The sequence below is a fragment of the Cupressus sempervirens genome, chromosome 2 (assembly GCF_028749045.1).
Source record: "Cupressus sempervirens isolate cs-2001-9-10 chromosome 2, ASM2874904v1, whole genome shotgun sequence".
Lineage (NCBI taxonomy): Eukaryota > Viridiplantae > Streptophyta > Pinopsida > Cupressales > Cupressaceae > Cupressus > Cupressus sempervirens.
Genome location: NC_143119.1, coordinates 343766348 through 343910526, shown reverse-complemented (window position 1 = coordinate 343910526; position 144179 = coordinate 343766348). Strand labels below are relative to the sequence as shown.

Sequence of the window (144179 nt, the reverse complement as noted above, 5' to 3'; positions counted from 1 at the left end):
ATGAAAAACACTCAAAGAAAGAAACTGTTGTAATGTAGTAAAAATGCTGATTACAATTCGTAAACTCTCATTTCTCCTTCCTCCAACCTCTTGAAAAGGTTTAGTTTTACCTAATATAGGCTTGGTATGGATTTTTCTAACTAATTTAAGTGGTTGAAGGTCTCCCACAAAGAAGTTTCTCTTTTTGCATAAAAGTTACAAAAGTTGTCAATGACAACTTTGCAAAAAATGAGCAATTTTTGCAATTTTGCAAATTATCTATCCAAACTTGCTCTACTTTCTACCAAACTTTCCAAAAGGCTTAAGATGGATCCAAAACACCTAATAAGGACCTTAAAACACTTTCTTTCCCTATTTGGCCCTCAAAAACAAATAATTCTCTATTGAGCCAAATGAGCAATTAGGAGCAATATTGCATTATGGGGCTCTTCTAACCTATCTAACCTCACCTTAGGACCAATTTGATCCTATTATTAGACTAGTGATGTGGCTAGCATCACTAAAATCCAAAAATAATGAAATGCCTAGGTTTCATGCTTAGCCTACCTAAGTGCTCTTGCACCATACTCCCCCCCCCCAAGGGAAAGTTAAGTAACTCCAGCTTGAAGAAGGTCCAAAGGAATTCCCAGCTTCTTGAACTTAGTCTCAGCCACCCAAGTAGCCTCTGAATCAAGTTGCCCCTTCCATTTGATAATATTCTCAAAGTACACCTTGTGCCTAGTTGCCTTTGTGGGTCTTGTTTCCAATACCTTCTCTACTTCCAATTGTTGGATGCCCCTGCATCATACTCCATAGCTTTGAAACATTTCCAAGTCCTCTTGGAAACCTACAAAGAAACACATGTAATACCCCAAAAGGCTTAATATGGATCCAAAACACCTAATAAGGACCCTAAAACACTTGCTTTCCCTATTTGGCCCTCAAAAACAAAAAAATCTCTATTGAGCCAAATGAGCAATTTTGAGCAATTAGGAGCAATATTACATTGTGGGGCTCTTCTAACCTATCTAACCTCACCTTAGGACCAATTTGATCCTATTATTAGACTAGTGATGTGGCTAGCATCACTACAAGCCAAAAATAAGGAAATACCTAGGTTTCATGTTTAGCCTACCTAGGTGCTCCTGCAAACCGCGCCCCCCCCCCCCCCCCCCCCTGCCACAACATCACTCTAAATTCTCCATTCATCCATTTTTGAAATATAACATTCAATCATTATAATCACATGATAACATTCATTAACACATAAAATTCATTAACACACAACATTCATGAATAATTCATTAACACACAACATTCATGAATAAGTCATTAACACATAAAATTCATTAACACACAACAATCATTTCTCTTTGGCTTTCTTACTTTCTTTCTTTTTTCATGAAATTTCTAAGAGGAATATCAATGTCCTCATCATCCCCCTCCTCTACTGGTTCTAATTGCAACGCGTGTCTCCTCCTCATCTCTTGAGGAACATGAGGCTGTTGCACCAAAGGGGGGTCCACTATAATAACAAGTACTTCATGAGTTAAATTCACACCATTTATTATTTAAGTAAAAGAACTATAAATCAAAAAATTAATTTAAAATAACAAAACATAGATTTTCTTTACCTGAATGTGCGACATGATCTACCTACTAATCAGTCTGAACATCCTCCGACAGTTGTTCAACACAACATGATTCTATATCCTCTAAAATATACACAAAAAGGTTACACCAAGTTCAATTAAAGATGTTAAATTGTATTAATAATTACATAATTAGTTTTAAATAAAAAATGAGCACCTCCATGGATAGTAAAATGCACATCAAGGGCTTCATGATGTGGTGTATAATCTGTGTCATGATTAACAGGCTGCATTGCAATGTCATGCACATTATTATCAAATAAATTATTGCTACAGTATTCAATTTCTAATATATATTTTGGCATATTTACCTATGCACATGATGCAGGAGACTATTCAGTTGGGGCAATGGAAGCTTGTCGTAGGTGTTCAGCCACATCTGCATAGCCATGCTTGAAGGTAATTCATTTGTGTTCTTCCGTGGCCTCCAGATAAAAATTAGTGCCCTGCATTTTTTTATTAATTAACAAAATTATTTGCATTGTATAAATAATTTTTCTTCGCAATTCATTTACTGCTACTTACAACTCGTGCTTTGATTTTAGAATATCCCCTAGAGCCAAGTCTGTGTTGCCCAACCTTTTCCAACCTGGCCTTTGTTGCCTTTTATGTGTCTTGCAACCTATGAAAAGTTTGAAATATGTTAGATGATATAGATATAGAGATCAGTACTAATTAGTACATTATTACATTAATGTACTAGTAGTTAATACTATTGCATAACTTCTTACATTTGTTGGTGTAATTTCTCTTTGACCATCCCCTTTCTCCTTTGCATCCAAAATGAACTCATTCCATTCCTTCACTATAATAAAGGGAGGACGCTCGTACTTTGGGTTTAGGAAAAGACTTTTTCTATATGAGTCCCTCACAACCTTAAGATGTTTGCAAGCTTTTTGTAACATTTTCTTATGATCAAAAATATTAATACCAAACTTATGCTCTAAATCTTTGATGAGCTAATCTTTTAATTTTTTATCTTGAAAGTTCCACCTTTTAAGAAAAAAAACAAAATTGTTAGATATAGCTATTAAAAGAAAAGACTTGAATAAAAGGAAAAATGTTGCACCAATTACTGATATGAAAAAAAAAATAGTGGGATAAAATTAGTTCACTTATGATGTTCCACCTTGTACGTATGGTGGACCCAAATGTTTGCAGTGTGAGTTCATAAAGCTTCTTATAAAATGTATCATTTCCTGCAAAAAAATGTCATGGGATAATCAATCCAAAGCTTCTTATGAATAGTTAAATGCATACTACAATATAAAAAATAATTATTTAAAGTACCTAGAATCTTAGGACATTTTAAAGACATCAATTCATCATTTTCAATCAACAACGACGTCTGCATAGCTCCCGTGCCAGAAACATGGGTAGCTCTAGGAAATGATGGTGAATTATGACCAGTACATGCACTATGATCTGTATTTGGCATAGCAAACGGTGCATCTCCTACCACAAAAAAAAAATCCACTATGTGATGCACCCAAGATTAAAGTACAAATTATCAACTCATAATTAACACAAAACCAAATATAGAAAAATAAGGATTTACTAGCTGGACGTCCCCTTGTTGCCGACATTGCAGTTGGCAATCTTGTATGGACATCTATCAACCTCCTAGGAGTCTCCTGCACTTGATGACCTAAACAATACATTGTTAACAAAGACATTCTAAAATAATAAAAGTAAGAGTTAACTTAAGAAGTTTTTGAATGTTTGAAATAAAAAATTCCTTGTAACTTGTCAACTAAAAGATTATTTTACCAGTGGCAATTGGAGCTCGACTACCACCGGCCTCACTGTGTTGTCTTTGACCAGGTTCTAGATCAGTTGCTAAAAAATCCTGTAACAATAACACATATTAAATATTTTACTTCACAACATAAAAGATTATAAAATATAAATCTTTATTGAACTTTTTTTATAACTAAAGATTCATTACTACTTACTTCATAACGACGAGCTTGCGCTCTCAAATTAGATAGACTCTTCATCATCTCTTCAGATGGAATATTTGCTTCATCCAAAATTCTCATTATTTATAAATTTTTTTTTTATTTTTTTTTCTTCAACATTATTGTTACATTGGGAGTTTTTGCAACATCATCATCAGAAAGGGTAGCTAGTGGCTATGTACTTACTGTAGGTGCTTTTCCCTTATCTTGAACATCAAATTGTGAGAGGAATATTAGTAAAACTATCATAAAAACTCAAAAACCATAAATAAAATAATGTAATAATATAATATTTTTCAACTATCTAATTTGTACAATTTCAATAAGGTTTACCCTTGCTGAAGAATGGGTGGGAGTAGCATCCTCATGGCCTCTATCATGTGTCAAATCCATATCATCCTGTCACAAAGATTAAACATAAAAAACTTTAGCTAACTAAAAGCAATAGACAACAAAAAAAACTTATTAACAAAATGATATATAGTACTTACAACCCTCATGATAGTAACTTTGTTTGTATCTATGTGATTTAAATGGTAATCTATTAGTAGTTCTTCCCTTGCACTTATTGATTTTATTGCACAAACAAAAATTTCATTCCCCTCATGCACCTTAAATATGAAATTGGGTTGCTTACTAGTTGAGGAAGGTCACGTACTATTTATAAAGCTTGCAATATTAATTGTTTCTTTTGGTCTCCCATCAATGTACGTAGATAATCTTTTACTTTGATCATTTTCTTTCCATTGTATATAATTAGCTGATAGTGCATACCTAAGCATACTTTTTTTTTATCGAACAATCTACATCCAATCATTGTAGTTGTAACATGGACCTACATACTTGAACAATTCGACAACTTTGTTGTAACATACCTTTATCCCATCCATAAAAAATAGGCCCAAATCATGTAATGAGGATGGAGCAATGTGATATATCCTCTCATTAACACAAAAATCTGTGTTAATTGGAGGTAGCTTATTGGGTACCCATTCTTTCTCAATGTGTGTGTACTGAAAGGGCACTTTGATGTCACCTTTGGTCTCATCGTCATAAGAACATGACCCCTCATTAGTAATGAAAAATTGCATGCATTTATCAAAAAAAATTCTAATCTTTTGACCTCTAGTTGATCTCCCTATTTTAGTCGTACTACATGTAGAGCTTTCATTTACCATTTCCTCATTTCCCTCATTCAATGTAGATAGATCTGAAAAGTACCTATTTGGTGGGTCCTGCAATCTATCAAATGGAAATTTGATAATATTTAAATTATATATATATATATATATATATATATATATATATATATATATATATATATATATATATATATATATATATATATATATATATATATATATATATATATATATATATATATATATATATATATATATATATATATATATATATATATATATATATATATATATATATATATATATATATATATATAATAATCAAGTCGTGAGTCATACGTGCAATTCTTCTTTGTCTATACGTGAGAGATATAAAATGTAGTAAGTTGAAAGTGATTATACAATTATATTTCTATACGGACCTTCTTTATCTATATATAAATTATATGATTATATAATATGTCTATGTATAACATACGTGGTCAATGATAAACAAGAGGAATATAAGAAAATTATGTCTATTTATTGACTTATACCTGTTGATCCATGTCACTGTGCACGATCCATGCCAAAGGGGTCAAATTTCCTGCATATGTTAATCATTTATCTTAAGTTAGCTAAAAATTACATGATACACGTATGCTACAAATAACTTGTGAAGACAACATGAACAATATGCAACATTGTAAACATGAACAAATTTACCTTATATATGAAATGCAAGATCGTCAATAGAAGGGGTGACGATGTCTATAGTCAATTGACTGTTTGCAAAAAGGGTGATGATCAAACACAATATAAACAATGGTAATTATAAATAACATATGTTGTAATCATTAGAATTGAATACAATAAATATGTAATCAAATTTCCTGCATATGTTAATCATTTATCTTAAGTTAGCTAAAAATTAAATGATGCGCATATGCTACAAATAACTTAGAAGACAACATGAACAATATGCAACATCATAAACATAAACAAATTTACCTTATATATGGAATCAAGATCATCAATAGAAGGGGTGACGATGTCTGTAGTCAATTGACTATTTGCAAAAAGGGTGATAATCAAACACAATATAAACAATGGTAATTATAAATAACATATGTTGTAATAATTAGAATTGAACACAATAAATATGTAATCATATTTCTTGCATATGTTAATCATTTATCTTAAGTTAGTTAAAAATTACATGATATGCATATGCTACAAATAACTTAGAAGACAACATGAACAATATGCAACATTGTAAATATGAACAAATTTACCTTATATATAGAATGCAAGATCATCAATAGAAGGGGTGATGATGTTTGTAGTCATTGGTTATTTTCTTCTCCATCATCCTCATCATCATCATCCTCATCATCATCATCATCATCATCATTGCCATCATCACCATCATCACTATCATCATCACCATCATCATCGCCATCATCATCTCCATCATCACCATCATTGCCATCACCATCATCATCATCACCACCATCATCATCATCACCATCATCATCATCATCACCATCATCTTGATCTTCATCATCTGCTTCTTCATCATCTTCAATATCTTCTTCTTCCATAACATTATACTTTATCGGCCTTCCTCTTGGATCATGTCTAGCAACAAATGACCAACCTATTTATGTGGAACCTTTGAGTAAAAAGCTTGCTCACATTGGCTTGGAAGAATGTAGGTCTCATCTCCAACTGGCTCAAATGACCTTGTATTAATCATTGTAAATCCATTATCATGTTGAATAACCATTCTATCTGGATCATTTTGATTTAGTCGTAACCTGTACCATTTGATGATGAATAGAACTACTTTGAAAGAGTTAAAGTTGCACTCAATTATATCATCCAAGATGCCATAGTATTGATTTTGAAATTTTTGAGGATGTATGTCATTTCTAGATGATATATTGGTGACCTCAAAAATTGTAGTTATCCCAGAATCACAAATTTTCTTTGTGTCATCCAACTTTTTTATGCAAAATTTGTGGCAATGATAGTACATAGCTTTGTGGTGCTTGACCTACAATTTTTGAAGCATGTAAAAATTATTTTCATCATGAGTTGATATGAAACATACATCGAGTTATGGTCATTAATAAATTTATACGTACCTCTCCACCTCTTAAACCCTTTACTAGGTCAACTACCATCGGCGTAACATTGGAATCTCCATTACGATGAGCTTTTGTAACCAATGAAGCAACACCTTCCCATGTTAATGATCAACCATTTTGTTGACATCATTTAATCCATACTATCATCCAATCAAGATTGTTCACAATATACAAACGTATTGCATCCCACTCTCGACCACCTATATAAAAAAAAACACCAATTGTAAATAACTTATATTGAAGATTTATAAGAATTAATTAACTACAATAACATCTTAGATTTACCTCTCACTTTCCTCGATCTACCTTTTCCCATTAAGTACTCCCCTTCGAATTTGTTAATTGAGTTGGGATCCCAAATACGATCTACATGGATCTTTGCTGCAAACTTAAGAAGATATTCACTAATGTACACCATGGTCTAGTATACCATATATCCCTCCACCATAGAACCCTTAGGATGTGCTCTTTGTTGAACCAAGCCTTTCAAAAATTTCAAGTGCCTCTCAACCATCCACATTGACCTGGTTGGTACAAGTCCACACAATTCAATCTCCTCAACTTGATGTATCAGGTAGTGTTCTTGTGCATTGAAAAAACTTGGAGGTAGACACTTTTGCATTTCACACATAAGAGGAATTTTTCTCTTCCAATATTTTATATCTTCTTTATTGATTTATTTAGATGACAACCACCTCAAGTATTTTCCAAGATCATATATAACCTATTTGACATTGTTGGCAAAGTGGTGTGGGAGAGATAGAGGTAGAACATACTGCAATATTTGTAAAATGATCTTGTCAATATTTTATAAAAGAATGCAATAAAAACTGCATGCAGTATACAAATATATAGTGAATACAAAATAGCATGAATTAGTTTAATAAATGTATGTCAATCATGTGTTTTCAACCTTGTCCCAAATTCACTTTTCTTTGATATGAGATTGTTTATGTTTGTAGAAAATCCTATGGAAAATCGTATTTTTTTATGACTTCTTTTATAGCATTGCTCTGCTGCTCTGACAATAACCAACTAAGGAAACTTGTATCAATCTAGTCTCCATTTTTATTTGATTGAATGCCATTTTTCATTGCATGGTTGGATTCTTCAATGTCACTACAAGTTTTGACAATTTGGTCTTTGTCACGCCTTCCATCCAAGATTTTCCATAATGTCTCTATTACATTCTTTCCAATATGCATAGGATCAAACAAATGCACAATTGGGAGTTGCTTATAGTATGGCAACCTAGTAAATTGCATAAGATAAATTTTTAGTCCTTTTGAAAGTTGGTCATTGATGCCTCAATGACCTACACAAGCATCAATTACATCATCAATAAACAAAACACAATATCGAAATATAAATTTGAAACAAAAACCATCAGATGGAATGACATTACCTTGACGATTTATTTTATTATATACCAACTTCCATAGGTGAGGTGTCATTCTCTGTGGCTTTGATGTGGTCTCTTCTTTCCCATTGAAAAGATGTTTTTCGATAATTTGGTACTTTTTATTTCTATGCAAAAAGTATCTATTCTCATCGAACACATGCTTTCTTAAACTTTTTGAATGATGAGATTTCGTCTTTGGACCACAAACTGGACATGCAAATTTTTCCTTTGTCTAAAGACCTACAAGATTGTGTATAATTGGATAAAATGTGTTAACTTTGTGTTGCCACTATAACATACCAAAAAAAAGGTGTTAAGAAGAGAACATACCACAAAAATGTGTTAGCCTAGGGGCATCATGTATTGTCCATACAAGCATTGCATGAAATTGAAATTCTCTTTGTCCTATTGTTTCACAGATGTCATACATAGTAACCCCATTCCATAACACCATCAACTCGTCGATAAGGGATTCAATACATACATTGATATCTTTAACTTGGTACTTACCTAGTTGAATGAACAAAAACATTACATAATTATTATGACCATTTTGATGGATTAGTAATAATAAATTAATTTAGATGACCATTAAATCAAAATATACTTGGAACAATCAGTGTCAACATTATGTGCTCTCTCTTTATGGACAACCAAGGAGGTATGCTATTGTTGATAACAAAAACAAGCCACACTGAGTAAATAGATCTCATCTCTCCAAAAGGATTGACACCGTCTACTACCAATGAAAGCTTGAGATTACGAGGTTCTTCTTTAAAGTGTGGCCATTTTTCCTTTATTTCCTTAAATGTCGAACCATCTGCAAGAATTCACATAATGTCATCTTGACTTCTATTGCGTGCATGGTAATCCATAAATTGTGCCAAGCTATTGCACTTGAATAATCATTGCAGACATGGAATAATGGGAATATGTCAAACAACCTTGTGAGGCACCTTTTTTGTTAATCGATCTGATTGATATCTACTAGCATGAAAAATAGGGCATTGTGTTGCAAATTCATGTTGTTTATGATATATAATATGATCATTCAGACATGTATGTATTGTTTGATACTCCATTGGAATATCTTTCATGATGGCAGATAATTCTCGGTACAAGCGAGTTAGAATGTTTGATGGTGGTAACAAACTCTCACCTATCAACCTACGACCAAAAATATAATTTGCTAATTTCAAGAATATTAATTGCTACACGAACCCAATGTTAATTGTAAGGTAACTATGAGTAAAATAATATAAGAAGATGACATACCTTAACATACGTGTCATTGTTACGTTGGATAAACCATTCATAACCTTCAAGTTCACCAACAATAATACAACAGCAAGAAGAGTTGTTTCGGAGCCTTCATATAGGGACTTGTGTGCCTTCTCAAGTATAGGTACATCAAGCTCTGCGTCAACATCATCATCATCATCATCATCATCATCTTGATCATCATGATCTTCATCATCATGGTCTTCTTCTATGGTATCATTACCTTCTACTTCAATATTCACACCTCCATGTTCCCTCATTTGGAAATTCACATTCTCCGAATTGTCATGGTTCATAACATGAAACTTAGGGACATTGACCTATATGAAAATAATGACCTTATATTAGCCATGACCATGATGTCATCATCAAATCATGTCTTATGTAATTTATAAATTATTAAAATACATACCAATGGATGATATTCATTTCCCCCTTCAATGTGACCATGTTGCGTACAATGTTCCTCAACTGTTTTGATTAGATATCTTTGAGTCTTTAAGCACTTACAATTTTTCCAAGGACAATAACATTTTCCATCACCTTTTCTTTTTAAGTTAGACCATAGTCTAGCAATTGTCTCCCTATTTTTGTGTGTGTTGATATTGCTAGACATGGTCTTTCTTGAATGGAATGACTCATTGGTGGAAGAAGGATGATTTGTTTGCAACCTACATATAGAGTAGTAAGAGGAAGACACATATAGAAATGAATACTAAAGTGAGATAGATAGAAAGAGGTATATATAGAGAGATAGATTGATAAATAGATAAAGAAATTTAAAAAATGAAAAGAAACAAATACTTAGTTGACCTTCCATAACTCTACCTCTACATATTGCACTTGCTACATACAAGCACCTATCCAATCACCTAAGTCCACCTTGGAACCAAATGGAGTTAGAGGATCAAAATCATGTTTGAATGTTAATTGGGAAATATTGAAGCCAATAATGGCAATTTGTAATAATCACTTTGATTTAAAAGTTAAATGTCTTAGAAGTCCTAGTAAGGACTTAGGACCAACATATTGTATGTGTGGCCAATAGTGCCAAATAGGGATCTAGATTGATTTTATGGGTCAATTAGGTTCTAGGAAAAAAATAGAATAAATATTGATAAGTTAGAATGAGAAAAAAAAAACAATAGTTAGAAATTCAAAAAAATTGAATATTAATGGTTATATGCAAATTGGAGGGAAAATGAGTTTTAAGGCATAAAACAAATTGTAAACACTTATAACCACTTGGGGTAAGTTATGGAAGTTGGGAACAATATTATAAACAACCTTTAATGCCTAGAAAATGGGGATGGTACAAACTAGTGAAGTATTTTGTACGGACTATGAGGAAGAAGGCAATAAAAAAAAAAGAAGGTTTTCTTGCATTCTTGGTAACCATTTGATTTGTTGTTGATTTTGAATCATTTCTATGGCTCAAGCATATTGCATTTGATCATTTTGAATCACATTCATCTTCCTTATATCAATTTTTGGCAAATTATATTGATTGGTTTGTTATAGGTGTTGGAGTTTGCATTGATTTGGAAACATGAATTAAGGATTCATCCCAAAAATGTGATTACTATGACTTGGGATAAATCCATGACTTTTATTATGATAAACTAACCTTATAAATGCAAGAATGAAGGCAATATTGTAGGTGATCACCTCAAGAAGTTGATTTTTATGTTGAAGGATTGAATTTGTGGAAGGATTCCTTAAGGAAATGCTTGGTTGGGAGTAGCAGCCATTAATCTACCTAAAAGAGATATAGTTTTAATGAATTGTATAGTCTTGTATTGTCCTATGTATGGTGAATAAATCATTGGTTAAGCCTAGAAGTGCTTGGAGAGGGTATGTTGAGGAGGCCCTAGCCTTAAGGGCTTATCGAAGACCAAATTGGGGTTTTGATAGTTGCATAGACGTTAGGGTCATTTTGAGTTGATTTTAATTTGTTTGGAGTCATATTAGAAGACTGCTAAAAGTTTCATAGTTGGGTGATAAATATAAGTTATAGTTTTGATTAAGTAAAAATAGGTTTTAAGGATCCGAAACCATATTACAAAAGGACAGTTTCAGAAAAGATAGAGCATTTAGGAGAAAAAAAAAATAGACCTCCAAAAAAGAAACACAAGAGGTCACAGATAGAAATACTGAAAAAAATAGCAAAGAAACAACACTAGGAAAGCAAAAAGACAACAGAAAAGACAGAAAAGAACAAGCTACGTGGCCTTAATTAGGTCCAAAGCTTGATCAGCTAGCGTCTGCATGTTTTCTGCCATAGCATTCACCTCATCTTTCTTGGTTGTATCATCAGTCCTTTTAGAATGGGCCCTAGTGCATTTGTTGGGACCTTGGCGATCAACCACCAGAGGAGAGTCCTGGCCTTTATCCATGTCATGTTTCTTCAACAGGGTAGACACATTGTCAGCCATTTTCTTAATTAACTTCTCAAGGTTGTATATCTTGGCTTCCATCATAGTAACCTTCTCCTGATTTGCATTGAAGTCTCTGTCAATAGCCCTATTCTTAGCCTCCACTTGCATAATCTTCTGCATAAGATTTTTAATATCCTCAGCATTGCCAACCACTTCCATGAGCCTGTCAATATGTTGGCCGAGGGTGCGCTCACCACATGCAGTTTTACTAACATGCGTTACAATCTTCCTTAGTTCCTACATGTCACTGCCAAGTGTTTGAATTTGGCTCTTCATGAACCCAATTTCTTTTAGTATAACACCTGGGTTACCATGCATCCCTATCACAGGCTTAGGGGTACCTTCATGTCTATTCTCCCAACCCTCATGAATCCCCTGTTCCTGGGAGTCCTCATCACCCGACTCCCCTTTATCTCCTAACTCCTTATCATGGCACCTGGACAAATATCTTTTCTTTTCCAAGTGTTAGGCTAGGGTATCCTCATCATCAAAAGGGGATGAAGCCCTCTTCCCTGGACTATCCTTAACCCTCTTCCCCTTTATCTCAAATTTCTTCTTATAAACCCTTAGCAGATCCTCCACAAAATCACTCTCCTTATCAGAGTCAGAGTGACCTGCGGCTCTCCTTTTCTTCTTTGATCTATTGCTAGTTCCCTTTACCACATAAACCTCATCCCCATCAGCCTCATCCTAGGTTTAAAGCCATAACCCTTCTCTTGGGCACTCCCTTCCGTTTCATAGTCAGCATCTTTAATTCAACCCCTGCTTCTCACTATTCTTTTGGCTTTTAAAGTATTCAAAATAAGCACCATAAGACCCTCATGGCAAACATGTTCACCATTTGGGTCTTTTTGTAAAGCTTGGATAGAGATAGTGAGAGACTGCTTCAGATAATAGGGGAAATTAATTTTCACATTATGCCTAAAATGGTTGGCCAACATGAAGTGGTAACCATAACATTTGGTAAATCTCCCATCCAATGTTAAATATTCCATGATAACAAACATGACGAACTGCCATGGGCGTGTTATTGAAGCTAGGTTGATGGACTTACCAATTTTAACCAGGCGAGCCTTCTCAATCTCAGAGTCCACAAAAATCATTCACGACTTTGTCAAATAACTTTCACTCCTAGTAGAAATTGAGACCCTCAAGCTCCAGGCCTGTAGCCTCAACAATCACCTCCTCTGTGATCTCCATGCACTGGTTACCCACCATAATCGAGCCCTCTTTCTAGGTTTTGAGAAATTGTTGCATGATGGCAGGATTTCCTCCATTCAATCTCTCCATAAACACAGTGAAATTACCCCTTCTCAAAATCTCCCACACCTCTTCCTTCTTCATCCACTCCATGCAACTTCCTGGTTCAACTTGTCTCCTCTTACCTCCCATTTGCAAAACACCAAAAATCACAGAGAACTTCATCTGCAACTCCCAAGTAAAGAGGGCCTCACAAATGACAGTGAACAACACCAGGGCGAAATAGACCCATAATCCATGTGAGATATTACATGAATCATTGGGAGTTAAAGCACAAAACCCATGGTCACATACCTCAGTATCATACTCCCGTACTGACATATTCATTATTAGAAAACCTTTTGAGATGACCTCCATTTATCATTATGGAAAAGAAGTCAAGCCTCTAGCGGTAAGGTGTCATGAGTATCCCAAATAATAATTTGATCATTTCTACATGCCACATTCTCTGCCCAATCAGTCGTCCCATTTGCCTCTCTGAAGTTATGGGAAATAACACATAATTCAAAAGAATTAATGATTTGAATAGACTCATAAATTATATTACTAATTGTCCATGAAGGTGTAGTTTTTTTATTTAGACAATTAATAAGTTACAGTTTCTTTGTTAAATGACCATCTTTTTTGAATTGTTGTCACCTATTCACCACCTCTGTTGTCCTCTCTCTCTTTGCATCGTGTAACTTCAACAAGAATTTGTGACATCACTCTTTCCATAGACAAATATGAGTTAGATACAAAAATAGTGGCTAGTTAGGAAATAAAATTGGGATTCTTGATATGAAATATGCCCTCTAAATGAATTTCTTAAATAACTATTGACGTTGAGGGTATGATAGAATCAAACTCATTTATTTCCTCAACATGTCTAGGTGGAAGGGTTTCCAGTTGAGTATCCAGCAAGATACCTTTTGGTTTTTTTATCTTCTCCTATATCTTCTTCTTTGCCTTTTTAGAGCTCCTTTCTCTTTCATGCAAAACCAAGGATTTTTCTCTCCTACTATTAGGTTCTCCTTGTGCCAATTTTTCCTCTTTTGATTCATCTGCAGTCCTTAATATTAGACATTGATGGAGGATCCAAGAAACATGTTTTGATTGTAAAAAAAAAGTTACTATTATTTCATGTTTATCCTTAGACACCACTTCTTGTTTCTTCTAAATTGTTGATGAGTCTTGAACTCTTAGCTTTGAACTACTTTTGGAACTATCACTATTCTCATAGAAAAGAGGTAGGCACAATTCCTATGTAACTAAGGTGACAATTAGTATGAAATTTAATGGTTGAGTGGCAATAGAAGATATAAATTCAAAACCATGTAGCATATTCAACAATATCCTATTGTAAAGAAAAAATGTATCAAGATTAACATCAACACTAGAATATAAATTCACATCTAATATGAATCTGATAGATATAATTCTTAGTATACCATTATCAAGCGTAAGATCACCCTGAATAACATCATCTACTCGAAAATAGAGAAAAAACAAAAGGTAACCATAATATTTACTCATAATTTGAAAAACATGATTACAATTGCATATCTATCAATGAAACTCTCAAATAAGATATAATTTGCTAAAAGCATAAAGTTAGCAGAAAATTTGAGATTTAAAATTTGCTAAGATAATTAATTTGTATAGTCAAATAGTTCAAGTAAAGTATATGTTGTAGTCTTCCACCAGTCAATAGTGCTATTATGGTCCATGACAGACTTATGAAGTCTAAACTGTCAATAGTTAAATAGTTCATTAGGCAACAGTACAGTTATGACAAATGCTACATTTATTTTAGTGCAAGACTTCCAAAATGATAGTACTAAATATAAGATGCAATTAATGATATAGAAATTTCACTTGTAAGAGTAACCTATTCCTTTATAGTTACTCTCTTTTCTAATGTTTAATGTGAATATTGTAGGAAGTTTCAGGGCCAGTGTTATTCCTATCAATTGCCACAACTTTTGCATGTTCATCTAAGGAGTTCGAATGCTCTACAGAAACACAAGCTAATAATTTGATAGCTTTAGATTTAGTTAGTATAGAGAAAATAGACTTTGGTGAAAGGTTGGATGTTACTCTCAATCTGAAGTACATGATAAAGTTTGTTTCAAATGAGTTCATTGATCAAGTTTGGATGTGTTGGGAATATGGCAAGAAAGAATAGCATTCCAATTATATATTTTAACCTATAGAAGGTAGACAATCTGCTACACAAAATTCAATGTAGTAGTACAATCCATTTTACATATCACACTATTAGTATGGTACCTCAACTTACAAACCCTCCTATTTAGGTCCTCATAACTAGGGCTTCCTCAAACTACACCTTCCCCCAATCAATGATTGTTTAAACAAGAAGGTATCATCAAAGAAGTCTTTCCCCAATCAAAGATGAAAAGAACAATGTAAACAGTCAAGTTATTTTTCAAATTTTGTTTCTTAGCAAACTACCCATTCCCATCCTTGCAAAATAGAAAAAGTTTTGCTATTTTTCAACTCACCTATTCACCTATTTTTCAACTCTTTATCAAATCTTCAAGTGAGGGTTTAAATTTTGCTTAAACAAAGGTAATTTTGTTTTGTTCAAGTCCAAATTTCATTTATACGTTAGCAAGTATCAAAGTAGGGCTTCCCCAATGATTAAATACCTTTAATAGTGGGAGTGTTGCAATGTATGCTCAAAATGTTGCAATGTATGCTCAAAATACTCCCGAGAGTTAGAGTTTAGGGCTGCACTAGAAATTTGAAATGCTCCACAATGCTGCACTAGAAATCTAAAATGCAGCGTATTAGTGTAATTAATAATGTCTTCATAACAACATGTGGGTTAAAATGGAAAGACAAATCTGCACTTTTAATTCAATTTAAGTATTTTCAAAATTATCAATATTTTCTCAAGAAGTTGCTGTCTTCTCTCCAATATTTGTCGAGAATTTTATTTTTTGCCTCACTGATAAGTGGCAAAGAACTAGAATTTGTACTATGGTTCAAACAATCAAGTATAAGGGTATAGATTCTTACAATTCCACCTATCACCACAAACTCACCTATTAGTAAAATCACTCTTTAAGACTTCACCAATCTCCTAGATGACTCTTCACCTTCCAAGCAATTCACGCAAGCCCTTTGTAGGACTTATCAACTCCAACTTTACAAAGGCATCCCACAAGCATGACTCAATCAACTCAATCAACTTAGAAAAACTATCAATCAACTCAATCAACTTAGAAAAACTATCTCTAAGATTACAAGCTTCATTACCAATTCCCACAAAGAGAAATTGCAAGATAGGCCTAAAAAAAACCTAAAATAGCTAGGCTTCCATATTGAATTTTTGGACCTTAATTCAAAATTCTTCCAAAATACCTCCAAACCAAAATGGACTTTTAGACTCCCATTTCAAAGTACTTCAAGATTACAAAGTTTAGGTTTTCAACTATTTTCTAAGTTTCTAACCCGCAAAACCCTAAGTTTAAGGGTTTTAGTCCTACTAATTAGGGCATATGCTAGTTCAAGGTTCTAGGGCATACCCAATGTCAAATATCCATTCTCATAGAACATTTCATATGCATCCTAATGTTCATCTTCACTAAATCAATGCCCTTTCTACTTCCAAAAAAATTCACTAGTAACATTATCCAGGTTACTCATATCAAAATGCCTAATCTCAACAAATTGAATTGGACTTGGAGATGGTGAGTTGCATAACTATTGAGTGTAGAATCCTATAATACATTGGGCTACCTCCCTCTTTGGACAAGATCTCCATTTCTCTATGGTTCAAAGGTGAGATAGCCATTTTGTTTTAAAACCCTAGGTATGGTCTTTATTGATAACAAAAAGCAATAAGTTTATGTAAAAGCTCTTAAAAAAAACAACTATTAATAATTGTTCTCAATCCATGCAAAATGCAATACAAAACTTGTACAATTCCCATTAAAAATCAAGCAAATATGACCAATGTCCAAAGCAAACAACGACTTACATGTTGCAATAGAGAGAGAGAGAGAGAGAGAGAGAGAGAGAGAGAGAGAGAGAGAGAGAGAGAGAGAGAGAGAGAGAGAAATCCTCATGCACTTATCTCCCTGGACATGCAGAGTGGCTCGTTCCCCACCAACCCTGCCCCCAATTCAAGTAGTAGGGGTATGCACTTCTCTCCTTAGCCGATCAACGGATATCTGTCTCCAACCTCAATGACCTTTTACTCTATAGGCGTACGTGGGAAGAAACTTAGCAAGCAAAGATTGGATGTCTATACCCAGTAAGTGAGAGAATGTAAATGCTCAACTGGTCTGCATTTGCCAAAATGTTTGAAAGTGAAATGCAGCTCAACTTACGTTTGGTGCCTTTTTAAAATATCTTTATGTTGATGTGTTGGTCACAATTGAGACCGACACAAAATAGAAAGCATTGGTCACAATTGCGACCAACACGGGCATGCTATTTAAAAAAAAAAGAAGTTTCCTTTATAATGCGACCAACCATTAAGCAATTTATATTTTGGTCAAAATTTAAGGTTGAAATTTAGGGTTAAATGTACTAGTGTGTGGGTATCTTTTCTATTATCCTATATGTGGATTTTAAGTGCTTATTTATTTCAAATTATACGCTATGTTGAAATAGTGATATTTTTGGTTGCAAGTTTCCTTACAGGTGATATTAGAGTTATGGTTTTTTTATTGTAACCCTATATTGAATCCATGTGAATGCATGAAAGAATAAATGAAATGGAAAGATATATGGGTTTTGTAGATTGTGCATTGTATATCTGAGGGTTTTGGGTTTACTATTATGATGGGATGTTGGCAGATTTTCGATGTGTGAGATTATTGCTCAAAGCTTTTTTTGGATGTTTCATTTAAATGAGGGTTTTAGGGGGGAGCTTTCAAAAATAACCTCCTGGGAAAAGCAAACCTCACCATTGGATCTAGGGTGGCCTTTCCATAAATTTTGACATATATTCTTCTCTTGTATGGCCATGCTGAGAGAAAATGCAAAAGTTTTTTAGTTGCAAGCTATGATGACCATCAAATTTAATCTTGTTTGAATTTTTTCCATTATTATTTTTTAAATGGTTTATATAAGAAAATAGGTGCATTTTTAAAAATATGATAACTTTCACTCAAGATGTCATATTTTGGACTTCTTACAATTGTTGGAAAGCTAATTCAAAGCATTATAGTTTGGTACAGGTTTGATTCAATAATTTTTACATTTTGTCATGTTTTATGAACTTGAAAGTTAGACGTCATTTATTTTTAACTCAAATTTGGACATAACTTGGGCATACGAATTCAAATATCGGACATCAAATAGTGAACAAAAATATTGGTTTAGAGTTGATGTAGGTTTGACATGGTTTATTTGGTGATATATTGATATGAATGGTTTATGATTTATATTGACTCTAATAACATTGTGAGTTTATGACATGGTGTATGTTTGGAGATTTGAGATTTGATGTCATTATATACTCATTTTATAGGTTTTTTTTGCTCATTGACCTTTCATCATTGATGCATATTCAAATTGGTGGTTTGGATTTGGGTTGTGTATTTCCGTAGTCATACAACTTGCTGATTTTTCTTCATGTGCAGGTGGATGAGATGTTGTTACAAGGTATAATCATGGTGAAGGATTGTGGTTGACTATTTTATGCTAATAGGTTGGACACTTAGACTCTCAGTTCATGGATGTGATCAAGGTGCCATGGATTTTGGCATGACATGATTGGATATATAGGTACTTTATTGATGTTCATTTGTTTGGATTCTTGACTTGGCTATGGAAATATATCTTCTTGATTGAGGATCGTAGTTATTTGATTTCTCTTGAGGAGCTCATGACGTGCACTGTGAGGTCTTTGATGACTTGATTCTTTGGTTGATTCTTGTGGTTAGATGATGGGTTTTCATGCTTGTTCAGATGGATTGCTTGGTCGTGGCCATGACTTTGGAGGCTTCCATGGTTGTATTTCAATGGTATTTTTATTGAATAATACATGGTGATGGATGCTTTTGGAGGTTGGCTTTTTCCGTCAATGAGGGTTTGCTAGGATATATCTTGTGTCACATTTTTGTGGGTATGTTCTTTATTCTCTTGCATGTGGATTTTAAGTGTTTATTTATTTCAAATCTTATTATGGGTTATGTGGAAATAGTGATATTTTTGGTTGCAAGCTTCCTTACACAATCACTAGTATAGAATTGCTTTAGAATTGTTGTAGTAGTAAAAAATGATTGTTGTCAAGCATACATATGAGGTCATTGATGTTTTCCAAATGAAAGTGAGCTGTTGGAATTATATGTACACCACATAAGAGATGCCTCTCTAGACTAGATCATTCAAAGAGTAGTTTACAAAAACTAGATGAGTTAGTTGCAAAAAAAAGACGTAAACTGGTAAAAGAATAATTCAGTTCAAGGTAGAAAGAGATTTAGTTGATGTTAGGGGAAGTTGTTTATTTTCTTGGAGCATAGAAGATGCTTATTAATTTATTTCATGCATCTTTTTTCATTCATCATTTCCTTTCTTGCCCCTCTATGTTATAGTTACATTTGTGCTTTTTTTTACATAGCTTAGTTTTTACCCAATTTTTTAAGTTTTCTCCTCTTATGCGTATGGTTTTTCTTTATATTCTTTTGATGTGGGTTATTTCTTATGTTCATTTTGCTTGCATTTTTTAAGTATAGATAGTTTGTTTTATAAGAATAATTCTTGTTTTATTTTTCTTCTCTCTTTAATTTTCTTGTTCTCCTATTTTCTTCTTTCTTGTGCTTTTTATGCTAAACCTTAGTATTATATTTATTTCTTCTCTTTGGTTTAATTCTATTGTCTTATTTCTTTAGTCATTTTTTTTTCCTTATACATATTTTTATCTTGGATTAATGAGCAATTAATTTATTTTATGCATCCTTATTCATTCATGATTTCCTTTCTTGCCACCTCTATGTTATAGTTGTTTTTTCTTTGTTTTCTTTTTCTTAGCTCATTTTAAACCTAATTTTAATTCAATTTTCTCCTCTTATGCATATGGTTTTGCATTATCTCTTATGTTCATTTTGTTTCACCTTTTTTAAGTATAGATAGTAAATTTTATAGGAATAATTTTTGTTTTATTTTCTTCACTTTTTAATTTTTTTTCTCTCTTATTTTCTTCTTTCTTTTACTTTTTATACTAAATCTTAGTATTATATTTATTTCTTCTATTTGATTTAATTCTATTGTCTTATTTCTTTAGTCAATTTTTTCTCATACATACATATACATATGTATTTATGTGTATACATATAGGTATATATGTAAATGTTGTTGTAATAGTTTCTTTATAAATTAATTATATTTTAATATTTGAATCTTTATTATTTCAAATATCTTTGCCTTCTTCTCTTTCATTCTTTTTCCTTTTTCTTCATTTTATTTAATTTAATTCTTAGTGTTGATATTTGTAACTTTCATTATTATTCAAATATCTTTAGCTTTTTTTTAATTACTTTTCCTTATTCCTTATTCCTGATTTTTTCCATTTGTTTCAACCTTAGTATTGATGTTTTTACTTTGGTATAAAATAATTAATGAACTTTATAAGGATGAATTAATATGTGGGAATATCAATTATTCATATATTAATTCATCCTTTCAAATTCACATTATCTTATATATTTTTTCTTTTATTATTTTTCTATTTTCATATACATACATACATACATACATACATACATATATATAGATACAAATATATGTATGTGTGTGCATGTGCATGTGCATGTGTATGTGTGTACATATACATACATATATTAAAGATTATAGTTTAGTCCCTTTCTTTTTTATTTTAGCTCTTATTTGACTTCAAGTTGGGTAGTTGCTTGTTCGTCTATTTTATTTTTTTATTTTTGGATCTTGATGGTAGTCACCCTTGGTCTTCGTGTCTCCCTACTCTCTCACTTCTATTCCTTCCTTCGTCTATAATCTATATTTCCTTTTTCCTTTGCTATCCTACATCCTAATGATGGATCATGTAGTATGATCCGAAATGTTGGTGCTAAAAATATTTACACAATCAATCCTAGAAAAAAATTATATACACAGCATAGAAAGTGTTGAACAATGTTGTTGCTAAGCATAAGAGGCCGTTGAAAGTGACATTTCATGACCATCCTGAAGGAGACACAATATGTGTTTGTTGATAAGTAACATTTTTACAACTATTAGTACCAATAAAGGCCACCACAAATATAAGATAACAATAAAGATTTAAGACAACTCAAAAAGCATTTCTAAATGTAGATATTGCATAATATTTGAGAAAATAATTTAGTAAGATGCTAAAGAGAAGAGAAATATTGTAGGGATTATTGAGGTCATCCAAGGAAGGTGAAAAAATAAAAATCTATAAACAAAGAAGTGGATCTTGATTACCAAATCTATCATTTTAGACCACTATTGGATTACACATAGAAGCAAATTTGCAAAAGAAGATATTGCTCGAGCTGAAGGAGTAACTACCCAAAAGTAGAAATCATTGTACTTGATCCTGACATGAGGTAGCAACTTCTTGCAGCCCCAAGTTACCAATTCAAGTGTTGAATTTTTTTATATGTGAAAGTGACAAGCCACTAATAATTTATTAATATATAGTAAATTGGTACAAAGGCTCAGGGAGGAAAGAACCAGAAAGAAAACCACTGACCGTTACCATATACAAAAAAAAAATAGCATTGACTACATAGTATAGTAGAAAATAATAATCTATGATCGAGAAGGAGAACTAAAAAAATGCCCTTATAAAATGGGCTACATATGTGTAGGGCTCATATTACCAAGATCACTAACATGCAAGATTCACATGTACTATGGGCATTAATTAACATACTACATGCATACTACATAGTTGAGCATTCACAAGATGAATGATATAGCATTTACAATTTATTACATGGCCCATCATATAGGTTAAGCATCTTATACATCCCATAACCCATGATTGCAATAATCGCCAAAGTTGGACAACATGCCAACGCAATTACCTGCCAAGCAAGATATAGATGTAGCCAAAAAAGCCTCATAAACCAACCAAAGGTAGTAGGCTATTGCCAATCAAATGAAACTTTGTCCACTAAAAGTAACCGTGAGGGAGGATGTCCATGTGAGATCCTACTCTATGTGACCACATGCACTACTTAGCCAAGTGTCAAGTTGAAAATAAAAGATGGAACCTTGATTGAGTATTGCAAACTTGGCACCCATTGTGGAAATGTACAAAATCTGAATGCCCCAATTATTTCAAATCGAGGTGATCAAAACTAGAAGCTGAACATAGATCGAACCAACAAGTTATGGTGAACTGAAATGTGGAACCGCCAAGAACTAGGTACCCAATAATTCAAGTGTTGAATGTTGTTAATTAAATTAGATCAAATGACAATGACTTAATAGATCACAAAGTTTAAATAGATTTACGAAAGCTTTTCCTAATATGTTAGATACTATGATTGCTACAGTTGAAAAATCTCAAGATCTATCACAATCGCCAATAGATGTGAGTTGTTTGGATCGTTGCTATCTCATGATTTTATGCTCAACATGAGTAAAAATGTAATATTAGAAAATGCATTCAAATCACATATGAAATTTGGCAAAGGTAGAGGAAGAAGAAATTCAAGATTTAGAGGATGAGGTAGAGATAATTTTTAGAGAACAAAAATAACTCATCAGAAAGATTTCAAAGATTAAAATCTAAAAGACATATAATACTTAATCAACCATCACAAATGTATGACAAGTGTAATGCTCAATGTTGCTATTGCAAGAAGTATGACACTTTGTGAGTGAATGTTGAAAGAAACAAACTAATGCAGGAAAGCAAAATGCAATTTTTTTTGTAAGCAATTCAAAGATGCAATGTCACCAATTTATTAAAGTGAATTTAACAACTATTTTTGATTAAGTTGTCTAAATAAATGAAATATTTAAATGATGACTTAATATCAATTTATTTGAATTAACGTAAAATAATAAAATATTATTATATGTCACTTTTCATAGTTTAAAATTAGAAGAGGGAAAATGTAAAGACAACTAAAAGGGATTTCACGAGTCTTTAGCTAATGAAACCGTCTACTTGGAGGAAGTGGATGAAAATCCATTCAGGTTGAAAATATTGTTCAAATATCTCACTTTGTAAAGAAATTTAAATTGGTGAAGCTTCTAATAGAAACTAATTTGAAGAAATCTAAGTGAAATTTGATTGAATGGTTATTTTAGTTCCTTAAGATGTATGTTTGCTACTATTAAGATTTAGGTATGAATATTTTTAATGAATAATTAAAAATATTATTGGTGAATGAAACCTTGAAATATTTATAAAGAATCCATTACCTTTGAGCTGGTTTTTTTTTTTAGGAAATAAAAGTTAAAGTTTTGCATTTGAACAAATACTATATTACCATATTATTAATAAGATCAATGAGAATGTATTACTTTTTGAGATAAAAATGTATTACTTTATAATTTTTTAAAAAGGAAATAAAAGTTTGAAGTTTACCATTGGACAAATAGTATTCTCATATTATATATATGAGACTAAGGCTGTATTTGAAAATTAAAATATAAGTTTTGAGCCAATTTGTATTTCAAAAGTCTATCCAGTGGAAGTTTATTGGCAAAGCTTAAAGTAAGATATATATAGGCTGTTCAAATATTAAAGGGAATATCAAATGTTGAGAATAATATTAATGCCAAGCTGGCCGTGGATATTTCATTCGACAAAGATTTAGGGATGCCGGGTAGTTCACTGACCAATACAGAATCCATTTTTAGCACATCGAAGTCTCTTGGCTATAGGCTAGTACCTGCAGCAGATTAATGAACCAGCCTCTCAGTTTGTCTCTTTTCAGATAGATGAGTAATCCCAGACTTATGTATGTCTTGGTTCCGTTGAACGGCGTAAGTTAAACAAATGAAGCTTTGCATACCTGAACCAGTATATGAAGCTCTTGCGTGGAGTTATATTCTTTGAAATTGGAGCTGGGGTATGCAAAAGAAGACGATCTTCACTTCCAGATGGCACTCAAAAACTTAAAGAGAATAACGTTGAAGGTTTGCTGGTGATTATGTGTGATAATAGAAGATACCTATGTTGCTGTAGCAGGTGCCTTTCTATATTTGATGATTTTAATACAGTATTTTGCGTGTTGGACTTGGGAATTTGAATCCATAATATTCAGCTAATAAGCTGTTCTGCAAAGATTTCTAGAGCCGATAAAGACTAAGCCTAAGGACATTCTTGCAAACAAAACTCCCAAGTATTTCATGATCGGGAGGCCATCAACTACAAATCTTTCCCAGCCTTGACACATGCAGAGGTGTTTGCTGCACTTCTGAGTCCAGAATTTAAGAGGTCAGGAATTCGGTTAATTATGTTCTGTTTACCATTTTAAAGCATTCCAACTAATTTATCTACGTGACGTGAAGTTTGAATTAGCAATTGCAGTTTGTTACGAAGTCCCCCAACTGTTTTCTGTAATGCTGATGGAAGTTTGGTAATTGGTGAATTTCTCTTGGATGCTAAATGCTAGCATTATGTGTTTGCAAATACTATGCTTAAATTTCAGGCATCTCTCAACTGTTTGACTGAATTCCATTGCAAGTAACTGGTACTTGTAAGTATATTGGCTCAAGAAACTCATAACTTTTAAAAATTGACCTTGCAGAACAACTGCTCGACAAAATGCATATGAAACATAATAAAAAATTTAAGGTCAGCATTGGTAAGGGTTCTTACAGTGGTATCAGAGCTTGGATCCTGCCAGCCTCCAGGCTGAGATCAGTTGTACACAACACAATTGGAATTGGTTCTTAATTTGGACAGTAGGCTAGGTTGTAATGGCAGGGTTGTTTAGCAATACACAAGCATGGAAAGACCTTGAACAAACTCAACAAAAACTCAGTCGTGAACTGCATTTTTTCAGTGACACGCTTTTCAGGAAATTTGGACCCCCTAAGGTTTCATCTTCATCTACAGGTGCAAGTAAGAGACCTCATGCTTTCACAACAAACGATGCAATTATGATAAGCCACCATAAGTATTGCACTCTTCCTTACAAGATACATGACCATCTTTCCTTGATATAATTTATTGGTGTCCAAGAAGAGGATGATGATGATTTGGAATCTTTAAATTCAAATCAACAACTTAAAAGAAAAGGAAATACAAAGTAGTTATGCAAAAATCTTCATGAAGAGTTTGATAAACATGCAGATTCAGCTCACAAGAACAAAATGATAGCATTTTTGGTAGTGACTCACATGAAGCTTCATCATCTTAGAGAGGAGATTCACAAGAGGATACCAAAGGAGAAATAAGCGTGACTTCCCTTGATGTGGAGCACGATATTAATCAAACCAACAAAGAGTTTGAGACATATGAAGATATTGACAACACTCATGAAAGAGAAGAACACAATGTTTCGGGTGAGAAATATTTCAAGTTTTTTGTTGGTAATCTTGAGATCCATATAGATATATCTTGTAGTGAGATGAGTTCTCCCGATGAATGTTGGAGTGAGCATAATTGTGTTCCTCCTTTTCTCCATGAAGAATAGATTGAAACTTCTTGTGTAATTGCTGATATAGTTTTGTTAAAAGATGATCTAATACAAGATGTGAATTAGTTGGAGTCCCAAGATATTTTTGACGAAGAACATGCATCTTTTTATGAAGAAGAATACCTTGAAAGTGATGTCCTAACAACAGCTTCAACCATGCAATCAGACCAACCCAATAAAGAAGAAACATATGCGACATCTTAACAAGAGTAGTATTCATGAGTTCCATTGGCATAGAGCATGCTGATTTAATAATGAATCACAAGAAGTTATAGATTTCACCATGTTGTGAGGTTTTCACATCATCGCCCCAAAGTTTTGGGGACCCCCTTTTTTCGGTTGCCTTAACAAGTTATTCAGAGTTGTCCAAAAGTTTTCGATTTGAAAATTTTACACCTTGGATGCCTTTGGGCCAGGAGGGATGTGGTTAGATTTATTTTTCACTTAGTGCGAAACTTGATTTTTCTAGAACATGTAATTTTATCCTTAGGCCAAACAAATTTCAAAAACAACATTTTTTTTTTAATGGTTAGAACAATAATCGGTAGGATAAATTTGCAAATATTTTGACTTAGACGGATTTTGAAAATTTGAAATAAGTGTATAAGCTTGAACTTATCCAAAATGTATTTGTTAGATTTAGTTATTTCGGAAAAACTTGAATTTTTCGGTGAAAAATAAAATTTTGATAGTGAAATTGAAATTGGAAAACCGATTTTGAATGCTAGAAAATGATTTATTTTGGTTAAAAAATTAAAATTGCATTGCAAAATTCAAAGTGGATTAAATTGCAAAATCTCATTTAATTGGTTGAAATATTGCTTAGAAGATTTTTAAATGCTGAAAGAAGTTGGTAATTTAGAATCGAAAATTGATTTTAGCTTGCTAAATTCAATTTTAATGATATTTTAATTGCTAAAACATTTTTTAAATGAAAATTTGGACATCTCCTAGGCTAACCTTGTTTCTATTTTGCAATTTTTGATCAAAACCGGCAATTAAATGGACTAATTTCACTATGAGCTAAGTAATTTTAACATAGCATTTAAATCTAGGCCTTTAATAAATGAGCTAATTTTATTTTGCTTTCCTCCAGGGCAAGTTGGCCCACTTGGAGAGCCAAGAAAATTTGGTATAAGAGGGGGCTCCCCCTCTTGTTTCCTCATTCCTTCTTCCTCCTCCTTTGGTGAGCAATTTTCTTCTAGAAGAGCAACTTGCCGATTTAAGCGATTTTTGGGCAGATTTTATCCTTGCTTGGTGGCATTTTCTTCTTCTGTCTTGGGCAAATTTCTGCCCTAGGTCAGATTTTGGAGCAGATCTGAATTTTCTCCAGGTTAATCAATTTTTTTTTGGGTATAATTTTCTTTCCAAAGGCTATGATTTCAACTTCCAGATTTGGGTGATTTTGCTTGGTGAAGAGGCTATGTGATCCAAGGGTTTGATTTTGGCAAATGTGGCAATTTCAAGAAAGTCAAAGTTCTGATTTTTGCTAGGGCATCATTATTTGCAAGGAGGCTTGAAATGTTCAAGATCTGATCCGAATTTGAAGAGGGCCCGGTTATTGGTAAAGGCAGATTTAAGGTAAAATTCTATTCATTTTAGAGGTGAAGATTGGGTTAAAGGTGGATTCTATTCCTTGTTCTTGCTTGGTTCGTTTTCTTTATATTCTTTTTGCATTCATCATCCACCACTTCATCATTCCATTGATAGGTTGAAGTTTGGAGAGATAAGTGTAGATTTCATTATAGGACACTTGGAGAGGCAGAAATAAGCTAGACCACCCTAGGTTTGAAGTTGGGAGATATAAGTATAGTCCATCCTAAGGTAACGAAGTCCATCCTAAGGTAATGAAGAGGTAGAAATAAGTGGTAGTCCCACGCCTAGGTTGAAGGTTGGAGATTAATAAGTGTAGAGATAGGACTTGGAGAGGCAGAAATAAGCTAGATTCCATCGATAGAAATAAGGTTGGAGATTGATAAGTGTAGTCCATATCATTTAGAACGAAGGGGCAAAAATAAGTGTTTAGGATGGTAGTGTTAGTGCAAGCAAGAACCCAAAGGGAACGAATACCAAAAAATACAAGGAAGACATGATGCCTAAGACCACCTTTTTCTCGAAAGCGAGGTGAATAAGTGATACCAATATTGGTATAGTGAACATGATATAGTTAAAGGACAGGTTGAAGGAAGGGCAATCCCCCATGGCAAAGAAGATCTACAAGAACGAAATTGTACACGCGGTGGCTTTCCCTCCTACCTTGCCTTGTCCGGAATTGGTAATGGAGTGTTCATCCCGATTTGATATTTTTACTAAGTCCATTTTTTATGAAGGGAAGAGAGTCTTGGCCAACATCAGTGGACAAGTGGTCTAAGAAGCATTTAATATTCCCCAATATAAAAGCATGATAGTGGTAATAATGGATCAGGCAGCTAAGTTATTTCAGGATAATTAGGAGGCTTACTTCATTCATCAAAAGCAGAATTGGCTACACGAAGGCAAGAAGGGAGTCACCAAGTCGGATTTCAAATCAGAGTATGGCGATCTCATTGTGCTTCTCGACTGGATCATGGGTGTGGCTCAAGGTATGCAATTCAAGAACTGGATTTACTTCTTTATTGATGAAATTGAAAATGGAAAGAGAAGATTTGATTGGGCTAAGATTATAAGTGAAAATTTAGAGTGGCAACCTAGGACTGTGCAAAATCAAAAGCAATTCTAGATAGGGTCCTATCTTTTCTATCTGATTGCGAGACTATATGAAAATCTTGGACTTAAGGCATTAGGAGTAATTGGCAATGGGTTGGGGCAATGTTTGTTGCATGAGTGCTATCCACAGCTTCATTTGCACAACACCAAAGATTATAAAATGTTTTATGACGCTTTTGCCATGAAGACGGTAAGGATATTGCAAGGGACACTTGCGAAGAGGCTCTCATCAAAAGCAAAAGCAAAACTTAAGAAGTATGGGAGTTGGTTCATCCAATTTCCACAATTCACATTTATTAGAATAGCAGGAAGTACAATTTGTCCCAAGAGACTTCCAAGGTACCCACCCAACAAGGTAATTTTGATGGAGTTGGCTAGGCAACTTGAGCATTATGAAAAAATGATGAAACTTAAAGGTGAGACAGGGATTACCTTCTCATTTGGAATAGGCAATGATACTTGCCCCAATCTTGTCGCCTTTGTAGCTGTAGAGAAAGAGTTAGAATGGTATCATGTAGGATGGTATAGAGCAAGGCAAGGATTTGATCCCAATGGTCTTATCAAAGCATCTCACAGAAACACATTTAAACATGTTCCTACTATAAAAGATTTTTGGGCCAATCCCTAGGATGACTTTCATGTGAGAAAGCTAGCTTTTTCAAGATTGTTAGTGAACATGATGAGGGAAATCAGGTGGAGAGGCCTTGATATTCCCGATCAACTAGAAGATGATGAAAGTGTGCTAAGAGAAGATTATGATATAGTGGATGGAACGGAGTTGAGTCTAGTGGATTGGGATGATCATTAGGATCCTTCCTTGGAGGTAGTTACAAGGATAGTTGATCTGCACACTGAGTCATGGTACAATGAAAAGTTAAGGCAATTACAAAGTTAGAAGGTACGCCTTACTTATGAGAAGATGAAACCAAAGGAAGGTCCAATAGAGTTAGTTGGACAAAAAGGTGAAGACAGTAGCTAGCAACAAAGAACAGTTAAGAGCAAGAAGAGAAGTTTGGAGGTTGAGAGAAGTAAAGAACGTTGGGAACCTTTAGCAAAGAAATAGAATGCAACATCATCAAGGGAGAGCATAATTGAGGCTAGAAGCCAAGAGGATAATATGAGTGGACATGGGGCCATAGTAGAGGTGAGCTCTAATTCAAAATCAAGTGGTTACAGTGATAGCATCGAGTACTCTCCTCTCTCAGAGAACCAACATGGAGATGATGTGATAGTCACTAGTGAAGAAGAGGATATGCCAATTGATATTGAGGAAATAAGCCAGGCGCCTGAGGCCGTTGGTGATGCTTTGCTAGTCAAATTGAATCTAGATTTGGGGAGATGCACGACACCACTATGGTTAAGGAAAATGCTTATGCCAAGAGGCGAGGTGGTGATTGTCCAAACAATTAAAGATATCCAAGGATTAGTAGAAAAGGGTGATAGTGAGAACCAGAAGCAAATTGCAAAAATGGTGGCAAAGGAGGAGGATGTCAATGAGACAAAGTTTGGATCAATATTGGATGAGTTGGTGAAAGTTGCCATCAAGAAGAAACATTTGGGCACCCTTGCCTCCATCAATGCCTTTATTAGATATGCGAAAGAATATGAGAAAGATCATGAGAAGATATTGCAAGTAGCAAGCAACATGATGAATTCAGTTGAGCTCAAGATGAAGCATATATTTTGCCCTCCCATGAAGGAAGTCAACGACATGCTAGCCAAGTTCATCACTTTGGCTAAAAGGATGAAAGAAAAGGGTAGAACTATATTAGAAGATCATTTGATGTAAGCCTAAGTGGCAAATTCTCCTTCTTCTTAGGTAGGATAGGTGTTTGATTCTGATTGGCTACCAATTTGGTGCCTTCTCATTGGTTGCCACTTTTCCTTTTTTTCATTGGTCCATTGGTGAGGTGGCATCTTCTCATTGGCCGATGGGGTGGCAACCCTAATTAGGGTTTTTAGGATCCAATCTAGATCATTGATTTTGCCTCGTAATCTCTACTGTTGGTTGTAATTTTGGCCTCTATATAATGCCATTTGCTCTCATTTGTAAAGGGTTGAAGAAAATTGTTGCTAAGATAATACCAAATTTGACTCTCTTTATCATTGTTGTGAGTTGCATGGTGATTAAGAACACTTGGTGTTATTGCATAGTTTCTACTTCCAATAGTTAGAATTATATTTCATTGAAGTTGCTAAAGTAGATTTTATTTCAAGAAGGTTGTTAAGTAAGAGTAAGAGTAGATGGATTGTTGCATGGTGATTTAGTGGATGTTTGATAGGGATCTATAACTAGGCCACTAGGATCCTGGCAGCTTGTTGGGAAGCCTTGCATGGTAATCTAGTCTTTTCCCTTAAATCATTGTATCTATGGAGGTGTTGATGCGAGTTTTGTATCACTTACATAACATATTAGGATTTGGATATTCGATATGGGATATCAAACATACAACTCCTCTCTTGAAAAGTTAATGCTCATGAGACATGAGTATAACTCCAATGTTCCTTACATCGTTGGATACTCGCTCAGTTTTATTGATGTGATTTGCAGGTAATCACATAGGCAGCCTTACGCTATTCATTCAAGGATGACTTGGACTTTGGTGGGATGAAGGTGATGGCGGCTCGATTTGTGAAATGTGCGGGTGGCAGATAATGCTGATGGTAGTGATGATGGAGGGTGTGTCTGCCAATGGTGATGTTGATGGGAAAGTGATGGTCGTGGAAGGTGAACGGATGTGCTCTAATACTTAACTTACTCTTCTAACTTGCTTCTCTGAGCTTTGACTACCCAGCTATTCACTATTCTACTCCTACTCCTATGAATGGAAGGTTAGCAAATGGATGGGGATCGAACCTAATGAAAGCTGACCAGCGGCCTCACTTCCACAGGTGCAATGATTCAAAGGAATGATAAACTAGTTTACTACACAAAGCTTCCCAACCAGCCGCTAGGATGCTAGTGGCCTAGTATTGATCCCTATCAAACATTTACCAATGCTACCATACAACTATCCACCTACTTTACTTTCACTTGAACAACTTAAACAACTTGAAATGAAATCTAACTAAGTGGAAGTAGAAAACATGCAATAACACCCAATGTTCTTGATCAACATACCAATCGCAACAATGAAAAAGAGAGCATTTTGGTATTATCTTCGCAACAATTTCTCCAACACTTTACAAATGAGAGCAAATGGCCTTTTATAGGGGCCAAAAATGCAATGGACAGTGGAGATCAAAACAAGATCAACGATCCAGATTGGATCCTCAAAACCCCAATTAGGGTTGCCACCCCATCGGTCAATGAGAAGCTGCCACCTCATTAATGGACCAATGAAAAAAGTGCAAAAAGTGGCAACCAATGAGAAGGTGCCAAAATGGTGGCCAATCAGAAATAGACACTTGTCCTATTCTAGAAGAAAGGGAAATTACCATTTGAGCTTACATCAAATGATCTTCTAATATAAATCTTCCCTTTTCTTTCATTTTCTTAGCTAAGGCAATGAACTTAGCTAGCCTTTCATTAACTTCTCCCATAGGAGGACAGGGTGTGTGCTTTGCCCTGAGTTCCGTTGACTTCGCCATGCCACTTGCTGCTTGTAGTATCCTTTCGTGATCCTTCTCATATTCTTTCTCAAATCCAATAAAAGCATTGAGAGAGGAAAGGGTGCCCAAATTCCTTTTCTTGATAGCAACCTTTCCCAACTCATCCAACTTCGATCCAAAATCTGTCTCGTTGACATCTTCTTTGCTAAGGGGGATTGTCCTTCCTTCAGTTTGTCCCTCATCTGTATCATGTCCACTGTACGGATATTGGTGTTGGTTATTCACTTCATTTTCGAGAAGAAGGAAGTTTTGGGCTTCATATCCTCTTTGTCTTTCTTAGTGTTCGCCCGCTTGGGATTCTTACTTGCACTATCATCCTCCATGCTCGTCGCCCTATTACGGGATTGTAGAGTGGTGGACTAAAAGGCAAGAAGAACCAAGTGGAGCAATCCGTAGACTAGAACGAAAGATGGATGTCAGCTTAAGCACTCCTTGCAACTCTAGATGATGAAAATTCACCTTAACCAGTAAACTTACAGTGACTTTTCGGAACCTAGGATATGACTTTCAAGAAGTTCAAATCCCTTTGCAAATTAGAAATTTATCATGCAATTCACCTCCAAATAAAATTTTCCAACCTAGGGCAAAAATCGCAGCCACTTGCAAAAATCAGAATTTTATCTCTCACAAATTTTGGCTCCCACAAATTTTGGCCTCCACAAATTTCGGCTCCCACAAATTTCGGCCTCCACAAAATTCGCCAAGCAAGAAAAGTGCAGATCTGCTCTTGCAAAATCACCAACGCCTTGAGAAGGAGAAGTGAGAAGTGAGGAAGAAATGGGAGAGAGGCCTCCTCTTATACCCAACTTTCTTCTTGGACCCTGGGTGAAAGAAAAACAAATAATTAATGCAAAATTATGGCCCACAATTAAATACTTAACTAAAATTAATTTTGCCATGATGAAAATTAACTTTTAAAATTGCCAATTAGTTCTAAATTGCAAAAAGAAATTAAATGGTGCCTTGGAGATGTTAAATATTTCCATTTAATGAGGATTTAGTAATTAATACGTCATTAAAATAGGATTTTGGCTAACCAAAAGCCATTTTTCAATATTAAATTACCAATTTCATTAAAGGCAAAAAGTTTTCAAGACAATTTTAATCTATTAAAATCAATTTTTTGCAATTTCTTACCCAAATCGATTTTGCTATGCCAATAAATTTATTTATTTATTTAATTTTTTTGACAAAAATAAAATAAAATTTCTTCTATAGCCAAAAATCGATTTTTGTAATTTTATTTCACCATCACAAAAATTAATCTTTTTCACCAAAAATAATCAAGATTTTCCAAAAGACCAAATTTAACAAAATTTTTATTTTTGAAAATTATCCAAATTTATACAATTATATTCAAATGTTCAAAAGAAAAATGTCTAAGTATGAAATTTACAATTTTATCCTACCAAGTGTTGCTCTTTAAAATTTGTTCGGCTCAAGGAGGAAATTGGTGGCTCTAGAAAATCAAGTTGAAATCGGGTGAAAATAAATCTAACCTTCTTCCCATTGGCCCTGAAGGTGTCCAAAGCTCAAAATTTTCAAAACTCAAAATTGTTGGACAATTAAAAAATTTGCCAAGGCGATTAGGAAAAAGGGAGTCCCTAAAAATTTTGGGGCAATGGTGTGAAAACTTCACAACAGGAGGTAGAGCCGCTGGTTAGCTTTCATCAAATTTGATTCCCATCCATTTGCTAATCTTTCCATTTATAAGAGTAGGAGTAGAGGAGCAAGTAGTTGATTAGTCGGATTTTCATTCTAAGAAAGTTAGGAAGATAAAAGTCATTAGAGCATTATTGCCCCTATCGTCGCGACCCTCAACATTATCTGGCGCAAGACCTTCCATCATCACCACAATCAACATCATCTGGCGCTCATACAAAATCATCACCATCACATCAGAAGTCCAAGTTATCCTTAAATGAACAATGTAAGGCCGCCTACGTGATTACTAGCAAACCACATCGATATAATTGAGTTAGTATCCACAGGGGTAAGGAGCATTGGAGTTTTTTTCATGTCTTCATGAGTATTAACTTTTCAAGAGAGGAATTGAGTGTTTGATATCCCATATCAAGTGTTCAATTGCTATATGTTATGTAGTGGTACAAAATTGACATCAACACACCAGTGCTTCTTTCATTGACCATAGTGTTGTCCTACCATTCATACTTGAGGAATGCAAGGCTTCAACTACTAAGTTTGATGCTTTTGATGGTGGTATTGGTCTTACAAGTAAAGACAAATCTTAAATTTTATTGTGTTGCAACTCAAGTCAGTTTGACGAGCTTAACCAAGTTCAAGAAGCCTTTGACTTGAAGCAGAGTCGTAAAATGGCATTTCCAAAATTAAGACAATGGATAGTGGGACTAAGTTGGAAAGAGAGAATTCTTTTCAGATTGTGGATAACCATATTTGTGTGTTGAGTGCTGATTGGACATTTGATAATCCACTCTTTGAGTCGGATGAGGAATTTCTTTCTGACTCCACTAGTGAAAATGGATTTGATTGCAAGTTCTGAGACCTAGGTGTGGTTTCTAGTGATGAAGTAAGGTCATAGTATTGGACTGGTGGATCAATTTCTAGAGCAAGTACTGCTGCCCATTTTTTGATCAGCTTACACATGAGTTTGGAATGTGAACAACAAATGAGTTGGATGGATTCTTTGGTTCAGCGAATGAGTAGTTCTTGGTTGCAGACTAATGGTAGTTGTGATTTGATCACAGGAGATTAATTTTCAGCCACTTCTATAATCATAACTCCTATGTATTCAAAGGTATTTTAGATCATTGACTATTGTACTAGATTCCCCGCACTATTGGTGCTAAACTTAGTCTTCATACAATTTGATGTGGTGCACTTGCAGACTTTAGTGCAGCTAGTTTGGGTCATCCTTTGAGCACAACTGAGTTATTCTTCACTTGGAGGTTAGTTGTCAATGATACGGTTTTAGTTGTTGACCACAAAAGTGATACCTAGTTGGCTGACTTTAGGGTTGGTTTTGTTGAGTGGTGTTTACCGAAAACAACTGGTTGGAGGAGCTAGAGAGATTTGTATCTCCTCCTTGATAGAGGTTGGCATAATGATGAGCTCCCATCATCATGTGGTGTTAGAGCTATCTATGGCTTCAGCTGGAGAGAGGTTCTTAGTTGGATTGAGGATGTTCTCATCCATGGTAGTAGCATATAGCAAGGTTCACTTGACTGATTCGGCATGTGGGGTGATTTGGGTTCTTGGCATTGAAATGTTTAGTGCATTCCTTTAGTCGGAACTTGATGTGTTGCTTCACGGCTCTAGTTATGGTGGTGATTATATTAGAGTAGTGCAACAAATTAGTGGAGCAATATTTCTGAGGTTGATGTGGGATCCTAGTATATGGTTTCGACAAGCAAATGTAGTTTTCTTGAGGGAAAGCAATCTTTGAGGAGGGAGGACTTTAATGTCCCCAATTTATTAAAGTGATAATAAATTAAATTAATTTTTATTAAGTTGCTGAGAATAAATGAAATATTTAAATGATGCCTTAATATCAATTAATTAAATTAAAATAAAATAATAAAATACTATTAAATTTTACTTTATAAATATTTCCCTCAAAGTTCAATTGAAAATTAGAAGAGGGAAAATGTAAAGACAAATAAAGGGGATTTCAATAGTTTTCTAGCAGCGAAGGGTTTATAAAGGCAGCTTGGGTTTCATTTTGTTTATGCTTGGTTTATTATCTCCTATTGGAGTATTTGGGAGCATTGGCTTTTAGCAGATTTGAGGATGGAAACCCCTCAACTTAGAGGTGACAGACAAAAAACCATTGTCAGGTTAGAGATATTGCCCAAGTATCTTACTTTGTGAAGAAATTCAAATTGGTAAACTCTCGATATAGACAAATTTGAAGAAATAAAATATTTGCAGGTCTGAGCTGCTTTATTTAATTTGAGAAACAAAGACCATCTTATTTCTGAGTAATATATTAGGCATTATTTGAAGTTTGGCTAGATGCTTATTTTAGTTGTTAGAAGTTATTAATAGTGTTGTAGGACATATGTTTGTCACTAATCTTAAGATTTGTCCATGAATAACTTTAATGAATGATTGAAATATTATACGAGTTGGGTGTTGAAATATTTATAGAGGATGCATTACTTTTGAGCAGATTCTGATATTTATTTTGTGAGGAAATAAAGGTTAGTTTAAAATTTACATTTGGGCAGATACTATTGCCATATTATTTATGAGACTAATGTCATATTTGAAAACATAAGTTTAGTGCCCATTTGTATATTGAGAGTGTATCTATTGGAAGTTTATTCCCAAAGTCTTAAAATTATATACATAGGTTGTACAAATATCAAACACTAGGAAGATTATTAATGCAAGTTGGTCGTGAATATTTTATTGGACAAAAATTAACGGATTCTTGGGAATTCAATGATCAATACAAAGCCAATTTTTAGCATCTCTAGTCTTCTTGCTTTAAGCCATTACTTGTTGCAGATGAATGAACACTCTTGGTGCATATCTCTGTTTAAAAATTATAGATGAGATACCTAGACTTGTTGATGCAATTAAGGTTGCACAAAGGACTAGGCAAAGTCCAAATTAGTCTAGGTGAGTTACCAAAGCCAAATTGCTTCCCAATGTGGGTCAGACCACAAGGCAATAGGTAATGATCACTTTCCAATTCACCTAATCACTCTCCAAACCCCCTTTTTCCTACTCCCACATCCACAACTCTCCTAACTCGAATCTGACTCCTTACATTCCTCAACTTTCACAAGTGCCACCCTCCCGCTTCCCCGAATCTTTTCACACCTACAACCACCAAGAATCCAAGAGGCATTAGAAAGGCTCTAGACATCTCTACTAACTTGTTCCCAACTATCACCAAATTTACAAGGTAGTATTGTTGTCACCAGAATTTGCACCCTCAAGATAAGCACCTAAACACTTAGAAATTCTAGTGAAACATTGGAACAATCACGAGTTTGTGGGTAAGCTATGTAGGTGATTGAACCTTCGGATTCTAGGCCGGTTCCTGTATGATGTAATGATATTTCACCTATGTTATGAGCTTGTGAGGGAAAGGGAAGAAGAAAGTATGAAAATGGAAAACTATTTAAATTAGAAAGGTGATACACCAAAGACGAGAAGAAAAGATTTTATGTTCAACAACACAATGAAATGACATGCAGTTTGAAAAATACTACTTCGATGAAAATCTCTACATAAAAGTGTTTCAGAAGAGGGCTTTAATGAGTAATATCAAAAAGATATGGACCATAATCAATATGATTTCATTAAAATGCACGACTTATGACCTATGCATAGAGGTTTTACTGACACATACAGGTGCGAAAATGAGACATAAACTTTAAAGGCTCTTGATAGAACACAGAAAATTAACATCAAATCACCAATATTGCACACAACAATGAGTCCCAAAATAGATTTAGCCAACTGTATTATCCTTCAGAGGTCAAAAAACATCAATTTCAGTGATACAACTCAGAAAAAATAGTATACCAAGGATAGTAAAATGTCACAATAGTCTAATCCCCTCCAGAACTGCCTCCCTATGCATCACCGTTTCAGAAAACTAAATACCAAAACTCTTGGTCGAAATCAGGAAAAAAGGCTACAATAAGGGAGTCAAAACTTATCAAAAGATGACTCACTGCTTAAAAATTGAACTAAGTCATAACAGAACCTATGACTCACCTTTAACTGCCCTTAAAAGACTCAAAATGTCAACACATGGCCTCAAAATGCTAAGACAAGTTCAAAATTCGATCCACAGTCCTAGAATGATTCAAAAAGCCTTAAATTTGACCTTAAATGAAGCTACTAAGTCTTTGAAAAAATAACCTCTAAGACTTAGTCTAAAAGACACATGTCACAATGACTTTGTTAATCTTAAGATTAACTCAGAGTACCCTTTTCTCTCTTAAATCCTAAAATGGATTTATTTGAACTAAATTTGATTTGCTCAACTTAATAACAATCAATTGATTTATAATTTTATCAATTGATTGCTATTAATTACAATTTATTTGCAAATCTGAATTAAATATCCATTCATTAAAAGTTAAATAATATAATAATATATTACTTAGCTAAAGTAAAACATTATTATACTATCAAATTTGACATGAAACAAATGAAAAATATATAATTCAAAGTGTTAAGAGGCAATACCGATACATCTTTTGTGGATTTGAAAATGAATGTAAAATGGTTAAATGCAAAAGTTTTAACCTAAAACAAAGTAATCTCCTCTCATTTCACATTCGAAAGCTCTAGAGAGAGAGCTTGGTGGCTGATAAGAGGGTTTTTGAAACCCCAGAAAAAATGCCATGAAAAATGTTTGTTGTCACCATTTCTGGATCAGACTCGCTGTCGTGGCGCTTGGCATATGCTTTGTTGTGTGAGGCCGCCATGTTTGAAGTCACTCTTAGTGGTTTTCTCTGCTATTTGATCATGTCAAGCCATTTTTTTTTTAAGGTAAAATTTCAATTCAATTTAGCATGTTTTGCTGTTTAAAAGAGAAACATTTGTTTTCCTTGCCCTTTTTTGTGCTAAACTGGGAGACACATCGTTTTCATTGCTGCTCTGATTTTCTTTTTTGCTGAGCATATACTAAAAATGCTATGTCAAATGCATTTTACATCTGATATATTTGTCGCCATTTCAAGAGCTAGTGCTGGAAGCACGTTTTTATTCTTTTGCTGTTGCCATGATCTCTTGCGGCTGGAGGTAACGTTTTTCCATTCTTAAAAAATGTTTTGCTGTTGTGCTGGAAGCACGATTCTATTGCATTTGATGGTATATTTGGAAAACGTTATGACAGATGCGTTTTTAAGACTAGTGGTAGAAGCACTTTTTTTTTTGTAAGGTTTTGCTTTGACCTTATTTGGGGCACGTTTTTTCTTTCTCTGTTGAAATAGCTCCATATTTGATCATATGCTGCAGGTATCTAGTTGGATTTTGAGTAGATATCAGTATTTATTGAGTGTGTCTCATCCAGCACCAACGAATGCATCTTGCTAATAGCTTACTTGTAGCCGGTTCATTCATCACCAATGCTTGTTTTCTACAGGTGTCCTCAACAACAGCTGTTTTTGTATACTGTCTTTTGAGGCACCATCTTTTAAATCAATTTATTCACAAGACATACCACAACAAGCTTTGCCTCAACAGAAGAATGGCCTTTTGTGAGGAAGACTGTTCCACCCAATAACAGTAACCCCTTTGCTAGCAATTTCATTTTAGAATGAGAAAATAAATTTCTCTTCTGCTAAGTCCCTTTCTTGTCTGTGACAACGGGTCCAACGCTCGATGCTACTATTGAATGCCTACCATCATCTGGATTCTCCTCAATTCCACTTGGCAACTTCTGCATCAAAGTGACAACATTTGGTTTGCTACCGTATAGGGATTTGGCACGATTTGGTGCTTTAAATTCGTCATTGCCCTTTCCAGATTATTACTTTTTATGCAATGGAAACACCTCTTACTGTTGTTTGACAAGAGTTTTGTCATAAATCTGGAAATCGTGTGTTCCCCAATACTGTTGTAACAGAAATCTAGGCATTTTTTACCTTAAAGTCGCCATTTCATGAAATAAAACAGGTATATGCTGGTCTGATTTTCTGTATGTATTTGACTGAATGCTCATCTTTTATCATGCTTTGTGATTATCATCGTACTAATCTTGTAGATTCTGTTATGGGTACCTGAGAGAAATGTCATAAAAATACATTGTTTGACCTGTATATTAATTGAGATTTCTCTTTCCAAATAGAAATCATTTTATTTCCACATTGATTCAACATGCTGTAATCATTTGATTCCTTTTGTCTAATGTGAGCTTTAGAACATTCAGTAGTAACAGTGACAATGTACGTATGCATATCTTTGTGCTTGTTACTCCTTTTTCAGTTTAGAATGCTTCAGTATATTCAGATTCTTCTGTTGTTTCTCTATAACTGCTGGTAACTGTTGTGTTGGATTTTCTGGAAGATATCATTGTCTGCAATATAGTTTCCTGTATCTGTTGCATAGACACGTTAGAATTTTCTCTGCAACTGCAGCTCCCTGCATTCCCTTGCATTGTATTACTTAAAGAGTCGCTTCTATTTACTTACAACATATGCACAAACTTCATTTTGATGGAATAGATGCAATCATAACAAATAGAATATTTTATGATGTTCGAGCACAAGCTCGTGACAGTCATAAACCATTCCTTCTTGTAATTTGTAGTTATTTCTTATGAACTAAACATGCCTGTGTTTGATTATAATGAAAGGTTTCGTATCAAAATAATACGTCCCTTTGACATTATGCTTTGCATCTTTTGTATGTATTCAGAATAGGAGAAATGTAACATGTGCAAGAATGTAGCTATAGGTAACTAGTCATTGCTTAGATCATAAGATCTAACACCACCTCTTTCTCTCGCAGGGGAACGACGAACCATGAGCTTACCAGATCGAGAGCTGTACTATGGGTGACAATGCAACAACAGAACATCTAACTAGTCAAAATCTGAAAGGTAGTGACTGGTTATCTCTGACTTTCTCCCATATGTTTCATTTTTTTTGTTTTTAGTACATATGAAAGATGGCAACTGTATTCACAACTTGTTTGAAATACTTTGCCTTCAGCATTTCATTATTTTGTAAAATATCAATTGTATATTCAAGAAATGAATGATACAAGGACATTTATATTCTTTCAAATATCAAATGAAATGTGCTTTTATCAAAATAGAATTTTCATGTCTGAATTTTAACATGTGTTTAAAATTAAGTAACAAGTATTCCAATACCCACATTAAGAATTAGCACATAGGCCTAAAACAAACCTAGTAGAATTAGGCCTCCTAACTTAGTTTTTGACAAATAACTTCAATTCACTCCAAAACACCACTCAAACAAATTAGATATTACCCATTTAGGATAACTACAAGATTACGAGGTTTCAAATTGTCAACTGTAGTCTAATAAGGCATGAATCCCCAAATTGCTCAATAATTGAGGGTTTCAAGCCTATTCAACTAGGGCTTTCCAAAATTCATAGTTCTAATGACAACCCACACCTCAAGGACACCTCAAATGACTGTCTTCCACCTTTCAATGACATCCTACACCTCAACCTCCTGTTACTATAGACTGTTTTGCATTCTTGGTTAGTCACATCCATATGCCTAACCACAACTTCACTGCATATTGCAAAGGATTGATGAATGGAAAAAACAAGAAGAATAATTTCTTATATGTAATGGACACCCTAGAAATGCCCAAATATTGAACCAACTGCTGATAGGAATTTAGTCAAATAATTTGCATCCAACTCTTAATTTCTCCATTAAATGTTTAAACCCTTTTATGGTTCCGGAAATAAAATGTTTGTTTGCTTTTATGTCTTTGCATAGATTTGAAACCACATAATATGAACAAGAAGGAATTTATAATAATATGCAAACTGAAGATTGAACTACTACTGAAATAGTATTAATTTTCAAACTAATAAAATCAAATACATAGCAGACTTTTGAACTCACTAACTGCTCTAGCATTATAACATAATATTCTAGTGATGACTTCCCATCTTGCTGCTATAGTAATATCAATAGTGCCATGCTAGAGTGCTGCTACAATAAAATCTGCCTTCAATCAGTCCAAGACCCTCATGAAATCATCCCTTCACAATGGCATAAACATCGGACAAAAAGTGAGAATGATATGAGCAAACACCCAATCCGCCTGTAGCTAGAAATGCGCGCAATCTGCCTATTAATGAAGCTGATAGCAATGAATTCCAAAGGCCAAACCCCTAGAGAATGATGTCTAGAATGTTACAAGAGAGGATAGACATCCTCTAATGCCAAGAATGGATTTACAACTCACACATCAATGTTCTTCTCATATTCAACTTGCCGAATGAAGCCACTAACGCTCCCTTTTATTCTTCTCTAAGAGTCGATTCAACTCACACGAACAATGTGGGATAAAAGATGTGCAATATAAAACATATTAAAATAATCACTTATGTCTCCGTTAGGTGCCTCTTTTTGATTTGCACACATTCCCATAAAATTTAATATTAAAGTAACACTTTAATATTTTACAACTAAATTAAATGTTACTTTAATAATACTTCAGGCCTTAAAATATATTAGCTATCAAATTCCAAATAGCATGAGTGATAGCTCGTCGGAAAGCTCTCGCTGAGTAGTATGAAATTCAATCACCAAAACTAGTCTCGCCTGTGTCTTGCTAACTTACTAAAAATAGTAAGTGTACTTGAGACTAAGTAAATCAACTCTGTTTTGGCCCAAATTGGAGATGACTAGGCCAAAACACTCTAAGATCCCTTTAAACCCTTTGTTAGCCCTCGAGACCATGTAGAACTAGGCTAACGCACATACACTTGGTCGACTGCTAAAGTGGGGACATTATAGCCCACCCCCTTTGAAATTGCTTATCCTCAAGCAGTCTTAGTCCAGCCTGCTGAATAACTTGCTCACTCTCCCATGTAGCATCCTCCTCTAGCAGGTCCTTCCATCTGACCAAATACTCCACTATCTTGGTTCTGAGTTTCCTCTCTTGGGTGTCCAAAATAGCCTTAGTTACTAACACGAGCTTCCCCTCCTCATCCAAAGGGGGTAAATCTGTAGAAGGAACTACAGTTTGACCAATGGCTTTCTTAAGCCTCGACATGCGAAATACATTGTGCACCTGACTACCTTTTGGAAGCTCAATCTCATAGGCAACTTTTCTCACTCTGCAAATCACCCTGTAGGGACTATAAAATCTAGGTTTCAGCTTCTCTGCTCCACTCCTCTTGAGCGATGACTGCCTATATGGTTGTAGCCTCAAACACACCATATCCCCTACCTCGAAACTAAGCTCTACCCTATGCTAATCAGTATACAACTTCTGTTGATTTTGAGCCTATTGTTTGTTCTCCTTGAGTGCTCTCAAGATATTCTGACTATCCCGCAACAGGTCTTTGGCTTTGGGCACTTGGTTGTTCCCCAAAACTAAATCTATGAAGCTGGGTGCTTCATACCCATATAATACCATAAATGGAGTCATCCTAATGGTCATGTGATGTGGTATTGTAACAATGCTCCCCCATGTATAACCACTTGACCCACTCTCTCTGTTGCGTAGTCACATACTTCTGCAAATAGCCTTCCACCCATTTATTTACTATTTCTGTTAGCCCATCTATTTGAGGGTGGTAACTCATACTATGTGTAAGATTTGTACTGTACAGCTTGAACAACTCTTGCCAAAAGGTGCTCATGAACTTGCTATCCTTGTCACTTACAATAAATCTTGGTATTGCATGCAACCTAAAGACCTCTCTGAAGAATAAATCTGGAACCTGTGCTGTTGTATAAGTAGAAGGAATAGCAAAGAAGTGAGCGAACTTTGTTAATCTGTCTACCATCACATAAATACAATCTCTTCCCTGTACTCGTGGTAAACCAGTGATGAAGTCCATAGAAATACTTTCCCATTTCCCATCCGGAATGGGGCAAGGGCTGTAGTAAACCTGCATGAAACATGTGTTTTCCCTTATTCTGCTAACAAACTGCACACTCCTTGACATACCTCTGAACATCATCCTTGAGCCCTCCATGAGAACCGCTCTTAGATCTGCCTATAGGTCTTGAAGATCCCTGGATGCCCAGCTATAGGCATATCATGAAATGCCCTCAAAATCTTCTCTCTAAATTGTGATGTAGGGATCAAATAAACATTGTCCTGAAATCTGATCAACCCATCCAACACCGCATACCTGTCATCTTGAATGGTGCCCGTAACTATATCCTAGAAGCCCAATCATCTCTTGCATACTCTGCTGCAATTTGATCTCTCCAATCTCCTGAAACCTCTACCAAAGCACATAAGTGAGGTCTCCAAGATAACACATCAGCCACCACAGTTTTCTTACCTTTGACAAACTCTATATCAAATTCATAAGCCTATAATTTAATAACCCATTTTTTGTTGCCAATCATTAAGATCACGCTGGCTCATGAAGTATTTAATACTATTGTGATCAATTTTGATCACAAAATGCCCACCTACCAAATATGATTGGAATTTGGCCAATGCATGCATTATGGCCAACATTTCCCTGTCATAGATAGAATAACTCCTCTCAATTCCTCGGATCTTCCTACTCTCGAATGCAATTGAGCTCTCTTTTGTATCAATATTGCTCCTATCCCGTCTCTTGAAGCATCACATTGAAGCTAAAATGGCTTCATGAAATTTGGTAGAGCTAGAACTGGACAAGATGACATCCCCTGTTTGAAGTGGTCAAAACATCTCTCCATTGCCTCTATCCATGTGAAGGCTCCTTTCTTGGTAGGATTTGTCAAAGGTGCGGTAATCTGTGAGAATCCCCTAACGAACCTCCTATAAAAACCACATAAACCAAAGAACCCCTTAAGCTGTGTGAGGTTTGTGGGAGTAGGCAAATCCACAATAGCTCTAATCTTTTCAGGATCAACCCGAACACCATCAACACTAATGATATGCCCAAGGTAAAGGAGTTTAGTCGTGCCAAACTCGCATTTTGATTCCTTGGCATATAATGACTCTTTATCCAGAATAGATAACCTCCTCCAAATGCTGCAAGTGCTCCTCCTAGGTCTTACTGAAGACCAAGATGTCATCAAAGAAGACCAAGACAAACCTCCTCCTTTGCCCCTTAAACACCTTGTTCATACAACTTTGAAATGTGGCAAGTGCATTGGTTAGCCCAAATGACATAACCATAAACTCAAAGTGACCATAGTGACATCGGAAGGCTATCTTCTTAATGTCCTTTGCTCTCATCCTAATCTGGTGGTATTTGGATCGTAAATTGATTTTGGTGAAGAAGCATGCACCATGCAACTCATCAATCCTAGAAATGGGATACTTGTTTTTAATTGTTTTTTTATTTAGTTCCTGTAATCGATGCACATGCACATTGTCCTATCCTTCTTCACTAGAACTACTGCTGAAGCAAAAGGGCTTTCGCTAGACCTAAGGTGCCCCATCTCCAATAGCTCTTTAATTGCCTCCTCTATCTCATCCTTATGTTTCTTAGGATGATGATAGGGGGTAATTATGACAGGCTTGGCTCCCTCCTCGAGCTCAATCACATGTTCTATTCCCCTGTCAGGAGGAACCCCATGTGGAATATTGCCAAATATTTGGGCATGCCTATTGGCAATATGACCAATCAATCAAATAAGATGAGATATGTGGTTGTCATTTATGGCAACATATGTTTTAGAGTATAGTTATGATTGTTTGTGATGGAAAATTGTCTAAGTATTAGACAATGTTACAACAGCAAGATGAGATTTATTGATAGTGGAATATTCTTTTAGAATATTCTCTTGCGTAGTTGACTATAGATGCATGACATCATCTTGATAATGTATACCAGTGCGCATGTCCGTACAGTCAACCAAGTTCAAGTTATGAAGGAAACATCAATGTAGATACTTCATTGAATAGAACAGATTGAGTCAGCAAATTGAGTTGTACGACTTGAAGAATTATTTTGATTATTATTTCTTGATGAGCTGACTAGGGAAGGATTTATTAATATGATTGATATGAGTAAAGAACTTTATTTGCAAAGTTAGGTGTGAGATATGTGATATGATAAATGCGAGATATGATGCAAGATGATATATGCACAGTTACTCCTTATTTATGACATTGAGCAAACAAAAGAGAAGATTGTCTACAATCTACTAAAGGTTTGTATGAAGAACTGACAATCAGAAGAATTGCGAAGTACAACAAGTGATCCAGTATTATATGCATATCTATTCCCCTAAAGAACTTAATTGTATAGTTGCATGCTAGGGTAGTGGGCTTTTCTTGCACACATTTGTATATGATCCACCAACTCCTAACAGGGCTGAAACAATTCCTAATAGGGTTGAGGCTTCTAACAAGACCTAGTCTCTTAATAGGGACTCGAGACACTATACATTCTTCATAGACTCCTAACATGATTAATATCCTTAGCTGGATTCTTTATATAGTGAATCATCTTGTGGGTTTCATCCTCACTAGGGTTTTCCCTTGGCCAGGGTTTCCCTAGTTAACAAAGTATGGTGTTATGAGCTCTTTCTATGTATGGTTGTTTATACTGTTCAGCATTATTGGTTTACTTTCTTATGCATGTGGCAAAGTAATTAATAATATCCAGTTGTGGGCAAACAGAATGAAAATACTGATTCACCCCTCCTCTCTCAGTTTATCTATTTCTAACAATTGGTATCAGAGCTTAGTTATTCAGAAGAGGCTTAACAACTTGAATAAAATCCCTATGGATATGGAACAGTTGAAGAAGAATCTTGAAGAAGCTCTTGAGCAAATTGATCTCCTTACTGATGAAAGAGATGGCCTTAAGGATAGATACGAAGATGGAAAAGTTTACATTGGTAAACTAAAGGACAAGATAGATAACCTGAAGCAAAAAGGACCTAGCGAGAAAACTAGTGATGATGATATTGAAGATCTAAAAAAAGAAAATGAGATCTTGAAACATGAGTTAAAATAAAACTCAAGCTAAGTCTTAAGAAAAATGGAGGAAAGAATGATTTTGAAACAAAAGCTGCAAATGCAGATCTAAGATCCCAGTTAAGCAAAGTAACATCTGAGTTAGAATCTATCAAGTTGGAACATGCAAAATTAGAGAAATACAATACTATTGTAAAAGGTGAATTGGTGCAAACTAAACAACTTGAGAAATTATATACCAACAGTGATAAGATTGAAGAACAAATATCTGTACAAAGACTTAGTTATGAGAAGATTGGACTTGGATTCTTTGTTGGACAATTTGCCAAGAAATCTATTGAGAGAAAAGAACCTGATACTCCTGAAGTCGAGAAAGATCTAAACATGAGCAAATCTGATGATATATCTAAAAACAAAGAGAATATCACTCACTCTGAGAAATCTAAAGAATCTAATCAAGATGAGGAAAATAGAAGAAAGGAATCTCATGTCAGATGTGATGTACTTGAACATACTGGAGACAATTGCAAATGTAAGTCTTTTAAACCTATTTCAAATTTTTATTGTCATAATTGTCATGGATATGGACATTATGCAGTAGATAGAAACCTAAATTTGATAATGATAATGCAAATAGTAGAATGCTTAGGAACACTAACCATGCAGGTAATAGAAGAATATCTCATGGCAATGAAAGTGGAGAAAGAAGACAAATTGTTTATTACAGATGTAATAATCTTGGACATATTGAAAGGAATTGCAGAGCACCTAATAACCAGCATAATGAACAAAGAAGGAATGTACTTGTATGTCAGTTGTGTAATAACTTTGGACACACAACAAAGTTCTACAAAATGGATTGAAGAAACCTAAACAGGAATCAGAACTACACAAGGAACAACGGAAGAAATGATGACAGTTTGAAGGAAGAAATGAAGGAGCTAACAGAAGAATTCGAAAGAATTCAAGGAAACATTTGTAAAGGCAAAAGAACCTGGAAGTTCTCATACAGTTCTAGAAGAAGTACATCCTAATGTACCTAATAAGATAGTAAAGTCACTTATTGTCTATGACTCATCCTACTTGAATTAAGCATTCTCAGTAAAACAACATGTCAATTAAATGAAAGCTGATGTTAGAGAGAATACTAGAAGTTGCACAGTTAGCAGTATATACTAGACACTGAGATAAGTTTACAGTAAAATGTGCATTGCTTGATATGATCATTATAAGGTTATGCAAAAAAAAAATCTCTTATTTACATAGAGATAGCATTTTGAATTTGTGATAGAAACACATTTAATGCAAAGTACAGATTGTAAAAGATTTAAAGGACGCAAATTGATTCACAAACATCATTTGCTTGTGTGAAATCTTAAGTGCAATAGTGAAGAGTGATTTGATAGCTAATTGAAGTGCTGAAAAAGTTTAGCCTAAAATGTGAAATTGAGGTATTTTTCGAATTTGTTGAGCATATTTTCAGTAATGGCAACACAAGAAGTGTTTGATATCAGTAATAGACCTAGATATAACTTCAAGAAACACCCATTTATTTCTCTGCTTGATGACCCCATTGGAGTATTTTTGCAAGTATTGGTAAATGTTCTTCATGTCGAGGACATAAGAAGTTATATTCACTGTAAGATAGAAAGCATACGAGATACTGAGATCCATAAAGAATTGGAGAAAATGTGCAGCAATGATTTATCGTTGAAGCCAGAGTATGCATTTACCTAGGACACCTTAACCTAGTTAAGTACATGTTCTATACAGACTTTGAAAACCACGAATGGACAAGAACCATTTTGAGTAGAATTCACGATGAACATCTATGGTTAGGAGATTCACTTATATGCATTGATAATGACCTAGTACACAAGGTCACTAGTTTGAGCAATGAAGGATTCAATCTAGTGAACATAAAGAATGTGCGCAGAATAGTTGAAACAATTCTCAACACAAGTTTTGATGGCAGAAACATGCAGATTAACACCATTCAGGATGATGGAGTAAGACTCCTAAGTAAAATTTTGGGTTATAAGTTCAACCATGGATCTAGGATAGATTTTGTCCCAGCCGGATTTCTTCATGTAGCTTATGTGATGGCAATAAAGGGTGAAAAGGTTAATCTATGTGATATTATCCAAACTTAGTTGTTGGATAACATATCAAGGATCAAGAAGTCCAAGAGTGCAGTCTTTAGGTTTGAATCCCTATTAACTCATATTCTTCTACGCAACAAAGAAGTTTCTTGGTATTTCAAATTGGGATGGAAGCGAGTGCACAATGCAAATTATCACTCGAGTTTACAAATCTAAATCAGAAACAGTCAGGGACAATGATATTGATAGAATGATGAAATCAGTCCAAACTGAAATGAAGCAGAGGTATAGGATACCATTGTGCTGATAGAGAAACATAAGGATGAATTGTGTTTCATGGTAGAAACAGATTTCACATGCATGGAGGCAATAGTTCCTCGAGTAAAGTTCATTGAACCTATGGGTTATGAAATGACTACTGAACTAATTGAAGGCTATGCACAGATAATTCTACACTCTGAAGTAGATTCTAGATGCCCTAGATGGGGTACATATACTGAAAAGATGAAAGAGGTCCAAACGAATCTAATGGGCAAGGACATCAAGAAGAAAGTAGACAAAGTAATTGATTCTATCTTAAAAGAATTAGGGATATCAAGAAAATAATTTGAAGAGGTGAAAGGGATAGCCTTGGAGATGAAGGCTAGTGGTCAAATTGAATTATTAACTCCTACAACTATTGCAATGGCTGGATCTACTGTAGAGGTTGCAGTTGTATAGACAAGTGCACAAGCACTTGCAATGCCATATGCAATAGTTGCGCAGTAGCAACTCTTGAGGAACCAAAAGAAAACAGAGGAGGCATTAGTGCCAAGAAAGTTTACAAGGTTTGAGAAAACAAAACTTGTGCGTTCCTCAGAATTTGAAGAAGAGACTGGTGACAGACCAGTAGAGCCTGTAGATCAGGAAGTAAAGACTTCAACAGGAAGGAAAGCATGGAAGCCAAAGGTAGAATATCTTAATATGCAAATTATTAATGACAACAATTTTGTGCAATTGAATAAGTATTATGACATGTACAATAATATGGATAGGAGACAACTAGAAAATGCTGTAGTTAGAAACATGATTCTGAAAAAAATAAAAGGTTTGATAGAATAAAAGGTCAAATTCCTGAAGATTTGTATAATAGATTAAGAAATAGAAAGAGTAGAGTAATTGAGGAAGATAAACAAATAAGGATGAATATGGTGAAAAAGCTATGTATAGTAAACAATGAGGAAGAGTTAAAGGAATTTTTGAAGAGTATAGCACCCTTGCTGAGGAATAAGAAGAGATCCATTGTTCTTATGGGAAGAAATTATGAAGAGATAAATATGGAAAATCAAAAGGCAATAGTCACATACATGTCTACTATGCCTAAGGAGATTGAGAAGAGTGCGCAGTTAGAGGAGACAAACCCTACTATGGCAGCAGTCAGTCCACCTCACAATTCTGAGCAACCAGCTAAAGCCTCAATTCCAAGCGATTCACCACACATTACCATTGATAGTGAATCCATGCAAGTAGATAACACAAATGTAACAGTGGATAGAACTAAAGATCCATTCAAAGATTTTGCCTCTGCCATTGTTGGCAATATTGTTGACTACAACAGCTCTTCTGATGAAGAAGAAGAGCAGGAGCAAAAGAAAGAAGATGTATTTTTAGAGAAGAAATTTGAAACTATGTCAACTAGCACTAGGGCAGCTACTACAAGTACGCCCATAGCTACAGTAACAATAAAACCCTCTACACCACCTACACAAGCAACAATGGTCACCACAACAGTACAATCAGATGATGAAGATGAAGCACAAAACCTTATATCTTCTTTGAGTAAGTTCCTTGAAAAGAAGAAATTAGTTAAGTCAATTGAGAAGACTTTATCTTTAGTTTTGGACATGTTGGTGTTTTAGAATGTTACCCATTTCCAATTACCCTGATGAGAACGAAGCACATCTACGGGCAGCTAACTCCCATTTTCAACATGCCAATTTAGACACCAGGCCAACTATAAGGCTATACTCCTTCTGCACTTCAAGCTCTGCAAAACCTAGGCGGGTGAACCTATAGATTCTTTATATGGTACCAGTTATCAAAGCATACACTGAATCTATTAAGCAGATTGAAACCCCTAATATCTCCTAATGGCTTATGAAACAACACAGATTCTACAATAGCTAGGTGCAAACCTATATTATTCATAAACTGAGTGAGGGTTTAAACTTTAATGTCCACTTCAACATGAAGGGAAAATGATTGATTTATATTGAGAAAAGACAGCATGTCCAATATGCAACAAAAACTTAATGATCCTACAAATGACCAGTGCCTTATCCATTAGGGCAATCCTATACTCCAAAATTATGCATCCTTGAACATCACTCAACATATGGCATATGTAGAAACATTCATGTTCGGTCTGTTCACCTTATGAATCAGACAACAACTTCCAATATAACCCCATACTTTCACGCATCCTTCTCAATGAATCTGCAACCCTGTCTGAAACCACAAGCAATTATATGACTCCTTGAGTCAAAGGCAAGCAAACCTCAAACATACAACCGGGCAATTGCAAATAGGTTCAAGATCTTTGTTCTTGAACATATAAAATCACAAATTCAACAAGAAAGGAGACAGAATTATATTGAAATTCAAAACCTTCTGCACATTGTATTTATCTCCTTGAAATAAGTACATTAGGAATGCATAAAACAAGATACAAGATCACACTACTATATCAGAACTATCTATGAAATCCATATGCTGTTCATACGAGACATGCTGGGTGTGTGGCTTTCACAGCCTGAGTAGAGCTCAAAGAACTAGAAAAAGAAAACCAACCAACAACCTTTTTTCAGAGAAGAAGACAAAATACGTATGGAGAAGGCAATTCCCAGATTTGATTTGCAATTGACACTTGTCTATCTGGAAAACCTTCTTAACAGGTTAAAACAACTCTTTAATCTTTCCCCTCAACTGGGGAATCAAATCTTTTCATTTTACCTCTCAAGAGCATCAAATATCTCAGCAACCTAATGATGAAATAATGTAACTGATTTTGATGAAAAAAAAGAACTCAATGTAAAAAGTGAAAATCAGTTCACAGTGACCTCCAAAATGCAAAAAAAACTGCTGAGAGTTGATTTTTCTCCATATTCAGATCTCGACAAGCTTTTAAAATTGCCCTCTAACCAAATTTGATGCTCCAGAATCAAGTTTGCTCATTCTGTCACCAATGCCCCAAGAAACACAAATTGACCTATAACTCGAACTGGTGAGCACCTGTGCAAGAACCAACCTCAAATTCGGAAAATTCAGATCTTCCCGGTTCCGATGGTATATTGGAGTGCCCAATTTGGTTAAAAATTGCCCCAAATAATGCCTTTTGAAAATCTCAGTCCTGTTTATGACTTCCATGTAGTTTTGCAAAAATTTTAACTTTTATATAGTTTCAAACTATATGATAAGTGAAAATTTATTTAAAAAATCTACCCCACGTGATCTTTTAGAAAAAGAATAAAATTTTTTTTTTTAAAAAACCTTTGAAAATTCCACCATATGTTTCACTCGGGTCAAACTTGGTTTGACCATATCGCCATGTGTCACGTGTTGATTCGCTGATTTGACTCTTGTTGGATTCCTGAGTTTTCCGGCGACCTCGCTATGTCGCTAGCCGGATTTTTTGAGATTTTCCGACAAGCGACATAACGACCTGCCGGATTTTTGACTTTTCCGGCCGCCTATAAGCTGCTGACGTCATCATTTGGGCATGCATTTTCTTTCAAAATTTACTTCATTCCTTCTAGCCGACTGGGACCCACGTGCACTAGCTTTGGCTTTACAAAAGCCTTTGTCTTGTTGACACTAAGCATTGGTAAAGATTTATATTTAAATAATCAAAACTTCTCTCCCACAATGAATATGGGATAAAACAATTTCAATGCTTTTTTGCTGTAGTGAATAGCTCCCTTGTTCATACATGGATCATGTGCCATCTCTGATGGGCCTCCCCATTGTGTAAATTCCTGCACTTATCCTCACATGGCCCCTCTCAAAAACGTGCATTGCTGCATTATTTGCTGCCATGGACTTGCCTTTTAATTGTGGGGCTCCATTCAGTGTGTGAGATGCATTTTTCATGGTCCCTGTGCCAAAACGTGGAGCCTTTTGCTGTTCCTATTGCCTCGGACAATGGCATTTCCCTTTGTATGCTTTATTCTGCTCTTTGGACGCCCTGCAACATATGGATGCCCCAAAAACGTGGGCTGCTCTATGATTTGCTCCAACACATGGAGTTCCTTGCTGGTTATCTTATTTAAAACGTGAGACTCTCAGCTGGTGCTTCCCTTCTTCCTTGCCTGTGGATGAATGACTCTTTTCCTGGTGATGCCTCTGTTATGGCATGAAAGCCCTCTATTTTGCTCAATGCATTTGCACATTTTCTTAGTTTTCTTCTTGTGTTAAAACATTATATTGTCAAAACAAATAGCCCTTCACATTTATTTGATTCTTTTATCATTGAGAAAAAGTCCAATCTCGTACATTTAGTGAACTAAGATAATGGCAATGACTACAGTGAAGCATTGTAATGATTGTATGTAAAACAATCAATTTAAAATTTCATTTTAAATCATTTCCGCCCTAGTGTGAAATTTGTGTCTGAAGGCCCGCCAGGTGGCCGTAAAAACTAACTCAATCAAGTAACCAGGCCATGAAAATCGGCATGAGTGTTCAATCCTGCATACTCTATCACACTGCAAATTTTCAACCCATGATGGATTCCCAGTCAAGAGATTTTAATTGCCAAACATCCATACTTCAAATACTCTGCAGGCAAACAATGTTAAAAACATAAACTGGGCTCGGGTTCGGCATTATAAACTGGGTTACTGATCACTTGGGGTTGTGAAAACTAGGATATAAGTTCTTTGCCATGAAGAGAATATAATTTCATGTTTTGGGCTCATGACGAATCACAGGGCACATTTGGCGAATTTCCGAAAACAGGGACTTGGAAATTTTAACCGAGAAATGTGTCAAAAAGTAATTTTTAGCAAATGTACGGACATAAGAAAGTATGCAAATGGATTTGTCATGACTTGGGAACTGGCATATTTCAAGGATTTTTAGGACACAACACAATGGTACAATCCATTTAGGCTAGCCAATCACAGGATCAAAGTTATAACATGCCGAACAGGGGTACGGATCAATCTGGATACCTTAGCCGTAACAAAACAATGCAAACTGGGTTTTTGATCATGTTAGCAAACTGATCAAATGGATTCGACATGATCTCAAAATTGGAACATATGAAGTGTCTTACCCCTAGAACACAATGCAAAAAGAATTTTTTCATTTGGGTCAACTGGGTCAAAGATATGATTGGTTGAACAGGGCTTCCCAGAATTGTGAACAACTAGTCAAATGCACAAAACAGTAAATGACTAACTTTGGGGGGTGCAAAACCTAGTCAAACGGATTTGAAATGACTTGAAAATTGAAACATAGGTTCTTTGTTATACATACTAAACATCCCCAAAGTGGCCAGTCATGACACAGTCCTAGGTAAAAAATATTCAGATGCAAACTGGGCCTCTGATCGCTATTTGACACTTGGGCAGAATTGCAAATTTTGACACTAGCTCAAAATGGGACTTCGCAAAATGGTTTGAAATGTCATTTTAACTTCATAGAACACATAGATGCACTAAATGAAAGGTGTTAGAAACATTAAACACCTCTTAGGCCTCAGACTGACAACCAGGTACAATCTCATTTAAAAGCATTTAAGGGCTTGATTTTTTCAATGGTTCTCAAAATTGACCATGCAATTTTTAGTCCCAACATGACAGATTAGAGAAGACAATAAGTTCTGTTGATACATCTACAGACATTCAGCAGAGAGCAGCAATTGTGTGCAAAACTTTTGACAATGAGTTTACAATGCTTACCAATGTTGCTACAACGCAAGAAAAGACTGAGCATGATGGTAATTTTCTTAATACTATGTGTACAAATATAAGGAATGATATAGAAACATTAAATATATGCATTAAGGTATTGAAGTAGAGTATGGAGGAAGGGAAGCAGATATATGCTAAGTGCAACTTGGTATACCTTCACCTTCACAGTTTTGATGAACAAATCAAAAGAAAGATAACTGAGTTACAGACGCTTATTGATAACTTTCTGAAACAAGATTGGGAATTACAAAAATTTGAGCATTCAATGGAAGCAATTCATGATAGCATCTGGGATATACAAGCAGAAAAAGAGAAAGCCCTAAAACAATTTACTCTTTTGAGAGATCATTTATCCCAACAGATTACATTGTTACAGAATCAGTTGGAGGAATGCTTGGCAACTAAAACTTCATATGACAAGTTTGTGGCTACAAACTTGAATGCAGTGGAGTTATGCCCTATGTGTGCTAATAAGTGTGTTAGATGCACTAAAAGACAGTTGGAAGAAACACCTTGCACTGTTGAAGACTAACTTCAGTGATTGTTTTCCTAGATTTTGATGCAGCTTTCAGATTTTGACAGGATTTTCTTTTTGTTGACACATTTGTCATTGATGTCGAAGGGGGAGAAATAAGGAAAATTGTAATTGTAAGTTATATAGTTGTATTTTGAAGTATAGTAGTAAGATTTGCTTCAAGCAAGCTTTGTAATTGGAGTTATAAGGGATGTAATCTCTTTCTCAAAACATGAATATAATGTTTTTACTGTGTTATGTATGTTTATTTACTTTGATTGGTATGATAGCATTTTTTGGGACTTAGCCAATTTTTCCAAAATGTTGCCATCAATGCCAAAGGGGGAGATTGTTGGCAATATGACCAATCATTCAAATAAGATGAGATATGTGGTTGTCATTTATGGCAACATACGTTTTACAATATAGCTATGATTGTTTGTGATGGAAAATTGTCTAAGTATTGGACAATGTTATAGCTGCACGATGAGATTTACTGATAGTGGAATATTCCTTTAGAATATTCTCTTGTGTAGTTGACTACAGATGCATGATGTCATCTTGATGATGTGTACCAGTGCCCATGTTCGTACAGTTAACCAAGTTCAAGTTATGAAGAAAACATCGATGCAAATACTTCACTGAACAGAACATAGCAAGTTAGCAAATTGAGTTGTACGACTTGAAGAATTATTTTGATTATTATTTCTTGATGAGCTGACTCTAAGGATGATATGTGAGCTAACTAAGGAAGGATTTATTAATATGATTGATATAAGTAAAGAACTTCATTTGCGAAGTTAGGTGTGAGATATGTGAATGCAAAGTTATGCTATGTGATATGATAAATGCGAGATATGATGCAAGTTGATATATGCACAGTTACTCCTTGTTTACAACATTGAGCAAACAGAAGAGAAGATTGTCTATAGTCTACCAAAGGCTTGTATGAAGAACTAACAATCAGAAGAATTGCGAAGTACAACAAGTTATCCAGTAGTGTTTGAACTTTGTATATCTATTCTCCTGAAGAACTTAATTGGATAGTTGCATGTTAGGGCAGTGGGCTCTTCTTGCACACATTTGTATATGATCCACCAACTCCTAATAGGGTTGAAGCAACTCCTAATAAGGTTGAGGCTTCTAACAAGGCCTAGTCTCCTAACAGGGACTCGAGACACTATACATTCTTCATAGACTCTTAATAGGGTCAATATCCTTAACTGAATTCTTTATATAGTGAATCATCTTGTGGGTTTCATCCCCACTAGGGTTTTCCCTTGGCCAGGGTTTCCCTAGTTAACAAAATATGGTGTTATGAGCTCTTTTTATGTATGGTTGTTTATACTATTCAGCATTATTGGTTTACTTTCTTATGTATGTGGCAAAGTAATTAATAATATCTAGTTGTGGGAAAAAAGATTGAAAATATTGATTCACCTCCCCCCACTTCAGTGTTATCTATTTCTAACAATGTCTGTCAAGTATCTCCTAGACATCCGTTGGATGACTCTTTACTTGTGGCTCTTGTGGAGTTGGCATGATGAAACACTTTGCTGCCCACTCTATGTCATTATGTCAAAAAAGTCTCTACATTCTTCTAAGGGAGACTACTCTGCAACTCCCATCCAAAAGTCCTTTGAGTACAATAGTTCTTCCCTCATGTTGGAATCTCATCTCTAATTTTGCTAGGTTGAGTGTGAACTCAACTAGCAAGGCCATCCATGTCATGCCAAGGATGACATCATAGTCTCCCATGTCTACTACATAGAACTCATCCTCCAACTCATAGTCATCTCCAAACCTGATGTGAAGATTAGATATCTTCTGAGTGCATAATAATTTGTCACCATTAGCTACCATGACTCTAAACTCAACATGCTCTTTAGTCTGTAAACCTCTCGTGGCTACTAATCGTGCATCTATGAAGTTGTGTAGCTCCAGTATCAATGAGAGAGATCACTTTCTGCCCCTGGATAGTACCCTTGACCCTAAATGTGATCGCCTTTTGAGCCTCTGTCAATCGTGCCAATGACCTATCATCCTTAGGAATGATATTCTCCTCTGGAGTGCTACTCTCATTCAAATCAGAGTGTTAATCTTGCCCCTTTGATTATGACTCCTCCGCTGAAAAATACTCCATTTGAAATACCTTAGCCTTGAGAGGGCGCTTATGAGATAAGTCCCAAGGCTCTCTACAATGAAAACGCGACTTCTTCCTCAACTCATTCAGGGTGTCATTATCCAACTTACTAGTATCCCCTTTTGGCCGTGCATCCCGGTAAAAAGGTTTTTTGTCCTTATCCTTATCCTTCTTCATATGTGAATCCCTAGGCTGAAATCTGCTATTAAAAGAAGAAGGTGCTTAGTCAGGAGTCTTCTTAGTGGCCTCCTGTAATGTAGTCAGGTCATGCCCTTTGACTCAACCCCTCAAGGGATATGAGAGTCCATCCATAAATAACACTACTAATCTCCTCTTTGAAATATCTGTAACCACCACAGCTAACCTCTGAAATTTACTGATGTATGTCTTAATTGATCCCCATTGCTTAAGCTGTGCCAACTCCTTAAATTGTAACTCAGGATCTTCAGTATCAAATCTCTTTGAGTCTCTTAGTGAATTCCTCGTAAGATGTGATTTGATTATGCTCCAAGGTTACCATGCCATGGTGCCACCACTCATGCACTGGACAATCCAAATGAATAGCCGCATACTTGATAGCCTCCTCCTCAGGCATAGGATTCAGTTGGAAGTATGTATCTACCTTCTACACCCAAGCTCGTGCAATCATCTTCCCTAAAGCATCATAATAAGGTATAGAAAGTTTTCCAACTTTCTTTCTTAACTCAAAGTTTTGATTCCTCTCTCCCGCTCTAGGCATGTTTATCATCCTCATGTCCATATAATCTCTGAGGGAAATATCCGCCTGAAACTTTGGTCCACTAGCCTCCTAATCCCTCTTGAAATGATCTTGTAACTCGGTAATTTGCAGTTCATTTACTAGTTGAACCGGATCTTTGGGTGGAAAGGTGGGTAGAAGAGGTCTCGAGTTTGTTGTCCAAGCTGGGTGTACAACCTATCTAAAGTTATCAGCCTCATTCCCATTGTTTCCATGTCCATCATTATTACCATTAATGTTATTCTTAGGACCATTGTTGTTGCCTCGGCCTCCATTATTATTTTTTGCATCACCTAGATTAATATTGACGCCCATTTGTCTAGTCATAAGCTGCAACATCATATCCATTCACCTATTCTGCTCCTGTTGCATACACTACCTCTCCTCTAATGTACCTATTAACCATCTTAACATGACCTCCTCCTAATCTAGACCGACATTCTTGCCTCCACCTAGTCCTGTATTCCTATCATCTTGGTCACCCATACTATTGTCTTGTTTAAAGAATATCTCCTCTGTGTCTGTATGAATGGATTCTATGTCCACCTGCATGGATGAACTAGACTGCTCGCTTTGTGAGTCTAAATCTTTGTTGTCTTGCTTTAGTATGGTAGAAGTAAATGGTCTCTGTTGCATGGTCAAATGTACATTCTTAACCTATTTTATTTCTGATTTTAGTGTTTTGACATTTTGTCAAACACTTTTCCCTCTATCCAACTATTCCAAATTCCTTGTAAGGCCTCCACAAGATGGTAGGATTTAAAGCTTTGATACCACTATAATGGACACCTTAGAAATGCCAAAAAAATGAATCAACTACTGATAGGAATTTAGTCAAATAATTTGCGTCCAACTCTTAATTTCTTCATTAAATGTTTAAACCCCTTTATGGCTCCGGAAATAAAATGTTTTTTTTTTTTTTAATGTCTTTGCATAGATTTGAAACCACATAACATGAACAAGAAGGAATTTATAATAATATGCAAACTGAAGATTGGACCACTACTGAAATAATATTAATTTTCAAACTAATAAAATCAAATACATAGTAGACCTTTCAACTCACTAATTACTCCAGCATTATAATATAATATTCTAGTAATGACTTCCCATCTTGCTGCTACAATAATATGAATAGTGCCGCGCTATAGTGCTGCTATAGAAAAATCTTCCTTCAATCAGTCCAAGATCCTCATAAAATCATCCCTTTACAATGGCATAAGCATCGGACAAGAAACGAGAATGATATGAGCAAACATCCAATTTGCTTGTAGTTGGAAATGCGCCCAATTTGCCTATTAATGAAGTTGATAGCAATAAATTCCAAAGGCCAAACCCCTAGGGAATGATGTCTAGAATGTTACAAGAGAGGATGGATGTCTTCTAATGCCAAGAATGGATTTGCAACTCACACATCAATTTTCTTCTCATATTCAATCCACCGAATGAAGCCACTAATGCTCCCTCTTATTCTTTCTCCAAGAGTCAATTCAACTCACATGAGAAATGTGGGATAAAAGACGTGCAATATAAAACATATTAAAATAATCACTTATGTCTCCCTTAGGTGCCCCTTTTTAATTTGCATACCCATAAAATTTAATATTAAAGCAACACTTAATATTTTACAACTATATTAAATGTTACTCTAATAATACTCCAGGCATTAAAGTATACTAGCTATCAGACTTCGAATAGCATGAGTAATAGCTCGTTGGAAAGCTCTTGCCGAGTAGTATCAAATTCAATCATCAAAACTAGTCTCCCCTGTGTCTTGCTGACTTACTAAAAATAGTAAGTATGCTTGAGACTAAGTAAATCAACTCCGTTTTGGCCCAAACTAGAGATGACTAAGCCAAAACACTCTGAGATCCTTTTAAACCCTTTATTAGCCCTCAGGACCATGTAGAACTAGGCTAACACACACATACACTTGGTTGACTGCTAAAGTGGGGACATTACATTATAGTACACATGCCTATCCCTCTCCCTGTACAAAATCTCAATTTTTCATCAGTGGAATTAGGAGGAATGAGCCATTTGGTTAGAAACCCAAGGTATAGGCTAGAACATGGCCAACACGTAAAACCAATTTGTCGAAGCCCACTGATTCAACTATCACAATCAATCAACATGCACCAAAAGGATATATTGAGATTTGCTTCTTCCTTGGTGTTTGCAAATATAGTTATTCAAAGCAAAATTGAAAATACAAAGGAAATGCAACTTATTGGTTATCACAGTCCAAGAATTTCACACCAATATCATGCCAAATCTTCATTTGCCTTTGCCAATGTACTACCTCATCCATAGATCTTCATGGGAGATGGCTTTTCAACTCCCCACATGCACCAATTTGATCAAGAGTCACTATGACTCTTCAACTTCACCAATTTTGCAATTTTTTTTTCCAAATTTTGCACTTTTAAGACAACTTTCATGGAAACTAACTTAGGACTCTATTAATACATCCAAATGGCCCAAAATCATTTGAATAACAACATTATTACTTTACATACCTAAAATGCAACTTTGACTGCTCGTTGACCAACATTGATTCTAGTTGACCAATGAGCAACAACAAAAAATTGATGCAAAAACATGCCAATTGATTACAACTTAATGTGAAATGATTAACTAATGCATAAAAACACCTAAATGCAATCACCTAGTGACCAAAATGCTCAAAATTGGAGGGAGAATGGTATGATGATACATGATGCACTTGCATCATACTCCCGATGACAGAAAAACTCAAGTCCCTTGAGTTGCTAGCCCTTGCAAAGTGACTCCATGTTTGATTATGTCCTTCTTTGACATCCATACTGCCTCAGCTTTAGGAAGACCCTGCCATTTGACCAAAAATTCCTTATAGGTGCCCTTCCTTGTCTTTCTAATCACCTTAGTGTCAAGAATACTTTCTAATTTCATGGGTTTTCTTGGTGGCAAGTCCTTAATCCATTCCACATCCTCAGGGGTGTTCTCTATCCTTGACTAATCATTGGCCTCATTATCTCCCTTGTACAAAGTCAAATCTGCTATGTTGAAGATGGGTGATATCCCAATATCAGGTGGAAGCTCTATTTCATATGCATTATCACCATACTTATGAAGATACTTGCATGGTCCTCTCTTCTTCACAAGGATTTTATTGTATTGCCCTTTAGGAAGCCTCTCCTTCCTTAAATATTCCAAAACCAAGTTACCTACCTTGAAGTATTTCTCCTTCCTTATCTAATCTGCCTTCTCTTTGTACTTTGCTACTAATTTCTCAAACTGATCCTTTACTTCTTCATGAGCAGACTTGATAGCCTCAAGAAATGTTTCACCCATGGCAGTTTTGCCCTGCATGTTATGAATGTCCCTTAACTCCATAGGACCTCTAGGATGGAAACCATACACAACTTCAAATGGGATCTTTCTTGTTGACCTATTGACTGAATCATTATATGTATACTCTGCTTGGCCTAAAATCAGATCCCAAGCTACTCCATGTTGCTTTGTTAGACACCTTAGGAGGTTGCCAAGTATCCTATTCACAACTTCCATTTGGCTATCTATTTGTGGATGGTAGGCTGAAGAAAATGCAAGTTGAGTACCTAATCTCTTCCATAGGGTCCTCCAAAAGTGGCCCACAAACTTAGTATCCTTGTCAGTTACAATGGGTGGTGGCAATCCATGGATCCTAACCACTTTCTTAAAAGAAATTGCAATTTCAGAGGCATCATGGTTGCTCCTACATGGCACAAAGTGAGCCATCTTACTCAATCTATCTACCACCACAAACACAATAACATTACCTCCAACAGTCTTAAGCAACCCCAAAACAAAATCCATATTGATGTTATCCCAAGGCTTATTAGGAATTGTTAGGGCTAGAGTTTGAAGATGATCCTTTGGCTCTTTGACATATCCTACAACATTCAACATATCTTCTTACTTCTCTATGCAAACCAAGCCGGAAATAGAACCTTGCAACCTGCTCTAAGGTTTTGTCTGCTTCAAAATGTCCATCTAGAGCCCCATTGTGCTTCTCCTTAATAATAGTTTTGCTCACAAATGACTTAGGAATACACAATTTGCTTCCCTTGAATAGAAACCCTTCCTGCAACATAAAATCAGAGAAGTCACCATGAAAAATGTTAGCAAACTTAGAGAATACTTTATAGGCTTCCTTGAAATCATCATCCTCTTGGTATAGTCCTTTAATCTGATCCAATCCAACACTCTGCAATTGAATTTCTTGGATTGCCAACACCCTCCTACTCAAAGCATCAACTACCTTATTAGCTGATCCTTTCTTATGTTTAATTACTTAGTTACCTAGGTTCGCCGTTTTGGCTCAAGACCCTTGTGTGGGTTCGAACTAGTACGAAATATAGGTCCTGTTCAACCTAGATTTGAATTTCCTTGGGCTGGTTCGAACCCAAGCGAATTTGGGCTACCAGATTGAATTTGGGATGAATTTGGATGAATTCCCACGGACAGGTGACTTTCAAGTTGCTTTTTATAACAAATTATATATTTTTTGAGTTTCACTTGCCTTGAAATGTGAATGTAAGTAGGTTATTTTGGCTTCTAACATCATTTGTGGTATGCAAATAGGTGATTTTGTGAGCAAATAGGTGATTGAGCAAAAGAAGTTTGTGCAAGGTGGAGTTGGAAGACTGGATTGTTAGCTATATTAAAGTGTTTGTGTCTCATTGCTATATCTTTGCATGCTTACAATGTCAGGAGGAGCTAAGTTCTTGTTCTATTTTTCTTTTGTTTCAGTGTTTCATAAAGGCTAAAGTAATTTTATTCTCAATAATAATATCAATCTGTCAATATGTACACAATTTCTTATCATAGGAAAATGAGCTTCAAAGGGATCTACATCTTCCTTAGTAGCCAATGCCAACATCCCACAAAGAATAGAACCCCCATCTGATTCTCCTTCATGGAAGTATGTGGATATTCTAGAACCTCTTCTAGGAGGTGGTGGTTTCCATTGAAAATGTTGGGATTGTGATGTAGAAATAAATAGATAATATTATCGTGCGGTGGGTCATTTGTGTGGATACCTTGGTAGAGGAGTGAAGAAGTGTCGTGGAAAAAAAAATGCACCTGTGCCAAACTCAAGAGTATTAAAATATATTAAAGAGCATGAGCGAGCTGAAGAGAGAGAGAGAGGAACTTAGACAAAATGCCGTTGATGGTAATAAGAATAAGGAAAGAACAAAAGGAATTAAATCTGCCCCAGATGTTGTGATAGAAAATCACCCCTTCTATATTACCTCAGCTGCCCCTAATTCTCAAAATGAAGCATCCATTTGACACAAAAGGGACCACTTGAAACTGCATTTCAAAATCAGAGTAGGGAAATTGCCGACATTGATTTGGCAATATGTTTGTATAGAAATGGGCTGTTTTTTAATCTTGTTCGCTCTCCATATTTTAAGTAGATGTTGAGAAGTGCTAATAAAGCACTTGCAGGGTATTCAGCTCCTAGTTTTGAGAGAGTACGAACCACCTTGTTGGATGACAAGGTCAAGTTGATTGATGAGCAATTAAAGCCCATCAAGGATTCATGGATTGAGACAGGGGTAAATGCAAGAATTTGGTATAGCTATGATACCAAATAAGAATTTGCCTCTGGGCAAAATTCACCCAAGATCAAGGAACTCAAGCACAAGCACAAGAGTAGACCAACAAGGTATGATCAGAATAACAATATCCAAAATTGATTTATTGTCATTTGATGTTTTATTGTTGCATACACACTAGGAGTGCCTGTAGATAAAGGCCTTTGGAATGCTTCTAGAATGCCTAGGAATCAACATATTGATAAGTCTTACAACCAAGCACATGTCCACCAGAAGTGGATTATCCTCCATTAAGCACAAGAGTTAGTGCGATGATGAGAGGATAAGCCTACAAAGGTGTAGCACGTAAAATTATGTTGTAGACACCATGTGCTTAATTAAGAGTGTAAATAACAGTGTTGTCTACATGACAACTTAGTTAATTATGCAAACTCCAGTGTTGTAGAAACCATGTGCTGAATTAGAGTTGCTTACTCCTGTGTTATCAACATGACAACTCATAAGAGTACGCAAACTCTTAGGTGTCAAACTAATAAATAATAAAATAATGCATTAACCTAAGTAAACTTAAGTAAAGTGTAATAAGTGAATACTTATTTACACCAACAGTAACAATTGTTTCAGACGAGTGGAAAGATGTTAGAAATCATCCATTGATCAATGTTTTGGCAGTGTCCGCTAAAGGGGAAATGTTTTTGAAAGTAGTGGAATAAGAGGAGCAAGTAAAAGATGGGCCATTCATTGCTAATATCCTAGTTGAGGCCATTGAACAAGTGGGTGCAAGAGACGTTGTCCAAGTCATAATGGACAATGCAAAGAATTGTAGAGCTGCTGGTTTGTTGGTTGAAGAGAGATACCAACATATTTTTTGGACACCTTGTGTAGTTAATTCATTCAATCTTATGCTACAAAAGATTGGGAAGAGTATTTAGTGGATCAAGGAGATCTATGCAGAAGCTGATGACATCCAGATGTTCATCACAAACCACCACATGACTCAAGGGGTATTCAGAATGTTCTCATGTTTGGAGTTGCTGAAGGTAAGTAAACTTGAACTCAAGTTAGTTAATTTAAAAAAATTGTATCTTACAATTTCTGTTTTTTTGATTATGTAATGATGCGTATTCTTTTATCATGTATGTATCTAATGATTTGTATTGTTTAAGCTCTATTTTATGTTACAGGTTGCTGAAACATGTTTTGCATCAAATTTAATCATCTTGAGACAACTTATGCAAGTGAAAGAGGCACTTACCAATATGGTATCTAGCAACAATTGGGCTATATGGTGACAAAGCAATACTGAGAGGGAAACCAAAATAAGGAAGATGATATTGGATGAAAATTGGTGGGAACTTGTGGAATATTTCACTAATCTCACCGCACCCATTATGATAATGCTTAGGTACGCAGACATGGATAGGCCTTGCCTTGGAGAGATTTATGATGGCATAGACTCAATGCTTGAGAAGATCAAGCTAATTGTAAATGAAAAGGAACAAGATCCTCAAGAGACCTTCTTCAAACAATTGTGATCAATTGTTATACAAAGATGGAACAAAATGACTACTCCGCTACATTGCTTGCCTATGCATTGATGCCCAAATACTATGGCACCCAATATACTAATCTACTGGGAAGGCTACCACTCTATAGACATAGAAGTGTTTGATGGATACAAGGCAGCATTTGAAAGACTCTTTCCTAATGATGAAATGCAATATTTGATAATGGATGATTTCATACAGCTTGTGGATGCAAAAAATTTAAGTAATGATACTCTTTGTCATCCATTTAGGAAGGATTCTCATAGTTGGTGGTACCTCCATGGCCAAAGATTTCAAAGGTTGCAGCCCCTTGCAATGAAAGTGATATCACAAGTAAGTTTAATTTAAAAAAAATTGTTATTAGTTTCCTTTGTCTAAAAAAATTATTAGAAATTCTAAGTTTCAAGTTACATAATTTAAATTTTATTTTAATTGTTTACATGTCATATTTTCATAGATTGCTAGTTCATCCACTTCAGAGAGAAATTGGAGCACATATTCTTTCATCCATTCAGTGAAGTGCAATAGGTTGCAATCAAAAAGAGCAGAAAACTTGGTGTATGTGCATTACAACTTGTGTCTCCTCTTGCACAAGACTAAAGAATACAAAGAAAGGGAGACAAAGAGGTGGGATGTAGATGTAGAGTTGGCGGACTTGGATATTTTTGCTCCTTGGCTCACAATTGAAGATTGTGAAGATTTTGATGCCCATACTATTGTTGTTGGTGCTGATCCCATTGGCCTTAGCTCTATTGTTTAGTCACCTAATGCGGAAGGACTACAAGGAGGAGAGGAAGAAGAAGAAGATGATGATGAATATTAAAATTTTATATATTATGATTAGTTGACTTGAAGTTGAAACAATGATACTTGAACTTGCTGTTATGATTCATGGATAATGATTTACTTTTAAGTTTTATAATTTGAATCTCTGATGATGAACCTGAAAATTGAAATATATGATGGTATGATCTTTATTCATGATGCTATGATTACAACTTACGTGTTTAAAGTTTATGCCTATGGTGTTTTTGTTGTTTAATTGATTAACTTAGTTTACATCATATGATTTTATGATAATCTATGCTTCCAGGCTTCATAAATATGTATATATATAATTTTTACATGTTTTTGTACGAATGAACCCAAAACCCTTTCCAAAATTTTGCCATACCTGCAGACTGGTTCTTCGAAGTTGTATTTTGAACCGAATTCGAACCTGTAACTAAGTTTAATTATAGGGGTGAAAGACTGAAGTTGCTCCATCTATTTGACATACTTATAATTCAACTTTTCTTGCCTATTAAAGAAACTCAAGGCATGGCTATCTATGAATACTACAAATTCTTTGGGCATGAGATAATACCTACACTTTCTTAATGCTTAAACCATTGCATAAAGTTGAAGGTCATATGTAATTTCCATTGCTTGGCATCATTCCAATTTTCTAAGAAAAATGCTGTAGGGTGTCCTTAACTCAAGATTGCTCGAATTTCCTTCTTGCTAGCATCACACTCAACCTCAAACAACTTGTCAAAAATTGGTAACACAAGAGTAGGTAATTTTGCTATCCTCTTCTTAAGGTATTGAAACTGTCATCTGCCTCCTTAGCCCATTGAAACTTGCATTTTACCCCACCTTTGATTATATTAAGGATAGGATCACATATCCCACTCAACCCCTTAACGAACTTTCTATAAAAGGTGGCAAGGCCATGGAAACTCCGAATTGCTCCTACTGAAGTTGGAGTTGGCCAACTAAGAATGTCTTCCACTTTAGATGGATCCATTTTCAAACTACCTTGAGAATTAGAAAACCCAAGTAAACAAGTTCAGTCTTAAGGAACTCACATTTCTCCAAGTTTATCTTCAACTTGTCCTCCTCAATCTTCTGTATCACCAACTTCAAATGCTCAAGGTGCTCCTCCTTTGACTTGCTAAACACCAAGATATCACCAAGATACACAATGATAAATTTACCAATAAATTGAACCAAAACCTCATAAATCAATCTCATTAGGGTGCTTTGGGCATTGCTCAATCCAAATGGCATGATAGGCCATTCATAAAACCTTTCATTGGTACATATGTAACATCCACTTTTCTGGGGTCTTAACTAACATCATATCATATAAAAGAAATACAGTTAATACTTCATATTCATAGGAAGATAGTTATAACAATTATGTTCATGTGAATGAAATTAATCAGCTTAGTTACCGATTCGGGCACGTGAATCGGATCCGTGGATTCGTGATTTTTTTTTTTCCCGATTAGGATTCGTGAATATATATATATATATATTACTGATCTTGCCCAAGCCCCAACTAGTAACAGATATATATATATATATATATATATATATATATATATATATATATATATATATATATATATATATATTTCTCTCATTTATTAGTATATATAATGCATAAAAAGGTCATTTTAGCACTAGAATGCCAAAAAATATATTTAAAAAAGTCATATTAAATAATTTAGACTCACTTGAACCTGTCGATCCTTGAGGATTCACACTGGATCCTTGAGGATTCGTGTCTGGATTCATGCAGATCCGGGTAGGATCCTTGTTTTACACAGTGGATTTGTCAGGATTCATGGCCCACGAATCCGGACGAATCCACTGTGTAAAACAAGGATCCTGCCCGGATCTGCACAAATCCAGGCACGAATTTGGATCCGGTCTCTAGGGCACGAATCCGGTAACTAAGAATTAATGGTTACAAAATAGTTAATTTGAAAATTTCATAGCCAACAATTTGAAAACACCACCAATGATTTTAACAAGGGAAAAATCTACATACCGTAGAATTCAAAACCAAAATTCATCGAGGGATGCTTTGCAAAACCTAGTTTAATACATACATGCTGCTTAGGCACAAATAGCTATACCATTTATCGAAACACCATTATCATCAAATACCATTATATCATTTAGGACATCAAATACCACTGTATCATTTAGGACATCAAATACCAATGTTTCAAATAGGGCATCAAATACCACGGTATCATTTAGGGCACCAAATGCCATTGTATCATTTAGGGTATCAAATACCACTATATCATCCCTTCTCCTTCCATTGCTAACTATGGCAATAACATTTAGTTAAAATTATGCTCATATTCATTATTCACATAAATGGAAGATTGAAATAACTATCCATTAGATAAACCTATCGCTTGCATATAGATATATTCCATATTCAGTTGGAAGATCAACTGATCTAACTAGTTGCCAATTATATTGACAAGAGGAGTTGCTTTCATTAAAGGAAATAATTGAATCGATGATATAAATCAATCCATCTTATCTTTTACTTAAATAACATCATGAAAGGAAAATACCTATTACCAATAAATGTTTGAATGCTTAACTTATTTTTGTCTGATGCACGTCCTGACATCTTGTGGAGAGGGAAACATTGTCAGGGGCTTAACCTCCCAACCATGAACCTTAACTTATACCCATGCAATCTCTAATGAGAAAGGAACTCCCTACTTAGAAATAGACATGGGGCAACTTGACCAGCTAGTGAGCATCCTAGTACTTAATTCCACCACTCGACTTGACAACTAAGTATACTTGGACAATCATGAGCTAACTTGGATGTTTTAGTAATTTCTTTTTAAGATGTTAATGCAATTTGAGAATCTGATCATAGTTTGTTCTTCCTTGCACGATTCCTCTTCTCTTCACCCATTCACATGACTTCACTAGCCTTGGGTGCATCACAAAAGACTGCTATAACAATGAGATCTTTAACATATGGTTTCCTTGAATATATCTTTCTGATTCTTACTACAACTGGTATACAAAAAATACCAGTGAGTTAAGTTAGAGTATCATAATATAGGATTCAGATTCTCACAAGATTACTTAATGCATAATATTGTAAAGAACATGGTATGGGAACTATGATCTGCCCCTATGTAGTTATCATGCAAGATCAGAAATAAAAGAAAGAATCAGAGCTTATGCCTTATATTAGAAATATCTTTGCATGCAACAAACCTATTATGCATTTACAAATGATTGAAAAGCAATTACAATGATGTCCCTCACGCATGTGGGTGTGGGGCTGTATTGGTAATATCACTTGAGAATCTCAAACAAAAGAAAACAGAGAGAAGAAACAACTCATGTGCTTTCAAAATCGATAAGATCTTGGCCTTTTGGTTATGGCTAGTATGCATCATACAATCATGCCATTGTGGAAATATATCTTTTCAGCGATCCACAAGATAAGAACATATAAAGGGAGCTGATTAAACAAATTGCATGACCTGAATATGCTGGGTATGATCAGCACTTTGGCTTGGGTGCCACAAGTTTCAATCGTGCAACAAACTTCTGATTTGTGATTTAAAGCAGGTAAAAAAAATAGCAAGTCTTTGACTCAGAGAAAATAAGTGCGATTTAGAACTGAACTTCCTAGAGCCAAAAACTAAGGCAGTGGGAAGTCTATATAACTCCCCGTGCACTGCATTGGTTATCAAGAAGGTAGGTGGTGGAGAGTTACAAAGCCAACACTCAAAGAAATTGAAGCCACTTATTCAAATATTTGACTTGTTATCTTCCAAGTAATAAGCTTGATGAAAGAAGAAAGAAACAGAGGGCTGCCCAAGGCAAAAATAATAATCAAGACCCTAGTCAAAGGTGAAAGAAATAATAATGTTGTCTTAGTATATAACACCACGGTATCTATAGATACCTATATAAGTATGTATTTATATATGTGTACATGTGTAAAACCCCAACCATATATTTCTTACATATACACCAAACATCAAGTATGCTTATACGTCCTTATATATATATATAAAATTGGTTTACATATGTACACATATGTGTATGTACATGTATAGATATTTAGGTATCATTTTGTCCAATATGATAAGACATGCTTATGCACCTGGAGGCTCCAACTATACAATTACAAAGGTACAAATTTGCTCAAATATCAATTCATGCTTAGTGATCTCTTAACTATTAAATGATATGTAATTTAATAGGTTAGCTCATGGTCGCCCAACATACACTCTTGCTTGCTTAGTTATTTACCTTTAGCCATGGCGGCTCAGGGCTCGTACCTATTTGCTCAGTGATGGTGGTACCCCCCCATGCCCAATTCCTTTCTAGCAATACTTCCCCCCTTCAACATGCTCCTACGAGGGAATTCTACACGATTATATTATATTCCTCAATATAATAACAATTTACCGTAACAAATTATTATTCATAAACCATCATAATGGCAAACCACCATCCCACTTCCCATGATGAATAATCAATTTTCTAAGATTTCAGGAAAACAATATAATAGCATCATAACGATTAACTAACATGTCATCTTTAAGTGAAATTAAAACGATTTAACCATCTTACCATTTCACATGATCATAACTAATTTTAACTGTCAACTAGCTTCACATGAAACCTCAACAGCTATATAAAACATTTTAAGTTGGGTCAAAAACTGGGATGTAACAGATGCTTCTGATTGGTGGCAAACTTTCAAGTTGTTCTCCTACAACAATACTAGGAAACTGTTTGAGTAAACTGTCTACCTCCTTTGACAATGGTTCCTGATTCTTAACATCCTCCTTGGGCTTGACCACTACTGCATACCCTTGGAAATCATCCTCCTTTTCATACTCAAGAATTCTTTACCCCCAACCAACGTCAATAAAGACTCACTTTTCTCCTTGCAATACTGTTATGGAAGAAGACCCATTTTAAATTTCTTACCATTCTTGGTAAGTAGATAAGTGTTCTTTTCTCCATCATGTTGGGCCTTCACATCAAATTGTCAAGGCCTAGCTAGTATCAAAAGACAATCATCCATTGGAATTAGTTCACAAAGAACTCTATCTTTATACTCACCTATTTCAAACTCCACCCAGGCCTGCTCTTCAACAGTATAACTCTGATTTTTATTGAGCCAAGAGATCTTATCAGGTGAGGTATGGGAAATCTCCTAACCTTGCACTTCTCCACCATCTCTGTAGGAAAAAAAACATTTTCAGTTGACCCTGAATCCACAATAATCTTACACAATTTTCCATCTGCTTTACCCTGTGTCCTAACAGAGATTTTCTCTGAGGTGGCTACTGCTTTAATGGGACTTCCAAAAATGTCCTCTTAATCATCATGTTCTCACCATCAATGACTGGTGCTGCACTTCCAACTGAAGTATTCAGACTGCTACTACTACCTTCATCCTCCAATAGAAGTTGGTTTCTTCCATCTCTGCCTGCAGATGAAATGGAAGGCTTGCTAGGACATTGGTTCTTTGTGTGTCCATACTGAAAACAATTGTAACACTTACCATAAAAGTCTACACTCCCTCTGCCTGAACCTCCAAAATTCTGTCTACCTCTGTTGAAAGGCCTTCTTTGTCCTCTGAAATTCTGCACCCCTCTGCTACTATGCTCACCTCTGGACTCATTACTTTGACTATCATCATTTCTACTGCTCTGTCCTCTGCCAAAGCTACCGCTGCCTCTACTGATGTTCCTTTCTCCTCTTCCTCTGTTGTTATGATCACCCTTTCTTTTAAGCATCTCCTCAGCCCTGATGGCTAGTTGGAAACACCATCCACAGCCTTGGGAAGTAACAAACTAATTTCATCTGGAATGTTTTATTTCAAGCTATTCACATACTTGGCTACTAGTTCCTTTTGGTCTTCACTGTGGTGTGCCCTCATGCTCAACCTATGAAACTCCTCAGTATAGCTGACAACATCTTGATCCCCCTGCTTGTGGTTATGGAATTTCCTAATCATTTGCACCTCAAAGTCTGATAGCATAAACTCACTCTTCATCATAGAAAATATCCTATTCCATCTGGCAATTGGTTTCTTGCCATTCCTCTCTCTTTCATTCTGAGTATAATTCCACCAAATGATGACAGAACCCTTGAGCTTGGTGCTTGCATATTTGGCTTTTCGCCTTCCACATCATTCAAATCAAAGTAAGTATCCATAGCGGCTATCAAATCAACTAATTCTTAACTATCCATTTTGCCACTAAAAGCAGGTACTTCAACCTTGAAGTCCTCTTTCTTTGAACCTTTACAGCATCAAGAAAAGCTTGTCTAGCCTCTTCTTCAGCACAGACTCTTCTATCAACAGGTCCTTGACCCTATTCTTCTGCCTCTTCTTACTCTTCTTCTACCTCTTCTTTCTCAATGTCAGAATCATTATCCTTGGCCTTCATCAAGGCCAACAACTTTTTCCATCTCTATTCTCACTTGTCCTCAATCCTCTTCTCCATCTACTGAACCACCTTCTCAAACTGCTTAACTCCCAGATGCATCTTGTCTTGTCACTTTAACAAACAGGTCACGGACTACTTGGTATGGTTGTGATACCAATTCGATGCAAGTAAGGTTCCACAAAGGACCAGGCAAAGTCCAAATTAGTCTAGGTGAGCTCCTAAAGCCAAATTACTTCCCAATATGGGTCAGGCCACAAGGCAATAGGTAATGGTAACTTTCCAATTCACCTAATCACTCTCCAACCCCTTTGTTCCTACCTCCCACATCCACAACTCACCTTAACTCCAATCTGGCTACTTTCCTTTGTAAACCTTCACAAGCCCCCCCGTCCCCCTTCACAAGCTCCCCCCCCCCCGTGGGGATCTTTTTACAACTGCAACTACCAGGCATCCAAGAGGCATTACAGAGGCTCTAGACATCTCTACTAACTTGTTTCCAACTATTCTCAAAGTTACAAGGCAATATTCCAATACCAAATCAAGAATTTGCACATAGGCCTAAAACAGACCTAGTAGAATTAGGACTCCCAACTTAGCTTTTGACAAATAACTACAATTCACTCTAAAGCACCACCCAAACAAATTAGATATTAGGACACCCATTTTGGAGAACTACAATAATATGAGGTTTCAAATTCTCAACTATCTAGTGTAAGGCACAAAGCCTCAAATTGCTCAATAATTGAGGGTTTCAAGCCTATTCAACTAGGACTTTCCAAAATTCATAGTTCTAATCACAACCCAAACAAGCTTATTTTTCCAACACCTCAAGGACATCTCAAATGAGTGTCTTCCACCTTTCAATGATTTCCTACACCTCAATAACCTCCTTCTGTATGGACTGTTCTGCATTCTTGATTAGTCACATCCATATGCCTAACCACAAATTCACTGCATATTCCAAAGGCCTGTTGAATGAAAAAGAAAAACACCAAGAAAATCTTCTTGTACACATTCCTATCCCTCTCCCTGCACAAAATCTCAAATTTTCATTGGTAGAATCAGGAGGAATAGGCCATTTAGTTAGAAATTCTAGGCAAGGGCCAAAACAGGGCCAACAAGTAAAACTAATTTGTCCAAGGCCACCAATTCAACTATCACAATCAATCAACGTGCATCAAAAGGATATATTAACATACGCTTCTTCCTTAGTGCATTTACAAATATAGTTATTCAAAGCAAATTTGAGAATACAAAGGAAATCCAACTTATTGGTTATCATAATCCAAGAATTTCACACCAAAATCTTGCCAAATCTTCATCAACCTTTGCCAATGTCTTACCTCATCCATAAATCTTCGTAGGAGATGGCTTTTCAACTCCCCACGTGCACCAATTGGACCAGGAATCACTGTGACTTTTTAACTTCTTCAATTTTGCAACTTCACAACTTTTGCACTTTTAAGACAACTTTCGTGCAAACTAACTAGGACTCATATTAACACATCCAAATGGCCCAAAATCATGCCAATAACAACATTACCTTACATGCCTAAAATTCAACTTTTGACTGGCTATGTACCAGTGCTGACTCGAATTGACCAATGAGCAACAATGAAAAATTTATGCAAAAACATGCCAATCGATAACAGATTAATATGAAATGATCCACAAATGCATAAAACACCTAAATGCAATCACCGAGTGACCAAAATACCCAAAATTGGAGGGAGAATGGTAGGATCACACATGATGTACTTGCATGACTTATGTATTTCTTGGTCTGAGTCGGACAATGGCATATTAAACAAATAAAGCTTTGCGTGCCTGAACCAGTATATGGAGCTCTTGCATTGAGTTATGTTCTTTGAAGTTGGAGCTGGCATACGCAAAAGAAAGCAATCTTCACTTCGAGGAGGCACTCAAAATCTCAACCGAATAATATTGAAGGCTTGTTGGTGATGATGTGTAAAATAGAAGAGACCCATATTGCTGTAGCAGCTGTCTTTCTATGTTTGACAATATCAATACAGTACCTTGTGAGTTGGACTTGGGAATTCAAACCCATAATGTTCAACCTAAGCTGTTATGCCAAGATTTCCAGAGATGATAAAGACTAAGCTTGAGGACATTCTTGTAAACAAAGTTTGTAGGCATTTCATGATTGAGAGACCATCAAGTACAAATCTTTCAAGGCTTGACACATGCAAAGGTGTTTGCTGCACTTTTGAGTCCAGAATTTAAGAGGTTAGAAATTGAGTTAATTAGTTCTGTTTACTATTGTAAAGCATTCCAAGCAATTTATCTATATGATGTGAATTTTGAATTAGCAATTTCAGTTCGTTAAGAAGTTTTCCAACTCTTTTCTATAAATCTGATGGAATTTTAGTAATTGCTGAATTTCTTTTGGATGCTAAATGGTATTATTTTATCTTTTCAAATAATATGTTTGAATTTCAGTCATCTCTCAACTGTTTGACTGAATTCCATTGCAAGTAACTGGTACTTGTAACTATATTGGCTCAAGAAGCTCATAAATTTTAAAATAGACCTTGCACAACAATTGTTCAACAAAATGCATATGAGACAATTGAAAATTTGTTGTCAGCATTTTTTAGGGTTCTTGCAAAAGACTTTGTTTATAACTTTCCATGTAGCTCAAGAAATTTCAAGTGGTTCTTGGTTTCTAGACTATGCATGTAGCAGTCACATGACAAGAAATAGACTTTCGCTTGAAATTTCTGATTGTTTAGTTAAATTAAAAGTAAAATTTGGGTGATAATGCTAGTTATGGATGAAGTTGGAATCAGTGTTGTAACAAATCTTGGTAAGAGGTCCATTTGAGATGTTTATTTTATTCCTGGTTTGAACCGTAATCTCATAAGCATTGGTCAACTTGTACAAAAAGGTAACATAATCATTTTTTAGAATAATGCATGTACTATATTTGATATAACTTCTAGTAACATGGTAATATCAAAGGTTTAAATGGCAAAGAACATGATGTTTCCACTGCAGATGAAGAGTGAAAAGGTAGAAACTGAAGCAAATTTCAAGGCAACTTGTCTAGATCAAGCATGGGTACATGACTTGAGATATGGTCATCTCCATTTTAAAGGATTATGTTTATTGCAAAAACTGAAAATGCTAAAAGCTCATATCCACAAAGAGACAAGGTACTTCGATACTTCAGAGACGGGTACCCATTCTATGTCTTCCTGCTAAAGTCATCATTCAAACTTCATCACTGTTTTTATTTTGAAACCTCAATTTCATTCCCATACTCGTCTCTAAAGTAGCCCTCTTTGTGCTCACCATTCCCCTCTGCCAATCACTTCGGCTTTTAGTTTACCCTAGACCACCATATCCCATTCATTTAAAGACTGGCCTTCTATGCGAGCAATCTATCATACGTAACTATCCCCATCATCATTAATGGTGGCTATCACCTTCCATCCTCGCCCCATATCCTCATAAATAATAATCATTCCATGAACTACCTTTCCTTTTAATATAAATGACATTAATTTAAGGTCCCCAATATAACTTAATCATGATTAATATTGCTAGCTAGATTAACAATATCAATCAAGTCATCATCTAATCCCCTATAAGACTCCATCTTATACTCACCCACATTTGGAAAACTTATTTCCCATTTCGAGAGCACATCAACTTCATTATTCCCCTCTCTTTTGAGAGGGCTTACTTTATAATTATCTAAGTACTCTAATCCTTTGTCAATGGCCCAAATATAGTTTTGTAAATGCCACACATGTGATGTCAACTTTGTTATGGCTTGTGTAGGAAGTAAAGAGTCCTCTTTAAGGTGAACACTTTGAATCACCAGTTCCTTAGCTAACTTGATTGTCATCAAAGCTACTTTTGATTCAGCTACGTTGTTAATTTCATTTTCTATTCTCTGTATTGCATAAATCACAACCTGCCCTATGCAATCTTTAATAAGTAAACCAATCCCTGAAGGACTTGGGTTCCCTTTCGCAACACCATCAAAATTCACCTTAAGTCTAGAGCCACTTTTTCCCAGTTGACCATGTCACCACTTCCCTTTCTCTTATTAACTAATAGTGTTACATAGAGACTCACACCCCCCTCTCAGACCTCAGAGTACCCATCCCCAAGATGTCCCTGCACTGGGTACCCAAGTACCCCCACCACCACTATTCCACAACCATGCTGCCGTTGGAATGGGGACTTCAATTTCTATTTGAGTTTTGATTTGTGAATGTTACTATTGGGTATCTAATATGTTACTATGTTGAATGTTCAATGGTTCTAGTTTATGTTGCAATGTTACCCCAATACTGGGGTACGTCAAGACGGGGGGACGGTGGGACAAGTTACCAGGATGACTAGAAAATGGCCCTCATTTTTGGGACAACAGGGGGACAACTAGGGGACAGTGGCAAGGGAGGATGGGGGAGGGAGGGGTGTTGTATAATATGCATATAGAACTTGAAATGCTTGTTATGAAATGATGTTTCAGTAGAACATACCAAATTAAAATACTTCAATAGATCAAAATTGCAGCATGAACTAGAAAAATTGAACATTCAACATATTAACATATTACATACCCAATAGAAACAACTAAAAAAAGAAATCCAAGTACCCATTCCAATGGAAGCATGGTAGCGAAATGGTGGAGGTGGGGGTACTTGGGTGCACAAGTACTCGGTGCGGGGACATCTCGGGGATGGGTACTTCGAGGTTTGGGAGGTGGGTGCGAGTCCCTGTGTTACATTGCTATTTTGTTATGTTCAAGTATTTTAATTTGGTATGTTCTACTGAAACATCATTTCATAATAAGCATTTCAAGTTCTATATATATTATATACACTATACAACACCCCTCCCTACCTCATCTCCCCTTGCCACCATCCCCCCACCATCTTGAAAATGAGGCCCATTTTCCTCGCATCCCAAAAACTCATCCTGATGTGTTGCCGTCCTGACGTACCCTAGTACTGGTGTTACATTGTTAACTAATAATAACCTATCATTGACCTTATTTTAATAGCTGACCAAAGATTCATAATATGCCCATCCCCATTTGTATAAGGAGTAAGGAGGCATTTCTTCTTAAATGTAGAAGTACTCATCACCTTTTCAATTAAATTGTCAATTCTTTGTAATAGCCTCTCAAGAGGTTCCCTCTTATCTAAGAAGATGCACCTATTTCTGTGCTTCCATAACTCCCAAATAACAACATAAGGGCTAGTTATCCAAATATTTGAGAGAGAAGACTTACCTAATATAGATGGTCATCCTTCAAAAACCTCTTTGATGGTATTTAATTGAGGCCCCTACAATCCTACATACCTTGTAGATAAGCCCAACAACTCTCTACCATCTCATAGTCAACTAATAAATGATCCATTGTTTCCTTAACTTTCTCACACATTACACATTTTGTTGGGCTTGCAAAGGCAAGTCATCTTCTCCTTTCACCTATTAAAATCCTACCTTTAACTGCTAACAAAACTAAGGCTCCAACTTTAGGTGGGCAATCACTGTGCCAACATAACCTTTTTGCTTCAAATACATCTCCTTCATCGCAATGTAAAAATTATAGCCAGATTTAATAGAGTAATTGCTTGAGACAACCTCACATCGCATCACTCTATCCTCCTTCTGTGGTAGTAGGATCTATCTTTCGTTAAAATTTGTGTTTATTAGATTTGTCTGATGTTGTTCTAGCTCATCAAAATCCATTCTCTTCCATACCTATTTTGTTCCCATCTGCTCCACCCACAATTCAATATAATCAGCAACCTTGTCATCTCATCTTGCTGGCAATAATTCTCTTAGAATCGACAAATCCAAATTCTACTTCAAAATTGGGAGACCGTTCCAAGAATTTCCCCAAAATTTTGAATCAAGCCATTACTAACTTGCCATGTGATATGATCCTGAATAACAGGTCTACACATTATGACGAAGTTCTATTGACCAAACCTCTTGGAGGATTTTGAATAGTCAAAATCCATGGTTGTCCATCATGTCTAGATACTTAGCTTCAAAATCCTAACCTGTAACATCTCTGGGAAAGAATTAATATTACAAACTAGTTTTGGACCCAGAGCTTCATTCATTATCTTCTAGTCACAAAGACCAACACCCCCTTTCTCTTTTGATTTACAAATTTTTTATGAGGCTAAAAGCATAATTTTTTCTTATTGATTTTCCCTATTCCAAAAGAACTTTCTAATCTTTTGACCAATCATCGTCATAATCTTCTTAGGAATTCGTAGAGACATCATAAGAATAAACAAGATTAGTTGATATGATAGTTTTCAACATTAACATCCACCCAGCAGAAGCTATCCATTTACTCTGCCAACCCACCATCTTCTATAAGTTGTTATCCATCAAATCTTTCTGTGACATTGTTCTATTAGCTCCTCGGAATAAGGGGATTCCAAGATATTTTCTTGGCAAAGCACTATTGATGTGAGTTTTGTTCCATGACAATATGCATAATAATTAGTTAATGTTTCAAGGAGAAACACCAAACACTCAATCCTCTCTAGATATAAGGTCATCTCTCATGCTAAGCTTGCAAAGTAAGATCATAAAATGACTTCAAGGTCCCTTCTTAATCATGGACTGCACTTAGTTTTATGATGTGATATGCTGGTTATCACAAAGGGACTTACACTATTCATTCAATGGATATCAATTGTTACACTTCTAACGATTTTTCTTCATAATGTGTAAAGAAAATGTAGTTTGATTTTACAACTTTTCCACTTCAACTCCAACTCCAACTTATTGCTAGTTCTACCTCTAACTAGGAATGAAAAGAAGCATGGATGACATGGACTCTACTAGATGTAATCTCGCCAATGACTCCACCCATCTAGTGCAAGCTTCTAAGGGATACACAAGTGATTTTCACATCAATATCTACCCTCTTTAATCACATCAATGGATGCAAACTAAAGATTAGATATAAATTGAAGTAAAGTATTTTCACTAGCTCACCACACACACTCCTACCATGAGAAAGAGGCTTGTGGCCTAGTTTATATTTGAGTCAAGCAAGTGAACATCCACAATTCTTTCATCAAACTAAACTATTTTAAAACAACATAAATTGAAATCCTTAATTGAGGAAATATGGATCACCATGCAATAATGCAAACTTGATCACAACAATTCGCCATGCAAGAAGACACAACAATGAAAAGTAGAGCAATTTTAGCATTATAGTAGCAAAAATTCTCCAGCCTCTCCCCCTTAAAAATGAGAGGGGTGAAGTCCTTATATAGGAAGCTCAAATACAACAAACAACCAAGATTAATTTGAAATCAAGAGTCAACATGAATCAACATAAGCCCTAATTAAGGTTTCATAACCATATCTACAAATATTAAATGTCCACCAAATTACAATGAAGCACCACCTTGTTGGCCAATGAGAAAATTACACTACCTTCATGGGCCAATGAGAAAATTCAAATCCTTAACAACTGGATAAGGATGAATGATGCATGGACTAAGGAGAAGAGAGCCCATTGTAGACAATGCCACCTCATCACTTTGGGAAATGTGCTTCTTATTCTATAAGGCAAAATACTACTTGTAAATAATTATAAAATTTTAAATGATAATTGCAATGAGACTTAGAAAATCATCACAAACTATCTATTTTGATTTCTAATTAAAAAAAAATTTAATAGGGTAATACAAATTTGATTAGAAAATATTTAATTTATTACCATTTATTGTTGTTATGTGGAGCCTAATCAGTCTTGAAACTTATCTCTCCCTACTTAATTCACCGCAATTTCCCCCCATATTATTCTTCACGGATTTTGGAGGCAATGCCCCCAAGACAGGGTCAAGGGGCAGTGTGTTGTGATGTGGAGCCTAAGCGGACTTGGAGGTTAATATTTTCCCACTTTATTTGGCATGGTTTCCCCCCATATTTTACTATGAGGGTTTGGGGTAGTGCCCCCAAGCTCTAGGGGTTAAGGGAAAATGCCCCTCTAGCACCCCTTGCGAGGTTAAGCGGTCATCAGCCCCAGGTGCGCTCCCTGTTGCGATACAGGGAAAAGTTGAGGGCCAGCATCCCTAAAGCCAAAAATGAATTTAATATTGTAAAAGGCAATGAGAGTTATATTTTTTTCTTTTGGTCGGCTTATTCTAGCCTTAACTTTGTAAGCGGAAAAATCTTGTATAAAAAGGATTAGAGTTAGGGATTTTATTAGGTATAATGAGATTGAAGCTTCTTGCGGATGTATTGAGTTGCAAGGAATTAGGGATTGTAATCATTGGATAATAAGAATATTAGACTCACTGTTGATGGACGTAGCTTAAGGATTAGGTGAACCACGTTAAATCTTTGTGTCTTGTGTTCTCTTCTGTGTGATTTATTATTTTTTGATATTGGTTATATTTGCATGTAGTTATTTATGTCTCTTTAATCCTAACACAGTGCCTCTTGAAGTGTCTTGGGGTAGAGTTCCAAGAATGCTCCTTATCGCGGTATAGGGTGGGGTCTAGGGGAAACGCCTCTACAAGGGTTTTTTGAGGGTAGCACCCCTAAAATCTCAATTGACTTTATTATTGTAAAAGGTGTTGGCTACTACTTTTCTATTGGACAACTTATTCTAGCCCTAATTTTGTAAGTGGCAAAACACTTGTATAAAATGGCTCAAGGTTAGGGATTTTGTAATGTGTATGATGAGATTGTAGATTCTTGTGGTGGTATTGTTCTGTAAGCGATTACAATTTATAATTAGGTTGTAATCACTAGATAATAAGAATATTGGACTTTCTATTGTTGGACACAGTCCAGAGATTGGGGTAATCATGTTAAATCTTTGTCTTGTGTTTTCTTGCATATGGTTTATTATTTTCTAACATTGGATTTATTTGCATGTAATTGTTATTTCTATCTTGTTAATCCTAACAAGTGGTCTCAGAGCAAGGTTGTTTTTAATTATTCTTTGTAGGAAGGTCTCATGGTTGAGTGGGAGTGATGGTTGACAAGAGTAAGTTGAAGGTTGAAAATTTTAATAGCAAGAACTTTTAGTTAGGGAAAATGCTAATGGAGGATTATCTGTCAGAAGAATTTATGGCGGCCATTACAAGGAAAATCAAAGGAACCAACAGCTATGACGAATGAGGACTTGGATATTTTGGACAGAAAGACACTTGGAAGTATTCATTTATGTCTGGCACAATCAGTGGCATTTAATATTATGAAAGCAAAGTTGATTGAAGAGTTGATGCAAACCCTAGGAAAGTTGTATGAAAAGCCCTCCGCTTCAAATAAGATATTTCTCATCAACAATTTATTTTAATATGAAGATGACAGAAGGTGGATCTATAGCTGATCATTTAAATGAGTTTAATACAGTTACTAGTCAATTATCCTTTGTAAATGCCAATTTTGATGAAAAAATTAGGGCTCTCTTGATTTTGTGTTCTTTGCCTGAAAGTGAGAATGGCTTGGTAATGGTTGTGAGTAATTCTATTTCTAGTTCTAATACACTAAAATTTGATGATGTTATTGGTGTGATTTTGAGTGAGGAAACTTGTAGGAAAAGCTTAGGTGGATCTGCATCAGGAAGTGTCTTGAACACACAAAGTAGAGGCACAACGAATAAAAGAGGAAACAATTATAGAAATTGTGAAAAATTAAGAGGAAAATTAAAGGGAAAAAGGTCTCAATCTAGGGGACCAAGAGATTGCTAGTACTATGGTAAACCAGTACATAAGAAGAAAGATTACTGGACTTGAAAGAACAATGAAGGAGACAAACAAGAAGGAAACAAGGAGGCAAATGTGATAAGTAATAAACCTGAAGAGGATGCCTTGCTTCTTTCCTTAGAAAATGTTGATCTGACTTACAAGTTTTAGATTCAGGGGCTTCATTTCATACTACTCCCTATAGAGATTATTTTCTTGATTATGCCCAAGGGGATTTTGAGTTTGTTTATTTGGGAGATAATGAACCTTGTTAGATTGTTCAAAAGGGAAAAATTAATATTAAGTTGCAGAATGAGAATCATTGGCTACTAAAAGAGGTAAGAAATGTTCCAAGGTTGAGTAAAATTTAATTTCAGCAGGGCAATTGGGTGATGAGGGTTGTACAAGTACTTCTAAAGATAAAAATTGGAAGGTTTCAAAAGGTTCCTTAGTAGTAGCAAAAGTTATGAAAGTAGGCACCTTTTATCTTTGCACATGTCATACTATTCCTTCTACTTTGATTGTTTTAGAGAAAATGAATGTTTAGGAACAGTTGTTGCAGTTGAGCAGGGATAACAAACAGTTGTTGTAGATTCTAAAATAACACTATGGTACAATAGACTTAGGCACATGAGTGAGAAAGGTATAATTACTTCAATCAAAGAAAGTTTTACCAGGTCTAAAATCTATCATTTTGGATTTTTGTGAAAGTTTTGTTTATAGAAAACAAAAGAGAGTTTTGTGAAGAGTGGGAAGGAAAAGAAAAATGAGAAATTGGAGCTTGTGCATATAGATGTATGGGGACTAGCTCAGGTATCTTCCCTTGGTGGCTCTCATTATTTTGTTACATTTATTGATAATGCAACTAGAAAAGTATGGTTTTTTTCCTTAGACATAAATTTAATATATTTCTAACTTTTAAGAAATGAAAATGCTTGGTTGAAAATGAGACTAGTAAAAGGCTAAAATGTTTGAAGATTTGATAATGGTGGTGAGTGTTATAGCAATGAGTTTGAAGAATATTGTTCCACTAATAATATTTGTAGTCGAAAAACTATTCCAAGGACTCCACAAGAAAATGGAGTGGTTGAATGCATGAACATGATAGTAATGGAGTATGCAAGGAGCATGAGGTTGTATGTTGCGTTGTCCTTAAACATTTAGTCAAAGGTTGTCAATATTGCTGTATATTTAATCAATATAGATCCCTCTTCTCCTTTGGACTATTGTATTCCAAAGGAAGCATGGATTGGTAAGCAGGTGAGTTATTCTTTTCTCAGAACCTTTGATTGTGAAGCATTTGCATATATAGATTCTAAAAATAGAACCAAGCTGGAAGCTAAGTCAAAGAAATGTGTATTTATTGGACATGGCATTGATGAATTTGGTTATAGGCTCTGGGATTTTGAAAATCATAAAATTGTAAGAAGCAAGGATGTCATATTCAGTAAGCATTGTACAAAGATCTGTTGCAGCAACATGAGGAGAAAGAAAATGATTATGTAGTAATGGATGTCCAAAAGATGATCATCGAGTAATTCCTTATGCTTTGCAACAACAACAACAACAAAAAATACCACAAACCCTAGCAAATGTTAGATGGTCAACAAGGTTAAGTAGGCCTCTAGAAATTTTTTCTCCCTCTTTGTAGTTTATTTTATTAACAGATGTTGGTGAACTAGAATGTTATGATGTAGCTATGTAGGTGGATACAAAGCTTTTTGTGGGAGTTTGTCATGACAAAACAAATGGACTCTTTGCTGAAAAATCAGACTTGGGATTTAAGGAAGTTGCCTACAGGTAAAAAGGCTTTAAAGAATAAATGGGTTTAGGGGCTAAAAGAAGAGGATGGAGGTAAGAAAATATTTAAAGCTAGGTTAGTTGTAAAAGGATTTGCATAGAAAAAGGGCATTGATTTTTATGAGATATTAAAATGACTTCTATACTATTTTAAGTATTGTGGCTACTAAAGATTTGCATTTGGAGTAGCTTGATATTAAAACAACTTTTTTTGTGGTGATTTGGATGAAAAATATATGGAACAACCACAGGGATTTGAGGTCAAAGGTAAGGAGAACTTAGTGTGCAGATTGAAGAAAACTTTATATGGCTTGAAGCAAACGCCTTGGCGATGGTATCTTAAATTTGAAAGTTTCATGCATGAGCATGGTTACTCTTGGTGTCATTCAGACTATTGTCTTTACTTGAAGAGGTCAGATGATGACAAATACATTATTTTATGTTTATATGTTGATGATATGCTTGTAGCTATGTCTAACATGGATCACATCAAGGGATTGAAACAACAGTTAGAACATTCATTTGCTATGAAGGATTTGGGTGTAGCAAAACAAATCCTTGGTATGAAAATTTGCAGAGATAAGAAAACCAACAAATTGACTTTATCTTAGGTTGACTATATTGAGAAGGTGTTGTAGCATTTATGTATGGAGAATGCCAAAGCTGTCAGCACACCTTTACTGGTCATTTGAAATTGACTAAGGAGACATGTCCAATGACACAAGAGGAGGATAAGATGGCCAAGGTACCTTATGCTTCAGCTATAGGAAGTTTAATGTATGTTATGGTATATAATAGGCCAAATATTGCACATAAAGTGACAGTTGTTAGCAAGTATGAGTCTTCCTGAGATTGAGAACTGGAATGTAGTCAAATGGATTCTCAACTATTTGAGAGGCACATCTAGTAAATGTTTAAATTTTGGAGACTCTACTACTGATTTACAAGACTATGTTGACTTAAATTTGGTAGGGGATCTAGATACCAAACAGAGTACTGCAGGATATGCCTTTACTGTTGCTAGGACAACGGTGAGTTGGATTTCACGGTTACAGAAGGTGAATGCTTTATCTACTATAGAGGCAGAGTATGTGTTTGCTATAGAGGCGGCCAAGGAAATGATATGGCTTCAATTCTTCATGGAAGAGTTTGGGCACCATCAGATGGACAATTATTTGTTTACAAGTAGCCAGAGAACCATTCATCTTGCAAAGAATTCTTCTCTACATTCAAAGACTAAGCACATATAGTTGTGGTACCATTTCATTTAGTCAGTTTGGATGATGGATAGTTAAAGCTAGAAAACATACATATAGATGATAATACAACCGGTATGTTTACAAAGTGAGTGACAAGGGAGAAAGTGAACTCTTTAGCTTTGGTTGGTCTTCTTGACTGAATAGAATAAAAGAAATAATAGAGTCCAGGGTGGTTTTACATTCTAGTGGGAGCTACAAGTTTAGAAATGCTATGATTAGTCTCCAAGTGGGAGGTTATTAATGTGGAGTCTAATCAGTCTTTAAGTGGGAGATTGTTGTTATGTGGAGCCTAATAAGACTCAGAGGTTAATTTCTCCCTACTTCATTCGATGCAGTTTCCCCCTATATTATTCTATGAAGGTTTGCGGGCAGTGCCCCTTGTAAGGTCTTAGGGTAGAGTCCCAAGTGCGCTCCTCATCGTAGTACATGGTGGGGTCGAGGGACAATGCTCCCACGAGGGTTTTTGGGGGTAACACCCCTAAAAACTCAATTGACTTTATTAATGTAAAAGATATCAACAGTTATTTTTCTATTGGACAACTTATTCTAGCCCTAATTTTGTAAGCGATAAAAAACTTGTATTAAATGGCTTAGGGTTAGGGATTTCATAATGTGTATGATGAGATTGTAGCTTTTTGCAGTGGTATTGAGTTGTAAGGGATTATTGATTGTAATCAAGTTGTAATTACTGGATGATAAGAATATTGGACTTGCTATTGGTGGATGTAGCCCAGGGATTGGGTGAACCATGTTTAATTTTTGTGTTTTGTCTCTTCTGTGTGCTTTATTGTTTTATGATATTGGATATATTTGCATGTAATTTTTATTTTTGTCTTGTTAATCCTAACATTTATTAAATTAATTTCCATTTTGTTAAAATCAATGCCATGTGGGTAATTTCAATGCAACAATGGATGAATTGATTAATTCATATTTAAAATCAATCCATATTTTGCAATTTTGAGGTAAATTTAAATCTCATCTCAATTTAATTTTTTATTTTTTCATTTGCATCATTTTCTCTTTCCTCATTTTTTTCTTTTTTTAATATTAATATTAATTTTTATGTTTTTAATACAAAATGGGTCTTACCTCAATTTGAAATTAAGCTCTATCTTGATTAATGCCATTAGAAATATTTAATCCAAAGCCCAATTCAAGTTTTAATTACATAATATGTTTATCTTCTAATGGTGAATTTGAATTTTAAGCTCCATGTTCATACATTATTTCCCAAGGCCGTTCTGCCTCGAATTTTGGGCCTAATGTCATTTAAAAAAAGGCCACAAACATTTGCAACAAACTTCTAGGCTCAACTTCCCATTTTAAATTTCACAGATCATTGCTCTAAGATTGTGTTGCTACTTCAAGGCTTGAGATGGGATGATGCTTCCTACACTTTCCTTGAGATGAGACACAACTTTCGTAGGTAGCAAAAGGAGGCTCATCTCAAGATGAGATACAAAATTAGCATCGACGATGTAATATAGCTATCAAAACAAGACCCAAAAGATAGAATATTGTATTTGTGGTCCTTATTGTCACGAGACTAGGTTTTTGCCCTGCACGGCACCGACGATCTCCCAAAGTAGGATGATCTTAGACTACACCTGTCTCCAATGTTCCAAGCCAAACACCTGCACACACCTTGGTCAACACATTCACAATATAAACTTGCACAGTGGAAACAACTCAACACAATTCAAAACATATTATCTTGGGGTACCAAGTAGCTTTATTGATTTGAACAAATGGCCCTTGGCCCTCTATATCAATTTCAACTATGTCGTTGATTGCTACCCAAGTACTTCCCAAGCACTCTATACAAGTTCCCACCCCTGATATGCATCCACTCTTAGAACACTGGCACACTCCACATGCACCTCACCTCCTAGGTTGTTGTTCCTCACATAGACTCCACATCCCCAACACCCTGTGTCATTGGAACTCGTCGAGGTGACCTTGGCTCAGATTGAACTTGATCGACTTACATGGATAAGACCTAGGCCCCCTCCCTAGTTGAGGACTGCAAGTCAATCTGCACTGCTCACACTTCACTAACACTACACTGCTCTCTTCACTGCTTTGCACTCCCTAAACTCTCTACTCATTGAATGTTGTTGTGTGCCTCCTTGGATTTCTCCACCATAACACTTCGCCTTGTGAACAAAAGAAATCACTGTAGAATGCTCATCTTTGAATGCTTGGGTTACTCTTATTCACCTATATTAGCAATTAGTGCAATGCTGACTTTGCATTAGAAATCAGCCGTACAGCCAGCAATTCCCTTAAGAACCATTTCTTAACCTCGGAGCAGCCCTGCCCCTTATGCAAATCATCCACCCCTTACACTTATTATCACCACCATTAACCCTAAACCATGAATTGTCACATTTAGGTTCCTTAGGACTAGCAAACTCAATCATAAGTTTTCCTTTTGAATTGCAAAGTTCATTAATATCATTAATCAAGGTGTTTCCTCCCTCGTATCCCAAAGAAGCATGTTCAAAATCATACTTACCTTCCATTGCCATCTCCCAAGCTAATAAGAAATCAGGACAACTTTCTTCTGAATGGAACCCAAAGGGATGAACTCTGCATTAATATGTTATTGCATAGTTTGATATATGCGTAGAATACCCATAAATAGACATTTCCTCAGTGAAGCTTGAGACCAAATTAAGCACTCTATCCATCTCGTCTGATGACATATCTTGTCTTGAGGAAGGTATTGTTATCTCCAAAATCTGCATCCTAATTTTCTTTAAGTCCTAAAACCCTCAGTGATTTTGGAGAAACATTGGATGAACCAGAAGTTGTGGGTGACCTATGACTTGGTTGAACCTCCGAATTCTAGGCTGGTTCCTATCTGATATATTCGATACCTTACTTATGCTAATGGAGACATGAAAACTTGGATGGAAAAGGGTAAAAAGACAAACTTGAATATGAAAAGTTAATATATAAAATAAGGTGATACACCAGAATTGATAACTCAAAATCTTGTTATACTTGAAACACAATGAAAGTTTTGACAGATAATCACAAAACCTTGGCTTGGAAGAATTGCTATTTCATATCAATAATTTAAGAGAAGGTTAGAATTTGAAAATATACGAAAGGAAACTAATCACAATCAAATATATCAAAACCTATGAAAACAGATACCAGATAAGGTTGATGCAAGACAAGACATAATTCAGAAGGTCTACCAACAAAACACAATTGAATAACGTTAATCACCTCAAAGCATACAACCAAATCCTTCACTCCAAAGCTGGTTCCAATGAAAACTTTATTCCAATCAAAGGCCCAAATAACAATATATTTGCATAATAGCTCAGAATAATGAAGAAATAGATACCAAGGACAAAATCACATAAGCATCCCTCTTCCCTCAAAATCTGAACCCCTTCTTGAAAAACAAGAGGGGTATATAACAACAATACCACCTTCCATAAAATCAAGAATTTTGGGTCGAAATAATGAGTTAACTCATTATCAAGAACCTCTAAAAACTCCAAAATATGTCCCATATATCTCAAATTAAGCCTTCACCATCCATGCATAGGAAAAGTCTAAAAAAGACGCCAAAACTGCCACAAATAACTCCATAATGGACTCCAAACTCCTTGGTCTGAACTAGGCCTCCAAAAATAGTAACTGAAACTCCCCCTTAAAATTTGGCATTTAAAAGTGTCAACACTCTCTCAACTGCCTAGTTAAACTTAAAGTTACAATGCAAACTCCCCTTTTAAAATCAAACTCTCCCCTTCCTTTTAATTTATTATTAAATTGCATTTAAAATTATTATTATCTAATAGTTGATTTATATTTTATCAACTAAAAAACAATAACATTTACAATATGCATCAGATGCTATGCAATAATAATAAATTATTAAAAATAATAACATAGATAGTAATAGATAAAATCTATGTTACTATTTTAATTAAAAGTAAAAGAAATCCTTATTATCTCTAGTTCATGGACTCGAAAGTTTTCTAAAATATGATAAAGGGCGAGTTATGAAAATATCTAAGGCAAAGAAAGGCAAGTTATTTGTTTGATCTTTATTTGGATTTTTGCCTTCTACGTAAGAGAATGAGGGTTTCTTTCAACCCTAGCCATAGGGATGATCTTGCTGCAGATTTGGGCCTGTCTTGGATGTTTTTTCCTCAATTATTCTCCATGGTTTACCTGCTGGACACCAGTATTTGCTGGTAGCGGATTTTCCTTTTACTGAATGGCTCGAAATTGGGCTTTAACTGCGGATTAGTTGGAGTATTTGCCATTTTGATCTTCATTTGGATGCCATCATTCTCCCATTTGGGTTTTACATGAAACATGGTGATTTTTTGAGGACACCCACTGTTTTGCTGCTATTTGGAAGCAAAAACGTGGGTTTTCTTTGATGTAAGTGATTTTACTCATCTCTGTTTGGATTTCCATTGCTTCATGGGCATGAGGATAAATAACGTGCCGGCTGGTTATTTCTTTGTGTCTTTTGGAAAACAGATTTGCCCTTTTCATGGGTTCTTCTCCTTTGCTGAGCTCTGTTAGTTTGGATGCCGTATTTGCTGTTATATTTAGCTATAGATTCATAATATGCGAAACTCCATCTCGGTTGTATTTTTGGACGCCTGGAGGTAATGCTTTTTGGTTTTTTTGAAAGCTATAAAATCTGGGTGCCATGAATATCTCAGACCTGTGGTTTTCTTTGGTTTTTAGAAAATCATTCACCATGCTTTTATCATGAGGGTTTCTGCTGTAAGTGTGTTTTTTTTTTTTTCTGCTTCCACATAGAGTCTTTTGATATATGAAAGAATGGTATCTGGGATTTCTAAAAGAGAAGCAAGTGTTCCTCTGTTATTTGAATGTGGCTCCGGTTCCCTTAGAAGATGTATCTGCTCTCATGGTAAGTTTTTGCTGCTGTTATAAAATCTGGGTGCCATTTTTTCACTTTCTTTGCTTCCAGCCGTGAGTTTCATTTGCTGGGTTGTATGGAATTTATGGACTGGTTATAGACGGCTTTTTCCTAGCTTGACTTTGTGTTGTAGACACCATATTTTATTGCAAATTCTGGGGATGACTTCTTGCATCAATGGTATATTGTATATTCCTCATAATATTGGAGTTATTATCATATGCAATTTTGGGTTTTTCCTTTCCAGCCAGTTGATCCTCTCCATGTCTCAAATGTATAAAGTTTTCTTTATAATTGTTGCATCTATCATGCTGTACCATGCCCTCTAAGGTTAGCCTTACGTTCATATTGCCTTCTATTATCTGTAGCTCCAACTCCATGATTACTTGCCATAAAATTCATACAAAACTTGGATGAAGGTCCATTGGACTGATCATAACAAGTATTTTCATTTTTTATAAATGGCCCCTGTTTACTGTAGCTTAAGCAATTTCTTTCAATCTTGCTTTTGCTGGTTGTTTGTTGAGATAATAACACACCTTCACAATACATAGTTCTATCTCACACATATTGTCGTTCAAGTGAACTAATACATGACTTTCTCACATGAATATATCTCAGTCTTGTCACCTTTTAAGTGCTTTCATTTCCAGCATTACCTGATACTCATGAATGTATTTCTCTAAAATTTGTGTAATATGATGCTATTTGGAGCTGCTTGGAATGGTCTTCTCAGCTTTTACTCACATTTCTTCCTTTTTTGCACTTTTCCACCTTGTAATTGCTATATTGTTCTAAAATGACACTTTTATTACGATGATTGAAGTGAGAAACAAAGTGCTGATAACACCTCCATCAGTACCATTTCTGCATCTTCATATTACTTCTTGCTACTGCATCATATTGATTATAGGTTGTGCTTTCCTTCACCCTTGAATGTATTGCTTGCTTGTTGTCTTCATTTGGAAATGATGCTTAGATTGCTCACTCTGCTCTATAGTATGAACTTGTGCTTCTCGTGCAAGAATTAAAGTTTCTGCTCCTCTTGCTGTTTATCTCCTTTTGCTATTTATCTTCTGCTACCACATTCTTGAGTGCACATGCAATTCTTGATGTGCTTTTGTTGTTCTTACACATGTTAAAGCAAAAGGTTTCAAAACTAATATAGTTTGTTCCTTTAATGCTCTTTGATACTTTGACATTTGTAATAAAAGAAAATCACAGATAAAAGGTTTCATATTAAGACATGTTCCTTTGATATCCATGTACAATTGATTTCTATTGGAAATGTTCATTAATGGCTTTGATGCTTTCATTTTCTGTCCTATGCAATTGTTATCTTGTTTTCACTAGTCATTACAAGTAAAAGTTTTCAAATAAAAAATGAATTGTCCCTTTAATACTTTTATTTTTTGTGATTGGCTTCTCTATCTGCTAATGTATGTCTTTATTTCATTGAGATGAATAGCGTGTAGGATGATGAATGTGAGACGAAGTGAGCTATCGGCATTTCTTAGATCCATTGGATCTAACCTATTCTCTTTTGTGGATGCAAGAATTGGAAGCATGGAAAGGGTGAGGTCCAAAACGACAAAAAGATGGATGTGGATGGATGCCACTCCACCAGTCACTACGGGTAATGATTGGTGCCCATGACCTTTTTCTCCTTTTACTCCTCTTTCATGTTACTGATTTCAGTAGAGTACAGATGTATATCAGCACATAGGGACTACTCTCATAGTCAAATGTGTGGGAGAAATTTACTTTTAGCATTTTATTTCTATCATGATTTGTTCCATCATACAAACATTGTATATTATTTCAATATAAATAAAATGCTTTCCTTTAATGCATTTTTTAGTATTACTTGAAAGTAATAAGCATGTATGTTTTCCTCCATTTGAACATGTGTGAAAATTGAGCAACAGGTATCTTATCATTATCCAATGGGGAATCAACATCACAATGGGAAGCATTGGTATCTTCTTATTGATGACTTCCTGATTCAAAAATCTCAACAACTTTAGGATCTTCTACATTTCCATCATTTTTTGCAACCTTGAAAATTTGTGCAACTCCATGGAATTTTGGAACTCGAAACTTTTCTGCATCCTCAAAATTTCCTAGGATATCCAGACTTATTGCAACATCAAAATTTGCAACAATTTCACTGCTTCTGGCAATTTCAGTAGGCTGATCTATCTGCGCTAACACTTTAGATATTGCATCTTGGAAACTAACACATTCCAACTCTGAATGAATCCTTTGGAGGCAAAAATAGTTAAGAAGAAAAAGGATGTTTGGATTCTGATCTTCTCCAAGATACTTCAAATTTCTTGTTATAATATCCATAAAACCTTTCAAAACCTTATCCTTTACATGTAATTCCTTTTGAACTATTGGGGTAATGTTGGTTGGAGCCTCATAATGCATTAGAGTGTTACAAACCTACATGTCTGGATGAGTAGGATGTAATCATAGAGAGACATCATCCATTAGAGACTCTTATCTACTTTTCAAATTTTGTGTTCATATTATTGCTGCAATAAACATGTATCCCAGAGTGTCCATGCTCTTTCTCTTCATTGAATGGGAACACAACTCTTGATCATCTTCATCATTTTGTTCTCCTATAGATTTATCATGTGATTCAAACAACATTGCACTAAACTACAAAGGTTGTTCCTCCATGATTTGGGGAAGCTGATCTGAAACATCATTGTACCCCTATTCATTTTCACTTGGACTTAGGCCTGTAATACTATTATTCTCATTGTTGATGCTATCATAGGGGCCATAATTTTTGCTTTGATTTTGAGAATAATTGTTTTGGGCAACAAGCTATCTTGGATGATTTCCTTGGCTTCTTGAGGAATTCAACTTTATTTTGATGAGTTCATTGGGTAAAGGGGACATTGTCTTCTTCAGGGCCTCAAACTTATTAGCCATATTGTTCTTGAGTTTAGCAAGTGGAGAAGTCTTTTTCTCAAAGAATGCAGTCTTTTGGGGCTTGTACCCTGAATATGTAATTGTTAGCATTGGAGCAGCAATAACTTGTTGCAGTAAAGGTACTAGGTTTAAAAAGGGCATTTGATTAGGTGTAGTAGGCTTTCCTTCTAGAAATAGTGGTATGGCTGATGCATTATTCAAAATGAAGGTACAAAGTTCCCTCCACCATGGGGATCTACTTGCTTTGTGAATGTAACAACCTCTTTGAAGACCTTCTCAAGGGTATCAATGTCTTTGGGAGGGAACCTTCTTAGAAAAATAGAAGTTAATGAATCCATTGTTCCCAAATAAATCTAGATGGCAGCCTCTTGTGGGATAGTGTAAGGAAACTCCATTCTTCCATACATTCTATAGAAGCAATGTTTAAGCTATGAAATAGACTCATAGGAATCCCGCTTAGTTGAGATGAACTAATAATGTAGGATAGCTGGATCAATGTAGACTTTGAATTGTGCCTAAAACTTGCTCTCAAAAGAGTTCCAATCTCTGATTGATGCTGGTGGCAAATTGAGGTACCAATTGAATGTCGTCTCCCCCTCCTTACAAGTGATAGACCATGTCCATGTGCTGAATCTGGTTCTGATTACTGATTTCCTTGAAAATTTTAATAGAATCTTTTGTTGTCTGTGATTCTCTATAGATGAATTGTGGGCAAAACTTTTCAGGATTTTTGGGCAAGTTGTGTAATGGATCAGTTAGGTTCAATGGTGAACTTTGGGAATTGAAGAAAGCCATGGTGCATGATGATGGGAATGGGTGAATTAGATTGTAGAGTGGATGATGATGATGAAATTTACAATGTGAGTTGGTGGAGCCTAGGTGTCCTTTTATCGCTGTGAGGCTTGCAAAAATGACTGGGTTTTAGGAACTCTTGCTTGTCAGGCGAAGGCCTCAATGCTTGCTGAAAGGGAGATGGTGGGTTAGGATCTTCCAGTTTGCGCACCTGTGGGGAAGCACACTATGGATCCTAGCCCTTTTGAAAAGCGCACCTTGGTGAAAAGCGCATCTTTTGACAGGCATACCTTAGTGAAAAACACACCTTATGACTGTGAACAAACTGTTTGAACATAACTGCAAATTTTACAAAACTATCAAAGAACAATTTTGCTTTTGGGTAGAATGGTTTTTAGGCCTTCCTTTTAGCTCCACTTCTGTTGAGCAGTCGTTTGGCACGATGCTAACAACATGAATTCTCATGAATTTCTCTCCTAAAAAGATGATCAATGACCAACTCCAAGGTTCCGAATGACTATTTTTCAACCTGCTGAGTAGCTCAATTGAAGATAAATGTGAGTGTTCACAAAGAGGCCTTTGCTGCTATTTGTGAATTCTGCAAAACTTTGATGAAATGTACCCACAAAATCAATGTATTTTTTGTATTTTCAGATTTTATGATGAATGTAAATTCCATTAATGCAACTATATGAATTCCTATTTTAATCGCGTGTTCCAAAAGACAATAACAAAGATAGGGTAACAAGAAATTAAAGCAAATTAATGAAAAGGAAATTCCTAGCTAACATAAGCCAAAGTAACAACACGTCTATGAATTAAATTATCAAAAGGACTTGGTAGGGAACTAATGAAATTAGAAGCATTGCTTCATCAACTCCACTAATGCAATTGTCATGGGAACTTTAATGAAAACCAAAAGATGTTTCACGATTCATCAAATCATGCAGCCAAAGAAAGTGCGCGCATATGAGACAAAATGCTATGCATGAACAATAGTGATCCTTTCTCCAATTTGTCACAACAATGAAATTTGTTAACATAAAGCTAACAATGGAACTAAAAGATCGCACAATTATCATAACATAAAAAAACCATTAGCTCCATTACTATTCATGAATGTCAATTCATTAAAAATAACACACTTCGGCAAGATTTACTAAACTCAGAATGAGAGCATCAATAGCATTTATTATTGCATCAAAATATTTCTCTAAAATACATATTACATCCATGTATCTATAAGAAACCCTCTCCTTGTTTTGTGTTAGGAGTGAGAGCTCTTCTAATGCAAACATTATGTTAAAAACTAATAAAATAAAGCTAAATATATACAAACTGACTCTCTAAATGGTGCTAAGTAGGTTTTCACCCTTGTGTATATCATTAATGGGTGCATGAGCCTTTACATGACTAAAAACAATAAAAGAAGAAGATAAGAAGAGAGAAGCCATGCGATGATCTAGGAGTCATTGGAGCTTCAAAAAATACAAGCTCGACCTTCTCTAGGTGTTTCTAGGAGTTAAATTACTGTCAAAATGTGCTTTCAGTGCATGGCATGCTTAAAAATAGCAACTAGCTATTTAACTATCAACGCAACCGTGATTGATCAAAATTGTTGGTGCACCTTATAAAAAGTGCACATTTGTGAAAAGTGCACCTTGGTGAAATGACCAAAATTGACAGGATTTTTCTAAGTCAGTTTTCCAAAAGTGACAAAATTCTTTGAAGTCTACAATTTTCCAAATGTGACAAATTTTTTTGAAGTACACAATTTTCAATTTCCAGCATCTGAGTCTTGTTGATCTTCAACCGAAATGATGTTTGGATGGTGGAGGTGATTTCTTAAGGATTTGACAAGTCTATACTTTGCCTTCACTTCCCTGTGGAAATCATGAACTTGCCTTATGCAAAATCATCTAGCATAGAGTCCAACTCCCCTAGTGTCTCCTCGGTTTCAAAAATGTGTCTGACATCATCCTTAGAGGATATTGCTTCAAATGATGCTTGAATAATTGTACAACTATTTTCACTGAGCATAGTTGTGTTCTGGAATTGTCATAAAGAATCTCTAAGCTAGCTGCACTATAGTATTTATCCACTTCTAATACTTGGGCATGTGTTCTCTACATATCTTGGATATCTTCATACATAGATAACACGACCTTATTAAGTTATTATTGGCCTATATATTCTCAATCCAATCATCGATCTTATCTTGTTCTTCTCTTGTATAATATCTAGCAATATTTGGTATCTCTCACTTCTAAGTGCAAATCCATGAAGTGTGACTTGTTGGGCACTCCTTGTAACTTAAAAGTCATGGGTTTGAGTGTGATCTTAGCTGTTGCAAAAGACAAAGAAGCTATGGTAATCTTGGGGACCTCTGGATGTTTTGGATATGTACACTAGCGCACCTTTAGACTTAGCATACCTTCGCACTAGTGCACCTTCGTAGTAGTGCACCTTTACACTTAGTGCACCTTTGCACTAGCGCATCTTCAGACTAACCACACCTTTGCACTAGTGCACCTTTAGGGAGTTGTGCAAGGTGCTCAATTCGCTAAGGCCTTGTTTGGTAGCGAGAATTGGAGTAGAATAGGAAAAGTTATAGACTGGAATTCCTGAATTTAACGTTTGTGTGTGAAAAATAAAAGTGGAATTAGAATCCTCCTCTCCTCAATTTACCCTAAAACAGGCATAGCGGAGTTCTTAAAAATAGTTGGAATAAGAATAGTCTGATAAGTAGGAGATAATTTCCACAGCAAGTCAAATTGTGATGTGAATATCAGGATTTAACTGTGTGATTTTTGAGTCAAACTCATTGACCCATATTTCATGAGTAGTGATTCAACATGAATCCATCTCTCATGAGAATAAATGGAACACTTAGCACTCATTGGATCTAGGTGATGCTCACAGAGTGCTAAGACCTAGATCCAATGAGTGCTAAGTGTTCCATTTATTCTCATGAGAGATGGATTCATGTTGAATCACTACTCATGAAATATGGGTCAATGAATTTGACTCAAAAATCACACAGTTAAATCCTGATATTCACATCACAATTTGACTTGCTGTGGAAATTATCTCCTACTTATCAGACTATTCTTATTCCAACTATTTTTAAGAACTCCGCTATGCCTGTTTTAGGGTAAATTGAGGAGAGGAGGATTCTAATTCCACTTTTATTTTTCACACACAAACGTTAAATTCAGGAATTCCAGTCTATAACTTTTCCTATTCTACTCCAATTCTCGCTACCAAACAAGGCCTTAGCGAATTGAGCACCTTGCACAACTCCCTAAAGGTGCACTAGTGCAAAGGTGTGGTTAGTCTGAAGATGCGCTAGTGCAAAGGTGCACTAAGTGTAAAGGTGCACTACTACGAAGGTGCACTAGTGCGAAGGTATGCTAAGTCTAAAGGTGCGCTAGTGTACATATCCAAAACATCCAGAGGTCCCGGTGCTTCACCTCTGTGAGCATCACCTAGATCCAATGAGTGCTAAGTGTTCCATTTATTCTCATGAGAGATGGATTCATGTTGAATCACTACTCATGAAATATGGGTCAATGAGTTTGACTCAAAAATCACACAGTTAAATCCTGATATTCACATCACAATAAGAATAGTCTATTTTTATTCCACTTTTTAGTAAACCAAATAACATTTCCTATCGGGTCTGTGAGTTTGACTCCCACCATTTCATTTTGTCGCTGCCGGGTCCATGAGTTTAACTCCCACCATTTCATTTTGCCGCTCGATGTATTTTCTATCTGTTCTGCCGTTCGATGCAATGATCTTCCATCTGTTTTGCCGCTCGATGCAATGATCTTCCATCTGTTTTGCCGCTTGATGCAATGATCTTCCATCTATTCTGCCGCTTGATTCCATCTGTTCTAGTTGAGCATTTGAGAGAGCCAACCTTGTATGCCCTTCATAGCAGGTACCAATCTCTGCTTGATATTTTTAGGCATCTTTACCACTTTTTTTGTTGTGCCTAAGAATTGTTAATACACAAGTGTTTAATGTTAGTCTGAGCTTTTTCTATGGATTTTCTTTGCAGGGATTTCTTGTTTGCTGAAGATTTCCTCACTTTCCCCAGTTTCACCATTTTCACCGCTTTCCCCACACATTCAGTACGCATCTTCCCATTTTGTCTTAAAGCTAGTATATTTTCTTCCTCTTCAAATGTAAAGTAGACATTTTTGTTGGTGGATATTTTGTACTAGGTGTGGAGGGTTATTCATTATTTTGAAGTAACAGATGTACCCAGCATTTTAGTTTGTTTAGCATTTTAGGTTGTTTCTTCTGAGTTCTTATAAAACCCATTAACATATTTTCTTTAGCAATTAGTTGATAGATGTAGGGGAACATTAGGTCACACTATTAATAGCCATCTTACGGGATTTCATGAAAGGGAGATGGATGATAATCGATGGAGAGTTGATAGTAAGTACCATAACTTCTCCAATATAGAACAATTTTGCCATTCAACAATTTTCACTAAAGACAACCAAAAATAAATAAACACATGTTCTATGTTCTATGTAACGGTCATACTATTGTTTTTTATATTACCGTTGAAAAAGCTTGATTCCATTCCATTTATTTTTGGGCAGCTCATGTGCACAATGTGAAGTAGTGCAGATTGTTTTAGTTGTTTTTTTCCAAACTATTTTAACTGGATTGTTTTTTTTAACTATTTTTGAGTTTTGCATTTTTAGTTTTTAAGATTATTATATGCTTTTTGTATAATGCCAGTTTTTTTTCCCTGAAATCTATATTACCATTGGAAAATGGCTCCATTTCATCTCATATATTTATGGTGATTCATGTGCGAAATAGGGCAGTTTGTTTTCTTTTTGGGGTTTGTTTGTTATTCATATTTTTCCAGTTCTATTTTTTCATTTTGTCTGTGGGAAATAGGAGAATTTACTAACTTTGCCAATGGCTAGAGAAAACACTGTAAGTATATCTCCTCTGTACTTTTCCTTTTGTCTGACAATCGTTTTTTTTTGGAAACCTTATTAATCTAATTGTTTCTTACTTCATCACATTTCTTAATAGTGTTGCACTATTTTCTTTCTTGTTTGCACAGGTTAAGCTTCTCTTTTGAAGATTTTAGATTTTTAAAAAAAGGGTTTTTGTGTCCATACTTTTTTCTTTAAATAGCTTGCACAAAGTTGCTGATGACAATTCTGAGTATATACATGAATACCCATCTGAAATATGGGCCGTCAGATCCATTGGTGGCCTAAGCAAAAGACCGAGCATGTGTTCCCCTACATCTATCCCATAAGATGGCGCATGTGTGGGAATTCATTAAAATATTTTCTTTAGCAATTAAAACAGTTGTTAGAGGGTCTGAAGTAATGTTGGATTATAATAAAATTGGATGTTACTAGTAAGTGATTCTTGTTCCCCTTTCAATGGTCTACTCACAAGTCTAAGATGGATTAGCTCATGTGTAAGATGCATAGAAAATCCAGTGGCCAGCTAGCAAGCACTATTAAAATATCAGTTATTTATAGGAACCCAAAAAGGTCATAATCAATGGAGCTATTAGATCAGATTTGTATCTTTGTCATCTACCACACAATTTTATTTATTCAAATTCTTTGCAATTTAACTGTTCAGAAACTAATGAATATTCTTTGAGTTCTTATAACAGAGCAATCAATTAAATATGTACATTGTTTGGAGTTTTATTGCATCTCATTTTGTTTTACGTTTTAACATTTCTTTTTTAAATCCTCGGAATACTAGAAATCCATTGTATTAAGCCCATTGTTTGGAAGCCAAGTTCATATTAACATGATATTTGTACATTCCTAATATTATTGTGGCACAGAATTTATGTGCTCAAACATTTCACCAATAAAATCATGACAAGTTAACACATTTTCACATTTAAATTGAAATCTGGCATGATAGCACCAGAATAGAGGTTGCTTTCATCAGAGCAAACTGTCCTTCCATTCTAATTTTCATCTCATGACAAGGACTGAAAGATGTATCTAGATGTCAAATCCTGTTCAAGAGTTATATAACAATCCCCTTAACTTCGATTGTTACATCTATCTCATCTACTCTGATATTCAGAAACAAAATGTACCCATATCATGAACTCTGACATAGATTAGCAAATAAGTATCTGAGGGATGAAATCTAAAACAACAATTTCTTATACTGATTGTGAGAAGACAATTGACAAAAAAGTTACTCTCAGTAAAGTTTAAAAGTGTTAGCTACATAATCAAGTTAACAAGTTAACACAAGCTATCCAATAGTTTATTTTATTTATTTCATGATCACAAAAGTTGCTAATTTGGAGTACAAAATCTACTGCCTTTAATTAGTCAAGATATAAATCTTGATCAAGTGCTTTTGACTGAAAAAAATGGCAACCTTTTATTGTTGGAGAAAGGTACTGCATCAGAATTACAATAAGGAGCCTACTAAAAGCTCCAGTCACAAAGAGGGCTGGTAGCTCACATCTAGAGTGCGTCTTAGGTTCAACCTTTAACTGGTCCATGGAAAGTAACAACCTATTAAAGATGTTATAATAGATTTCATAGTCCAAATAGATGGATAGGTGGTCAGAAATGTAAGGCTGCTTAGGCTCACAAAACTTATATCATATAATGTATCGAAAGATTTCAGCCCAAATTGTAAGGCTGCTTAGGCTCCTGTGAACAGCCATACCATATTATCTAAGCTACGGTTGAAACCTTATTAGTTCATGGAGGTGCATTGTGTAACAATGACATCGATGCAAGTTCTATGTCCCTACATTGTTGCACATTCACTGCTGACCTTTAGTTTCATTAATATAACAGAAAGTTGTGTGTATACAAAGTTGTTTTCTAAATATAATAATAACTTTATATAACCTGTTAAAATGTATAGGGAAAGTTTATAATTTAAAGGTTAATATTCATGTTAGCAAACTGATTTTTGTTTCAGATTTCACTCTCCTCATCTTTGGTACTGATTTTTATCTAGGTCATTGATGGATCTTGCTAATGATCCAAGGATTCATGGTCTCATTGGTAGGAGGACTAGAATCATGCTTGCTCTTGTAGCTGCTCTTGTTGACCTTGCAATATCCATTGCGGCATCTACACAAGAAGCAAGAAGAGAGAGGCGTAAGCGCAGAAGAGATGAAATCCCATTTTATAAGAGTATTATTTATTCAAATGAGACTGATTGCCATGACCAGCTTCGTATGACTAGAACAACCTTCTTTCGTCTATCCACTATTCTTAGGCAGAAAGGAATCATTGGAGATTCTTGCAACATCACTTTAGAAGAACAACTAGTGATGTTCCTCCACAAACTAGGGCACAATTTGAGGAATCATAAGATTGCTCATAATTTTGGTCACTCGGGAGAGACAATTAGTGGATACTTCCACAAGGTCTTGAGGGCTATCTTAGCGTTCCATGCTGACTATATGTTTCCCGCTGAGCCAAACACTCCTCAAATTCTTGGGAAGGATCATTTTGATCCCTACTTCAAGGTACATCTCCTATTGCCATATATTTGTTATTTTGATTATTGCTCATAATAATATGTTTTCTAATGCAAATTCACAATTTGTAGGATTGTATTGGAGCAATAGATGGGACCCATAGACCAATTACTATTGATGTCGACAACCAAGCTAAATATCATGATAGAAAAGGCAACCTATCACAAAATGTTATGGGTGTGTGCTCTTTTGATTATAAGTTTCAATACATTCTTGTTGGTTGGGAAGGGTCTGCAGTAGATAGTCATGTTCTTGCTTCTGCTTTGTCTAGATCATATCCACTAGTAGTTTCCCTCGGTATGTGCAATCAACTTGTTAATGTTTAGTTCCTTTGATTTTATGAGAGACGTGTCAAGGTTATATCAATATACTTTTGGTACATTTGTGTAGGTAAATTTTATTTGGTTGATGCGGGATATCCAAATGTACCTAGATTTCTCACCCCTTATCGGTGTACATGCTACCATCTAAAGGAGTTTTACAGAGCAAATCCGATTAACTCTCCATGAGAGCTATTTAATCACTGACACTCCTCACTTTGGAATACAATAGAGCGTACATTTGGCATTCTGAAGCAATGTTTTCCTATCTTGAGGCATGCAACATTGTATCAAATCATGACACAGACTAAGATTGTCTTAGCATGTTGCATCTTGCACAACTTCATTACGATAGAGGACGGTATTCCTACAAAAGTTGAAACTAAAGAGGATGAGCGTGATGGGATAAATGTACCCATACTTGAGACATATGGGATGACTCAGTGAGATATAGATGATTGGGGAAACTTTCGAGATGAAATAGCTTGGAGGATGTGGGAAGACTATAGAGCACGGGCTTAGTTGTAGTTGGAACATTACATTTTGTTGTAGAATATATATTGGCAGATGTTTTTGATATATATACTGACACATGTGTGTTATTTCAAATGAATGAATTATATGTGACATTTTCATCATCATTATAATGTGGCTGTAAGTATATTGACCAGCGTGAGTTTGTATGATATTTGTTTCTTTGATTTGTAATTCAATGCATACGCTATTATCTTGTGACTGGTGTCTTCAGTGGAGGAAGAGTTGGTGTCAAGAATTTTGAGAGATTATAATGTATGGTGCTATATAGTCTCTAGTCACATGACTGATAGTGTTCAACAGACTTTGGCCACATAAGCTGTTTCACTTTGTATTATTTCTCACTTTTGTGTTGTATTCTATTTTTTTCCACATCTTATTTGTGTTTTGGGATATGAAAAAGTGTCTCTAGAATATAATGCATGTATATTTGAGCTAAACCTCCTCTTAGATTTGCAACTATTCTAATTTTCTATCTTATAGATCTTCAACTATTCTAATATTGTAGTACTCAAACTCTCTAAATCACTAAAATCTAATTCAAAACATTGATTGAGAAACATCTTCTACTTATTGGTTGATGAAGGGGCTTTCTAATGAATGGTTCATGAGGCACAATGCTTGGTGAAGGTATTCCAAATGGATTGCAAGCATAGTGGGTGTAACCATGGAGGAAATTGATTTGTAGTTAGGCGTGCGTAGTACTGGGATGGGTGACCTCCTAGGAAGTTTGGTGCTTCACCTAGATCTAATGAGTGTTAAGTGTTCCATTTATTCTCATGAGAGATAGATTCATGTGTGAATCACCATTAACTACACAGTTAAATCTTGATATATCATAAATATTAATCTCATTAATGACTTTGAATATCTAATTGATGTACAAATGTCATGGTAGTTGTACCATTGTTGAGGTATGGGAAATACTGTGGGATATTTTACGGTGGGTGCCCTGGAGAAGCTCCATGTGATGGGCTTGACAGCTGTTGTATGACTCACGATCATTGCATTTGAGATTCAAGCTATCTCAGGAGCATTGTAATGCAACGAATTGAAACAAAACAGAAAGAAAAATGTTGAAAGTAACTGTTTATCCCACATTAAAGAGGGAAGTATTAAAGGGGGGAGTCAAATCAAACTAATAGGAATAGTTAATTATCAAGCAGGTTTGCAATTATTTTAAAAATAAATAAATAATGCAAATAATACCAAAACTACTAGTCTCAGGTATACACAAATTTGCTAGTCTCAAGAGCATTGTAATGCAACAAATTGAAACAACATAGTACTCAATTTTCCCAATTGTTATTTAAATGCAATCTTCCATTGCAAAGGTGCATAATTCAAATAGAGAGGTGCATAATGTTTTGTTATTCATTAATGCAATTTTCCATTGCAAAGGTGCATAATTCAAATAGAGAGGTGCATAATGTTTAGCCAAAGCATAGAAAGATTGATTAAATATTCTCTTTCCCTTCTATTTTTGCTAAAATCTCCTCTAAATTATTGTAAGAAGATCCATCTTTCTTGACTGCAATTTGAGAATGCTTGTAAATGTGCTCTCTTTATCCACTGGTTGGGAGGAACCAAAAAATATGTTACATGTCTTTTTTAATCTAATCCCAGGAGGAGATCCCTTTAATACTTACTTGGATAGAGGATCTCTTTTTATCTATATGGGTCTATAAGATATTAATACATTTCAGCTCCTTAGTAGTCTTCTTCTGCAATATTTTTCATTAGTGATTGGTTAGATCGACTTCTCCCATTGATACTACCAATTGGGTATTTTGGGCTTATGCTTCTAGTTTACTGTATGTTTATATTTCTACAAGATGCTATATAGGGATTCCATTTTATTGAAAGCATTGTAAATTGAAAAAAAAAAAGAGAAAAAGGAGTTTTTAACCTTGTCTTAGTGAACAGCAACAATAAGACTTCTACCCCTAAACAAATATAGTATTCGTATAATCTACCGCTTGTAGAAAAATGCTTCAAAGACTAGAGAGAAACTATTCATCATAGAGGTTGAATTGGAATAGATGTTCTAGATTGATCTTCCAAGATAATGCCATGACCTTTGCTTCGATTTTATGTGACCTCTAGCCTACAACAAAAGCATTTACATGTTTATTGATGTCAATCCAACTGTATCCAAGTGTCTTTTTTATGCCCCAGTCACTCATCATTTTCCGTATCCTCTCAATCTCACTCAACTTGCCAGTTGCAGCATAGATGTTCATAAGAAGCACATAAGGTGCTGCATTTTGAGGCTCCAATTCAATTATTTGTCTTGCCACATATTCTCCTAAATCCGCACTATTATGTATCTTGCAAGCACCCATCAAACTATTCCAGATGGCACCATTGGGTTTTACTGGAATTCTATAGATGAAATCAATTGCTTCATCCAATCGGCCAGCGCACCCAAGGAGGTCAAACATACATCTATAGTGTTCCATAGTAGGGCTGATGTTATAATACGCCCTCATGCAATCGAAGTATTTATAGCCCTCACTCACTAAACTTGCATGGCTGCACGTAGACAAAATATTGAAAAAGGTGATATGATCTAGTGTCATACCAGAAAATTTCATTTGTTCAAAGAGTTCAAGAGCTTTCTTGCCATAGCTGTGCATTGCAAACCCTGTAATTATCGATGTCCAAGAGATTGGATCTCTTAGATGCATTCCTTCAAATATTTCATTTGCCTTCTGAATGTCACCACATTTTGCATACATAGATATCAAGGCATTACCCACAAGAACATCTGATTGAAATCCACTTCTTATTATATTTTCATGGATTTTCCTCCCATGTCCTAGAGCTGCCAGTTTTGCATAGGCAGGTAGCACAGTAGAAAAGGTTATCGAGTTTGAATTATATGTGACATTTTCATCATCATTATAATGTGGCTATAAGTATATATAATAGATTTCTAAATCTGATCATATGAATCTTTTATCATCACCGTTTGCTATTAGGTAAAGTTGAAGTGATTCTTACTCAAACTAACTCTAAATCCATCTTCCCCCAATTGTTATGATGTACAAGTCCAAGTTAATAAACATACAGATGATTTCCTCACTCCATCTACCATGCCTAGGCTTGTTAAAGAAGGTTAATGAGTAAGTTCGGTCTTACAGAGCTGAGGTCGATTATAATAATGATGTAACGCCCCGCCAAGGGATCCAAAAGAATTAACCTAAAGTTACTAAGTTTGCTAAACATTTTTTTTTAAAGTAAGAAAGTACAACATACACATCAACACATAGTAATGGAAGCAATAACATGTAATCATCATCAACCATACATAACAGGTTACATTCCTTAAGGATCCCAAGACGTTGAGTCACATTTAAATTTGATCTAAAACTAAGTCTAACAACTACCACATCCACATGAAAGAATAATCAGAGAGTCCAATGTCCATATAATATACATTTGTTCTGAATGCCATTTGGCAGATTAATTTGGAATGCTCAATCTCCACTGTACATGTCACAGGGTATGAAAGGCTTAAAAGAATATACATATGTAAAAATTGAAATGCATCAACCTCCACGAATCCATGATACAAAGTACAATAAAAATAAATGAAACCATTCACCATACATGATACATCCATACATCCATAATGATAAAACATCCATCATAAAATCTAACCATCCACCATAATAATCCATGAACAAAATGAAGGTAAATGCCACCCAAGAAAGCTCCAGCCATGGTGACCATGGACAGATATCAATGGTAAGAGTAAAAAGCACTACCACCTGACCGCGTGGAACCTAAATGGCCCACTCCCACTGCGCTGAGGAGATAGTCTTAAGTCCCAAATATGATATCAAAACACAAAACACAAGTACTCTCTAAGTCTGGAAAATCCTAAAAGTACACTAACTCAAAGGTTCCAACATAGATAGACATCTAGACCCAGAGGCACACAAGACACGTAGGAAACCTGCTATGCAAGCGGGAAAGTGTTATCACAGAAGTCACGTTGGAAGTTACCCGAGCAATCCCTTAGGAATCCTGGGTCCCTTGTGATTTTGCGGCCACTAGTATCCTCTCGTACTGACGAGGCATACTGCGGAATGCAAGGTCGTAATCAAGCGTTCTCTCTACCCCATCCTAGTCTGTACTAGCACTCAAGGCCTGGGAGAGAACATACAGTTATCTTATTAGGTTCATTTAAGCCAGTATTTAGGTGAGATGTTTTCACTTATTAAAACAAACAACTTACAATGAGTCATGCCCAGAGCCACTTCGGGTCTCCCGTCCCTCATTGCAAGCCACTTCCCGACACTACACATAGATAACCTACCCTAGGCTCATGACAACACAAATCAAAGAATCATAATAAAATCACCTCAGTCCTATACAAGCGACTAAAAACATCATAAATATAATCCACAATAATCACATCAGTTCTCCACGAGCAACTGATAAGCATCAAATAGTAATCATGATGATCACAACAGTTCTCTATCAGCAATTGAAGGCATCCATGATAAATCACAATATCCAAAGGTTCTCCAACAAGCAACCAGAAAGTATCCCAATAATAAATCACAATACTGATCGAAGACTCCAAAATGGTCAAGTCACACATGTCACAACATGACATCATCAAGAGCATAGCAATAACACTTCAGTCCCATCAAGGCGACTGAAAAGCAACCCAAGTACAACTGATCGATGACTCAAAAATGGTTAAGTCAGGTAACTCAAATACATACACCATCAGCTTCTCACAAAGAAACTGGAAGGCAATAACAAATAGTAAATACAATATGTCATAGAGCATACTAATCACATTACCATGGTTGAGTTAAGAAAGATCGAGACCAAAACATCATAACATCACAATCACATAACCCTCGAGCCTCTGGTAACAACCTAAACTGGTCAACACTCTAGAACCACCCAAAAACTCCCAAAGCATAGATAGTACAAACTAAATAGTACAGTTCAAAGTCTAAATTTGATTTGAAAGCATACAGTTGAATTAAAGGTAAGGTTCCAGTTTCCAGTTAAATGTATGTTCCAAGTAAATAAGTCTCGTAGTTCACCCTTTCAATTTACCCATTCTTCTTTTTAAATAACATATAAATTTACCCCATTTATATTTAAAGTCAATTAAATCAAATTTAATAAGACTAATTATTAGTTATTTATAAAATAACTAGATGATTAACATTTAATTAATCATTATAATTTAAATCTTTTAGTAAATTTAATTATAACCTACAACAATATTAATATTTTATTTAAAAATATTACATTTATCATTAATATAATAAATTATAAAATATTAATGAAATTTGATAATGAAGTTAATAATAAATAATATCATAAGTTTAATTTAATTTTTAAAAAAATATATTAAAAGTAATTACAAATTATAATATTAAAATTATCCACCATTTAAAAAAAACGAATTTCCAAATGGCATAGACTAAGTTTGTTTTTATTAAAACATAACACAAAGCGATTTATTAATCGCTGCGGCAGTATGTAATACTGCCAGCCTGCTGTCGCAGGGTACTACTGCGTCAGTAGTACCTGCTGTCGCAGCAGTACTGCTACCACAACAATACATACTGAGACACGCGGCGACGTACAGATGGGTAGGGGTGTGGGTCAACGACCCCCCCCATATTAATATATATATTTTATTTTTATTTTTCCTTTTAATAACACTATATTATATGTTAGAAACAATTTCATTTTAAGAAAAATGATTCACTTAGTTTATAAAATTTATAAATATTTTAAAATTATAAAACAATTTCTTGAATATAAATCTATTTGTTTTGTTTCATTTATTATTATTATTATTATTATTTTAAAAAGAAATTGATTTCATCTATAATCTGATGGAGAAAATATTATCAACCCTTCAAATTTAGAATTTCATTCTTAGATTCTACCCTTTTCCGATTAAATCCTATGTTCTTTGATTTAGAAACTCAGGATTTTTCTGATCTCTTTTCTAATCCCTACGTATACAAAAGATTAATTAACAAGCATCTGTTAATTTTCAATATTGGAATGTTTAAACTTTCATCACAGAGAATCTACAGGCACGAAGAAGACAAGAAGTAGGAAAAATGCGTAATTAATCAGTGATCATAAGACCCTACCTGATCCTGATGCTAATACAAAATCTCTGAAAATTGTGAGAGAATTCGCTCTTCTTCAATATCTTTCCTCTGAAAATCTTTCCTAAAATTCTCCTTCTGAAATTTGCTTATAAAAGTTTTTTCCAAAAATCCTGTCTCCCCCAAATTCTTTCCCAAATTCACGCGCCCTTAAAAATGAACCCCCAAAGTTGTGATAAGGAGTTTTCTCCTCCAATCGAGGCACTAATTGTGCGTTCACCCGAGAGGACTTCATGCTCAACTGGGTTAACTCTAAAATTAACTTGTATTAATCTTTGCTTTATCATTTAATGCACCTTAAGAATTATTAAATAACTTTATTTAATATTCCACTTGATTTCTATTTTAATCTTTATTACTTTTAATCCCATGCGCACTTTATGAAATTAAAATAACATTATTATTTCCACTTATTTTATCTTTTAATTTAATTTCTTTTATTTTAACCTCATGCATACATCATGAGGACTAGAAACTTTTTAATAATTTAATATCTTTTCCACTTTAATTTTATTTTAAAAACTTTAATTGATAAAATATTTAATTAACTTAAATAACAATAATACTTAGCATTTATTTAAAAATGAACTCTAAATATATTATTATTAAATTAAATAAATATTATCACGTTCTAAATTTATCCTTGAACTTTAATCTCCAAATTTAATTCTTTTTATTTAATTAATTTCTCAATTAATTAAATATAATTAAATATTAAAATGTTATAATGATTTTCCATTAAATTAAATCGTTAATTAATCTTTTAATTAGACTTAATTAATAGAAAATACACCAAAGACTCATAAAGACAACATACGAAAACCCATCATAGCAAAACACATACTAAATCAATAAAGGGTTATAATCATGAAATTACATCATTTGATGCATTCGGAGGGTACTTAACTCAAATACTTGTCCTAATTATGAATTACGACAATTGGCTAGAGGGTTTAGGATTTGGACTTAAGAGTTTATCTCCCCTCTCTTACCATTGAGATAATGCGATAGGGTACGCTCATCCTAGCAATTCAGGGAAGTCGATGCCCGGTACCTGCAACCTGCATAAAATTCACACATGTACAGACACAATATTCTAAGCTAAGTAGACAATGGCAGGAAGTGGTGCATCGTGTAGATCTCGACTAGCAGGTGACTACGACTCCCTTCCTTAACCACATCAGAAACACCATACATAAAGAAAATAAACACGCACACCATACACATGCAGTATGGGGTAAGTATCCATAAGAAAGCACATGTGATAATAAACCATCTAACTAATCATCATCGATAACTGAAAACACTGAATAATCATCATGCATGCATGAAATACAGAGTACCAAGTAATCTCATTATATAATAAACTGAATGTAAAACAATATCTGATAATCTGAATGTGATGCTACTAAACATCAAGTATAAAACTGGCCTAAAAGAGTTTGGCAATTAAAACAAAATGTGAACTAGGGGCAGGCGCTACAAATGAAATCTCTTATACTACTAATATAATAATTTCTATTTGGGAGATAAGCAGGTATTTGGAATCTTCAAGAATTCCATCACCTAGATACACAAAACCAGTGTTGAACTTCATGACCATATGGTTTTTCTTTCCCCGTTAAATGTGGAATTACTGACAACTACATGTTGTATAGAATGCTAACATAGTTTAGTTTTTGCCTTAAATTAGAAAGGAAACTTGTATCATGTCTTTTTGGTAAGCTGTAATTGTAACATTCTAGGGGATGCCAAAATTTAGGACTTTCTACCTTATTTTTTCACTTTGCATACATGTTGATAAGTTTAATGTGAAGAGTTTTGGATATATTACATGTAAATTGACTCTTGTTGAGGAATGGGCACATTTGTATATAGACTATCGACATACCTCATTATAATTGCAATGCCAAGTGATGTTATTTTTATTATTTTTCAAATCACTAACGTGTTCGTAAGATTACACATCAACACAAGTATTTTTTACCCATTTTTGTTATCTTCCTTAGCATGGATCAAGAAGCACAAGTCAGCAATGCACCTTCTATGAATAGGGTGCTATCGACTAGGGATATGGAGCACAAATTCCTTCAGTTGCTTCAAGAGCAAGTACAACTAGGTCGAAAAGGTGAAGGTGGTTTCAAAAAGGAAGCTTGGACTACCATTGAGAGGCAGTTCAATGATGAGCTGAAGCAAAATCTGACCAAGGATAATTTGAAGAATAAATTAAAAACATGGAAAGCGGGATTTAGAGTAATGAAAGATTTAAGAAATACAAGTGGCTTTGCTTGGAATGAAGGTACACAGTGTGTGGATGCTGAAGACAGTGTTTGGAATGAGTTGTTGAAGGTAAAATGGTATTTAATATTCATTTTGTTTAAGTAAAACTTTATATTTGTGAATTTAGTATTGAAAGACGACTAACTATTTCAATTGTTTCCCAATTTGCAAAGGAAATAATTAAAAAACGAAAAAGTGTATAAAAGGCAGCCATTCCAATACTATAATGAGTTAGCCATCATTGTGGGAAATGACATGGCAGAAGGTACTACAGCTGCCACAGCTCAAGAGACGGAGGAAGGGAACATTATGGATGAGGCCATCGATCTTGATAACGTTGGGGATTTTAGTATACTAGTTGATGCTGATAGTCATTTGGATGAAAACTTTGCTCAATCCAACCAATCAACTACAAGTGGTAGTCAGAGAATATCACCATCTTCATCAAGGAAGGGAAAGAGAAAGAAGGCGAGCATGGCTGGTTCAATGGATACCATTTGTCAAGCCATGAATAGGATCCACGAGGGCATGTTAAATGTCATGCCCATAATTGTACAAGGAAAAAAAAACACAACAATTTTTTTTGAAATGTTAATGTTATAATTTAGTCGAAAGACTTGATATTAAATTTGAATGGGTTTAAACTCAATCAGGTTGTGGTTATACTTGAATGGTACACAGTTATAATTGAATGTGTATAGGTTGCATTCTAGGGTTACAGGTTGCATCAAGGATTCAGACATTGCTGAGTGTTTTGAATTTTCGAATAGATAAGAAATATCTAGTCTATACTTTAACTTGAGATGGTAAAGTTTGCAGATGGAATGAAGATCGCTCCACTCGAAATCTGGAATCAAGTTTTCCATACCGGGTTGCTTGGTTGTCAATAATGTTTGCAATACTACATTAAAATGATATTTAGTTATCATTATTACTTATTTGGTTATAATTTAAGGTTATTTATTTATTAACTTGTCTAATTTTAGGTTACAAATTAGGTGTTGAAAATTAATTTCTTTATTCATTAATTTATCCCTCAGTAGTGTCAACCCCCAAATACAAGGGTGAAATAATACATTTGATTGATTTGAATTAAAAATACACTTCACAAAAGATATAAATAATTAAGGCTAACATTACTACTAATGTTTTTATTTGTTTATTTAATTTAAGGGAAAATTAATAACTTCCACTAATATAATGTATTTGTAAACATCCTATTAAGCAACATAATCTATTAATTTATTACCCCTTGATTTCACTTACCTTTATCAATCTCATTTATATATTATATCCAAATTTTATTTAAATTGCTAACATTATTATTATTTAATATTAAATTAAAACTACTATATTTGAAATTATTGTGCAAATAATAATCAGATCAAATTATTGTCTAATCCTATATTTTCTTACTATAACACATATCTTCATCTACCATAGCTAATAACAATAACAAGCAAATAATTAAGTGACATAAACAAATCTAAAGTTAAATTTTCCTATTTACTTAACTTCCTATGCTACCCTTAACAAATGTTAATCCAAGCAATAAACATTACATTTCCCAAAAATAATCTTACTAAAACTATTCTAGACTTAACATCTTCTACACTTAATATATTACTCAAACCCCTTTTACAAAATATCCTAAGTCCACTAACTAACTAATTCTGTCCTATTAACACATCTAACTTTACATCCTATATCATATTTATTACAAACTATAATTTCCTATACCATACTAATCCTAATATCCTTAAACTTATTAAATATAACTATATATATATATATTCCCCCTTGACATAATATCCTAATACTAACCTTTAATCTAAACCCCACCTAAATTACAATCATTTCCCTAAATGCATAAAGCTAGGGGTCCTATCACCCATGATTAAAATGCTGCAAGCTGTCATATCACACAATCCAATGCCAACTACCCCTCCCTCACATCCAAGCGCAAGTTCCTCCTAGGCGACTTGGATATGGAAAGATTTTGTTTGCATAACAAAGCACAAATAAACTCATTTAAATCCTACCATGTTGACTTCTGCCATGTTGAGGCCTGGGTATGAATGGAGGTAGGTGAGAAGGGAGAGGGGAAGGGTGCGTGCTCCCCAAGACACCTCCCAAAATAAATGCCTTTCCCCATATGGGTATGGCTGCCAGGTTTGCCAAAGCGGCAAGGAAGTCTTTTTGCATTTGTTTTTTCATAAATTTGAAATGAAACCTTCCTTTTTGCCTAACCAATCTTGTCATATTAAATGTACAAGTCACTCCTAGTTGGGAGATTAATACACTTTATTATTATTTATTTTTATAGGTTCCTATCATGAGCTAAGGATTTCATCATTCATGTTTGACATTTTATTAATGGAGAAGATTTTGGAGATGGTTTATTCTAACGTATAAATTCCAAGATATTATTATTTTATTCAAGGCCTATTTTTTATTTGACTGTAATAGGAAGGGTCTTATTGGATTTTACTCATACATTTTCCATAAAGAATATGCATCTACAAGTTTTTTTTGAGCTTAACTTATTGTCTAGTTCTTTTCATGTATTCTCTAAGATTGTTTAGATTTGAGTTGATAATATTTTAACATTGCATCATGCATTATAATTTCTATTCTAATAAGCAAATCTAATGTAAAACAACTATCACATTACTAACAAAATCTACTTGCAAGATACACTAACATAGAACTTAAATGAAATCTTTTGATTATAATTTCATGAACATCAAATATTCAATATACATCATTGACATCCAATTTCATAATTTAAACTATCTACAAATCCATTAGCTATCAATTGCATATTCTACAACTAATTCAAAAGCAATACTGAACACCAATCCAACTAAATTATTCTTATGAAATTTGAAGAGATAAAAATATCAAAATGATAATATCCTATTCATTCTTCCAAGGTATATCATAATACAAATTTCTTTTCTTCAACACATTCTAATTTTAAGTAATGATAAGGCAATATCAACACAATATCAAGCAAGCAATGGGGTGGTGGAATCATCATATCAAGATACACAATGGAAGGACCTTTACAAGCAAGATAATTCACAATCTCTCTATTGGCATATGTATGAAATCAATAACATCATTCCTACAATACAATAAATTCACATAACAAAAATGGAGTTGTCCTCCATTGCAATACAAATGCAATAATGTTCTCTTCTTCTGTGCAAGGTAAGACCTCTCAACTTCCAAATGTCCCAAACTCCAAGCAAATACCTACAAACAAGAGATAAAATGTAGAACCATGGAGGCTCACCTCCCACCCTAGGCCTCAAGGAAGCCACCCACCGAGCTTGGGGAAATAAGGCACAAACGGTTGCACACCTTCACATCCACATAACATGCATGATCACCACAATATAACAAAACACTACACAATACATTTGCAAGACAACCCAACCCAAGGCTTGCACAAAGACTCAACAATTGAATCTAGCTATAGGGTGAAGGTGGGCTCTCTCCATGAGGAGGATTTCCAAACTATGATTCACAAATATGCACATATTCTCATTATAAACATACCCTTTCGAGGCTTAAAATGACTTCCCTATTCACACACCTCCTTATACCTCCCAAAATGCAAGTAACAAGAAGTCCATATTCCATTGAACACATAAAAATCTTCTCCACACATGAGAGAGTTCCTCAATTACATCAGTGAGCCCAACTAACCCCTTCACCCAAGCATCTAACCCCTTCACCCAAGCATCTCTTCCCTCCCAAGGGTGAGTGATGCTTCACACCCATTGCATAAACATACAACATGAAAACAAAACAAGATTCAAGAAAGAAATCACATAAACTTCTCACATGCAACACTCAAACAAAAGATCCCTTTTCATAAACCACATCTACAATACACCAAATTTACCATGGAATGAAGAACACCATATCAACTCTATATGTAGATGAAGAACACCATGGATTATGGGTACCAACCTCACTCCAAGCAATGGCAATGAAAAGTTGTAGTAGAGCTCCTTATCCTCTTCCTCCAAACCCTAGTTGTCTCTAAAGGTAGAGAATGGTCAAGTGAGTTTCTAATTTGGCCATGCCTCTATATATCACTCTCATTTTCGGATTCAATGTAAAATGCATTATTTTTGGGGTCTAGTAGGTCTTTTAGGGACCCTAGTGGTCATTATTAGCCCTCTAACTTAAAGTATTAACATGGGTAGGGTTTATTTTTATCACAAATTCACCTTAGAGCTACTTTATGACCCTAACAATGCTAGGTAAGTTCAAATTCCAAATTTCCTATGGTGGTAACCTTGTCCTCTTTACTAATTTAAGGCAATAAGTCAAATTTCTCAATTAAGGTATTTAACTCAGGATAAGGTGGCCACATGATCCATCATCAAAGCACATGTCATTTTCACATAATGAGTACAAGTGTCAAGTGACACACACAAAATTCACTATACATTACACATGACATGTTCAGAATTTACACATGAAACACATACTACACACATACATCTCACATTTACAAAATAAACACATCACAATGAGGTTTATAAATCTTATAAAGATTCACCTTGGCAGAGTCATATTAACATGTACTTATACCTTGTTTTTCCATTATGTTTCTATGGTCCCTTTCTTGCACACTAACTCGAGCATCAGTAGTCCAATAAAAAGTCACATATAAAATACATATGAAAGTAAAAGTACATGATAACTTTGTTATTCTACCATTCACATACAACACCTTCCATAATTAACTTCCTATTCTCCATCATTTACATATTAAGCATTTAATCATTAACCCTCGAAAACAAACTGCATATTACTTTCCTATCAAGATCAAATTAAGCATTAAATCACATCATAATTTCATTTCTTATCATAATAGTAAAATACTGAATAAATATCCATTAATTCATCGACTAAGCCAATTAAGTCTTAATGCATACTGTAATGGAAGATCACAAGGTAAATGTCATCGGATAAGTAGCAAAATTACTACGCATCAAGTATCAAAATATATATGTCGAGATATCCAGTCCTAAGTAACAAAATGGAAATACAATATCTATGCTATGATGGGTTGGAGTGAGGCCTCACATTAAAGTTTGACGTTGTCAAAGTGGATGAGGAGGATTCTGAATCTGTTGGAGAGAAAATTTATGATGCCCTCAAAGGCATTCTTGGGATTAGTGAAGATTCGATGATAAAGGCCTATGATGATTTTTTGGTTGAAACCAAAAGAGCAAAAAGCTTCTTGAGAATGACCAAGGGGAGGAGAGTCAAATATATACAACTTAAGTATGGAGGACTCTAGAGTTTTTGTTAAAATTATTTCGAATTATAGTGACCTTTATATTTGAGTACTTCATAGCATGCCTTATGATATTATCAGCTGCAAAACATACTTCTATCAACTTCTTTATGACTTTATGACATGCATATATGGAAAATTATTCATTGCCTTTACTTGTTTAAATATTTAAAGATGCTTGTACCTGCTCTTCTTATATATTAACCCACACAGAGGAATCGGTGGACTTAGTCGTTTGCATTAATCATAGAATTATTTGCAGATTTGATAGCTATTGGTACCAAATTCTTTACACATTAGTCCCCGAATTTTATTGAACTACTTGGATAGGCATTTGGTCAAACAATTTGTGTGGTGTCTAGGCTGCTTCACATCATTTTGTTGAGTAAAATGCAGAATACTATGATGATTCTTATATCCTCCGTTTTACACCTTTTTCATTTTTTGATAATAGCAATTCCTCTTATTTGAACATTGCCTTCCCAATTGTTATTAAAACCACGTACCCCTCCCTTGCATTTGTGCCGGTTGTAAAGGCTTTTATTGATGATCATGAACATTTTCAAAAGGCTGTATTGCCATGGTTGGCCATAACTAGACATCCTGTGGGTTTCTTTTACAATCACATGTTCCATTGATAGGTATGTCTTTGCATTCTTTCATAGTAGCTTGCACATTGGAAAATAGATGGCAGTAATATCTACATCAACATTACTAATGTCTGCATCAACATTTCACTTGTGTTGTTTGACTCCTATCAGCATTACTAACTCTTGTGCTGTTTAGTAATACCTACATCAACATTACTAACTCTTGTGCTGTTTGGCTCCTATGGATAATGTCTTAATTTGGACAATGTCATTTTTTTTTTGGGTGTGCACAATGTTCATATCTTCTTTCTTGTCATGTTTTTTCTCATTTTCAGAAACCTATTGTTTGATTCTTCACTCCCATAAATAATGTAGTAGTAGGGGATGCTATACTTACCATTTTTAGGATTTCATATCGCTTGATATAACGATCCAATTGAATTTCAATTTTGCACCACTGAAATAGATGCAGTGATGTATTTTGTTGTGAACGACTCCTCGGCTATATAAATTGATATTTAAATAGGCTTTTAATAATGATTATAAAGATTTTGTATAGTGATTTAAAAGACTTTTATTATAGTATGTGTATTTTCATATAACTAATGTATTTTTTATGTTGCAGGGTTGATGGTTTTAATCAATGTGCCAACATGTTGATGTGGTGCTGGCCCTTGTTTGTTGAAAATCTCCAACACACAAAAAAATCTTGGGCATAAATTTTGGTCTCGCCCGAATAAGAAAAAGGTCGTTATTAATTTTCTTAGAAATTAGTGTAATGAATAAATAATTATTATACTAGGAACTAATGAAGATTTGCTATTGTAGGGACACGATGGATGTGGATTATTTGAATGGGCTAGTGATGCACAAACAAGTACAGTGCGTGATGGAGTAGAGTGCAAGTGTTGCAATAGTCAGAAGGCTGAAATTCACTTTTTACAATGTCTTGTTTTTCTTTTAATTGCATTTATTTGTCGGAAACATATGCAAAAAAAAATGCATAGCTATAATTTGTATAAGGATTTTTATCAATGACAAAATGTCTAATATCAAACTTGATATTTATTATAAACTTTTGTAGGTTGTTCCCTATCTTTGTTTGGTGAATCACACTGCTGTATTTGGGCCTTATATTGTAATATTTTTAGATTTGATATACAAGGTTTTGGGACCTTTCAAAACCTGTTTTTACCTAATCAAAACTTTTGTTAAAATTATCTTTACAAATAAATCTTATCTTTAGCCTTCTAGATAAAACTAGGTTCAAATATCGCATATTTTACTTTTTTTATATATTTAAAACAAAAATGTTTGTGTTCGTCGAAAACAAGAGACAGGTGGCATCTCCCTTGATAAGGACGGGAATAGTCTTTGGACTTCCCTTCACACACGGTTTAAGGCTATCAGTCATTAATGGTTCTTACCCAAAAATAAAATAATTTTAGTTTTGATATTATATTCAAATTTATAGTTATATTTAACATAATTTTTTATATTCTTTATGCATACAATAGTATTTATAATCGAATTCTTCAAATATAATTAAAATTTTAAAAAATGTTGTCAAATATTTGTAATTAAAAATTGTAACTTTGACTTCTTTAACTATAAACATATATATTAAAAAATCACGCTTATAATGGAAACAATTTTAGGCAATATTGAATATAATTTTAAAATAATTAGATTTAAATCCAATGAATTTAAGATCCAAAAATGTGGGTATGACAAAGTGAATTGATTAAACTTGGTTGCTTTCAATGTGGGCTAAGAAAGAAAATATATTTGTGGATAAGAGAGGTCTAATATTTAAACTTTTTAAACTTTGAAACATGTTTTACTTGGTATTAAGTGAAATATGTGATATACCTTTCTTATTGATAAAGTCAATTTATAGTGAAGAGGGTAAATTAATTTGACTTTAAAAAACTTAGCAAAAAATTATTTTTTATAAATTCATATTAAGATTTAAAAAAAAAACTGATTCTAATTCCTATTTTTATTGATGCAACCAAACACGGAATAGTCATCTACCGATTCCTCTTTCAGGAGAACCAAACACCTCCAAATGATATTCCATAATTTATTTTCAGAATGCGCAAACTCCGAAAGAGAGCTTATTCCAGCATAGTTAAATTCTGCATTTACCAATTCTTGCAACCAAACGGGGCCTAAAAGATCGAAGCACCCAGATTTGAAAACGATTTCTAGGTTTTGGTCAAATGAGGTCTAGGACCACTCGTGTACTTATTCCTAACCTTTTTGATGATTTATGCCCTCTCTATGGTTCAACATTCTGATGGACTTGAACTCCCTCTTCTTCTATCTAAAATCATAAGGCGCCTATGTTGAATATGCACATGCAATACCATGATAATCTTTGTTGCTACGGATGATGAGGATGCTATAATGAACTACAAAAATGATAAACATCAGTATACTGGTACTAGGGGGGTAAAATGATGCTTAACAACTAGACCCAATTGATGAAAAAATTGACAAAAATTGGTCAAAAACTAATGAAAGCCACAACTGTGTGCTAGCACATCTACGTAGGTGCACTAATTGGGTCAAGTTCCATGGTCTACGCACCTTGAGAGGGGCACACCTTGCAACAGTGTGTAGGTGTGCAGGTGCGAACCTACAAAATAAGTCAAGGCAACGTGCATGGCACACCTTTTTAGGTGGGTGCACTTGTGTGCACCTCTAGCCTTTATGCAGAACTTGATCTTCATGATTGGTAGATTTTGAACAATGCTAACTGACTAAACTCCTAAACCTGAACTACAAAAGTTCCGCTCCTTGAGGCACCTTGGAAGATACCATATTTTTTGGAACAAGTTTCTAGGAGTCAAATTAAAAAAAGGGGGGCTCCTTATTGTCGAAGTCAAAAATAGGGTGTGTGTTGTGGAACCACAACAAGTTTTAGAGCCCTCTAGAGACAAATGCAAGCATTAGAAGAACAAATGCACAGAGGGATGAATCTTGTCGTAAGAGATGAAAGCGAGGACAAGGAAGAAGAAGAAAAAAATGTTGAAGAAGACTAAATTCTGAACCTAGAAGAAGATAGTTTTTTAGGGCCATTTCCAAGATTGAAAGAAGACCTAAGTTTGAGGTTCCCACATTTTTGGGAAATCTTAACCCAGAGGAATTGATTAATTGGATCAATGAATAAGAAGAATACTTTGAGTATGAAGATATTGAAGATCTGAATAGGGTAAAATTTGTGAAGGCCAAATTGAAGTGTCATGCGAAGATTTGGTGGTAGGAGATTCAATTGGAGTGGAATAGAAGAGGAAAGGATAAAATTACAAGATGGGATCAGATGATAGCTAGAAAAAATGTGACAATTCATTCTTGTGGATTATGAGCTTGATTTTCTAAAGAAAATGCAAGGGTTAAAGCAAGCGGGAAGATATGTTCAGGAATATATAGAAGAGTTCTATCGAGTTCTCATCAGAACATGCCATGTAGAAGATGACAAGGAGAAAGTTGTCCGTTTTCTTAATGGGTTGAGGCTAACCATTCAAGAGGAGCTAAGTCTAGTTTGAATGAACAGTATTGAGGAGGCATACAAGTTTTCCCTAAGAGTAGAAGAGAAACAAGAAGTTTGAGAGCTGGCAAAGTGGAAGAGGACGTGGTGGAAGATCTAGTGGATGATCTTATGGAGGCCAAAATGATGATTAGAAGGACTATGCCAATAGTAGCAGCTAAAACCAAAGAGGAAACAATTCCAATCATTTCCATGATCAGAGCAATAGAGATCAGAAAGGAAGAGGAAGAGGACAATGATCTAGTAGAGGAGGTTTTTGAGGAACATGGTTTCACTGTGGAGAAGGGCATAGGGCATTTGAATGTCCCCAACGCCAAGGAAGTATAGATAGGAGAGTCGAAGATTAGACCAGAGTTGTGCATGTCGATAAAGATGCTAAATCATCACATTTTAAAAATGTTGAAAGAGGAGAAGTTCTAGTTAGTAGAAGAGTTTGCTGAGTGGTGAGAATGAACCTAATCGAAAGAGGCGCTTTCTTCACACTAGGTGCAAGTGCAAAGATAAGTGTTGTGATTTTATGATTGATGGTGGAAGCACATACAATTTGGTGTCTAAAAAGATGGTTACTAAGTTAAATCTCAAAATGTAGAAACACCTGCGCACATACTGTATTGCCTAGGTGCATGATGACCACAAGGTCATGGTCAATAAGTATTGCCTAGTGAAGTTCAAAATTTGAAGCTACTAGGATGAGATACTTTGTGATATCATACCTATGGACATGTCATATGTTGTTGGGTAGGTCATGATAGTTTAATAGGCATGCTATGCATGATGATCGTGCGAATACCTACACTTTGACAAAGGATGGAGTGGAACATAAGTCGAAGCAGTTGAAGGATAAAGAAGAAAAGGTATATAGTATTGCCAGAATATGTTTTGTTGATGGAAAGAAGTTCATAGAGGATATGAGGCGTGAGCATATGTGTTTTGCTATAATTCCAAAAGATGGTAAAGAAAAGTAGAAGAGGTGCCTGCAGAAGTTACAAATTTTTGGATGAGTTTCTAGATATTGTATCCAATAATATATCTGATGGATTACAAACAATGAAGAAAATTAGTCACCAGATGGACTTGATTCCAGGAGTCAATTTTCCAAACACAGCAACGCACAGAATGAGACCAGTAGGAAGTGAGGAGTTGAATAGACAAGTACATGAGTTGTTACAGAAAGGGTTGATTCAAGAAAGTCTGAGTCTGTGTTGTACCAGCCATATTAACACCAAAGAAGAATAGAGAATAGAGAATGTGTATGGATTCTCGAGCTATCAACAAGATCACAATCAAGTACAGATTTCCATTATCAAGGATGGATAATATTATGGACTGTTTGAGTGGAGTTGTGTATTTCACAAAGATAGATATAAAGAGTGGGTATCATCAAATTCAAATCAGAGAAGGAGATGAATGGAAGACTGGCTTCAAGACAAGGGAAGGATTGTTGGAGTGGTTGGTCATGCTATTTGGGCTAACCAATGCACCAAGCACTTTCATTTGGCTCATGAATGAGGTACTAAAGAAATTTCTGGGTAAGTTTGTCATTGTTTACCTCGATGATATTTTGATCTTTAGTAAGACATTGGAGGAGCATATAATGCATATTCATAAGATGTTTGAGAAGTTGAGGAAAGAGAAGTTGCTAATTAATTTGAAGAAGTGTACTTTTGTGAAGGAGTTGGTGTACCTGAGATTTGTAGTTTCAACAGAAGGTCTAAAAATGAACCCTGAGAAATTGAAGGCTATCCTTGAATTGCCTACTTGAAGGAGTGCTACTAAGGTAAGATGCTTTCATGGAATGGCTAGCTTTTACAGAAAGTTTATCGGAGGTTTTAGCAGTATTTGTGGACTCTTGACTGAAACGGTGAGGGGGGATAGGAAAGAGTTTAAATGGATTGTAGGAGCAGGTAAGAGTTTCAATTTTTTGAAATAGAAAGCTACAGAACAACTTGTTTTAGTACTTCTAGATTTTAAGAAGGTGTTTCAAGTAAATTGTGATGCTAGTGATACTACATTAGGAGCTATTTTGAATGAAGAAGGTAGACTTGTTACTTATATTAGCGAGGAGTTGAATGATGTCAAAAGAAAGTATTCTATTTATGATCAAGAATTTTATGCTATAGTAAAGGAATTGAAGAAGTGGAGACAATATCGTCTTCCTAAGGAGTTTGTTTTGTATGCTGATCATCAAGCTTTGCAATATTTGAATAGTCAAGGAAAATTGAACCAGAGGCATTTGAAGTGGGTTGAGTTTTTGCAGAGTTACACATTTGTTTTAAAACATAGGAGTAAGAAGTCTAACAGAGTTGCAAATGTTCTTAGTAGGAGACAACATTTGTTAATAGAGATGCAGATTGAGGTGGTTGGGCTCAAGGAACTCAAGAATTTGTATTTGGAGGATCCTAGTTTTGGTGAAGCTTGGAAAGCTTGTACATAACCTATTACACTTGACAAGGAAAAGTGGTTGGATTTCATAATCCAAGATGAGATGTTGCTTGAAGGAATTCAATTGTGCATTCCAAGAAGTTCCATGAGGGAGAATCTCATCAAGGAGAAGTATAGTGAAGGAATGACTAGACATTTTAGTAGAGATAAAACCATTGCTTTGGTTAATGAGAATTATTATTAGCCATAGTTGTAGTAAAATGTCAAGAAGTTTGTACAAAATTGCAAAGTATGTCATATAGCAAAAGAAGTAAAAAAAATACAAGATTGTATCAACCATTACCTGTACTAGAGAAGCTGTGGGAGGATGCCCGAACAGATTTCATTCTTGATTTACCAAGGACTTAGTGAGGGCATAATTCGATATTTGTGGTGGTTGAAAGGTTTTAAAGAATGACACATTTCATTTCCTGTAAGAAGTCTAGTGATCTTGTTCATGTGGCAAAGTTGTTTTTCAGAGAAGTGGTGAGACTACGTGGTCTACCAAAGAGTATAGTTCATATCAAGATATTAATTTTGATGGGTATTTTTGGCATACATTATAGAAGTTGAAGATAAATTTTAAGTTGAGGAATAGACAAAGGTGGTGAATCAGAGTTTGGGGAACTTGCTGAGATGTTTGGTTAGAGAGAAGCCAGAAGGTTGAGATCTGATTAGAGTACTGCTAAATCACCATTCCACATTATATATGGGAGCAATCCCAGATTTGCTTCTGAATTGAGAAAGTTGGATAAAGCAGAGATAAGTAGTGCTGAAGCAAAGGATTTTGCAGAACATATGAAGAACATCCATGAGGTGAGGAAGCACATTACAAGGATGAATACACGGTACAAGGCCAAGCTAGTTGAGAATATGAGGTATAGGGAATTTCAGGTTGGGGATGAAGTCATGGTTCGTTTGAGGAATGATCATTTTCTAGTAGGAACATTTAACAAGCTAAAACTATAGAAGTTTGGACCATGCAAGATATTGAAAACGCATGATGTCGAAAATGCCTATGAAGTAGAGTTGCCTACTGAATTGCATATTTCACCAATATTTAACATTTTAGATTTGACAGAGTATCATGAAGGAGGTGATGGAGATGAAGTTGTAGAAGTGCAGTGGAGTATTGCAGCAACTACTTTAGCTACAAAGGAGATTCAGGAGATAGTCATGTTGGCAGAAGTACAAGGAACAAAACATATGAAGAGTACTTGGTTGAATGGAAAGGGAGGCTAGTAGAAGATTCATCATGGTTTCCAAGGGAGGAGGTTGACTATCTTGGTTTTCATCTGAATACCTAAGATGTGATGGGGTCACTTCTCAAATTACCCCAGGTGTCTGATGTAGGAGCATCCTGGGAGTAGGAGCAATCTTGCATCATCCAAAAATATTTTCTTTCTATTTCTTGAATAAGGTTTGTTTGAGTGCAAAGTTGTTTGTGGAAGCTTGCTACTTGGTCATATGAGCTCAGAATGTCCTAATTTCAAAAGTGGAGGTTCATCTTGGGTATATTAGTTGCCAATTGAGGTTCACTGCCATATCGTGAGTATTGATGAAGTTATTGCGGATTTTTGGTTTGAAATTTTGGTACAAAAACTTAAGGCTCAGTTTTGGAGGTTCCAGAGGGCTCTGAAACTCAATCGAATGGAGTACTTTGTAGGTTAGAAATTGATGATTTTGAAAGGGGTCATAATAGCCAATTGACTCAACGGTTTGCAAGTTACGGTCTTTTGAAGTCAGGCCACCTGGAAATTCCAAAATAAAATTTATAATTGTTTTTTAGTAGACTCTTTGTGTAATTTTAGGGTTGGTCGGCTTCAAGGGTAGGGTTCGATGTCTATAACCTTCATGGGCGGTGTAAAGTTGCCTATATAAGGAAGGCATTTAGATTGTCTATGACAGTTTTGGATGATAGTTCATAGCTCTATCTTGCAAATTATTGTAAGGAAGGCACCCTTGTGGATTTGCATATTGTATTTCAAAATTTTGTAATTTTGCATTTGTGGAGATAATAGGAAACCCATATTTTATTCTCACAAATTGTTGTTTGTCTGTTTTTGTTATTTATTTGTGGTATTAAGGGAGCAACCTTCATCAAAAAGAGGATAAATAGTGGTCTATTTCTTTGTACTGGGCAGGTAGTGTCGTAATTTGGAATAAGTGTGCATCAAGAAAGTCTTCATTCACTTGCCCTTTCACTGGTTCTCTTGATCATATATGTGACAATTGGTTTGCAATTATATGAATTTTCGTTGGACATACTAGAATTCTAAAGGAGAATTCTTGGAGAAGGATTAGCCATCTACTCACCCTACCTTGTATGATAAGTTTGTTTACCAGATACATTAGTGCTTGGTGACCAACAAAGAATGTGAAAGGTGTGGCTAGGAGATATTGTCTAAATTTTGGACAACATTTATCATATCTACTGCCTCTCTTTCCGTTGTGCTATAGTTTTGTTTTTCTTTTATAACAATCGGATTACAAAGCACACTGGATGGTCCAACCCTTCCTCCCTAACTTGTGCTAATGTACCCCCTATCATGTAATTAGAGACATCTAGGTGGACATGGAATTCTTTGTTCTAGTCTAGATATACCAATATGGGCACTCCTACCAACCTTGACTTCAACTATTGAAATGCCTCTTCTTATTCTTTCTGCCATGCAAATAGTTCTCCTTTCTTGTTTAGCCTTTCAAATGGTAACAATACCTCCACAAATCCTTTTATGAACCTCCTCTAGTGTCCCACATGTCCCATGAATGATTTGATACCTGTTACATCCATAGGCCTCTCTATGTGGATGATTACATTGATTCTATCTAGGTCCATTTTTTATCCTTCCTTGCACACTATGTGGCCCAGTAGTGTGCATTGTGGTACCATAAAATGACATTTCTTGTGATTTAACCCTATGCTATCTTGCTGACATCACTCCATGCACTCCTTGAGAGCCTTGAAATAATGCTCCTTCCCACTATAGATTGACTAATCACCCAAAAATGCCTTAAATTTCCCAATGGATATCTTATCAAAGATGTGGAGTATAATCCTTTGGAAGGTGACAGATGCATTACAAAGACCAAATGACATCCATTTTTAAGCATGTACTCTGTATTCCACCATAAATAGTTGTTTTTAATTTGTCCTCGTTTGTGATGTTGATATGGTTATAACCTAAGAACCTGTCCATGAAAGAATACATTTCATGGAATGTGACTTCTTCCAGGATGCTATCTGTGAAAGGAATTGGAAAGGGACCGTTCACAGTTATAGCATTCAAGCATAAAAAATCTACACAAATCTGAATTTGATTACCTTCTGTCTTTAGTGATATGACTATCAGTGAGACGCATTCACTGGTTTGTACCTTAGAGATGAGTTCGACATCGAGCATCTTTGCAATATCTTCATGTACCTTTGCTACATAGTTTTTATTCACTTGGTATGGGTTTTTTCATACTAGCCTTGCTCTTGGTATCAGGGGAATTTGATGGACACATAACACATGTGGTACTCCTTTTAGATCTTTATACATCCATGTAAATACGTCCTTGTATTCTAGAATTTTTTTTAATGTTGCTACTTTTAGTACTAGTCCTAGTCATCTCCTACCAAGATCACTTTAGGATTGTGCTCTTCCCCTAGGTTTTTTAATATATTAGATTCTTCATATTCCATTACTTTGTTTTTCTCAAATTGGTGGGTTGGGTGTCATCTATTTCCATTGTACCTTCTTTGTATTCCTCATAGTGTCTAGGGTAAACTTCTTCAGCTTCTATTTCATGAATTTGTAACATATTGCATTTTGGTTGGATGTCCCCCTTCCTATTACATGGCTTTCTAGATGTCATTTCTTGCCTCCTTTATTTTCTCCTTCTCCATACTCACATTTAGATATGTGAGTATTCGGGCTTGTCTCCTTGTAGTGGCTAAAATTTCCCTCCTGGGTTCCGAAATATAAATCATGTTTACACTGTTTGTTTGGGAGATTTTGGATCTTTGTGATTTCTTGGTCCACATCGTCTACACAACATCTCTCAACTTTGTCTTCCCCCCTAGTGGTCGCATGCAAATGACCTCATTCATTACATCACCAACATTGACTCATGAGGTTTCCTCGGGCATCATATTGGATATGACTCTGAGATGTGATAGCCTCCTAGAGATATCTCCATGTTTGTATTTCTTGGTGGTGTGGAGGGGTGTGTGGCTCATTCTCCTTGGGTGAAGAATGCCTCAATGCTTCTTGCCTTCAAATTATTGGGGGAACGTCCTAGTACCTAGGATACGTTGCAAAACACCTTCTTTGGACAATTGGGTTTTGTGTGGCCCTACAACAGGTAATCTAAACACAAAAGTTCCTTATCTTCTTTTGTTCCTTCTTTCCCAATGGTAATCTCCTTCATCATACACATCATATCTCTTCTTAATGCCTGTATTATTTTGGATTCTTCCCCACTATCTCCTTCTGTATTGTTACCATCATTCCCATTTCTTTCCTTTTCAAGTCTTATTTTTGCTTTCAATGTCTATGGCATGTGTAGAGGCTTCTGTGTACAAGGATGGTGGTATCACCTTCATCTTTTGCTATAGGGATGGAGCTAGTCCTTCAATAAACCATCATTTCTTCAATCCATTTGTTGGTTTATTCTCCAAACCACTGTAGGCCCATACAGATTCATCCTTCCCTTGTTTAGTGTTATATATTTTGGTGACTATCTCATTATCATCTCGTAATAATCTAAACACTTCGTCAAAGGTTGTTTTGAGATCTCTCCATGATGTTTTCTTCTAGCTCTATATACCAGTTGATGGTAATCCCCCTCAGGGTGGCCAAAAATGTTCTTAACCACTCATCTTGGTCATTCTGTCCATTTTCTTGCCATATGGTTGTATAGGTCTTGCAGTGACATACTGGATCCTTTGACCCATCTCTTGTAAATTTGGGAAGTTTTTGTTTATCAACGATTCCTACAATTATATTCTATTGACTACTACATTGTGAGTTTACCGCAAACAATGTTATCTCTCCTTTTCCTTGAACCTCTTCTTTAGTCTAGTTAGAGCTTTCTTGGTTGCTTGTTTAGTTCTCTCTATGTGTTGTTGTTTCTAGGTCTATCCACTAACCCTCATCTTTGGTTCTTCCTAAATGCCAAGTTTTCTATTCCCCTTATGGTAGTTTCAATTAAGTTCAATGTAGTAGTATTCAAAGTGGGTTGATTCCTCTGGTCAACTCCTTTTTTCTAGCTCACTAAGTCCCCTTAGATGGCGATGTCTCTCCTATTGCTCTCCCATGTGTAAGGGCGATGTCTCTCCTATTGCTCTCCCATGTGTAAGGACCATTGTAATGCAACATCTCCCTCAATTTCCTCTTTTGCTAATTACCTTGGGTTTTATGTTTGGAATTAGGGGCATTAATTGTTGTTGGTTGGACATTCTATGTCGCAAAGTGTCTCACTTTTGTATTTCTTGTTGTTCCTTTAAACAAATGATTATAGCACTTGTTGCCTCTGTTGTTCACATTGCACTTCGATATATTGTTCCTCTAATTGTACTAGGTCCCTTGCCAATAACTGAGGTATTTGTCGAAGGAGATCATACATTGTTGATGAGACTAGAAGTATGTTACATATTGTGCTTGCTGAAATTGCTCTCTCAGGCTTCCTTTTGCATGTCCTAGTTGACCAAAACTTCCCACGCCTTGTACCAGATCTTGTGTTACTCAATCCTCCCTTGTTACTTTGTCTTCCTCAATGTCATTGCCTATGACTAGTACTTGTCATTGGAATGGGTGACCCATCACTCCGTCTTCATTTCCATGAAGTTATCACCACAAGTTCTTTGGGTTCAAAAACAAGGATCAACATTAAAAATGTAGATTGGTTTTACCGTTTTAACTAGTATTTCTATCTAGTATACCAACAGTCATAATTAAATGCAATATACAATAGATACAATATCATAGTACGATGCAATGCATAGGAAATGATTTCTTATATTGATTCCAAAATAGTCCTTACAAAATCTGTCCTTTCTTACTTGGATAAGTCCTTATATATTATTCTTGTCGTTAAGTAAACCAATAGACACACCCCTTCGCTGCAAAGAACTACCCAACTCCCTTACTAACAACTTTTAGCATTAAGTATACTAATGATCTACTACCAACCTACACGGTTGGAGGTCAATTCCAATCTAAACACTCAAGCATGTAAGTTAAAGAAACATATCCAAAAACTCCAAAAGCAACACCACTCGATTGACCACTATTCCAAGAGCATGGATTCTCATGGAATCCATCATTTATCTCATAAGAATACGAGGGAAATTCAAGCAACAAAATTAACCAAAAGCCCAAATTTTGGCAAGAAGTGAAATCAACAATTAAATCCAACAAGGCATATTCTGATTGTGGTAGATTATAACCAAGATGTCCTATATCCATTTCGTCTTCATAGTTACGAAGCAGAGTTGGAACACTATCAAGAATACTCACTTGTTCATGATTTTCATATCAAATCCGGGTGCCACATAAAATGAGAAAAACATAGATATCCAAAATTCAACCATCTCATAAATCCTCAAATTTAAAACTTATTTCCTATTTTATGCCCAACATCCCAAAAATCCAATAATATTTCAATTCCAGGCACATGCAAAATTTGGTAGCATAACCGTACAAAAATTTCAAACCCCAAATGGGAAAACACGAAAATTCTCATTCTCATCCAACTAGGTGATGGAAACAAAGAAATTTGTAGGGGATTGCTAATCCTCAATCCATGAATCCATTGCATTTTACTTTATTAAAAAAAATGAAATAAAATAGATTATCTATAATGGCCTACCTCTCACAAGTGAGAAAACCCCAAAATGAGAGGAATAACATGAAGGCTCCACCAAACAGGTTGAAATCTTTAGGAAAATTGAGGAATCACAACATGAATCCAACAAGCCACTTCTCACACAGATTTGGTGCTTGAATCTGACACAACAAGCAAAAGACAAATTTTCTCCTAGAAGATTTGGAGCAAAAATCCCAATTTCTCAAAGCACAATAGGAGAAGCGTGTTTAAAAATCACTTTTTCAACATTAAAAACACTTTTTCTGAAATTGACTTATAAATAGATTATTTAAAATAATTAAATAATCAAAGTGGCCCTTTCCCAAATAAAATAAATCAATTCTAGGCATTTGGAATCCGACTATGGCAAAGTAGTCAATAAATAAAATTCCCCGAAGAGTAACTACATTGAGCATTAAAAGAAAGAAGCTAGGTTCATTTTAATATGCTTAGATACATTAGAAAGTAAAGTCCACCAACACAACAAGGGGGCGGGGGGGCGCGGAGGGGGTCGGGGTGCGTGTTTAATGAACTTTATCTCAAATCCGAAACATATAACTAATAGATGTAACAACCATAAGACAATAACCATGCAAAATGATACAAGATTTGTTAACTAGGGGGGAAACCCTTGATCAGAGGGAAAACCCTGGTGGGAATGATGCCCACAAGATGTACTAATATAAAAGTTTTTTCTGAAAGGATAAGACTTTGTTAGGAGCCAATTACATACAATTTGTACATGTATCCCCTATTAGAAGACTTTGAATCCATGCTAGCAGATTCCAACCCTATTAGGAATTGCTTCAATCTTGTTAGGAGCTAATAGGAAGTCAACTAAACCCGCTATCCAAATTGTTTCAGATTCGTTTTAACTAAATAATTCTCAGGATAACATATCCAAGGGTGAATTGATTGATACAACAACTTATATTGCCAATACAATTCCTTCAAAGTTCTCAACACATCAACAACATCATTCTCTGCTATGATCTCATCAAGTTTGCATCCAAAGCTCACATAATACAAGGATTAGACATTACAACACATATGCCACAACCTAGGAAAACATCTTTCCTTTATACCAAGTCCTAAAACTACTAAATGAGTTGGCCTTGAGGCTTGCCCAATGTAAAATGGTAACATAGGACCTCAACAAGATATTACATTACGCATTACATTACAAATATAACTTCCCAAAATGATATAACCAAAAGTCATCTTCTAGAGAATAACCCACATGTTGTCATTGACAAATCTTCACAGAATGATCAACAAATTCTGCTACCCCGAACATGTCTTCAACCAAAATCTAAGCCCGTTGAACAAGCTTCAACCTCGCCAAATAGATACAACTCATTTATCAGCATATTATTCCCTGACATTGGCCTGCAACCAATCTTCACCAAATCTGCCATAACTCATATGAACCTTCATATTTCTTTTTGCAAACGTAGATACATCATCAAGGCATATCCAACAACAGTATTTTGACCCCTTAGAACATAACTTTGCCACTGGTGACCGCGCTGACTAAAAATCTCTTTGCAACTTTGATTGTTCCAACAATAAAGCATATATGTTGGCATCAATGACAAACCAAGTCATGAATGCAACACATAAGCACTCAATCATCTCTCCAAACATGCCAACAGACTCCTCAAAGGAATACTCTTAGCATTCATGCTAACAGGATATTGGATTGAATTTGAGATTTCTTCTTTGGGAGAGTTGGAAGCTCAACTTCAAGCAATTTGAGGATGGAAACCCTTGAGCCAGAAGACAATGGACGGAAGCACATTGGCCATGGGAGATGTCATATTAGGTGTCTCACTTGTGCTTCAATTTTGTCTCTTATTCTCCAATCTATTTGTTAATTTTTGTATTTACGATTGGAGCTGACTATTATTCCACTGAAGAATTTGATTGTAATATTTATTTTGAGAAATCATATTGCTGCTGGTTATGTGTACTGTTGAAAAGTGGAGTTTTTTTCTGAGATTACTATTTGTTGGTATTTTTCTGGTTCAAATACGAAGTTTTCATGAATTGTCTGTTTACATTTATGAAAGTATGTGAGATAAATTTGGTGAAATTTCTGGACCGGGATACTACAGACTATACTGGAGACTGTCATTTGTAATGGTGGCATGGTTTGTAGGTCTGTCACCTTTACATGAATTGTTGTTTGAAGCACCTGTCATACTATGTTCTTTTTAGTCTTTGACTCTAATGAAGTACTAACAACTTCATTAGAGGCTCTTGTTTCATTTTCCATTTCCTGTTCCACGTCGGATTTAGCTTCCTAAAGTTGCTTCTTTGTACATGGATATGGGTGTACTGCTTTCTTTGTTTGCAACCTGTTGATCACTAGTAGTTCTTTATTTGGCTCTTCTAGGAACATGTTTACCTCTTTTTGTGTCATAATATATTCAGCTCTAGGTGTTTCTATTGTTATTATTGTTAATATAGTGGTTATTATTATTCCTTCTCCTGTTGTAGTATTGGCCAGGTAAAGCATTAGAGTTGGCAGGTGGGTTTGGTGGTGTAGATGGTAGGGTTGCTTGTTCACCTTGGGCAAAGAGAACTTGTTGCTGCTTGTTTTTAGGTTGTATGACCATTCTTGAATAGAATGTCTCAACACTTAATAAATGTCATAAAATAATTTCTTCAGATACATTATTTTTGTGTGACCTACTTTATAGTCAATGCACTACACTTCTTTGTTTTCCTTAGGGCCTTTTTTGTTGGCCTTGAATCCATCATTCGTAGTATGTCCTGTCGGAGGGCTTGTATGGTATTTGATTCAATGTCGCTACTTCTATCTTCCATACTTTTGTCATCACTCATTTTTTTTTCTTCCCTTGTGATTTTATTTTCACTTAAGATGTGCATCGGTCAATTATAAGCATCAATGTATATGGATGGGGGTTCTACCTTTATCTTCTTCCATATTGAAGTAATTGGTCCTTTTCAGAATCAATGTTTTTATACTCATTGAAAACTTGGGTTTCTATCTTACTAAGCAACTCCTTGAGCCTACAATTGTAAGCTTGTGCCATTTCATTCTTTACTTTTTTATTCTCGTAAACTTCTCCATTATTTTATTATCATCCATCAGGAGTTTAGAACTTTAGATTCTTTCTGGAACGCCTTCTTCAAGTTGTGTCACTTCCTTTATTTTCATCTCTTAGTTTGAAGAACTAGTTGATGGCTATTCCTTATAACGTGGCAGGGAATGACCTTAGCCAATAATCCTCATCCATTTGACCAGTTGCCAACCATATGGTTTCACATTTCTTACAGTGTCTTATTGTATCCTTTGATCTATTTCTTGTGAACTTATGGAGTTTCTTCCTATGAATTCCAAGACTCCGGGGTGGGGGTAACCTCCTTTGTTATGGATTGAAAATACAGTGTACCAGGGGCATGACTAGACTGCTTCATTCTTGCCTACTTTCAAGTGCTTCTTTTGCGCACTCAGCCACATGCAAGCCCTCTACATGTCCATCATCAGTATCTGTTATACCTTAGTTACCTCTCTCATTCCTAAACTCCCTCTTCTCTTGAGTCATTTTGGTGTAGTTTCCTCTTTCCTTGGTTTCTATATTATAGATAAGTTCCTGAATAATGCAAGTTATTCCCATGAATATGGGAAACCTCATTATTGAGGTTTCTTTCTTCGCTCTTTTGGTCATCTATAGACTATTGACAAGCTAGTCTCCTTGGACTTGGTCACTGAGTCTTCTTTTCCCAACACTACTTGTATGTGGACGGATTGTTTGCTTGGTCGACAATGTCTTCCTCTACTTTGTTGAGGGGTGGTAGGTTTCTGGCAATTTCCTCCCATTGACTTCACATGTCATTTTGTGCCTCCTTCGTAGATGGTTTTCATCTCTATCAACTATGGTTTCAACTAACACTTTTGCTTTTACTTCTTGGTGGTGTCTGAGACTCTTCAACAATTCTCCATAACCATCATTGTCTCTTTCACTTCAATCTCTAGTTAGAGAGATCTCGTCAATTCTTCTCCCTCTTCTCAAGTGTGCACAATACGTCTTCCATTTTTATTTGGCAGGAGGGGCATCAATTGTTGGAGGTACAATGTTTTCTTGTATCAAACTCTTCCTACTCCCACCTATTCTTTTGCTCACATTGTTGTAGTATTTGTTACTGATGTTTCCAAATTCTGTATTTTGGAAGATCTTAAAGGGTTATTATGTTCAAGAAACAGTAACATTTGTTGAAGAAAATTCTTGTTGGTCTCTCTTGGATGACGCTCCCAAGGACCCGTTGGTGAACAACTTCCCTTCGAAGATATGAATTTATAGATACTTCCCACAAATATAATAGATCTCGTGTCAACTCGTCCTCCACTGTGTCCTTTTCTTTTGTTGTTGTAATATTTGTTACTGATGTTGTTCCCAATATCTATCTTTTTGGAAGATCTTAAAGGGTCAACCTTGATATTCATCAAAGGAGATGCTCGACTTCCTTGTTCACTATTTGTCTCTCTCGGACGACCCTTGGAGACACCTCTGTGGAGAGATTTCATTTGAACATAGGAGTTTACAAATACTTCCCACAAATATACCATATCCTCAGTCAACTTGTCCTCCAGCATGTCTTCCTCTTCGGTTTTAGAGATTTCTAACTCTTTTCAAGGTTGGCCCATTACATTGCCATTCTGCTTGTTGCCATCCTGCTCTACTGTTTAGACTCCAAGCTTCGTAGGACAACCATGCTAAAATGTTTGCTCCTGTATGGAATTTACTAATTATTATGCAAGGTAAACAGATATCATTTGCAGAACACAAAGCAGCAAGTGGCAATAATGCCAACACAATATATTCTCAGAAGGCATCATTTATTACCATGTGTAACTTTACAGGATCAAAACTAGTTCAAAATATACAATATGGGTGTCGTAAATACTACATGGCAGTTGGTTAAGATTGCCAACAACCAACAGTTGCTTACAACTACCCATCATACAAATCATGGCATCACACAGCCAACTACTATTTACATAGTTAATGTGCCAACATATTTATTTATGAACACTTGGCATAAGTCTATAATGGACTTAAGAAAGCACTTACGATTGTGGCATAGACGAATAGAGTCATTTATGGTGAGTAATGGGTTCAGTAGAAGAAATGCCTACACTACACAAAAGTGAACAAAAAAGGTCACATTTTAATTGTTTGCTTATATGTTGACGATTTTATCTTTATTGGAAATTTGGCTGTAGACATTTAAATCAGCTATGTAAAAGGATTTTGAAATGACAGAGTTGTGATTAATGAGATATTTTCTGGTTGTAAAGGATGTTTTGAAGAGATTTACAATTATAAATTGCAGTTTAGCATCTACTCCTGTAGCAACTGGTGCAAAACTTGGCAAAGAAGATAAAAGGGTTCAATATTGATACAATTATATTCAGAAAATTTGTATTCCACAGTTGATACCATCGAATTGATTGGATGTGCAAATTTTGATTTTGCAGGGAATGAGTGAAAGGGCACACTAGGATATGCATTTCACTTTGGAGCAAAATTGTGGCATGGGCATCAAAGAAACACCCTATATAGTGACAATCTCACCAACAAAGGTAGAATATGTAACAGGTATATAATCAACATATCAAGCAGTATAGGTGCAAAGAGTTTTAATGGATTTGATGCATGATCAAAAGAAGCCAACATCAATCTATTGCAATCATAAGTCAGAAATTACATTATCGAAGAGTCAAGTCTTTCGTAAGAGGAGTAAGCATATTGATACAAATTCTACTTTATTTGAGAGTTGGTCAACAATGGAAAAATCAACTTAGAGTACCATAGATCCAAAGATCAATTGGCAGACATATTCAAAAACACTTAAGGAAGGATTAACTCAAATATATGAGAGAATTTGGGTCTTACAAATGTTAATATTGTTAGTAGTAGAACTGAAGGGAGTGTATTTAAATATTATAGTAATTCCTACCAGCTGTATGGTATATTTTTTTCTTTAGATCTTTCTCAACACGTTAGCCTAAGTATATTAGCTGTCAGTCTATTCTAGAAATTTCTGTGTTTGTATAGGCTGTATATAAATAGAGGCAATGTAAATCATTTTAGCGAGCAATGAAAGAAAAAAGTTCTGTGCAGCAACATACTGCTATTAGTTTCTGTTTGTCTGTTTTGTCTCTGCCCACTGGCATCTGTAATTCTCACATTGAGCTCCAATCATTTCCCATGTTTAATGTGTTCTCACGTTTGAGCTCTCATCACAGCATTAATCATAAAACATAGAATCTTCTTAGTTCTAATATTTGCTATTTTTTCCAGTCTGCACATCGCATTGCTTTTACAATATAGTTTGTTTTCAAGTCATTCAAGTTGTATCTTTAGAGCGCTATACATTATGGGTTCACCATACAAACCTACACAAGGTTTTGTATGAGATTGAGAATATCTTTGGGGATAAATGAGGATGGGGGCAAATGCTACTAAGAAATCAGGCTGCCATCTCATCTATGAGTGGAGGAATTAGTTCCAAGATGTGGTGGCTATAATAAGAAAACATAAAATAATCATCATATGAGCACAGACTTTAAAGGACGAGCATTGCATCTAAACTTCTACCTAATTTTATGAAGGCATTAGTTTGGGCTGGCAACTAATTTGAGATAACTCCAAGTTGTTATTATTGGTGAGCTGAAAAGTGCGAACGAAAGCTGTTGCTTTCCTAACTATGGTTGGAGGGTATATGCCCAGTGACTACCATCTCTCAGGGTATCTATAGTAGGGGGTCATCTCTGTCTGTTGGAGATAAGGGTGTGAACATTCATTTGGTTGAGGAAACATCTCCACACCCCAGCTGTCGAAATAAAAACAGTCTTAACAACTAAACAAATCCAGTTACAAATTCAGGTTGATGAAATTCTGATCTCCCTTAATAAATTGAAAACAATTGCCAAGTTTCTTGAGGTCTATAATGTATTCTATAATCTTGTCATCTCTGAAACATTTGTTACTTCTCCCTTATACAAATCCATAGTAATCATTATTTTGAGCAGTAAAGAGAGGAAAAATATTTTCAAACTAACTCAAATCATTCTATTTTAAGCATCATGGTGTATAACAAACAAAGGCGTAAACATTTTAAATAGAAGTTAGTTTCTGTTCTTTTATCTTTACTGTCTGCTCTGTCCATGCAAATATTCTAACACTCTTGAGTCTTTACACATCATAACATTCCATATGATTAGTCTTTTAAAATGATAATTCTTCCCTATGAAATTCCTCTTTTGCAGGTGAAAACTAATCTTATTCATTAAAAAGTTTAAGGCTGCATTCTGTATTTTGTTTGTTGGATTCTTCCCAATCCAAATGCACGGTAACAATATCTTTTCTAGGCGGTTTGGATCTTATAAAACAGCATTTTGCTCCCTTATCTATTATGCTTCTTATTAATTTCTATTCAGTGGTCACTTGCATCCCAAAGAAAAAGTTTTGTTAATTGCATACAGACATTATGGTGGTGGTTTTCTGCAAAAGCATTTTCAAGATTGACTGCTATTCAGGCATACACGTTTGTGACAATTTCTTTGCAACAGTTGTTCTGTGAGGTCTCCTCCTTAGATAAGGAACCTTCTTCTCCCTTTTACTCAATTAAAAAACTTGACTATATAAGACTTGCTTTCATCTCTTTTTATGAATTCTAATCTGCTCTTCTTTGGGTTACGCAGTCTCTCTCTTGGGCGAAATCATTCTTTTCTATGAACATAGATGTTAATTTCTCTACAATTGGTAATAGTGTTCTCCAGCATTGAGTTTTCTATGTAACATTTGAAGCAATCCATACACTACCATACAGAGTCGGTAAGATATTTTGAGAATCAAGAGCAGACAAACAAATTCACAATCTGAGCAAACAAAAGAAATTCACTTTATACGGTGACAGCAACTGCGCTATACATTTGGTTAAAAAAATAGTGCAGCTTTTCACAGTAGCAAAGCACATAGATCTGAGATACCATTTCATCCTAGTCTCCTTGACGACGGAAGCTGAAAGTAATAAGGTACATATTAGTGTGAATTTAGCTGATACATTTACTAAGGTAGCTACAATGGAGAAACTCGAGTTCTCACTTCTTAGTATGTCGACTAAATTATCATGATTTGCAACATTTTGTTTCAACTTCAGACACATTTAACTTAAGATTAGGAACACATTCATACATAATTCGTAGGCTTAGATACATACATATATGTTGAGCACGAGTTCTATCTTTATTGATTGCTCGTTGGAAATTGAAAGATCAAAATATGTCAAGTTCCTACATATTCACTCCTCTCTATCTCAATTTGTAAGGTGAACTATTTTGTAAAATTTAGTAGTCTATTTTTGGTGTCATATTTTTGAACCCATTTCATACTATCATTGTTGCTTTCTTTTTATTTATTTATTAAATTTTTGGTATCTAATTGATGAATATTTGTAATATAAGATTTTCTAATATTATACGAGACTATTTTACTTTTTGCACAAGACATTTAAATAAAATTATGGATGCTAATGCAATTGCAAAAATATTCTGAAATCTATTTTTGTCTCCCAATTTATTTTTGGCACATTCTTCTATTTTTTTATGTAATCAAATTTGACTATTTAATATACTTTAAAATTTGTATAACACCCAATCCTATTATTTGATTATAGTAATAAAATTTTATAATTTTTTTGTTAATTTAATTAACGTATTTAAATGTAAATTTAAATTTAAGATAAAGAAATTCAGGTTACCTATTATAATTCTAAAAAATCTTGATAGTTGCCTCAAATGAATTGATGTGTTTTATTATACTTTGTGAAGTGATGGAGTTGCTCTGTTGCATTTGGTGCTAAAACTATGGTTGCTTGCTATAGTATAATATGGCTAAGTTCTATATACCTTGGTTCACGAATATTTTTTTTTATCATAGTTACACTACCCTAGGGGAGATAGAGGTGTTTCAATTTTAGGACAATAGGGGATGATAGCATGAGATAGGGAGGGGGAATTGTACTATATGCTACACATTTGGTACTTAAAATGCTAGTTACGGAAATATGTATAACAATAGAAGACATAAAGATGTAAAATAGTAAATTAGGAAATTAGAATTACCAAATACTTCAACATTGAACAATACAATTTTAAATAGTCAAAGCAACAAATAGAAAAGTTTTATTATATAATAGATATCCAAAGTACAAGTGTCTAATCATAAAGATGATTACATTGAGTAGCATGATATCAAAACACAACACAAACTATAGTAGAATCCAAATATAAATTAAAAACATCTTCTTCTTTTTCAAATTGCACTTTTTATTTCTATTGTGATGGGGGATGCCTGGGCATCCTTCGAGGGGTCAAGGGATGTTTTTGCATCTCCCTAACCGCTCTAGGGAAGTTAGGACATCCTTGTGTTTTCAATGGATGTTGGCAAGATGGGTGACACTACTAGGGGATGCCAGATCGTCATCCCCACATCTTCGATGCGTCATCATTCTGAGAACACTAGGAATTTTCAGGGGGATGCATCCTTGAGGTATAATGTTCTTGATATTTGTCTATCATGCACAGTGCCCAATCAAAATGTAGGGTGTGCAATGCTAAAATAATGAATGAGATGAATATGCACCTTACATCACTATAGTCTTAATCACATCACATAGAATATGGCTTAATTTGGTGAATAATTTAGTCATTGAGGTAGGTTTTGAGTACATGTAAAAGGAGATATGAAGTGTACTTAAACACAAAAGTAAACAAGTGTCATGATTTGATGTTACAAACTTTTCATGATAAGTGAATGAAGCATGGAAGCTAGAATAATGGGAAAAATTCAATATTTCAATGCTTTAGAACAATTACAATCCAAATGATGAGAAGTTTCAAATAACAAAGGTTGGTTGAACACAACACAATATTAAGTGCATTGTCAATTTCAAGGACAAACTAGTCAAAAGGAAAAAGGTCATCAGTGTTTGAAAAGCACCTACAACTACTTAAAACAAGAGTTGAAAGACAACATAATTCTTGGCAAGTGTTGACATGACAATTTTGAATTATAGGATAAGACGAAGGAGAAGTTCTGAAAATAGAAGAGGAAGAAGCTAGAAATGGTTACGGTATAGAATTGAATTTTGATTTAAAATTTCTTCTTATAGATGAATTTTGATTTAAAATTTCATCTTATAGATGAATTTTGATTACATTTCTTCTTAAATTTTCATCATCTAGCCACAAACCAAAAGTCTTAGTAGAAACAAATAAATAGTACATGCAAGTTAATTGCCTTTAGGTACAAACCAAAAGTCTCTTTAAATAACTAAGGATTGTGATACACTTTCACTGAATGTTTGAAAATAGTCAAAGGCTCTAATAGAATTCACCAAATGTTAAAGCTAATAAATTATTAACACTGTATTGAAATGACAACAAACATTTTCTCCAAATGCATGAAGTTAAAGCAATTAGTAGTATCAATTCCTACATCTATATATTTTTAATTTTCCTACCATTCATCTCTTGAAAAAATTGTAATATCATGATAAGAAAAACATCAAACTATAAGAATGTATTGTTTCAATTCCTACAATTATATTAAGATTACATTAACTTCTTTTAATTAATTGATTATATCTATAATAATAATATAAATTACCTAAAAATAAATAAGGTAAAACAAGATGATAATAGATATGTATCTTAATTTTATAATAAAATCACTTAGAATACCAACTCATACTCTTATACTACTCTAATACTAACTCTCTCCCCTATTATTTTCTTTTAATCATTACTTTTCTACTTTTAAATGAAAAATAAATTAAATAGAATAGAAAATGACAATGAGATTTTCTCTACATTGATTTTATTATTATACAAACATTTATACAATACCAAATGCCAATTCACAATCATATCCATTAGCTATGGGAATAGAGAAACGCCATAAAAATATCCCTCTATCTACAATCTATACTAAAATTAAAATATATAATAGTTCAAATTAATATGGATTTGGCTCACAAACGAAGTAACATAAACACAAGCCTGAACTAAATCCTAAGATGATTAGATAGAAAAAGGGAAAAAATTGAGGCATTCGAATTGGAAAGGAGGACTTCGAAGGAAAAAAATATTGAACTCACCTTTTAGTAAGATTCAGTTTCTACTTAGATACAAATCTTTGCAATCAAGCCTTACTCTATATGTTCCAACAATTATCTCCTATAATTACATTTTCCCAATGGATAGATGATCATTGAAAGGGCTCAATAAATATTTTTTTTCTAAATTAATTTAAGTGTTTTTTAAAAAAATTTCTCCCCTAAATAAGATAGAGACCATTTAAGATAAGATCTTGGTTTTTGGAAGGGTCAATTTTACATATGCAAACTTGAATGCCAATTTCTTTTGTCCATCTTCTGCTACAATTAAGTTTATTCCTTTTGGTGTTTAGTTGCAATCTTTGCCTCAAGATATAGATAGTGGAAATCTTGGCGAACTAAATGGACATTTTCTTAAAACATGTTTTGATTTTATTTGATGATCATGAATGTCCTATTACATTTTGTGTCCTTTTGAATGCAACAATTTTTTTTCCAAAATCTTTTCTAATTTATTTTGAAAATGGAGTTTGGAAGTAACTTATCTTTCTCGAAAGCCCACAATTAGTTTGTGGTTCATATGATAGGACATTTAAGTAAAAAATGACCACAATACTATTAAAGCCCATGTTAAGATTTATTGGAATTTAGAAACTGCACAGTTAATCTTAGGATTAAAGGATATCATCCTTTTTCAAAAAAAATGATATTAAAATAAATGGGGCTAATAATACTGAGGTATAGTAAGATCTAAAGTTAATTTTTCAAATCAACATTATCATGCAAGTTCTCTTTGCAAAGCTAAATGATAAAATCCCTCACCAAGACTTCTTTATAGTAACAAGTGTCATGTACTTGTTGTTATAGTTTTATAATAATTAGAAATTAGAAATTAATCTTGAATATTGTGACTAAATTAATGTATCAATTCCTTAAGTATAATCAATAATTTTATTTTATTCATGAATAGTCTATAAAAAAATATAAAGTTTTGATAATTATATCTCTCACCAATATATCTTTAAGTTTTAGTGATTAGGTAGCATATACATTTCTTTTAAATATATTCTAGAGATAATATAGAAAGAGTTAATATAATATTGGATATATAGTATATAATAATACTTTTGAAATAATTTTAATTGTCATATTTTACTATTTTATACATTATAAGTTTAATATAAGGAATATTTTAGAATATATAATAGTGATATGTTTTTGAAATTGAAAGCACCCAAAATAGGGGCTGACCTGAAATGCAAGATACTAAAAAATAACTAAATAACATGCAAGTCCATAATTAACCAACCCCACTTCTAAATTCCAAAGAACCTCATATTAACATGTCCCAACTATGATGTAGTAAACCAAAAATAGTATACAACTAAAACTATAAAAACTTCATAATAACCAGAGTCCATAAAAGCACTATTAACAGAACCCTCATGGGCCGAGTGCTATAATAGTAAACAAAACATAAACTAAAACATAAACAAAATGGGGTATTAATTCCTCTTGCTCTTCTCATTTCCCTCTAGCTTGTCTAGTAGCAGTTAGAGCCAATCATCAGATAAAAACTTGTAAAGCGAGCTCTTGGTGTCCACTTCTACCACAAAAGTCAAGCCTTCCTTCTCTACATGCAACAAGTGTAGGGTGGGCGTTGCTAAGTGCATCACCCTCAAAGAAAATCCAGTGATCTCATTGAACCTCTGCTCCAAGATCTCCTACCTTTTTTCCAGCTTCAACATGTCCCTATTAATGACCCCCAAATTAGCATTCTAAACGATGGTAGATGGGGACCAAGGGGTGTCCTTCTTAGGGATATGATCACTTTTTCCAGTGGATTGCTGGGGAGGTGAGGGTCTCCCCCCTCTCATCCCTAGGCATATCAGGGGAATTATTTTTCTGGATATTAGACACATGGAAAGGGAGGGAGCTTAAGGAGCTACTATCCTCACCCTTTCCCTCACTAATAGTTTTCTCCTCTTCCTCTCTCACAAATTTCCTCTAGGAGCTCTTGTTCTTCTATTTTTTGTAAAGTAGTTTGCGTCTACCACTATCAATGGATTCTAAGCTAGGGGAACTTTCCATCTTAGGTTCGAGGTCAAGATTAACCCTCTTCTTCTTGTTCCTCATGGACCTTCTCAAGTCACTTTCAATTTCAACATTCGAGTCCAAAATTTGGATATTTTTCTCCATTTTGATATTTGAGGATGTTGAACTTTGGGGTTTTATTTTCAAGAGTGGACATGTAACCTTAGTATAGTTTTGAGGGGTAGAGGTAGATAGGGTTAGGTTAGGAAGGATCACTTGCACATTTATAGGCTGAATGGGGCATAGATTCTTATGGAAATCATATAATTTATACATAAAAGGCATGGTGCAAGATATAGTAGGGCTTCCCTTTTTTATCTTCTCCTTAACCCTAAAATTATTATCCTTTGTAGAATGTAGAAGAAAGAACGTAAAGGATATGAGGTCCCAGTTACGCAAATGGTTTAAAATGGGGAAATGATAGTAATAGGAGATCCAAAACCCACCCTCAAGAGTAAGATATCTCATAATAGCATAACATAACTCCTTCTAGGGATCCAAAAGCTCCATTTTGACAAACCCACCATGATCATGCACAAGGCTCTAACCAAGTCAGAAGAATTGGCTAAGACTCACTTCTCAACGACACAGGTTTGTTTCCTCTATTTTGCACCTTCAAGAGATAGTTTGCTAACTTTAAAAATGACCTCTTCATTGATCTCAAATGAGATCCCATTCACAACCACCCTCCTGTTATTCCATGAATTCATGAACTATATAGAAAGCACCTTGTCATACCCTTCAATGCACTACATAAATGACACTAACCCTCCTCTCAAATATGTCAATGTTGCCTCCTTTTAATTCTTGATAGGGATTAGTTCAATATGGATAGGGTTTCCAACCATCTCACCACTCTCTTCCAAGTCCTTAATGAAATCTTTAGAAGCATCTGACATAACCCAAGCCCTACCTAGATAGAGACTAAAAAAACCAGAGAGATCACCCATAACCTCCTGGCTTAAGAAAATGAAATGATGAATACTCAAATGCAAATGATCAAGGATATAATACCACTTCAAAATCTTGATCCACAAAGTCTCATTATTATCCTTAGTGCTCTCCACCTCATTTAAAACTCCACTTGCGCTCTTTCTAATATGGCTATTTTCAATTTTAAAAACCTCTACCCCTTTTCTTCTAACATGATCCAACCAAATCTCATAAAAAATGGTGCACCAAATTTGGCTTTGTCATCATTTTTACCCTTTCTCCAGCCAATCATAATTTCATCCCAACTAATACTGATACAATCACCTTTTGTTGAACCTTTTGCAGTAATAATAACACACCAAAAGACTAAAACTAATCCCATTATATATGATTTCCTC

At 35.0% G+C, this 144179-nt stretch overlaps 1 protein-coding gene, 1 long non-coding RNA gene and 1 pseudogene across 5 annotated transcripts; all 3 read left to right on the top strand.

Annotated features, from left to right (window-relative positions):
* Nucleotides 1-23874: 23874 nt before the first annotated feature.
* Nucleotides 23875-111717, top strand: LOC149572529 (uncharacterized). Of its 4 annotated transcripts, none has more exons than XM_089813645.1 (7): nt 23875-24399; nt 24497-24648; nt 40634-40724; nt 91830-91909; nt 101023-101539; nt 101623-101728; nt 101942-102518. In XM_089813645.1, the coding sequence occupies exons 4-7, from the start codon at nt 91872-91874 to the stop codon at nt 102058-102060; spliced, it is 780 nt and encodes a 259-aa protein (XP_089669771.1). In that variant the 5' UTR covers nt 23875-24399; nt 24497-24648; nt 40634-40724; nt 91830-91871; the 3' UTR covers nt 102061-102518. The 4 variants fall into 4 exon arrangements, with proteins under 4 accessions (XP_089669771.1, XP_089669772.1, XP_089669773.1 ...); XM_089813648.1 differs by lacking the exons at nt 101023-101539; nt 101623-101728; nt 101942-102518 and adding exons at nt 98081-98153; nt 110582-110921; nt 111026-111717 and having other exon boundaries at nt 23884-24399; XM_089813646.1 differs by having other exon boundaries at nt 23875-24648; nt 91742-91909.
* Nucleotides 64929-66308, top strand: LOC149572530 (uncharacterized). The gene is made up of 2 exons (XR_016359182.1): nt 64929-65660; nt 65785-66308. It is a non-coding gene; the product is annotated as an uncharacterized LOC149572530 (long non-coding RNA).
* Nucleotides 111718-118084: 6367 nt separating the features above from the next.
* LOC149572528 (U6atac minor spliceosomal RNA) lies at nt 118085-118214 on the top strand (annotated as a pseudogene).
* The last annotated feature ends 25965 nt before the right edge of the window (nt 118215-144179 follow it).

What these genes read in the sequence shown, in the direction of transcription:
- LOC149572529 (XM_089813645.1), top strand. Translation starts at nt 91,872, where the DNA reads ATGGATGTGGATGGATGCCACTCCACCAGTCACTACGG. An exon ending in CACTCCACCAGTCACTACGG is followed by an intron (nt 91,910 to 101,022) that starts GTAATGATTGGT and finishes ATTTTTATCTAG; the next exon opens with GTCATTGATGGATCTTGCTA. An exon ending in ATTTTGATCCCTACTTCAAG is followed by an intron (nt 101,540 to 101,622) that starts GTACATCTCCTA and finishes CACAATTTGTAG; the next exon opens with GATTGTATTGGAGCAATAGA.